Here is a 144,179-nt window from a genome sequence, read left to right as displayed (position 1 = left end):
GTTTAGGAAGTAGAATCTAAGTGATGCCCTGAATGAAATAATTATTGAAGGGCAATAATCTTCGCAGAGAGTCCTGGAAAGGGGTTTCTATTTCTATAACATGGTTCAGCAATATGAAAGAGCAAAACAGTCGCTCAAATTATCTCAGTAGGCTTCACAACAATTTGCCCTTATGTTCCATTGGTGGGGCATATTTGTTTTTTTTTAAACTGAATTCTTCCCTCTTTTCTGCCTGCTCTCTGCAAGAAGCCATGTCTTGTTGAGACACATCCAGAAACAGCTTATGTTTTTGCCGTATTCGGATTTCTGTTTTAAATTTACAGTGTGAAATGTATCAGCCAAGTTTCGCAGTTTCGGGCAGATCGCTCCATCCTGTGGCAGCGCTGCTACTTGCAGCAGCGCCTGCAGGCTCCCCCCGGGAGGCTCCAGTGAGAGTCAGACCCTGGCTCCCATGCATAACGCATGGCAAGACACTGCTGCAAAAACCCACGGCATCTGCAAAATCTGTGAATAATGCTGCGTATTCTTTAATACCATTGGCACCCTGTCTATAAACGCTCCACGTTTCCTTTGCAGAGTGCTCTTGTAACACTTGCCTCGCTGTTACGGCTTGCTTCACTGTGCCAGCTTGGAATATTTTCTGGCTGCGTCCCCCCACAGCCAGCGAACAGTCTCCTGAATTATGTGCGAGTCACTGCAGGGGAGACAGGGGCTTCAAATTTTACTCCTCTGAATGTTTCTGGTCCTGGCCAGTTCTACCAAGAGAGAAACTCGAACTCTGCACACAGAGGCTTAATACACAGAGGCTTAATTCAATGTGGAAAGTAAATATCTGTTGAGACAAAGAATGAAAAAGAAAGAAAGTAAGAAAGAAAGAAAGAATGGAAGGAAGGAAGGAAGGAAGGAAGGAAGGAAGGAAGGAAGGAAGGAAGGAAGGAAGGAAGGAAGGAAGGAAGGAAGGAAGGAAGGAAGGAAGGAAGAGAAAGAGAGAGAGAGAGAGAAAGAGAGAGAGAGAGAAAGAAAGAGAGAGAAAGAGAGACAGAGAGAGAGAGAGAGAAAGAAAGAAAGAAAGAAAGAAAGAAAGAAAGAAAGAAAGAGAAAGAAAGAAAGAAAGAAAGAAAGAAAGAAAGAAAGAAAGAAAGAAAGAAAGAAAGAAAGAAAGAAAGAAAGAAAGAAAGAAAGACATTTAAAGACTGCATTTAGGACACAGCTTTTCCAAAAATATTTCAGTAGTAAGTGAATCAGAGCCAAATACTGAAGTCCTGATTCATTAAAAAAAAATAGAACCATAGAAAAGTAAGGTTAGAAGAGACCTCAAAACCCATACTGCTGTAGGAAGAGATCAGTAATACCTCCTAATTATACCCTAACTATGCCCCCTAACTATAGGTATATGCTATACCTCTACCTCCTGACACCTAAGTGACCTCTTTCACTAACTTTACTTTAGTAAGCTTTCTCAGTGTCTGAAATAAATGTTCACTGTTTTTCTTCAATTCCATTGCTTTTCAGTATATCCCTATTGGATGTGAAAAACAGATTATCCCTTTCCTTTCTGCACCATCACTCTACATACTTGAAGCCTGTTATGTTGGTCTTCCTTCAGAATTCCCTTCTTCAGATTTCTTTCCCCTCCCCTCATGTTTTTTAGATCTATTATTCAGTTTCCAAAGCCAACAGCTCTTCAATGTATTTCTTGTAGTATGGTACCCTGAGGTATGGTATTCAAAACTAGATATAGCGGTCCAGCCGAGGCCTTACCCGCAAATCAGAAAAGTTTTGTTATTGATTTTTCTGTGTTGCCTTATTTATTTTTTTCAGATATATATGTCTGCTTCCCTATTTTATGTTCTAGTATTCTGTCATCAAAAGCACAATATATTTCATTATAATTATTATTCAGAAATCCAAAATAAATAAAAACATACCCAATAGCTTGAAAACTATCATCTTCAGTTTTGCATGTGAGCTCTTCAAAGTTGGATCACTCTTCTCTTTGAAACAGATTCTCCCAGTGCAAATATATGAAAGGCTGATTTTGTGATGAATGTTACAGCCTAACAAGAAGCTAGAAACCAAATGGGCTGAGAACTTGGCTCCATTTAAAACAATGGAAAAATGCAGTTGGCCTGGGTTTCTATCCATCATATCTGGCTCAAAGGATTTCTGAATTAAAGAGTCATGCCTGCATCAGCTGTAGATTACATTTTTTACGATTTATTTTTTTTGTGTGTGAAATTCCAGGAGAAAGAATTTTGAAACACTGCACATTTTACATATCAAAACCACCTGGGCAGATGTTGCTTCACCTATTGACATTACATCATGACAAACAAAATAGCATTGCATAAATCTCTCTAATACCCTTCACAAAGGTTATCAATTATTTTTAAATGTGTGTAACACTGAAGTGTAAGACACAGAAGGTATCTGGAGGAATCCTTCAGATTTAGGGATGTGTGGCACTTAGCCACAACATTTCTAATAAACTCTCAAAGGTAAATGATTTAGTGGTATGGTCATGGCATTGATTTATAAGTCTGTCATATCTGACAGTTTTAACGTTTTTTAAGAAACTTTGCTTGTTGTGTTTCTCACTCTGCTTTCTGATAGCTCTAAAATGGACTTACTTTAAGATGTGGATTGAAATCTCTTCCTGATCAGAAGTATATAAGGGTTCTGAGGACATATAACTCTTATTTTCACATCTAGATGGTTAAAATAGTGCTAAGTAAAAATTGAAGACTTTTCTTAAATAAATTGTTTTATGAACTTCACAGATAAGAGATTCATTATTATTCTTAATTTCCATTACAGTCCACTATTTACCTGATCAAGGAACAACAGAGAAGGTATCGTATTGTAACTGTTTTAAGAAACTAGAAATATATAACAGAATGCTAAAGAGCAGGGCTTTGGGCTATCTAAAGAAAGGTACTAGGATGAGTGTCAGTTGTACATACAGGGAACAATAATATTAAAATTAAAATGTCATATCATTAGATGTGCAATTTATTTCTCCTTTTCTCTTTGCCCTGAAATTATTAGTCCATGAATTTCCTCCACTTATCCTGACAGGTGTGATGTGATCTGTGCACACCACTCTTCCCACACCAGAAACCTTTGCAGACTGTAGAGCATGGATAGACCTGTTGGCAGTGGAAGATTCAAAACCACTGGTGACCACTGCTGCATCATCTGACTGTCGCAGGGAGAAGTTGCGCCTTGTGTGTGCAGAGATCGTTTGTTAAAAATACCACAGATCACTGTGCCAAACAGCAGTGATCATGTAATCCTCCTCAGTGGGGTAGTCTGCCTCATGGAGCAGAAGGATCAGAAGGTGGGAGAAGGAAGGGAAGGGAAGGGAAGGGAAGGGAAGGGAAGGGAAGGGAAGGGAAGGGAAGGGAAGGGAAGGGAAGGGAAGGGAAGGGAAGGGAAGGGAAGGGAAGGGAAGGGAAGGGAAGGGAAGGGAAGGGAAGGGAAGGGAAGGGAAGGGAAGGGAAGGGAAGGGAAGGGAAGGGAAGGGAAGGGAAGGGAAGGGAAGGGAAGGGAAGGGAAGGGAAATGGATGCTGAGAAAAGGGCACAGCAGTTAATGAAAGGAAAGATAAAAATTGTTCCTGTCAAAACCAAAAGAAAATGTTTCACAAGATTAAGAGTTTGGAAAGAACCTGAACGTTTCATCCTCCAGACAAGGCAGTACACGCTGAAGGGAGCAGAGGTGCCGGGAAGCCCCACAGAACACACCAGACTGGAGGAGGTACCCCAGGCTGACTTCTCCTTCCTCACTCTGTGCTTTACCAGGCAACCCGTAACTCCATGGCTTTCCGCGAGGTGGAAAATGTATTAGATCTGTCCCTAGTGAAATGAAGGAGCAGTTTGATTGAGGAAGAGGAGGAGGACAAAGAAGAACGATTATGCTAAAGACAGTAAGGAGGAGGAGTTTCCATTTATATAAGCACTAAATGCAGGCTGAATGAGCAGGAAGGTCAGTTTTGAGTCACTGGTCATGGAGATGTGGGGGAACAGACTTGACTGCTAAGGGATAGAAAGTAAAACAAGGAAAGGTGGAGGCGAGAATTGTGTATAATCAAGTGACAGGAAAAGTGGGGAAGAAAAAGACTTGCTAAAGGAAATTACAAATTAAGTGTCAAAGTGTCTGAACGGAATCCAGGAGAGGGCAAAATTTTGTGAAATTCCAAAAAAGGACAGTGCATCCACACTAAAAACAACCTTATTTTAGGTCTGGTGAGAGTTTCAGAGAACCTGAAGTGTATTAGTGACACAAAGGAAAAAGAATAAATTAAATTAAAGATATATTAGAGATTTTGAATAAGCTTAGTAGAAAAACAATTTAGGGAAAACAAACAAACAAACAAACAAACAAACAAAAAAAACAGACACTGAAACAAGACAGACAGCTGGTACATGAAGTGACTTTTAAAAGCTGAAATAATCCTGCAATTTTACCAGATCCATGAAAATCCAGGAAAATTCGTGGTCTCTTTCTCCTCTTGATTGGAAAATCAGGACTCCGATAGGACAGAGAGAAGAAAAGTGTGATTGCATCTGTTATTTAGAGTACAAACATACAAGTTTGGAGGAGGAATGGGAGGAATTAGATTGAGGATGTGGCAAGACTAAAGTTAAAAATAAAACAAAACAGAACTAACTATTTTTCTGGAATTAAAATAGCATATTGTCTTTTCTGTCTGCCTGCTGATTATGAATAACATTTAGCAACAGCTATTCTGGTCCTTTGCCCACATGTATACTAAGACCACTGATAGCTCCGCAGTAACCAAAACATTTAAAACCCTCAGTCAGACCTAAACAAATGAAAATGTACTATGTTTATCAGGATGAAAAATATGAGAGCAAGAAAATAGCAGGAGAATGTGTACTGCATCTTGTTCTGGAAAATCTATCATACCACAGAAAAAAACTCAGATTTTTATGTAGAAAAATAACCGCACAGCAATCCAGAAAAGTAAGCTTTGCAATTCTCTTATTTTTTCTTGCAGTTTCGCCACATCTTCCTCTGTCATCACATCTCCACCATGTAGATGATGGATGAAAGACCAGTGTGGATTCTTTAGAATTTGAGATTTTAGAACCCTCTCAGACTACTTTGCTGAGGCTTCTGGCTGAAACAATAGCAGTCTGAGTCTTATGCCGTGCACAGTAACCCTCAATTGAATCCCAGTACCATTAACCCCAATGTCTTCTTTCAACTGCAAATTTCCTTTAAATTCCACTCGCTGTCTCCTGCCAAAAACTGTTGACCTTGTTTTTCTTCATTTGCCTCATGAAAGTTGCCAACCTAGGAGCTGCAAAAGTATAGGCATGGAGTTTACGCTCAGCCCTGGGGATATGCAGACGAGCTGCAGTTCAATGGACAAGTCTGTCCCAGAAGTGAATGGGGCCTTAAGAACGAGGTTTAGCCCAGACTGTTCATCTGATCTTAACTGTGGTGGCTCAGAGGCAGACTTCATAGTTACAACCTGAGAAAAATGCGAATAAAATATTTTCAGGTCATCAGCTGAGAGTGTATCACGTTTTGATTTAAAATTCAGTTTCAGCTTTGAAGTATTAACTCAGGGACTTAGAAAACCTCTTTCCTGTAGAAGCCTTGGGATCAGTTAACCAACAACAGATGGCAACAAAAGGGAACTTCATAAGGAAAATGGAATAAACCAGGATTCAGAGAGTTTATGGGGCTATGGAAAATAGGGTATAAAGGTTGAGAAATTTCTCCTTGCTAGAGCTGACTCAGCAACCAGCTCTTCCTCTACCTGCCCTCAGGGGAGCTATGTCCAGACCAGGATCCCAACTGTAGATGCTTTTATCTGGGTCACAGTCTGGATTTTCAATGAACGTGGTTTGTAGCAAAATCCAGAGAGCCAGGAAGTGTAATTTCCTAGAAATCAAATGGAAGAATTACAGGAAGGGAGGGTGTTCTGAGAAGCATGAGGGAACGCAAAGACTTCATAGACATAGTGGACGTGGAGTCTCCAAGAACAAAGAAGCTGAGATCTGCAGAAGCCCCAGTGAAGAAAAGGGAACACATTTCTCCACAGGGAGAAAGCTGGCTGTGATCTACTATTGCTGGCAGATGGAGCTTCAGCCTCAGCTGGCAATCTATCAAGCTTTTAAAAAAACGTAGTAAACTCTTGGCAATGAGTGGGAAACCAACAGCAATGCTGAGGGAAGAAAAACCACATGCTCTGACAGCTGAGTGGTTCATGACCGCTGCTCACAAGGCAAAATGAAGGGTGGTAGTGGTTGGTGACTCACTTCTCTCAGTAACAGAAACATGCATTTGTTGGTGTGACCTAATGCTTATGGAGAGGTTCTGCCCAAATCAGAGCTATTGCATGAGTTTGCCAAGGCTCATTCAGCCATCTGACAACTCCTCCATGAGGCTCATTCACTTGGAAGTTAATTCTGCTACTCTAGGAACAAGCTAGAGAAATCCATAAGAAACAGCAAGGCTCCTGGACTGATGATGAGAGAACGGGAGCCTCAGCTGGTGTTCTTATCAATCCCATCGGAGAGGGTAAAAGCCTGAGCAAGGACAGGCACATCCTGGAGATAAATATATGGCTATACAGATGGTGCAGCTTTAGAGGACTTGGGTTTCCTGAAGGGGGGAGGAGGTATTCATAATAGGGTCATAAGAGGGACAAGAAGGAAATGACTGAATCAGTCATAGATACGTGTAAATTATTTTGCCTTATATGATGCAGGATGCACATGTTCACTCTGAGATCTGGAATCTGGTGGGAGACAGACCTGCTGAAATTCTCCAGGGTAATAACTGAAGAAGGAAAGGGCATCTTTGGGAAAGAAACACAGCAGGACATGGAGAATGAAAAGTTGGGTATGTTTTATTTAAATGTAGCCATTGCATAGTTACATATCTAATTTAAACCAGTCAGGTAAGCTCACGTTGTAATCAGTCCCTTCCACCTGTCTTAGAATGCTATTTTAGGATGGGAAGAATTGCGTCTGGAAGAGCCTGTCTGTCTACATCGTCAATGGAGGAAACCAAGAGTACAAAGTGCCTAAGATAAAGTCAGATGAAAGGATTCTCATACTGTAAATGTTTTAAAATTGTGCTGAATGGTATTCAAACTGCTTCGGGATTTGATTCTGATCAAGAAGGAGAAAATGACTGAAAATGGGAAGGAGCAGGCAACTTAAAGGAGAATGATCATTGAAGTGGTAGAAATGATAAGTCTTTGAAATGGAGCAGCAGGAGAAAGGACAGTGGGCTTCAGAAAAGCAGATTTTCATAACTCAGAGAGCTGATAAGTAAGACCCAATAGGAAACACAACTATAGGAAAGAGAGTCAAAGGGAGTTAGCAGTTTCTCAAATAAAGGCAAAAGAAAGATGAGCAGCAAAATATAAGGAAGAACTGCTATCTAAAAGGCTGATTTAACATTCTAATTTAAAGGATTCGCTACTGTGTTCAACAGCATTACAAACCAGAACAGAAGAAACTCCTTTCACTCCCTCACAAGTTTCTTCCTCCCTTATCTCTTTGTTTCCCATTAGTTACAATGAAAATTAGTCTTAGCTATGGCTTCCACTTCAAATTCTCCTTGGTAACTAATGTACAATCTTAACAGTGAGAGGTTAAACTTGAGTTAGTTCTTCAGTACTTCACTCTCAAGAAAGGAATGAATATAAAACATAAACTGGTCAAATTGCTACTGACAAGCATGAAGAATAATATAAACATGAAGTGGCAATGTCAGAAAGATGAAACCACAGAATTATTTTGATGCAGTTGTTATAAAATCATAACAAGAAAAAGAGTAACAAGAAAGCATTCTGTAATGTTTTAAGTAGTAAGATCTAGTCTTCTGCTTAATGGAGAGGGAAGGCTAATGACAGATGTTGCCAACAAATCTGAAGTGTTTTATATTTTTTTTGCATTAGTCTTTGCTGACTATGATTAGATAGCTAACACAATTAACATCAATGTTGAAGAAACATGAAGTCAGTTGGCATAGGAAAAGAGCAGCTCAGAGGCTATCTAAATAACCTAATGTTTTCAAATCATTTGATATCTTGTTGAAATTCTCCTCAGAGTACTTAGGACACTGTCTAGGGTAACAGTAGAAAATCGAGTGATTGTATTGGATAACTGGGCTCCAGAAGACTGAAAAGAGAAAATATAGTATGACATATAAGGAAAGGGATATCCAGTAATTTATGGACCAGTAAAGCCTAACTTCAGCTCCAGAGTGACACGGAAATAAATAAATATGTATTCAACACTTTATATTTGTAAAGAAAAACATTATCAACTCCATTGAAGAGTCTTTGATGCTGGATTAAAAAACTGTTTGGGTAGGAAAAAAAAAAAAAAAAGAAGTATTATACACTTTTGTTTTTTAAGCTTTTGATTTTGTCTTCTATTTCAATTTCATAAACAGGTTAGTAATAAGTGGTTAAAGTAATTGTTTACATGGTATTAATTGAGAAATAAATCCCAATATTAAACAATTTTGAGCTGGGAAGATGCATGAAGATGAAATCTACAGGATTCTGTGGTGGGTCTGGTACTCTCCAGTATACACTTTAAATAATTTGGTGTTGTGGCTTAACCCCGACAGGCTGCTAAGTGCCACCCAGCTCCTTGTTCACTCTCCCAGGGTGGGATGGGAGAAAGAATTGGAAATGTAAAAGTGCAACTCATGAGTTGAGGTAAAGACAGTTTATTAGGTAAAGCAAAAGCCATATGCACAAGCAAAGCAAACCAAGGAATCCATTTGCTGTTTCCCCTTGGCAGGCAGGTGTTCAGCCACTCCCAGGAAAGCAGGGCTCATCTCAAGGAATGGTTTCTTGGGAAGATAAATGCCATCAACCCAAACATTCCCCTTCCCTCCTTTATCCCAGCTGTTACTGCTTAACATGATGCCACATGGTGTGGGGCATCTCTTTGGTCAACTCGGGCCATCTGTCTTGGCCGTGTTCCCCCCAGCTCCTGGTGCCCCTCCAGGCACCTCGCTGGCAGGGCAGCGCGAGGAGCAGAACAGCCCTGGGCAGTGTGAGCGCTGCTCTGCAACAGCTCAACCATCCGTGTGGTGTCACCACTATCTTTATCAAAAATACAAAACATAGCCATCATGCAAGCCTCTAAGAAGAAAATTAACTCTATTCCAGTGAAAACCATGACACTTGGACGGTAAAACATAAATATATCTATGAAAGCAGTGGTTGTACCAACCTGGAATTGCAAGTATATTAGAGGGCAGGATTAGAACTCAAATGACCTTAATAAATTCAATTTATTCATTGACGTCAAGAATTACATTGGGAAATTGAATAAATTGCATGCAATAAATAGGATACAATTCAACAAGGATGTATGCAGAACACAGCACAGTAAGAAATAAAAATGGAGTACAAATGCAACAGGAAAACAACATTTTGGAGAAATTCTACAGAAATGGCACTTGAATCTATGGTGGATCACACAGTAAACGTAAATTGATGGTGACACGTTACAAAAGAGCTAACATCAAATTGGTAATAATAAGCCGACATACTGTATGGAAGACAAGAAAGAATCCCTTCCACTTAGAATAAAATGTGACTTCAGCCATAGCCAAGTTCCACACATGCTCCTGAAAGATAGGCGAGTGTTCAAAGGTCAGCAACAAGTTTTTTCAGAAAGCTGAATAAGACCTAGCAAGGAAGATCTTGAATTCAATGATTTGATTTTGTTTTATTTTAATAAAGGAAATGAGGTAGTGACTTAAAAGCAGTTTTCAGCTATATAAAAGTTTTCTGAAAACGAAAAAGAAATGTTTGGTACTAGTGTTTCGGGTGATTTTTTAGTTTGTTTGTTTTTAATTTTATTTCTTTTTTCATACACACTGGAGGTAGAAAAAGCCTTGTGGGTTTAAGGTGAAGCAGAGAAAATATGCTTGAAATTTTCTTACTGTAAGGAAAGAGAAGTGTCAGATTAGCTTTCCAACAATGATTATAGAATCCTAAAAGTTTTTAGACCAAGTTAGATAAAAAGCTATTATGCATAATGAGTAGGTAAGTAGATACGTAGGTAGAAGTTCTACCTTTGGTTTTAGTGATTACGTGGATTACATCCTTTAGACTCTACCCTACATATTCTCTTTGATTCCATAATCTTTACTGGATTCTATTCTTTCCTTTTCAGGAATGATACAGAGAAAAATTAATCTTTTTGTTGCTTCAGTTCCATTGTCAGTTGCTGGAAATTTTATCCATTTTGAGAAAAACAAATGTAGAGAAAAGACTATGAGAAATAGTCATGACATTGGGAATACCATCTGCTCTGGAATGGTGTAAGATCTGTGATGGATGTAACTACTCCTCTGAGAAACTTTCATGTCACTTGCAGGTGAGACTTAACTGTAAAGTGTGCAGTTATTCCAAAGGAACTGAGCTACCTCTGAGCCTACAGTTAAAGAGTTATTTTTAGATATCCTCAGTTCAGTCTATAGCATATCTCAAAGGCTTTGAAACCAGTGTAGAGCTTGGAAGACAAGTTGTGTTGCTGACAGATTCATATTCTGGAATATGGTATGAATTTAGTCCATTTTAGGAGAGAAAAAGACATAAATAACTGTACCTTTTCCTTATCTGTCAGGTAGAACATTCTTTCATCAGCGGGAGCTGACTGAAAATTTACCCACGAGCAGTTCTGTTTGAAATCTTTGTGCGTAAGTCAAAAATCCCTTTCATCTGTGTGAAGAAAAGTAGAGAGCTACATTCAGTTTTAAATATAAGTAAAATCAAAAAAAAAAAAAAAAGGAGTGGGATGCGGGAGAAAAATAGACACAACAGGAATGCATTTCCTTTAACCTCTGTTTAGTTGATTTTATCTCATAAACTATAATGAAAAAATGTATATGTCAGGCCCCTAAAAATAAAGTGTTTACCAACAATGTATGTGTGATACACAAATGCATCCTTAAAGGTGCATCCTTAAGTTGCATCCTTAAAGCAACCTTTTTCAAAAAGGTTGTTTTAGGTGAAAAGCAAATAAATGCAGATAGCATCCTTTTTCTATATTAGCAAATAAATATAAATTAAGTTTCAGTTTTAATTGTTGTGGAACTGTCTTACCTCTCTCCTTTTTTAATGCACGCATTAATCCTGAAATTTTATCCTTACTAAGGGTAATTTTCATCTTTCTGACACGTTGGGAAGAATTAGTATTTCAGAAAGAGCTTCATTGATTTTATTTATGTACACCAAGAAAAAGAAGTTAAAATAATTAATACAAAAAGCACAGAGGAAACATTTTTACGTGTTTATAGAATCTATTATTATGTTAGAATTACTTCTGACACCTAACAGTCCTGTTCCCTTTACATTTATACACTAGCTGAGGAGGGAAAGCACAAATAAAAATAAGTCTTCATCAGTCCCTATAGGTAGTTTAACTTTTTAAATTTAATGTAAAACATGGGAAAATACTATAGGTCTTTACACTTCTTTTTATTTTATTTTTTTTGCCAAACAATTATTATCAATTCTATCTAATGAAAATTTAACATTCAGGAACTAATAAAAAATGAAAACCTGTTTGACTAAATATAGAGGATAACTATTATATATCTTTAATTATTACTGTGTACATGTTTTGTTATATGTGTTGAAAGTTTAAAGAAACTAGTTTTAGGAGTCTTTCCAAGGGAAAGATTCTCGTATGTCTTTCCTATGAATTTAGATGGGGCTTAGTCTAGGATTAGTCAGGCAATAACTATAATCATCCAGCTTCTACCATGTCAGATGAATAGTTATCCTTTTTTTATTCATTTTAACTGAGAAAGTCTTGGTTTTTGAGGGTGGAAAGTACTAGAACGGGATGCTAGTTCAGTTAAATGTTGTTTTTTCCTTCAGAAAGTTAGAAAAACAGACCCCTTGTTCTCCCTGGCAAGTTTTTTCAGTGCAAATAATCAACGACAGTAAAAACAAAGTAAGAGACCTCATTATGCTTATAGTTAGCAATTTTTTTTTATTATTATTATTTTATTCGTACGGTCATCATAATAGAAAAGACTACAGATTAGTTAGACTGAATAAACTAATATCACTTTGCAATGTAAAAAAGATCTGGATATAGACCACTTATTTTACATTATTTTTGCCCTGTCTCAGTAGCATTGCAGCGGAAAGTATGAAGAGGATACAATCTCCATAATATAACTGCTTGATAAAATTCTCTAAACCAAAAACTGAGTAAGATGGGTATTAGTGGAGCACTTCAGAGACAGTGTGGAGCAGCAAGGAAGCCAGTCCACACATCTCTCAGACACTAAATGGGCAAAATCAGTGGTTCTAGAAATCTGCTGAGTGTATTTAAGGCAGATATCTGCTTCCAGGTGTCTAGTGTGATGGACCCAAAATTAAGCCAAAATGCTGAGCAAATAAGAAGTGCTGGGAACTTTTATCCACAGAAACACACACTCACATAATCACAGCACTGTTGAGGCTGGAAGACACCTCAGGAGATCATCTAGCTCAAATCCCTGCTCAAAGCACTGTCATCTAGAGCAGGTTGCTCAGGGTTGTGCCAAGGCTGTGTCCTGCCAGGTTTTAAATAACTCCAAGAATGGAGACACTACAACTTCTCTGAGCAACCTATACCTGTGTTCAACTACACTCACATCAGAAAAATAATAATAATAATAAAAAAAAACCCTGATGTTTAAACAGAATTTCCTGTATTCAGTTTGTGACCATTGCCTCTTGTTCTGTCACTGAACACAACTGAGAAGAGTCTGTCTCCAATTTCTCATCATGTATTTATACACATTGACAAAACTTCCCCCGAGGCTTTTCTTCTCCAGGCTGAATCAGCCTTTCCTCATAAGTCAGATGCTCCACTCTCTTCATCATCTTTGTGGTCCTTCACTGGATCTGCTCCAGTATGTGTCTCTCATATTGGAGAGCCCAGAACTGGACCCAGCAGTCCAGATGTGGCTCAGCAGGCCTGAACAGAGAGGAAGGATCACTTCCTTTGACCTGCTGGCAATGTGGCCCTAATGCAGACCAGGATGTTTTTGACCTTTGCTGTGAGGGCACATAGCTGGCTTATGGTCAACTCGGTGCCTGACAGAACTCCCAGGGCTTTCTCTCCAAACTTGCTTTGCAGCCAGCTGGCCTCCAGTGTGTACTGGTGGATGGGGTCATTCCTCTCCAGGTGCAGGATTTGGCATTTCCCTTTGTTGAACTTCGTAAGCTGGAGCGTTTCTCCAGGCAGTCGAGGTCCCTCTGAACTTCAGCATAAGCATCTGGTATATTAGCTACTCCTCCCAGTTTTGTAACCACATCCATACAAGCTGACACTGCGGATTTATGTGCAGTATTGGCGGATCTACTCAATGCACATGCAAACATGCATACTATTTACTAGATTATATAGAACAAATGCAAATATATGTGTATATATACACACACACACACTTTGATATCCATATAGGTATACATTAGGGGTAGTAGACAAGTTCATGGGCTATGGATAGATTTCAAGCAGATGAAATTCAATTTAAGCACATTTTAGAAAGTGTCCAAACCATTCATATTCCACAGCCAATGGAGAGAAATATGTTTACAGACAGCTAGTCCCCCCCATCCAAATCATCAGCCTATGCCGAGCAAAGCCACAGGGACAGAACACACCAATACTCCGTTGGTCTTATCAGTTCTTCAGGAAGCCTTGAGATTGCTGTACATTGTGTCAAGGTTCAAAGAAACAAGTGCATACTGTTTGGCAGCCAGCTGAGCCACACATACCTATCTTGACCGTAAACTGTAGAGAAGATGGTATTAAGATTCTTCTTTGCCTCTACCCAGAGCAATGGGAAGGCAAATCTCTATTAAAAAAAAACCAAAAAAACAAAAAAAACAAAAAAAAAAACCACTGCAAATATTGTGCAAGTGATCAAGTGATTAGGGTAAGATATTCAAAATTCAGAAGAAAATCCTACTTTGTGAAAATTTTAATTAAATGGTGATTAAAGGTGGCCTGAGTTTCTCTAATATACCCTAATTGGACATTCCAATGAACACCAAATCTACAAAAAAGATGTATTTAATATCCTTAAGAAAAGGGTTTGAATGATATAGCCATAGCAAAATGTAAAACCTGGATTTATATAGAAGCAAGTGGATGATTCGACTGAAATAGATTTAGAGACGAGATTTAGACAGATTGGACAGAAAAGATGTAGATGGGTAGACACAGTGCAGAGATGGAGAGATGAAGAGATAGATACAGCAGATAGTTAGATTCTCATGAAATAGACTTTCCGTGTTTGGTGTGCAGCTGCATAGCACCTGCCTGACATTTACAGCAGATAGCTTTTATTCATTTCATGGGATATTCATCAAAATGTGGTTGAGAGATGGAGAAAATTCCAAGTATGTGTCATCACTTTACTGGCTTGCGCAGCTGTTTCCTAAAGCACACAATGATGTTGTGTTGTTAAGGAAATACACTGTCACCCTGCTGAACAAATAAAGCATTTAGTTTTATTGAGTAACATTACAATAATGATGGGAGATAATAGACTAAAAATACTGCTTATTCAGTGAGTATGGACAAGAACTTTACTGTCCATGAAAGAATTTCTTCATATACAGAAAATGAAATTTGTGTGATTTATTTAGCTAATATTAATACTCAAGCTACCTTTTTAATAATATTGGTGTGAAATACTTACTGACATAAGCATAGGTCGAGGATAAGAACCAGCAGCATCCTTAACAGCAGATCTCATCAGAAATACCAGAGTTCAAACTGCTGGAACCAGGGAGAGGACTGTATCTATAGATTCTAACAGGTAGCAAATATTTATGCTGGGAAATGCATGCAACTAAGATAGAGTGTTTTGTTGTTGTTGCCGTTAGGATATTGAATTCATTAACTTCTGATCGTACCAAAGGGTCACACCACCCTTTCCCAGAAATAAACCTAATTTTACATCTCTTTTTATAAGTTACTAAATATTTCTCAAAACCTGATATATTTAGAAAGCTTTATTTAACATATTTATGGTTATGATAATTCAGCTAAATTGTCTAAGCCACACCCCCACAGTATTAGACTGTTAATTTTATGGGACTGTTTTGCACAAGGAAATCCAGCCCAATGTCACAATATTTTCTTCCTTTTTAATTTTATTTCTTTGGATTTTTCAACTGTTGCTGAAGGAAAAGAACACTCTGTAGGATTTTACTCAGAGGGGCAGCTGAGACCCATTTGCTTGTAGTGGCTTCATTCCTAATAATTCATCATATATTTCCTTAGGCTTAAACACAGATTTAAGTGTAAGCAAAAAACCTCAAATACTCAGGGAAAAGGTACAGAGTTTAAATGTCTTGTATGTGAAACTGTGTGTTGGTCCAAAGTGGGTCAAAATCAGTTACTTAGCTAGCAGGTCAAGGGAGGTGATTCTCCCCCTCTACTCCACTCTCACGAGACCCACCTGGAGTGCTGCGTTCAGCTCTGGGTCCCCAGAGTCTTACAGCAGCCTTAAAGGGGATCTACAGGAATGATAGAGATGCTATCAGGCAGTGTAGTCATAACACAAGGAGAAATGGTTTTAAACTAAAAGAGGGTAGATTTAAATTAGGTATTAGGAAGAAATTCTTTACTCTGAGGGAGGTGAGGCACTGCAGAGGCTGCCCAGAGAAGCTGTGGGTGCCCCATCCCTGGAAGTGTTCAAGGCCAGGTTGGATGGGGCTTTGGGCAACCTGGTTGGGTGGGAGGTGTCCCTGCCCATGGCAGGGGGTTGGAACTAGGTGATCTTTAAAGTCCTTTCCAACCCAAACTATTCTGTAATTCTATGATTCTGTGAATTTATTTTCAAGTGAGGCCACATTCATGCACTTCACCTGCCTCATCCCAAACCTGTCGCCAGCCTCCCACACATCTGGGTTGCCCTTTTGGGAGAGTCACTGGAGAAAACTTTACACCCTGCACTGCCCCGTGCTGGCTTAGTGGCATTTCTGCACAATATAATGACAATTCCTGTCCTTCAGAAAAGCATTCCCATAAGAGCATTTTTGAAGCACACAGCCTACAACACAGCTGTGGGAGGAAAGTGAAGGTAACAACTTACCAGCCCAGGATTACTCAGCTAATATGAGCTCCCCTTGCATGGCCAATGTGCAAAGGCAGAATACCAGAAACCTGTGATGTGCTGTACCTGCCCAACTGGAACAAAGGGCAGTAACAGTGCTGGGAAGGAAGGAGAGAGAAAAAGAGGAAGGCTTCTACAAACGAGAGATAGGCATAAAGTAGTGTTCAATAGATTTACAATGTTTACTTATTTATTGCAAAATCAAATAAATAAAAATAATCTACAAAGCTGCTGCAGAGGGCTGAATGCTAAACTACTAATGTAAGCCCTTAGGACGATCTCTGCAATCACAGCCACAGTGACATGCAGTTGCTGAACCCATCCAGGCCATCTGTGGTGGCAGCTGAAGAAGGGAATTGAGATGCACTGTTGCAATTTATGGAGAAAGCTTCAGAGGTCCCTGAGAGCCCTCACTGTTCTCAAGGCAGCCTTAACCACCGCAACCACAAGCTTTTCTAACTTGAGCACTCGGTAGCATTCTCTCAGTAAAAGGATAGTGGATTCAGTTCATAATGCAAACTGTCCATTGAAGCCTCCTGCAGCTAAGTGAGGAACTCACAAGGGCTGGAACATTTTAGGCTTTGTCCTTCAGAACAAAGTTGTTAAACTATGACCTCATGGTGCCTCTGTCATTACCGTGGCCTAGATCCAAAGGCAATTGAAGTCGACTCCTATTGACTTCAGTGGGCTTTGGAACAAGCCCTCTTCCACTTCAGCACAAGGCTATTTTTAATGAATCAAGACAGCCTCATCAGAATCCGTTTTGGCCTTTAAAAATGGAGTGTACTGTTGCACTGGAACTGAAAGTCTCATCATGATGCTTGGCTATGATATCAGGATGGAAGGGGAGATAAAAGCCCTTTTCTTGCATCAAGCTGCTCCTGCTGGAGCTGCCTTTTTTCTCATTTCTTATTGCTGAAATAGCAGTACTATTGTTTCTTTTTATTGGTCTTATCTTTTGGGATTTGAAAATCGCTTCCAAGGGAGGGGAGTGCAACCTGCATGCGCACACGCACGCAACACACCTGTCTTGTGTGCTCATTGCCATCTATATTTCTGCAGAGATATTTTATCTTCATTGTCTACAAGTCAGTGGTTCCCTAAGCAAAACAAAATTTTTACTTATTTATAACCCAAGATAGATTTCCCAGAAGTATCTACTATCATATTGCTCTGCACAAACACTTTTTCCATCATATTGCTCTGCACAAACACTTTTTCCATTCCTTAAACATTTAGCAGAACAACTTCCATACTAGATTTTGTGCTCAAGGGAGACCTCTTGACTTTATTGCTTTTATATTTCCTAGTGTGTTGTGCTATCTGAAAGGATCAAATGATTTCATTGGAACATAAATAGGAGATATTGATTAAAAAAAAAAAGAGATAGTTCAAAAACAAAATAACTTAATTTTTCAACTATTCTTCTGTTACATTTTGTGTTTGAGGCAATAATATGTTGCATTTCATACAATAATTAATGATAGATATTGCAAAATTTCTTGATATTTCAAAACCTGTGTAACTTATTAGGTAGTTTTGTTTTATAATAGTCATTTGATAAGAAATGCATTGCTCCAAATCAGAATGAGAACACATTTCAACACATTACAATTTCTTATTCAAAATTAATTACAATTTTCAGCTGGCTCTGAGCTGTGATAGGAATAGAGGGTAAGAAGACCTGTATTTCAAGCAGAAAGGTCTTTATCTTGCTTGATATTAATAGAACTCCTAAGAGGAAATATTCTGAACTTTCACTAAGCTCTTTGGATGGAAGTCCCTATAGAAGTGGAAAGTGTTGTTATTAAAAAGAACAACAGTGGTTTCAGGGCCTGAGCCAAAACGAGCCGGGATATGGAAAGAGCCCAATCCAAAGCCCACTGGAGTCAATCAAAGCCTTTCCGTTGCTTGCTGTGGAACTTGATTCAAATTGTGAATTTCTCATGGTGACATGTGTGCGTCCTTCATTGATGGATGTGGTGAAACAGCGCTGGAGACGATCACAGATAGATGCCATTGCTGCAAAATGACAATTTCCTGGCTTTGTATAGCATTTCTTCAGTTTTTCATGCCATTCTTTGAATGTCATCATTCAGCTGTTTCCCATGGCTCCTTTCTGTTTCCTACTTTAATTTTTCTCTCTCTCTCTTTCTCTCTCAAGCAATAACATATACAATCAGATGTGAAACATTATTTTGGAATGTGACCACTCTTAATACTTAATACAGACTTAATACTCTGTTTTACTAGTGTTTTGTTTCCTTGCAACCATTGAGATTGCTTTTTTTTTTTTTTTTTTTTTCCATTCTGCACAGTAAAATACAGGTAAGAAGGGTGGAAACTGTTGTATTGTGACTGCTAAAGGAATAATGCCTCACCTCTTTTCTCATATGAGATTAAATTATGTGTCACCTCTTTTCCTGCCACTCCTCCGTATTTAAATTATGCTGCTATCTTATGTTAGAAGTAGTCAGGGAAAATGAAAGTGCAGCTGCCTCCTTGCTTTTCACCTCACAGGAAAACACATTAATAGGATTTTGTTCCATTGCTTTAGGAGCAGGGGAGAGTTAAGGTCCAGCTGGGGTCCACCAAACACGTACAATAGAGTGTGAGATCAGTCTGTGCAGGGTTTTCATGAGTACTTCTGAGCCTGACTACTGGTCCTCAGTGCAAGTATTGTTCTGCATTATAATTGTCCGGCTCATAGCTAGCCCGAAGGGACTAAGGAATAATACAGTACACACCTGGAAAAAAAAGTAACATGTCAATATGTCCCTGGGGATTTTATCTGCCCCGGGAATGTTATCTGTGCTTTGATCTACACAAAGTAGGAGCAGGACGAATTTATTTTTGGGTGGTGTGAATGTGTAGGCTCAGAAAGGGTCTCTAGAATCCAGAAACACCATGGTATGTTCAGCTTTTGAGAGATGATTTTATTCCTCTAAAACAACAAGAAGAGAAAGAAAGTAAAGATTTAGTCTACTGACTTCCCAAGTAAGTCTGACTTGGCAAATAGCACTGCCTGCTGTTTCTTTCCCTTCATAAAATACTTTCCTTGAGCACGGTAGCCACTATCTGCAAAGACAGCAACTCTTGTTTCCACCCATAGATGCATTTCATTCTTCCTTAAATCTAGTTGATCTGGCACAGCTGGAATGCCAAACTGTCCCACTGTTTGGGTATCAAAAAGGCAATAAGGTTATTGAATGTGTCTGCATAAAATCTTACTCTTTGAACAAATAAACTTGTCTTCTATTGCAGATTTGACATGAGCCTTTGGAACAAAGCTTTCCCTTACCTGCCTTTTTGCCTCAATACCCTTTCTCAGCGTCTTTTTGTTTCCTGAGTACTCTTCACTCCCAAGCTTATGCTGAGACCTTTTTTTTTTTTTTTTGCCAGATTTTTTTTTCCTCATACTATCTTTACTCAAAGCCTCCATAAAGCACAGCCCATGGAAAAGGCAATGAAATAGGTCCTTCCAGCCTTGTCTGGAGAGTCCCTGCATATCTACCCTACTTCTGCAGTTCCTTGGGGCATCTAGCCAGGGTAGCTGTGGAGGAGAGGGGTGCAGATGGGCTCTCTGTTCTTTCATTCTCACTGCCTTTTCAGTGGGACATTAGAGGTGGAAGAAAAAGCCTCTTCCATTTGCTAAGTGAGACTCTATCTCCTTTGTTCACAAATAGCCACTTAATGATGTGAGTACATGCACCCTGTTAATAATGTGAGACAGCTCTGTCACTGACTCAGACTGCTTGCTGCATATGCCATCCTGAGTATATGACTCCAGGGACTGAGGGTTTGGTAGCCTTCCTGAGTTATAAAACACCACTGGGGCAATGATGACTCACCCAAGTGTCTGCAGCAGACTGAACACATCTCTGAATTTTCCTGAAGTTTTTGAATGGGATGCTAATTGAATGGCTATTGATAACAGGAGGTCTCATTGCAGATTTAGAATTTATAGAATCATGGAATCATAGAATAGCTTCAGCTGGAAGGGACCCACCAAGATCACTGAGTCCAACTCCTTAGTTTGCACAGCACTACCCCAAAATCAAACCCTGTCTGACAGCATAGTCCAAACACTTGTTGAACTCTGGCAGGCTTGGTGCCATGACCACTGCCCTGAGGAGCCTGTCCCAGTGCCTGACCACCCTCAGTGAAGAACCTTTCCCTAACACCCAGCCTGACCCTCCCCTGTCCCAGCTCCATGCCGTTCCCTCGGGTCCTGTCGCTGTCCCCAGAGAGCAGAGCTCAGCGCCTGCCCCTCCGCTCCCCTCGTGAGGGAGCTGCAGGCCGCCATGAGGCCTCCCCTCAGTCTCCTTTGCTCTGGGCTAAACAAACCAAGTGATTTCAGCCACTCCTCATATGTCTTGCCCTTCAGACCCTTCACCATCTTATAGCCCTCCTTTGGACACTCTCTAATAGTTTTATGTCCTTCCTATATTGTGGTGCCCCAAACTGCACACAATACTCAAGGTGACTGCAGCAGTGTAGAGCAGGGTGGGACAATCCCCTTCCCTCAACCAGCTGGCAATGCCATGCCTGATGCACCCCAGGGTACAGTTAACCCTTTTGGCTGTCAGATCACATTGTTGACTCAGATTCAACTTGCCGTTGACCAGAACCCCCCAGATCCTTTTCCACAGGGCTTCCAACCTCTTATTCCCCAATGTGTACATATGTCCACAGTTACCCCATTCCAGGTGCAGAATCTGTCACTTGCTCTTGTTGAACTTCATGTGGTTTGTGATTGCCCAGCCTTCTAATTTGTCAAGATCTCTCTGCAAGTCCTCTGTGTTCTCAGACAACAGACTTCAGAGATGGTTCATGAGGTCCCAGTCCATCACCATAATACCCTTGGTGAGAAATATTTGTTTAACCTATTCCTAAAACCTTTAACATATGGAACCCCCTAAATCCTTAACCTGTTTTGGGACTCTGTTATCTTACCCATTTGGAAAACTTTGTTTCTAGATTCATTGTCTCTTTTTGTAGGTTGAATCCACTATTTGCCCACCCACTACAGATAGAACATTTCTCAGCCATCCAGTATCTCACCCTTAGGAACCGAAAGAAGCTCAAATATTGTGGGATAGGATGCTATTGTGGGAAAATGTGAGAGCAAATGACCACAAAGTCCTGCCAAGCCAATTTTGAGATAATCTTCAGTTTGTCCATATAAAGTAGGCATTTTCAAATGAATCCAAATTTTGGTTCATAACTCAGAAGACTACAGTTTAAGTTTTCAAGGGCTGAATGGTTGCAGATGCAAATAATTGACTTGAAGGTTACCAGTTTTCTGAAGGAAGCATTCAACACCTACTCAGGCATTAGAAGACTGTCTAATTTGAAGAGAGCTGAAGAAATCTCTTGCTTTTGTCATATAGCCAACATAGCACCCTGTGTAGCTGGGATTACAGGCTACAGCACACCCAGCATCCAGGAGCTGGGGCATCCTCTAGAGATGGTCTCATTTACAGAACTCAGCTTCTGCTGCAGAGGGTTGCAATAACCTTCCTCAACGGCAACATATACTTCAGCAGCCTGGTAGGCTGCAAATTGCAGAATCCCAAAATCACTCATATGACTCAAAAATAAGCAATTTTTATTTTCATTCTGTTTCTCAGAACCCTGTCACATTGGGTTAGAAAGGGATTTAGACTTCAGAATAGCAACAACAACAAAAGAAAGAAAAAAGAATAGGTGTTTCAACTTAGGCCTTACTACTCCAGAAATAATATTTTTTGGTCATGGTCTTCAGATTTAGACACTTTCAAACAAAAGTGAATCTAAGATGGAAGTATGAGCCTTGAATTTATCCAAAATATATTAGAGAGGTAAGGTTTGCCAAAAATACATTAATGAAAAAAATAAGAGAATTTATTTTGACTTGCATTTTTTTTAACTCTCTGTTCCATTAATAAAATACTACTTAGGCCCATTAAATTCCTCAGAAACAAATAAATACTTGTTTTAAGCCAGTCCTAGAAAGTCATACCATATAAATAATTATTATTTAGCATTTTTTGAATAAGAAAAAATATCAGAACATTCATCCTCTTGGGGATTTTTGATTGTAACATACCCGTCTATTTTTAAAATGATGAATTGCTCTAAAAAGAGAGATTAATCAGAAAAAATAAAACCAAGGGGACTATAGACTACTTAGGAATACTCAACGTGAAGACATATGGGTTCTTACATCAGTGATGTGTGGTTAAGCTGGAAGAGAAACATAGCAACTAGAAAAGAATGCAAAGAAGGAATATTGTGATGTTCCTAAAGTGATACCAATTTAAGTTGTGAATGTCCTGAAATGGACCTTCTTATGTACAGTCTACATCTGGATATATGAAATGGTGAACTGGTAAAATGTACACCTGCATACCTGATGGGTATAAACAACAGTAAATAGAAGAGTTACAAAGATGGCAAAGATGAGTTAAGGCAAGTTTGCTGCACAGGGAGCTTCAGACTGCTTCTAATCAGAGTTAAGAAAATAAGACACAAAGGCTCAACCATTTGCTGTTTTTACTCTTAATCAAACTCACTTTGTGTTTCAACTGTATCAACTTTGTTTATACACCTTCCCAGTATTGGATACTTCCTTTAGGAATTCAGCTGCTGAAATACAGTGTGTGCCAGACTCCATTTTAATTTCTCCAAAAGTTTTCTAGACTTTTATTTTATTATTATTATTACTATTATTACTATTATTATTACTACTATTATTAATATTATTATTACTATTACAATTATTTCACAGAAATAACACTTGAAAACAACAAGTTTATCCTGTCAGCTCAAAAACCAGAACGGGAAGTAACCTCCATAATAAATAATGAGGAGCCCTCTAACTAGTCCCAACATAAACAAACAAACAAATAAATATATAATCTCACCAAATTCAAGCATACAAAAGTTATTCATCTCAGACTACAATTTTACAGTAACTTCACTGTTCCATCCACTGGCTGCTGTGCTTCTGTCTTTGCATTTTTTCTCTCATTTTCACTGGACCTGGGGACACATTGGACTAAATTACAGTTTATGACCACAATAATGTCCTGTTAAATCAGCATGCAGAAAAAGATCACAGAGGGGTTCCACAAGCTCCATCTTCAGTGTCAGGGAAGGTAAAAAACAACTGACTTTTTGAGTAAACGTCCATATCAGCTTGCAGTCCATCTGACTTAGGCTACTGGGAAGCCAGCCTGAAGCTCCTTCATCAGCAGTGGACTGAAGCAGTGAGCAGTACATCCCATCTCATCCCTTTTAGACACCTAATTTAGAGACAAGTCTAAATCTCACCTCACTTGTGAAGTAAGCCTGCTCTGGAGGTTCTATTTCTTTCCATTGGATGTAATGGAATGTAACTTTGCTGTCTGTTTGTCTGATTTGTAGACATCCACTTTGGGTGAGATAAAATAGGGAGAAAATCAGGGGGAAAAGCTCCTCAGCACAGCTGTGCAAAAGGAACAAATGAACGACTACTGAGCAGTGGAAACGAAACATACCAAACATAAATATTGTGAGTCTCTCTGTGTGTGAGAGGGAGAGAAAAAAATTGAAGAAATAAAGCTCTCTTGCAAAACTCCTTAGTTAGTTTTAGACACCTGTTCAATGTCGCTGTCTGCATCCCAGTGTCAAGAATGATGTGGTTTGGGAGCTTGCTGTGTTACTGAAAGGTATTGTTATTTGACCAGTACTAAAATCCTCACTGCTGCTTTGTGCAGTTTATTTATTTGTTTATTTATTTATTTATTTATTCTGTCTCTGAAATTTCTCCAAGATATTTAAGGATTTGTCTGCTTGTCAAGTGATTTCGATTTCCTATGAGAAGACATTTTGTGATTGACTTTTGGGTCCATATCTCTAATTGTCTTAGTTTTTGCTTCTAAAACTTAATATAACAAAATAGAAAACAAATAAGTGAAAGTCAGGGTTAGAGATTTCAGAAAAGTGATATGCAGCCATACTTTATTGGAAAGACATCAGGACCCTATCAGCAGGGACAGAAGTGGCTGGGACTGCCCAGCCTCCTACAGGAGGAAGCAGTTCCCAGCCCTGTCTGCTGAGGGCTTTGAACCTCTCATCAGTGGCACATTGTCTGGCTGAGAAGCAGCACCTCTGGCTCCTGTTAACTTCATACTAGCATGCTTAACCTCTAATTTGGGGAAACAAAAATACTGACTAGCATGACATCTTTGAAAGGATGCCAGTCCCTTATTTCAGACCACCTTCTGTCAAAGTTAGGCTCTTCTCTATTTCCAAATTCATTTAATTCAATTTTAGCCCCTGTGGTTGAGAAGAGCTTACCATGGTCAGCTTTGGAACTTCTTCATCATTCTTTACAACTTTATAACTCTTAATGAATGTTCAGCAATGAGATACCAAAATTATGAGATCACACGGCCTGGTTCTTGAACTTGCCCTGTCTCTGAATGCAAATGCCCCCTCTTCATAGACCCTGGCTGAGCACTGAATGAAGTCAAATCTATTTGGGTTCAGCTGGGCAGGAATACTGCTGTCACTGAGGGAAAATGTCCTGCTGGCAGTCCTCATTTCAGCAGATTTGCATAGTGGGTGCAAAGTAACCTCGATATGCACTTTTCTACATAGACGGTTTATCAAACACGTTAAGAATAGTATTTTATACAGGTGTTGTATGAAATACCATATGTATGGCTTTTCACATAAACATTTTACACCTGTTTGATTTGCATTTGGTGCTTCTTTTTCCTTTCACTTGTATTTGCATGCATGCTTTTTTTTATTATACTGATATTTGTGGATTTTTCTTTTTATTTTATTTTATTTTATTTATTTTATTTATTTATTTATTTTAATAAATACAGTGTCCTTTTGTACTCTACAGGGTACCTTTCCCCTAGCTCTTTGTCTCACGTTTTGTCCTTGCTCCTTTTATGAAACCACCATGTCAAGTTTTCAGCTGACATGGCATTGCTCATACCCAAGAAGATACTGGGTAACTACTGCTTTCCCTCTCCTGTTTGACTGTGAATTAAACATACAGACTCTCTTCAGCTGCCTGTGTAGTCTCACTGTTTTTGCTAACTGGGAGCAGGATTTTCAGAATTGCAGATGTGGCAGTTTAGGAGCATGCTCCTGGCAGAGAGGGCTTATTGGTGCATGTCACTGCTCTCGATCACTGCTTGCTGGCCATTCCATATGGAAAAAAAAATAAAAACACCTGGGTCTCATTATTTTCATGCAATAAAAAAATGTCATTGGAAACAATATCCAAAATAAATGAAAATACTCATTTGTGGAACTATCTGAAAACACTCTAGAGCAATTCAGATGCTATAAACCTTCCTCTATCATTGTGGCTATAAACAGTGCTGACTATGGGCAGTACAGATAGAAAACACACTGGGTTGCTTCCTTGTCTTTTGCTTGCTCTCCTTTAGTGTCACAGGTTTCTTCAGAAAGCTAATCTTACAGAATCTATCCAGTCTATGAAGGCAATTATGATTTTATTATTATTATTATTATTATTCCCAGCATCCTTAGGCTATCCACAAAGTCTGGTACAGAAAAAAACTTCAGAATGGCTTCATTCTCCATCTTGGGGTTGTATCTACACTTGTTAAATATTTCTATTGAAGAACTGGGTGAGTAACTTTCCTCCTTCATAAACAAATCTATCAGAGTCTTTGTTTGTCTCTTTTTGTTCCACATGTGGAGACGAGGAATTGGGAAAGGTGCCTGGACTTCTCCCATACATCTGGTAAGTGGACCAGTTCTCCAGCACTCTGCCTGGAGGACATGCACTAATATACTGTTCAGTGCTCATTGCTACTTTTCCCACATGTTCTTAGTCAATTGTTGCGAACTGTAGCTGTTGTTCTGAGGTAGGATGTAGTCACATTGTCCAGAAAATAGTTGTGTAATACCATTGAATACCATGTGTAATACCTAATGCCAACTTTGTGTATCATGTCTTGCATGGCATTATCTTCTGGAAGTTCTACTGTCATCAGAAAATCTTGTGCAAGCTCTTCTAGAATTTCTGTACAGACAAATAAGAATGGAGAGACTTAGGGTTAAAGTGCCCTTCACGTAACACAGACTGCATGCAAAGGCTTGAATAATAGTGATGTTTGCAAGTCTTCAGAACTGCCTGGTGCCTAACTCCTGAGGTATTGTAATTTAGTACAAAGTCTTCTCTTGCTGCCTTCATTTAGTCAAGAAATAAATGTGAAGTAGCACCTGGATATAGATGCTTTTTTTCCCCTAACTGGCTATGCATCTTGCCATTAAATAAAGGTGAGTTGCTAATTTTAGTTATTAATAACCCTTAGCTCACAAATTATTAGAATACTTCATGGCTGATTTGAACATCTCACTGCCGTTTTGACTTATGTCAAAAATCTGGTACGTAACTATGGTACACAGTAGCTCAGGCTTTCCTGTGATGTCCATCAAAATGGAAGGTAGATCCCCCCTAAGCTGTTTATACACAGATAATAGAAACAGGTAGAGAATGTAATCTCATACAGATTATGTGTTTGAATTAAGCAAAGACTTTCTTGGTGTACTCTTTGGCCTCAGCAACACTGCAGTGTTATGAAATGCCCTTACTGTGGTGGTAATGCCCCACTGTGGTGGGGCTCATTGTCTCCTGATTATTAGAACTGTAAAGCTCATGATTTAGGACATTTTTATCATCCTGGTAATTTGGTGGCCCATTGTATCCAAATCTATAGATATCCTGACCTGGTCACGTAAGTCAGGTCCTAAAAGGAGCTACTTCTCTTGGAAGATAATGAAGTAGGACAAGATAATTAATGTGGGTATAGACACGGTGAATCCCACCCAGATTTGCCAGTGTCAGCTTTTACCTCATCAGAACAAGAACACAGTTTTAGTGTTCTGGGCCCAGCTCAAAATCAAAGCTAAAAGTGATATTTGAAATATAATATAATGAATTTGAGTTCAAAAATTCAAAGTGTACAGAATTCAGATTAAAATATGTCTATTTAATTAAAAAGAAAGAAAAAATAAATAAAAAAAAAACACAGCAGACACCATGTCCAACACTTTCAAAATCAAACTTCTGTAAACAAGATTGTGCAAGACTCTTTTTGTTCCACATAGGGCTAACTGTCTTGAAAGTAATTTAGAACACATGTGCCACTTCTCCCACCCCCAAATCAAACAAACAAACAAAAAAAATGATAAAAGGAGAGAAAACTACCCAACAACAAGCTGTGTGTAAGTTCTACTTTTCAGTGGGCACATTGAAATAATTTTCATACAATACTTAAAAATCAAACAACAGGTTGACTGGCTACAAAATAATACTATCTAAAGCTTTCCAGAGAAAGTTTCATTGAATATTTAGCAAATCTTCATGGCTTGTCTGCAACAGAAGTGTCTACACAGAAGTCAGGTTGCCACTTTACTCCCAAACTTTGCTCATCTACTTCAGCTGGAAGTAAGAAAGACACTATAAGTAAGGCTTTCGTGTCTGACATTTTAAAGCTAACCAGTTTCAGTGACAATGTAGGTCAAAGAACTGCGTCAAAATAACATGAACCCTGGAATTAAACCCTCATTGTACCCATATTTTAAAGTATTAGACATTCAGGGGAATTTTTTGCTAAGTATTTCAACACCCAGGATCATTCCGTGCCATCAATACACACAGGCCTGCATCCACAAAACACATGAACTGCAATCTGATGACAATGGGGAAGAAAAAAAAAATCCTCTTGCAGTAACTACACACGGATTAAATTTAGCTACATTGTGCAGCAAAACAGTTTGATTTTCTCCTTTGTTCCCAGTCCTGTACAGAATAAGGATGCGAGTGACAGCCCTCCTTGCCTGGACTCTGTCATGACGGTGGGTCGTCCGGTCACCATCCTTTCAAGTTGAATCAAGGCTCAAAGAGGCAGAAGCAAGGAAGTACCTGATTAGTGAGCTTTGGCAAAATATTCAGAGAAACCTCCTGGCGAATAACAAATCCTGAGTAAATTACATTAATGTATTTTGAAGGAATTCCACTTTAGTGTTTATACTCTGTGTGTGTTCTTGTGCATGCTTCTTAGCATATCACCCTAATAATTTTTTTAACTGCCACACCAAATCTAACCAAATTTGTCCATGGAGTAGCAGTCTGAAGGAGATGAATGCCCTACAGGTGTAGGCTCTGAGGAAGTAAGAGAGGTCTATTAATGTTTCTAATGCAAGAGGGGCTTCAGTATAAGATGGACTCATGTTAGAGAAGCCATTGGGGGAGGGGAGGGAATGACAAAAAGAGTCTGTGAGTCTCCAGACACTAGAACAATATTTATCTCATCTCATTTGTTTTCAGAGGATCTAGCCATGAGGCACAAGGACATTGGGTTGTGAGTTTCAATTGTTCTGCTGCTTACAGAGTACTTTATTAATTGATCACTAAAACTAGATCTGTATTCCCATGGCAGGTCCAAGGGAGGCAGGTTGTGCAGCACCTCATCCAGTGAGTTTTGGATGTTCCCCATGACAGCAAGTTCACAGCCTCTCTGGGAAACCTGCTCCAGGTGCTTGTACCCCACAGCATCACACTTAGTATCTGGGGGGCTGGATTTAAGATTTATTTACAAAGCCTGCTTTTGGAGCTCGTGCTGAATCTCAGATCTTTCAGTTTTAGATTTTATTTGCTTTTGTTGTTTTTTTATTCAAACACATCATTCTGCTCTTCATACAGAGGAAGATATAGATGCTCATGGTTCAAAGAAAAATAGATGGACATAAAAAATTTGTACATTTCTCATGATTTTGGGGAAGCTGTCTCATAAATGGGCCTTTCGTTCACTACATAAGGCTTATTTCTGTGTTACACAGAACAGAGGCTGTGAAATCTGCTTGAGGGAAATCTCAGCCTTTGCAAGCTCTCCTGGCAGCTCTTGTCCCTTCACAAGATGCATGGTATGTCTGCAGATAAAAGTGCAAAATAGCCTTACTGGTACAGATTTGCAGAGCTGGCTTTCTAGGCATAAGAATGCTACCTAATGGTTAAAAATCTTAAATCTAGTCCTTTACATTGGAAAATGTATGCGATATATGACTCTCAGCAATGCAGAGCAGAAGAGATAAATTAAGAAGTTGGGACATTGTATATGAATGAGCAAGTGAAACACCTGTTAGACTGGAAGACCTCATTGAATTTTCATTGAGTTCTCTCTGTGTACCATCAAAGTGTTTTTAAGGCTAAAGCATCACCATATCAAGGCAGGTACGGAATATTTCTCATATGAAACACATTCCCATATCTGATTACTAAGCCCATAAATCAAATATTTTTAGAGAAATTGTTAACATTCATTGAGCTGTTCCTATTATAAAAAGCAAGCTTTGTTTTACCCACAGGGTTTGCTAAAGTTTAACAAGATCTGTTTCCCTTGATCATTTATTGGGCAGGGCTCAAAGGATTGTCATTAATGGGGCCACATCTGGCTGGCGGATGGTCACTAGTGGGGTCCCTCAAGGCTCCATTTTAGGGCCAGTCCTCTTCAATGTTTTTATAAATGATTTGGATGTAGGACTAGAAGGTGTTTTGAGCAAATTTGCTGACACCAAACTTGGAGGAGTTGTGGACTCTGATGAGGGTGGAAAGGCCTTGCAGAGAGATCTGGACAGATTGGAGAGCTGGGCAATCACCAACCACATTAAGTTTAACAAAGGCAAGTGCTGGGTCCTGCACCTGGGACAGGGCAACCCTGGCTATACATACAGACTGGGTGACGAGACGCTGGAGAGCAGCCCCGCAGAGAGGGATCTGGGGGTTGTGGTTGACAGCAAGTTGAATATGAGCCAGCAGCGTGCCCTGGCAGCCAGGAGGGCCAACCGTATCCTGGGATGCATCAAGCACGGCATTGCTAGTCGGTCAAGGGAAGTGATTGTCCCGCTCTACTCTGCACTGGTGCGGCCTCACCTCCAGTACTGTGTGCAGTTCTGGGCACCACAGTACAAGAAGGACATTAAACTGTTGGAGAGTGTCCAGAGGAGCGCGACGAAGATGGTGAAGGGCCTAGAGGGGAAGGCATATGAGGAGCGGCTGAGGTCACTGGGCCTGTTCAGCCTGGAGAAGAGGAGGCTGAGGGAGGACCTCATCGTGGTCTACAACTTCCTCGCGAAGGGGAGTGGAGAGGCAGGTGACCTATTCACTGTAAACACCAGTGATAGGACCCGCGGGAATGGTGTTAAGCTGAGGCACGGGAAGTTTAGGCTGGACATCAGGAAGAGGTTCTTCACTGAGAGGGTGGTTGCACACTGGAACAGGCTCCCCAGGGACGTAGTCACTGCACCAAGCCTGTCTGAATTTAAAAAGCGATTGGACTGTGACCATTCACATGGTCTAAACTTTGGGCAGACCTGTGCGGTGCCAAGAGTTGGACTAGATGATCCTTATGGGTCCCTTCCAACTCGGGATATTCTATGATTCTGTGATTTACCGCCTTTTTCTGCTTTTCCCTTTGAATCTTGTTTTGTCTCATATCTTCATGTTAATTCAAAATCATAATTTTCATTTACAGCTTGCTACGTGTTCAAATTAGTGACCACAAGATTTATTCAGCAGAGAAAGAAAAGTCCATAGTAGCGAAGAATGTCATTGATCTTATTTTGGCAGAAATAAATCACAAGGCCAGGCTCAAACCAATGTCTATTATGAGTAGAGGCCATCTTTCCTGGATTATAATTAATTTTGCATTCTTCCTGTTGCCATGACACCAGGCATAAAAAGAAATAAGCCAGGCATTGTGCACCACTCAAAAGCTTGTAGGAATTTTGTTTCTTCTTATGTTTAAAATAGCAAGAAAATTCCATGATAGTGAAACAAAAGTAAGCAGTAGCACCAGACAGGTTTTTCCTCCATATAGTGGGAGAGGAGAGGTGGAGGCCAGATATCTTTTGAAATCTGTCTCATTTAAGGAAATAATAATAATAATGACTCAGAAATGTTTGCTTAGCTTGCCTGATCCTCCTCCTGGCAAAACCAAGTGATTATCACCTTTTCTAATTTTTGTGGACTACCCTCGCTTAATATTCCTCTGCAGCCACCCACTCCCAGCCGCCTCAGGAGCAGCAATCAGCCAGAGTGCAGCATGCAACCCACACACCCAGCACACAAATCTTGTACCGAGTCTTCAGTAGCTCTTTAGAGATGCTAGGAGAGATTAAGTTCTTCAGGGAGAAAATGCTTGTTTTATATAAAGGACATATAGGGCACACTAAAGAGCAGGGGAGATTTTCTGGGACCTCATGTTTTATGGACTTGAAAGAGATTATGTTAATTTTATTGTAAATAGAAAATGTTTTCCTTCTGCTAACAAGATGCTGAACACCCCTTGTTTCCAGGGGGTTTTATAGTTCACAGTGTTTCACACATGTGGATGATGAAGTCTCAGAAACATAAAGCCCTATAAGACCCTTCTAATGAAGCATCATTAGTGGTTTTATTGGCAAATCCTGTGTAACACAGCCTCCCAACTGAGACTGATAACTGTTGCTTGAAGCGAGATACCAGCAACACCAAAGCTACCTCCAGGGGAGTGCTGCCAACCACGTATTTGGAGATTATCACCCATGAGCAGAGATGATCATGGGCATTTCTACTGAGTGCTCCCCAGAGCTGGGATCTGCAGGGAAGGGGCGGGCAGGCAGCTCCCAGATGCTTTGCTAGTGCTGGATAGCAGCTGGAGTTTGTGGATTTTGTATTCGAGCTGGAGTAAGGCAAGCCATAGTCTGTCCAGCCAAAAGAAGTGTTATAATCTTATTGAATTGTGCTGACAAGTTGTGCATTTGAGGTTGCCGTCAAAAGCTTTAAAGACCATAAGTACTAAGTGTCCTGAAGGGTCATTAAGGTATCCTGTGATTTAAAGCAGACGTAGCTGGAACCTCAGGCATTTCTCCATTTCCTTTGCCTCACAGCCAGGGCCTCTGGCCAAGCTCTGTGGCTCAGAGGAGGTTTTTCAGGCTGTAATGGTAGCAGCTAGCAAAGGGAGATGGTTGCGCCCAAGAGCTGTTTGGGTTTAAAGGGAGCCCTGTGTTGTCTCTAGGAGGACCAAGGATACTGCTTGAAGGTACTGAAGGTTTTTGCATTCATTTTGATTTTTGCATTCATTTTGTTTCCACAGACAATTGGCAGAGGTAATATCTGGGTTAACAGGCTTGGTTTTAGTCCAGAGGAGAAGCAGACTCAGAGGCTTGCCTCTCACATTTTAACCCAGTCACAACCTCTGCTTCCCTCATCAACCCCTAGTTGTAAGGAGATGCCATTGATGGCCTGCAGAGCCTGCAGTGCAGCACATCCTCAGGTCATACAAGAAAGGACAAAAACTGCTGGTAAGGGTGAACTAAGTACCAAACTTTCTATCTATCTGTCACCTATTAGCTAGAGGTGACAGATAGAAAGGTGCTTTTCCCCAGTGCCTCTCCCTTCTTCTGCTCAGGGTCTCTTAGCTTTCTGTTTCCCACTGTGGGAAGCAGTGAGACAGCCCCTGTAGACATGCATCTTCCAAGGGCTGTTCTTCAACACACAATACTGCTCCGCACCCAGAAAGCACACCCTGAAGTCAGTGACAGCTGCAAGCAGCACCAAAAGGCTGCAGTTGTCCAGCGTTTGAGGAGGTCCTCAGTCTGTAATCACCCAACCAGTGCTGAAGGCTGTGGAAATCTGTTGAACCCCATGCAGTGACGTGGTGGGAGCAAAGTGCTATCAGTCTGGTAAAACACGCTAAGCTACACCAATCCTCCAACTGAACTGCTTTGCATAAGATATTTGTGAGGTCTTGCAAAGGAAAAATGTATACAGCTGAAAGCCATGCTCCAAACACATCCCAAACAGTCTGGAACTGGCATGAACTGTACATTTCCCAGGAATACCTGCAAGTTTAGCAGGAAGATGATGGCAGCCAGGACACCACATTCATATATTCTCTAAAAGTAAGGGTTTGTGTTCGTGTTGGCAGGATCCCGAAGCACACCTCCAGGCCACAACAAATGCAAGAAACTAACTTTTCACTTCACTTTACTCGGATATTTGTGAGGTGGGGAAGAAGACACACAAACATTTGGCCATGTATAAATAAAGTGAGCTAAAGGCAGAAGGACTTGCAGCAAACACCCATTGCAGCTCGTCTCCTCTGCCAAACATGTTGACTGCTGAACGGATGGTTGGAGTTATTGTTTGGCCAGTTGCATTGTTTCTGCTGAACATCTGTATTGAGGAACACAGATACGACAGCAGGCGTGGGTAGGAAGGGAGAAGAGAATAATTTGGCTCAGTTACAACATCCGTCAATTATAAAATATAAAGAAGATGCAATGTTACTAGCCAATGCATAATATGTTTGGAACCAACTGATTTTTAGTGTTACCCCCTCATTTTCTCAGTATGACTAATCGTTACTCTCTGAACATGGCATTTTGAAAGAAACTTCTGGTTTACACCTCTTATTTTAGATTTATGGATTGAAACATCTCTGTGCTTAGATCAGTTTCCTGAAAGTTCAAATGCTTAGGCTTTTTAACTTTCAGAAAAGGTTTATATACGCTCAGAGAAGAGGAGCAATAACATATGTTAATATCTAGAGACTAGAGCAGCCCCAGCAGAGTGTGCAGGCCCAACACAACATCATTATTTTTAGCCATGATATCATCACAATTAACTCTGTGCAGGTTTTGAAACACAGACTTTAAAGGCTCGAGATAGAAATCTTGTTCATATGGATTTCTGTGCAGCACTCTCAGACTGCTATTCCTTCTTGCCTGCAATGGTGTTCAGAGACTGCACCCTGCTGGCTCGCAGCAGCACGAGGGCTTGAAATCCTCTTTTAGTGTGCTTTTCAAAATGCACTAAAGAGAAGTAAGTCTATTAATATTCCAGCTCAGTATCCCTCATTCAACCTATACCCACAACAGAAGTTACATGATACACCAGTGAAATGAGTATGCTAATTATTGCTGAAGTATGAATATGAGGAAATAAATGCTGCATCATCTTCTAGCATGCCAATTTTAAGATGAAATTTTGCACAATCTTTATGTATTTCTCCTGCAAGTAATCCCACAAAATAGGAGACCTTAGGCTTTTAAGGCAGCATTTCTGCCACCTACCAAACCCAAAACATCATCTCAAGAGAGTGAAGATGAAAAATAAGATGTGTGTTTGTTTTTAGTCATTCTCAAGAATAAAACAGAGCAGTGCAGATTTCAGGAACATCTGAGTCCACTGACTTTAATTTAGGCTGTTATGAGTAGGTCAGTCCCCCAGAATCTGCCAAATTAATGTGTTATGTTCACTCTCTTTTAATGATGTGCAACTTTTTTTTAGTCCACAGCTGAGATCAGTCTCATATCCTGTCACACAAAACACATCATGACAATTGAAGCAAGTCACTGGCAGAGAAAACCCTGCCAGATAAACACAGCTCCCTGTTGCACATGCTTTCTTTCACAGGAAGGTGAATAGGACTACAAAGAAGAGCCCATTGCTCACCTCAAATGAAAATGCAAACCCACTAAAAGTAATGTGAAGAATAGTTCGTGTTAATGTGCTCTGAGAACCCAATTCATATCACACATGGAGTACCACTTAACACTTGTAGGCATTTATTTTTATTTTTCCAACTACTTGGGGGGGAAAAACAGTGTTTTGAAGGAAGAAATGATTAAATTCTGTTCCTAATACACTTTCTTCCACTTAAAGCTGCCAAAAATATCCCAGAGCCTTTATCAGTCTATTTAGTATGGGCAACCTGCATTGCTCCAGGAACAGATTTCTTGTTCTACAAATTTATGCAGGAGAATTTCTTCTTCCTGGAGACGTAGATATGCTACACTAACTAGAAGACACATTTGACATTTAAGAACATGCTGTGCATAAAAATAAAGTACCACACGTTGTCTAGACACACATATTTACATTCAGAATTTAGAAAACAGCACTGAGTTAGGACACCTAAAGTTTACTCCCAGGGGCTCTCTTCTTTGGGAATGAGGTTTAAATTTAGCATTCATGCACTGATTATAGCATTGATAGCAATTTTGGCTTTAAAAAAAAAAAAGAAAAGAAAAAAGAAAAAAGACATCCACCAGCTATTCACCATCTATTCAGTCTCTCTAGTGCATTTCTGTTGTTTGCACGTGTGACTTGGTTTGTATGATTTATACCATTGAAATGTTTTGTATATATGCCATATCTGAATTACAGCCATCACACACACATTCATCTGGGAATGCCATATGGGAGCAGACTGACCTGGTTCTAATTTGTATGAGCAAATTCTTTCCTGATATCTGAAAGTAGCACTTGCAGTAAGGCTCTCTAAGAGTGAAAGGTGCTTCGCTCAGTTTTAACCATATGAATTTTATGTGCAATTCCTACAGTTACATCTCTACATGTACCATTTTAACAGTGCCAAGTTCTTGTGCTGTGGCATTTGATAGTCCAAATCGTTCAGTTCCTAGAAGGCAGCTACTGGCATGATTTTGACCCAAACTCTCCTACCCAGTGCCCAGGTACAGCTCATGAATTATTGTGGGGCTGGGGCCACTCCTAACTGAGATTCTTGCTATGGATGTGGGTCAATGCAAGCCAGCTGGCTTCAGGGTGATAGCACAAACATGGAAACTCTATTTACTAAAACACATGTAGGTTAGAAGTTTGCCCCCAAAAAATCCAATCTAAATGCTCTAATTTTTAGACAGCTGAAGCCCTGACGTCTGTTACACCACATACAGTTTCTACAGTGCTTGTTTCTCTGATTATGGACCTTTTGTACAGAAACCCATTCACATAGCTGAAGGCTTGGGTCAGAAAATCCTGGTATGGCAAGGTAAGCTGAACCTTGCAGAGAGACTGAGGACATGCTGGAGAGGCTGAACATTACCAAACTGAAAGAAAATTGCAAGTGACTGAAAACTAACTCTCCCCTCTACAAGAAAATTGCAAAGCAAAACAAACTCTAATTGGAAGCAAGGCTGTGGGAACAGAGGAAGAAAGTAGAAAGCCTGCTTTGTTAATAATACGTGCTCCTAGAATAGATCAAAAAGCCCTGGCATCTATAGACTGCTTTCTGCCCAATTAATTGAACAAAATATCTCAACTGAAAAATCATTACACTCAATGAAAAGGGAAGAAAGGAATAAGTGAGTAGCAGCTATTAAGTGCCCTTGATTTTCCTTAAATTATCAGGGATTAAGCACACACATGTATATTAGCTATGCACACCATTATTTATTTTTATTTTTTGTAAGAAATTGTGCCTTATTTATTTATTTATTTATTTTAATGGGACAATGTGTTTCTTAGCAAGTGAGGAAGAAACTATAGGGACCAAAGAAATGACTGCATCCTAAACTGCAGTTCAGGCAAAACACAAAGTGACTGTCACACCAAGAACTAAGAACACAAGGACAAATTCCCACTGTTGCAGAGTTAAGTATGCTCTGTTGTTCAAGAGGTTTGGCTTTGCCTTTAAAAGCTTCACCTCAACACCACCGAACTGAAGGGAATGTAAGTTACTCATTGTGGAAAGACTTCTTACAGCCACCTCCATCAGACCCAAACCTCTGGTTCAAGAACATACCTGTGGCTCAGAGTGATCTTCAGAGCAGCAAATCTAGGGAAATTTTGGTCCCTCTCATGAAGGAAACGGGAGACCTGGATATGGAGAAGGCTGAGGTACTTAATGACTATTTTGCCTCAGCCTTCATCAACAAGAGCTCCAGCCACATGGTCCAGGCCCCAGAAGGCAAAGACAGGGACTGGAAGAATGATGAACTGCCCACTGTAGGAGAAGATCAAGTTCAAGACCAGCTAAAGTTCCCGCTGACTGGAAGAGGGGAAACATAACCCTCATTTTTAAAAAGGGGAAAAAGGAAGACCCAGGGAACTACAGGCCAGCCAGTCTCACCTCTGTGCCTAGCAAGATCATGGAGCAGATCCTTCTGGAAACTATGCTAAGGCACAGGGAAAACAAGGAGGTGATTGGTGACAGCCAACATGGCTTCACTAAGGTTAGATTGTGCCTGACAACTCTGGTGGCCTTCTATGATAGGGTTACAGCATCGGTGGATAGGAAAAGAGCAACTGACATCGTCTACCTGGACTTGTGCAAAGCATTTCACAATGTCCCCCATGATATCCTTGTCTCTAAATTTGAAAAACATGGATCTGATGGATGAACCATTTGGTGGGTAAGGAATTGGCTGGATGGTTGCACTCAAAGAGTTGTATCAATAAGTCCAAGTCCAAGTGGAGAACAGTAATGAGTGGTGATCCTCAGGGGTCAGTATTGGGACCAGCGCTGTTTAACATTTGTCAGTGATGTAGACAGTAGGATCGAGCACACCCTCAACAAGTTTGCTGGTGACACCAAGCTGTGTGGTGTGATCAACATGCTGGAGGGAAGGGATGGCATCCAGAGGGACCTGGACAGGCCTGAGAGGTGAGCCTATATGAAACTCTTGAAGTTCTACAAGGCCAAGTGCAAGGTCCTGCATCTGGGCCAGAACAATCCTAAGCACAAACACAGGCTGGACAGAGAATGGATTGAGAGCAGCCCTGATGAGAAGGTCCTGGGGGTGTGGGTTGAAGAGAAGCTCAACATGAGCAGTCAATGTGTACTTGCAACCCAGAAAGCCAACCATATCCGGGACTGTATGAAAAGCAGCATGGCCAGCAGGTCGAGGGGGGGTGATTCTCCCCCTCTACTCTGCTCTTGTGAGACCCCACCTGGAGTGCTGCGTTCAGCTCTGGGGCCCCCAGCACAAGAAGGATGTGGATATATGAGTCCAGAGGAGGGCCACAAAAATGATCAAGGGGTTGAAGCACCTCTTTTATGAAGACAGGCTGAGGGAGTTGGGGTTGTTCAGCCTGAAGAACAGAAGGCTCCGGGTAGACCTTACAGTGGCCTTCCAGTACCTAAAGTGGGCTACAGGAAATCTGGGGAAGGACTCTTTGTCAGGGAGCATAGTGATAAGACAATGGGTAATGGCTTTAAACTAAAAGAGGGTAGGTTTAGATTAGATACAGGGAAGAAATTCTTTATGAGAGGCACTGGCACAGGCTGCCCAGAGAAGCCGTGGATGCCCCATCCCTGGAAGTGTTCAAGGCCAGGCTGGATGGGACTTTGAACAACCTGGTCTAGTGGTCTAGTCCCTGCCCATGGCAGGGGGGTGTCAAATTAGATGATCTTTAAGGTCCCTTCCAACCCAAACCATATTGTGATTCTGTGAAATTCACCCAGGTAGAGCCTATATTAACTCCCTGCAACAGGAGCTGGACCAAAGGAAGACCTGGCTGTGGTTTAAGTTAGCTCTAGAGATACCCAGATTCATTCTCTTGGCTAATGTGTGAGACTACGTGTCAGAAACCTCAGTTTTGCGCAGAAGTAAGGTAGGAGGTCTTCAAAGCTGTGCTTGCTCTGAAGGAAGGAGAGGCAGGTAGGCATAAACAGTCCTACCATAATGAAAGCACTTTTCTTTAGTGGACATGTAACACTGAAAAGTCACTATGAAGAATCACAGGAGACACATTCATTTAAAATATCTATTCAAATTACAAATTAAACTCTTCAATATGATTCAAAGTACAAAACACAACATTAAAAGGCATTCAACAGCTCTTTTATACATCACAGTGTTAGTGGCACAAAATGTACTTACATTTCAATACATCAACAGAACTATTTTTACACTGGTCGAATACATTATTTATACATACGCATGATTCCTTCATGCTTACCCTATGCGTGTTTAAAATACATCCATGATAAAATGATCAAGAAAGGTTCAGTTTTGTACCACGTACCTGTACCTAATGTTCCTGGAATTTTTATAAGAGAGATACACAAATCAAAGCAATAATGAAAACCACGGGGCTCTAAACACAAACAGCATGCCTTACTTAGTATAAGTGCATTAGCAATTAAGCACTGATGCAGGCTTTTTTGACGTTCTTAATATTACTGTCATCAACAACCACCACATTCTACCTGTTTTCCTCAGGACTGCAGATTTTATCTGAAATGTCTGAACTTTGGTTTTAAAAAACAAACCTGCACAAAGCTTTATGCATGCTGCACCTTACTGGGATGAAAACTGCCAGTATTAAACATTTATCCCTCTACAGTAAAAACACTACAGATGAAATGCATAAAACTTCACTTCTATTTTCCTGCCCATAACAATTGAAAGTTCTTCATCTTTTTTTCTGATATATGAATGTTTTTATTTTGTCCACAAACAAAAGAGCTTTTCTCTAATTTTGATTGTGTTTCCTGCATGTCAGGACATCAATTGTAAATTGAGAGCTGTATCATTCAGTACTTATTTTGGATTTTGCCTAATTCATAAGCCAGATTATTTGAGGAAAGATCATGCTGCTTGGTATGTGGGGGAAAAGCATCCCAAATTCTTGGCATGCTAAGGTCAGTAGTAGGAGGTTTTAGAATTAAAGCCAATGTGAATAAAATTGAAATATTAACATAAAGCTACTGTAAGCATTTAAATATAGTCTTTCATCAGAGAATCTTTTAAGACTCTCAAAACCAATGAATTAGTCCTCACAACCCTCCTGTGAGGTAGGTGAACATCGGTCCATCCATTTAAAGGATGATTAAACTGAGAAAAAAAGAGATAAGTGACCTGCCCAATGTCACGTAGGGAAGACCCAATGCTACTGCCATTGAAGTCGGTGAGGGCTGTGCTGCTGATCTCTCTCTGAACTGACTTCAGCCCAACTAATGGTAAGTCTGGGAGATGAGAAGTCTCTGGAGTCTGGACTCCACACTCAGTCCCAAGCTCACTAAACAAGACACTATTTCACCCCAACAGAACGTGCAAATGATGTACTGTCACAAACTACATTAAAAACAGCATTTAAGACAATGCAAACAAACTAAACAATAGCATATAGCTATAAAAATCCAACAGAAATCATGCAGTAAATCTTATTTTTCAGGTGTAAATCTAAAAAGACAAAGCTGTTGTAACAGAGTTTCAGCTGAAAAGCAAACAAACATTCACTTCTCCATGTCAGGGGGTTTAAATGTCAGAGTTTATAATAATGTATTTACAATTCAACTTCAGGGTATTAAATGTCACACTGTCAACAGAAGCTGTAACATAAAAACACCCCAAACTCAATGCATCACCGACAGAAGTATGCTACTTTGGAAACAAAACAACATTAAAAAAAATCCCCGAGAAAACAGACGGAATAATATTTAGCATACCTGAAAAGTTTAGGTATTTGGTAAATATATGTAGGCATATAGTCTATCCCAATAGACAGGATATGATGAATCAAAAGATATATCATGAAAATCTCCAGCAATTCAAGTATGTTGAGATCAGAGTCAGAGAGATGCTAACAGAAATACAGTTTTCTGATTACACATTATGTTAACTGCAAGCATCAATTATATACAACTTTAAATGTCCACATTTTTGTCTTTCCCTTTTTTAAATCTGGAAATGCATTATTTTTGACATTGATTATTAACTGGCCACACAATACTGTGGAAATCTTCAGCCTTGCTATATTGCCACAGAGAGGCTGTCTCTAAGAAAGGCACAGTAGAAAACAAACCTCAAACCAGGACACTCCAAGTACTGCTAGCAGGCTGCTGCACCTCAGCTGTTTCCTATCATCCCAGTAGAACTGGTCATTAGAGCCACTGCCACATACAGAGAAATTCTTTAGTGCTCCCAATTAGAGAACTTAAACAACCTAGGAAATCTTACGTCCCTTCGCCCATTTCATTTTCTGCATTTAATTAGAATTATAGGACCAAGGATCAAAGACTGTAAGTCAAGTTTTCCCACCCTGTCTTGTGAGCTTACCTGCAGGAAGCTCTCCTTCACAGAAGGACATTTGTTCCATTGCTTCTGCAACGGATGGAAGGTGGGACTTGGGGCAGCCCAGGCTTACACAATACTTTGCAACCAATGATCGAATGCATTACCCAGACTTTCCTACAGATATTTTGGAACAGCTATGCAATTTTTAATAACGAAGACATACTCAAAATACTATGATAACAAAAAGTAGATATTACAAGTAAAGATTTGAACCATTGCCATAAACAATCTGAACACATCCCAAGGAGTTCAGACTTGCTGGTAACCCGCTATCCTTTTCCTTCACAATATAATGGCTGAACTCATTAAAATCAAGCCAAATAAGTGCATTGCAGGTGATCTCCAGCTCCTGCAGCTAAGATCTGTGCTTAGATATAGTTTGAATTTGGATACCATTAAACTTGGAAGAAAGGGAGAAGAAATTCAAGTGTAGTTTCATAAAAAGACAGTGGCCTGTTTCAGAATTATACCCTACAGTCTTTTTATTTAACAGATGGACATTGTAAAATAAAAGATAATGAAAGAAGTAGTAATTTCCTTATGCTTGAGATATGAAAACAAATTCCCAGCCTGTAACAGCAGCCAGAAACAGTTGCATTTGAAGGTCTTAATGCATTTTCAGTGCAAAGTTATCCTCGCTTCAATGTATTCATCAACCTCAGTACCTTGATAAAGTACAGAAATAAATGATGATAAAAATGCAGTCAAACTTCCGTCTACCTGCCATTCAGAAGGTTTTCCTCCGGTATTACACACAGACATACACATTGATTCAGGTGCTTCATATTTTGTGGAGAGATGTTATTACTCAAATTTCTGCCAGCTTTAAAATCAGAGCAAAATGATTTCCAACAAAATATTACTAAAGAGAAACTACAATGATTAACAGTATGTTGACTAGCACACTTTACTACCCTGGAGAAACACAGCACTGAATTCTGAAAAACTATCATATCAAGTCAGTGATTACTTGTCAAATGAAAACTTGTTTCATCACAGTATTGTTATTAACAGCATACACCATATATTAACTCTGAAAATGGCCTAAGTAGTTTAAATGTTAAGTACAATGTCCACAAATATTCCAGGCATTTTTTTATTATTAACTACAATGATGATCTTGATGTACTTTTATACTTAGAAGGAAAGATTCACTGATAACCCAAGCATCTGCTAAATAGTAAAATTAATCCTGTATTTTTTAATAAGCGCCCTAAAGACGTAAGCAAGCTATTCTGAACTTCCAAAATATTTCAATAGCACAGCTATTTACACATTTGGTTTAAATAGGGTTATATATATATATATAAAAAGATTAAGATACCTGGATTAGAAGTTATGTAGCCCTGTAAGTGTAGCAGAACCCTAAACAACAGCAAAAAACAACAACTCAGAGAAACTAGTGGTCCAGCAGTAATCAATACCATCAATGCATTTTTAAAAGAACCTTGATTAGATAGCAGGTTTGAGTCACCACTCAACCTTACAGATTCATCAATTTGTTTTAAAAATGTACTTTCAATCAAATTTCTAATAAGACTTCAAAAAATTCCTGGAAGGCAACAGGACCAACATTGTCCCTCTGTCCCTCCTTAAATTTCAAGAAAGGCATAGGATGGCCTATATGCACCTTATTGACTTTGTTATACTTGGAAAAATACACATTAAAAAAGATGTGATGGCATTAACAAAAACATGAGTAATAAACATGGTAAAGTCAAACAAAACTGACTAACTGATTTAAATGACAGGCAACTTAAAAATATACAGGAATAAGACACTGAATTCTGAAGCAAACAAGTGTGCAGAAACTTTAGATTTGTGTGCATTTTTAGCTTGTGTTGCTCATGTCATTCAGCACAGTTCCCAGTCCACCAGCAGGGCTGGAGAAACCTTTTGTATTACTTTTAGCAGTATCACTTTTTCATTTCAGATAGCTGTCTGGGTCCATGGTCTCCCTGAAGCACCGAACTTGCCTTCCATTACCCTCCTTGTCTATTATCATTTGATCTATGCAACAGTTCCTGGAACCAAGACTGTGAGTAAACGAAAAGCAGAACGGGGCAAGTAAGGCTACAGCAACGTAAGTGCAAGAGGGAAACATCAACAGCAATAATAAAATCAAAACACGTGTTGTGATGAGCCCAGTCTTCTCTCGGTCTAGGTAGGTAGAGGGTCATCATCTCCTTTATTACATTTGCACTTGCAGCACAGAACAAATGGTGTAGCAAGTAGAAGGAAGGGGGAGGCCACCAAAAGCAGAAGACCAAATCCTGCAAAAATTCCTACCACCTGAAAGAGAAAGGAATAGAACTGTTAGCAAAAACACTTGTCTAGATCCTGCTGACATCAGCACATCATCAGTGTCCTTCAAAAGGATCTCAGCAACTGCCACTGGCCTCACCAGAGCCAGGACTTCCCCCTGTGCATATGCTACAGTCAACTGCCAAAATCAGCAAGCATGAGTGAGATCAGTGAGGAAATGTTCTTGTTTCATTGCTCTAATCAGAACTGTGCTGTACAACTCAGTTCCATCATACAACATAAGGCAGATGGCTATTGCCGTTTTGAGTTTTGTTGTATCTGGAACGACTAATGAAACAGTTCACTAGGTACTTTTTTCTTGATCAAACCTAAATATTAAATAAAATATCAGGATCAAGGCTACAAGACAGACTCCCACTTCAGGTGCTTTCCTTTTTGCTGGAGAAAGCTCCAAAAAAGCAGCCGCCCATGTTCTGGCATTGTTCATGGAGAACCCAGGAAGACTCCCACAGTCTTCTTCCACCAACAAAAACAGAAGCTTGGGAATCTCAGCCAGAGATTACAAAAACTACGGACTAAAGAAAAACTTTGCATATAGCGATTTCTTTTTTATTTTTTTATTTTTTTTTGCATTCAGACTTGAGCTAATCCTGTTGTTTAAGGGGATATGACCTAACTCTATCTAAAAGCATTTGTTTTTTCACCTACATTTGTTGATCACCCTCCTTCCAGAAGGGGCAGAGAACCTCAGATCTACCCGTCCTGTTAGTGTGCCAAACTGTTAGTTTGCCAAACTGTTAGTTTCTACAGGGTTTAATTTGGAAAATTGTTTACAAAAATTCAAGTTGAGGGTCATTGCCTGAAGAAGTTTTCCTGTTCGCCATAGGCAGCTGTAACAGTAATATCGTAATAATATGTCTGCAAATTATTTGAAAAAATCACTTAGATTTATTCACGTAAGAGTGTCTGTGAATAATTTTGAATAATGGATGCAGGAGTGGAATGCTAATCTGCCAGCAAAACCTCACTACAGAAGGCAAAATGAAATTAGAGTGCAGCACTCATTAAGAATTCTTCTAGCCAGTGCTAGATATGCCGCTTCAACTAGCTGGCAAATGAGTAATTTGCCTTGGAATAGAAGGAATGATTTACGAGTACTTTTGTCTGCCACGGACCATTTCTCTTTGTGATTACCACGTATTTCTTCTTTTGCAATTCCAGTAGCCAAGGATTTTTGGAGAGGGGACCTGACATGAAGCGCTGGCTGCAGGAGATGGCGCTGTGGGACAGCGGTCACAGCGAAGAGGGAAGCTCTTGCCTTCAGACTGCCTCAGTTACGCTAAATTTTTTCTTTCGGCTTTTGGCTGTCTAGGGATAAAGAGGTCAAACTTCCTTGCCCTAACAACTTTATCTCTTGCCAAGAGCAATTTCTTTTCCAGCTTCAGTGGCATGCACGTTTCATTACTCATTCTTCTTTTGGAGGTGCTGACAATCTGATGCAACTTCCACTTACTAATCTCTGCATTCATTTGCTATAGACATAAAATGAAACTGAATTCTCATCTCTTTTACAAACTGTGAGCTGTAACTGTCCCCATACTGCTCTTTGGAGACAGTACGCTCTTGCCTACCTCTTTACAGCCCAGGCAAAAAGTGCACAGCAGGTGAGGCAAAGTCAAACTGGAAGATGCCAATTCAGTGGACTGGACTGGCAACTGCTAACATTTATAAGATGCCTATTTACACCTTCAATTTCAGCCTCAAAATGGCATTAAAGACTTAACTAGGTTTCACTTTACTTTTTTGGTTTGTTTTGTGGTCTTTTTGTTGTTTGTTTGTTTTAAAAGTAGGTTGTTTGCTGAATGTTACTCATTTTCCACTTAGTTTAGTTGTTTCTGAAGAAGTTGCAGCTCTACGCAGCATCAAGCCATTCCTTCTGGCCCAAACAAATATAAATAATATATAATTATTATATAAAATATATAATATTTTATTATATTAATATTAATTATTATATATATATTATATTAATATTAATTATATAAAATATATAATATTTTATATATATTTAATCTCCAAACAATCCCAAAATCAACTTGCCTTGCATAAATACTCAAAAATTTAACTTAAGAAAATGAATGTTGAATTAGCTTTAGTAAGTTTAGCAGAACTATATCCTTGTTGAAAGAGAATTACCACTTTCTTTCTCAGCAATGACCAGAACATCATGCATTCTTGTCTATCAAACGTATTTGTACCAACTACTGTGGCCAAGAACAGATTTCAAATATCAGATGAATCCTCTCTTATTACAGGTATATAAAGAAAGCTTATGTACCCATACGCTTTCTACCATACCTTTGCCTAAGCCAAGCAACATCAAGCCCACTGCAGAGGCATCCAAGGGTGAGGGAGGGAGAGGGCTATGATCCTTCTAATTTCACTTCATTTTGCCTGTTTGTCCAGACCCACATGAGTGAGTCTTCTCACTCCAAAACTTTTTGTCCAAGCTACGGTCCTCTTTAAACCTGCTATGGACATTAGCTACCATACAGCACAAAACTTTAATCATTGTTAAAATGAGTAAGGCAAAGAAAGGCATTATCACAGTATTGTTTCTCTGTAGACTCACACAGAGCTTTTAGAGATCTGAGCTTTACCTGTGTTCTGTGCCAGATAACAGATGCCCTGGAGTGTCCCAGCTTATTTCGACAAGGTCCTTTGTCATAATGTATGAGGAGAAAGTCATCCTACAAAATATTAAATGGAAAGGTAGACAATAAAGAGAAGTAAAAACTTACAACCAGGAAGACAAAAGCTTGGTAAAGTGGATATGGCCAGATCCAACCTTTCCAAAGTGCTTTGTTTACAGTTAAGTGTCTTCACAAACAGGTTTGTTTAAGAAGTGTTATGTGTCTATAAGGAATCTCTTATCTCAAAGGCTCTGAACATGAATATTTAAATGGTAGCATGCAGGTGAGCAAGAGGATCCAGGAAGATAAGCCGCCCACAGCATATACTACACACACAAATAGAAAGAGCAAAGGATAATATTTCTATCACAGGCTTTCCAAACTTGGTTCATTTTATTAGTTGAAAAATAAAAGTAAGGTTAATATAGATTTTTGAGAAATCGTTCCCCAGTCTGTCCTGCCATCCTCAAAAAAAAAAAAAAAAAAAAAAAAACCAGCCAAGATAGCAGGCCATGTACCAAGGGAACACTCCCTTATAGCTGAGCACGCGAGAAGCCTGTAACTTTAGGATTGTTGGTAAAGCATTCAAATGGGACAACCACAGGATTTGAATACTCTGAGTAGCTTTGTGGAACCTAAAACATTTCCTTTGTTATTGTTAACAATGCTACAAAATAAAACGGATGACATGGAAACAGATGTTATATATTGTATATACTCTGATCCTTGAGCACAATAACAGGCTGATTTAAAAAATCATAAACACATGACAATTGTGGCTTATAGACTGACAAATTTCTGGTGTTATGAAAACATTGCATTCTTTTTGATATGTAAGATCTATTTCTTGTCCCATAGAAACAATGAGTAGTAAAAAATCTGACTGTTAGCCCCCTGCATGGTGATGCACCAAATCTAGTTTTTGTCTCAAACTTCCACAGAACTGAGAACATTGCTATACTCATCCTGTAACTCCTTCAAGAAGGGAAACATTGAAAAGTCAGTACTAAATAGGTATTATTAAAAAATAAAAACCAAAATAAAACACCATGATAGATGCTATGTAAGACTGAAAACAAAACGTTTCACAAAATTTTGCTTTATAATAATTATTTTCTGGCTCATGTAGGTAAAAACGCTAAGATCACACAGGCCAAATAAAATGGAATATACAAATCCTAGTATTAATTGATGAGACAGTTGGATTGCAAAACCATGAACTTCTTAACTTCTGAAAACCAGTGTACTGCATTTACTCACATCGAGAGATTCCAGACAGTACCAGCAAAAGGCATGCTTGCAGTTCTTACACATCATTTGGGCACAGCCTTCATCTCGTTCAATGTAAACTTTACACTTTGGACAGCGCTTGATTGGAGCATCGTCTTCTTCCATCTTAAAAACTGAACTGTGGGAGAGAGTGGAGAATTAACAGGATGTGCGGCCATGTCAGTTTAGAGAAGAATTTCTAAAAACTGTGCTGACAAATTAAGCCTACTTTTTCATTCATATCATAGAATGGTTTCAGTTGGAAGTGACCTTAATAATAACCCTGCCACGGGCAGGGATACCTTTCACTAGATCAAGTTGCTCAAAGCCCCATCCAGCCTGGCTTTGAACACCTCCAGGGATGGGGCATCACCACCCTCTGGGTAAAGAATTTCCTCCTAACATTTAATCTAAATCCCTCCTCTTTTAGTTTAAAAACACTACCCCTTGCCCTATCACTATCTGCCCACCTACAAAGTCAGTCTCCATAGTTTTTATAACCCCTCTTTAAGTATAAAAGGCATTTCAAAAAACCTTGAGATCTCATGTCTCTGCTTTCTTGAGAAAGAAACATGAGGTTTTTGAGACATGCTGTTGTTTCAAAGCTGATCTCTTCATCTCTAACACTGCCCTAATGAATCACAGTTAATGAGTTAGGGTCAGCATCACCTCTTGTTGTCTTGTACCACTATGCAAAACTGTAGGATGTCCCTTCAAACAGTGGACAAAATACAGAGGAAACAGTGGAAAAACATTTATTTCCCTTCAGTGTCTTTCTAACCTGTAGAGCCTTTATGCATGGCAACAACTAAAATGTGCTGCTTCCTGCAGCCACTGCCAGCGGGAGATACAAGAGTGACTGGTAGGGTATCAACAATTTGCTGAAAAACAGGACTGACCCTTGATTGATTACCATGTTTACCCGATGGCTGGATAAAAGGACATACTCTTGTTAGTCACACTAGGGGAAACCAAATCACAGAAAAATGCTTTGAATACATAAACCGTAAATGAAACTCCAAATGCATGCAGCACAAACTGCTACTAGAACATTTTGCTCCAAAATACTAGGGAAAACCCTCCTCAACAGAGTAAAAACTGAAGCATGAACTAAAAGCAAAGAAAACACTAACGAAAATAGATCAGGTCTTCTATCCTTCCATGTAGTTCAGTTAGCTTCAGTTTCGATCAAGCACACACAAAAAGCACATACAAAAGTTAAAATATTTAACTGGGAACTCATAATGATAGCATCCTAGCTAGTCATCTGTTACAACAAAAGTTGAAATGAACTGATAAGTCCAAGGTTGGCCAGGGCTTTAATGATACCTTGAACTGCTATACAATCTTTGGTGAAGACCAAACATTAGGTAGAACATCTGCACAATGGCCTTTCTGCAGTATGCTGGTGGAAACGGCTCATAGTTTTCTTGTTGTGGCCTTAAAAAGAACTTAAGATCACTGTCCTGATGTATGCCAATTCGGATGATTGACAGGGTATTCTAAAAGTCAGTGTCTGGCATGATGTTACCAACAATCATTGCTGTTGAGAATAGCAGCAGCAATGAGAACTGTGAAGATCACGAGCTAGGTAGATATCAAATTTTTCCCACTAGGGCAAAAGAACTGCTGATAGAGGCTGCAGCAGCTATTTTGTGCTTTGCTGGGAATGGTGACAAGGGGGTGAGCCTGCTGAGGGCTATCCATTTTTGGAATACAGCATTAAAAGAAGGAGAATGATTAGGTGAAGGAAACTGCTTAAAAACAAAGTGTCTGGAAAGTGCTTCTTTACTATTCATATTTGTATTTGTTCAAATATTCAGTGTTTTGTTTCTAAATACTTGATGTTTTGAAATACTCTACCTTGTTTCTCCTGGAAGAAAAGAGATTGGCATGTTCTCCTGACAGCCCTGACCTGGATGCCAATTAGATTTGCAAGCAGAGCAGAACTCAATGTCACAGGCTTTGCACTGGACCAGCTGGGGGTCCTGTGGGCTTGATTCCTGGAGCTGGCAAACTGCCTGGCAAGTAGAGGATGGACACCAAGTCCGACACGGATCCAAAAGCACTTCTATAAAGGGATATAAAAGAACAACATTCAAAGGCAGTTACAAGACCAACCTTCCATAACAATGTATTCTAGCTGAGGTTGACTGGCAGGGCATTTGAAGACGCACATTTCCAAAGGAACCCTTTTAATTTATACTACCCACTTAGACATAAACCTGGCCTGCTTTGCAAACAGGAACCAAAGTAAAGTGAGTTTATAGCGTCTGGATTCATTATTCACTTTCATTCACTGAGCTAAACTCATTCTGAGAATGAGACGTGGCATTTTTCTTCAGTGCCTTGCCCAGTAGGACTGTATTTCAAGGTGATCTCTGCGCTAGTGCAACCACATGATTACCAATAGTGTTAAACTGTTACCCAGTTTCATCCCTCTCTTGGAGACTGCTTACTGGTAAGTCAATTCATATTTCAAAGTCCACCAAAGTCAACAGAAACCTACCACTGACTTTAGTGGTCTCTTGGCTGGGTCCTTCCTTCAGCAAAAGCCTTACTCTAAGTTCTCTATGGCCACACGTACTGTACCTTCTTTACAAAACTCCATGCAGTTTCATATAACCAGAGGCACCCAGTCAGCTTACATGCTCATAAAAAATAAGGTTCACGTTATTATTACATACACAACTGCCTAATAATTCTGCACCAGATTCTAGCACAAGAGATGCTGGTTCCTCAATAAAAAGGGCCACTCTGCCTTGCCAGCCCCTACAGTACTGAGAGTTAACGCAGACAGTAATGCCCTAAATAGAAGTTACTCCCTCCCTTAGTTATAGGGCAATATAATACATAGTAATTTTCTTTCCTTAGTTTATTCCCAGAATGTTGCAATGGGTATCATGCCAACGAAAGCAGAAACTATTTATTTATTTATTTATTTATGTTTTCTGATTACCAATTAATGCACAATACCACTGCATGAACTTGCACAGAACCAGATTCTGGGATCACTGAGGAGTGACACCATTCCCACTGCCTTGCAGTAGATAGTGTTACATATGTTACCTCTTTCAAACTGTAGCTTCTTATACCTCTGCATTATTTCTGATGCAACCATGCACTCAATCTGTTGAAGAAAGGAAAAGACAAATTTCCAATTAAGAACAGCAAGGGTATTTTCAACAAATGGAGACAAAATGTTTGACCTTTAGAGAATTATTAAAAAGGCACGATGGCAACAATGACATTTGTAACATACAGAGCAAGACACATTTAAACACTATGGAAAGGAAAATAAAAAATGAACAATTTGCAGTAAAAACATACCTCATTTTCTTGCAGATGACCTCGCTTTGGGCAAGCAGCATCAGGGCAGCTGATTGCTGTTTCTAGACCTTCTTTGATCAAAAGTTCCACATACTGTTTTAGGCACTGTAGGAGAGCCAAAGACTGACTTAACTATTCCATCAAGAATAAACCACTCAATGTTTTAACACTTTTCCTCTGAAAATCTGAAGAACTCAAACTTCTTTGAAAAACATACTGCTGTGCCCCTTTTACTACCATGGTCTGTGTGCACAGACTGTGCTATGGTTATACTCTCAAGCAGAAAATAACAAGTTCATTTCCTTATCAAATAACTCTTCCTCAATTTAAATATGCAGTACATAAAAGAACAATAGCAATAATAATAAAAGGGACAAATAAAAGAGGGATCTAGGAAAAAAAGGAAAAACCACATTCTGAAAGTCTTCATGTGACTGGAAACCACAACACAGCTTAGTAAGCAGTAACTACCCAGAGACAGACATCTGTCAAGAACACCAGAGAGCAAAAGGGAGCGTATCTTGCTATTTCTAGAAAATAACTATCTAAACTTCATGGTTAAAGATGTATCTTTTCCATAGGAAACAGGAATGTGAGAATTAGGACTCCCAGAAGAACTACAGTTTCCATGGGGACTGAATAATAAATATTGGTAATACTAATACTTTTCTCTCCTAGCAACCACAGCATTTACCTAGTAAGTGAAAACGTGGCATCTTGACACAGTGGCACACAGCATGAATGTTGACAAGAGAGAGGGCAAGTGGATATTTTAGAAAAATAGTCCTGAAGAATTACCACCACCCCTCTCCACCTCCATACTTCCCACATCAAGTTGAGAGCTACCACGCAGGTGTCTGCTGGGGAGGAAAGGGGAAAGATGTACAGAAATAAATGTTTTCCTCTGCAGATGCCCCACAACTTCGACCAGCCTGACATTACACAGAAAGAGCAAATGAGGGTCTGCTCCCATCGGGTGGGCTGCCCTGTGTTGGAGATCTCACGAGCTCAGCTGGCAATGGCAAACTACGGACAAATATAGAAAGCAGATCCCCAACTCTCTGTTACCAGATTTGTGGAACATGCACTGAAGATAGACCAACAGCAAAGCAAAATGAAGATAGAAAACAAGCTCAGCATACAGATGGGTGGGAGGCGAGAGGAATTGCACATTTGCAGCAAGCAGGAAGAACGGGGACTTCAAATAGCGTCTCCAGACTACTCTTTTAAAAGGAATGCAGCCACCAGCCTGCTATCAGCCTGGGAAGTCAAAGGACTGCTTCATCCTCGCTGAGTCCAGTGTGCCTCACCAGAGTTCAGAGCACAAAGTCACCTCTTTCTCCAACCACGCCACCAACCAGGCCTGCCAACAAGCACACTTCCAGCCTAACCCTTTGCAGGTGGCTTGCAGTTGCCATGGTCCAGACTTTCACTCTGCTCACTCATTCTCTTTATCTTCAGTTCTGCCTCTCACTACATCTTTTCTGCTTCTTTCAGAGAACCTTAATGCTCTAACGTACCTTAATGCTCTATTTTGGATGTTACCTCTCACAGCTTGATTGCAGCAAAAACTTCACTTCCTACCTGCATAATTTCTGCTGCTGTGGTACACAGCTTTGCTGGTGACAACGTGCCACTGCCTTGATAGCCTCCTAATCATTTCTGTCAGATTCCCCTTCCCCGCATCTCCCTCTCACCAGAGAGGACAGGTCTATTTCTTGGAAAAGAAAAATAGACTGGTACCTTTAAATGTTTTGTATGCATAAAAAAATCCCTATGTGATGGATTATGGGATACATCTTCTTTACCAGCAAGAATTTAACAAAGATAACAGTTCACTTAGCAGATGCTTGTCTTGCAGAAGGTTTCCAACCTGTCCCTTAGAGCCCTGCAGGGTGGGTGGTGGAGCGGTTCAAGAGGATGGGTAGCAGCAACGACAGCCGGCTGAGCTCTGTAAGAACTAGGCCAGAGGTTGCGTGCCTTGGCAGGCTGTGATTTCAGCTGTAGCAAGGTTATTAGCACTGCCATAATGACACTGCTGGCTCTTCCCTTTCCCCTCCATTTTCAAGCCAAGTGTAGATTAAAGTGAAAGTGCATGCATTTTTAATGCCAGCACTTAGCACTTATAGAAAGTACTTTTCAAGCTGAATGAGCTTTGCTATCATTAATCATTAATGTGGTTAATTCTCTTCCTCCCTGTTTGGGAGCATTGCCAAAGCTCATTCGATTTGTTTCTCTTTCCTCAAGTCTTCCAAGGAATGATACAGTTCATCCCTGCCACAAGCAGCGCTCAATACCTTCCCTTTCCACTGACGTGGCACTGGCCCTTGTATCCTTAAAATAAACCCAGCTAAAGTGCACTTCTGATTATATGCTTTCTGGGAATACAGATGCTGTCTTGAGCCCATGAAATAACATTGTAAATTAGGTAGAGGATTAAGCATTCTGTCCACTCTAGACTTTCCCACTACAGAGATTTTTCGGGTGGAAAAGCAGTAATCCAGAATGGTTGCAGGGAGTTTGAAGGCTACCCATGGCTTGAGAGTGGACACAAGATGTTCCGCTTGCAGCAAAAATTTTAAACTGGCTGCAGTACCAGAAATGTACCAGTATGCAAGTAAAACGCCACAGTAGGATTAGGTGCCCAGTTACACAATGCAAAATTCTTTAAAAGACAACGATCTTGTATAGGACGGTGACAAATAAACTGTTGTTCATTTTCCACACTGCTTTTAGTGGTCCCATATTAGGAGAAAATATCCTAATAGAAAACTCTTATAAACCTAATATACATCTTTAGCCTTTCTTTAATGGACACGCTAGCAATGCTGTGCCTGATGTACACCAGGGTACAGCTGGCTCTCCTGGCTGCCAGGGCACACTGCTGATTCATGTTCAACTTGCTGTCAACCAGAACTCCCGGATCCCTTTCTGTGGGGCTGATCTCTGGCCTCTCATCCCCCATTCTGAACTTACAGCCAGGGTTGCCCCGTTTCAGGTGCAGAATCCAGCACTTGCTCTTGCTAAACTTCAAATTGTTGGTGGTTGCCCAGCTCTCTGATTTGTCTTGATCTCTCTGCAAAGCCTCTCCACCCTTGATGGAGTTAACAGCTCCTCCCAATTTAGTATCATCTGCAAACTTACTCAAAACACCTTCTAGTCCTACACTCAAGTCATTTAGGAAAACACTGAGGATGTTTTCTCACTCTACAATTACCTTAAAGGAGGTTGTAGCAAGGTGGGGATCAGTCTCTTCTCCCAAGCACCAAGTGATGAGACGTGACAAGAGAAAATGGCCTTAAATTGCACTAGGAGACATTTAGATGGATATTAGAAAAAAAATTCTTCACTGAAAGGGTTGTGAAGTACTGGAACAGGCTGCCCATGGAAGTAGTTGAGTCTACCTATCTTCTGAGGTCTTCAAAAACTGTGTAAATGTAGTGCTTAGCTTTAATGCTTGGATTAATGGTGGACTTGGCAGTGCTAGGTTAAAGGTTGGACCAAATGATCTTGGAACTCTTTTGCAACCTAAATGATTCTATCATTCTAAGAGAATTTCCCCTAAAATGGAGCCCTGGGGAACCCTGCTATAATACAGTAATAAACTATCATGAAAATATTATCATTACATTACCATATAACTTTTGCAATATCCCTTAGGCAAAAGAAAGCAAGCCACTGCACAACACATTTGCACATCAACAGCTGTCTCATGCCCCAGTTGCTGCCAAACAGTTCAAGATCAGTCAGAGCAGCCTGGTTAGCTCCCCTGAGCATTACACCTGTATTTTTCTCTGTGCTTGCACACTCCTTTTGTGTTCCTTATTTTTATTCGCCTCAGCAATAGATGGTTAATCGAACAACTTCACTTCCAAAGTTGTCAATATAGCCTGATATTTAAAGCTATGCACAATGAATTGTCCTTATAACCTCTGTACATCAAGGACTACACTGCTCAGAAAGAAACAATCACGATTGATGTGCTGTTGCTTTAGAGCTGAACATCTTTTTGTCTAATGCTATAAAGATCAAAGCACCCTATGAGAATCAAAAACATTACTTTTTGCCTAACTTCCAAACCTCAACAAATAATCTTACTCTGCTGTATTTAACTCTAACAAACCTGTGCAGAAGATAGCAAAATCTCAATGTAAAGAATTAAAATGTCTGGATTTTCATTTTCTTTTCGGAGAATTCCTGAACAAGTGTGCCTATTTCTGATGACGATGCTTTGACTTGTTTTTCTGACACAAAAGAGGAAAAAAAAAAAAAAAAACCTAAAAGACACCATAACTCATTAGAAGGAATCTTACTTCCATTTTTTTTCCACATAGGGCAACATTTGTCTACCATCTACTTTGGCAGAAAAAACACGTTCACTTAGAAGGCATTGCTTGGCAATACAGAATGCACTAAATTAGAAAGATTTGAAGGTATTTTTTGTGAACAATTTCTTTTTTTTTTGACGTAGAAGAGCATACCTTCTTGAAAAGTTGTAACAAGTTTGCTATCAAGAATACGTTATTGCTAATATCATAGGAAACAAGCAATGTCTTTTTGAGATGTCATTTTTTATTTGAGAGTTAGGCAGGCAAAAAGATTATGCTGTATTATTTTCTTAACAGCTGCTAGGTGGATTTTCTCAAAATGCATATTTCTGACTACACTAATGCTGCAGATGTAAGTGCCAAGTCATATGGGAAATCTTATAAATAAGTCAATGGATTTGGAAAGGCCAAAAAGCACGACAGGACTGCAGAGCCAAATATATTATCACCATATCATTTGATTTATTTCTTAAAGCTTTAAATGTATTTTAGTGTTGGCAGTAAGCCGCAACCCATCCCAAAATGAAACGTGTACTTCACAAAAATTGTTGCATGCTGGTATTGGTAACATTTTAAAAAACAAAGAAAACAACAACAACAAAAACATTAAGATCTACTGATAAAATTGAAAGGAATACATAAAAGGAAATAAACCTAGTGTACACTATGTCCTTAAAAAAAATCTTGCAAAGCACTTGGTAAAAGTTTAATATTAAAGTTGGATAAAAGCACTTACTATTTCGCACAGATATTAGCCAGGAAAATAATCCTTCATCTTGGGCTGACAATCACTAAGTTTTGCAATCCCACTTCAGGGACACAAGTAAGGGCTGACATGCTTTCTCTAACACTGGAGATTATTTTTTTTTTTTAAAGTAGAAATTCTGATTCTAAGATTAGTTGTCCTAAATTTCAATGCAAAGACGGGAAATGGAAAATAACACAGGGAAGAAAGTTTGTTCTGAACAAGAAAATGTTTCCAAGATGATTATTAACATGTAGAGTTAGTAATTACTAAAATTACTACAAGTTTAGCAAATTGTTTATCATCTCTAAAACAGGATTAGATGAACTTCTATAAATATATGTACATATATGCACACACATTTATATATTTATATAAACTTGCATTCAACCACAGGAAGAGACAGGAAACGCTGGCTGGTATTTTATGGTTTACATTACAAATGACATCAGGCGAGATGAATGTGATCACTCCTTTTTGCCTAACATTCTAGGAAAGAAGGAAATGTGAAAGAATACTGAGTGAGAAGCCCTGTTTTGTAGCTACAAATCTTTTTGTGCTAAAAATCTACTAAACCAAAATTAAAAATCCATGTGATGAAGGTACAATGATGAATAAGAAATATGAGAAAATATACTGCAACGACTACTTTTGGTAGCATTTAATAATGTTTTTATGTTCTGCATTCCAGGATTTCTTCTTTACGTTGTTCATAAATGAATACAGAGAAGGCCATCTCTTTTCTTGTTGGAAGATAGCACAATACCAAGGTTATTCCACTGCTCTGTGCTAATTCTGCTAAGCTAATTCTGCAGTCTGTCTGGTGAACAGGTATTTATATTGGCAGACACCGCACAAGTCTTCAAGGGTAATGTGATGTAACACTAAGTTTTTAGCTTTGGACTAGACTAGTAAATAGAGATGCAGTGTGCAATAGCCTCTACTGGGGACAGGGAGGGTTAGCATGTGTATGAGTGAGTATTTCTTGCTACAAATGAAACATCAAGATGAATTTGGGTATCTATGTCTCAGATGGAAGCCAATACCCTTGGAGTATCACTGCCATTCCCTTTATCCCAAGCAGCAAATGCACTCTGGACTGGTGAGCCTTACCCCAAAGAAAACATTGACTAAATTGAGTCTTTCTAGAAAGCAAAGCTGAACAGTTTCAAGAGGAAAAACTCCTCTAAAATAAACAGCCTACAGCTGGGATGGTCTCTGAAGAGGAAGAAAGGATGATAGCTTAAGGTTTTTGAGCCTGAGACTTTCATATTCCTGAAGAGTAGGAATTCCTGTAGCCATGTATTACTGCTATATGCAAATTTCCTTAATATTTGTATACGTCCTTCTAAAAGCAACAGGAATGGTTATCTGGTGCTTTCAATCGTAGTGTTTTATAGAAAAACACTTTGCCAAATTTCAGTAGTATACTTAGAAAAGAAAACACGTGAGAGAAGAAAAAATGGTAGGTTTCTTGGAGAGCTTTTAAGCTTCTTCCCAACCTACTATGCAGTCTTTTTTTTCCTGCAAAGCAGTAGTTATAATCCTGCTCAACTCTATTCTTATTTAATCACAGGCTCAGCTTCAAAATACTCTTGCACTGTTGTTCCCCTGTGCACAGTTCTCCGCTGCAAATCTACAATCTGGCTTTTTAGTACCACCTTAATCCCATTTGGTTGATAAGTGATTTACTGAAAGATATCTACGCACGCTAAATCACAAAGATCTGAGGCACGCACACAATGGTTGGAGTCTTTTTTTTTCCTATTTATTAGATATACTGTCAGCTATTACTGACCAAATCCAAGAACATAAACTATACACAACCTCACAAACTATCTAGATCTGAGACAGATGTACACTAGACAGATGTCTAATGTTTGAGATTCTACTTTGAACTTCAACAGATCATTACCACTTCCCTAGACATTTTCTCAGAGGCAAGAATTTACTTTCAAAGAAATCTTGACTATCAAAATCCCATTTTTTATTAATCCTGTAGCTGACTCATCATCCTTAATAAATCAGATGAGAAAACAGTCACTTATCTTGATATATAGTACTTCAAATCTACTATCTGAAAGCAATAACAGTATTCTTACACGGGGCTATTCTTTATATCCTTTCATTTTCTTCTGTGGCAAAAATCACGCTACACAGGCACACAAAAAATTCACTCAGGAGCCTACAAAGGCCCTCCAGAGCTCTGCAAACCTAGTGCTCAACTTTGGCCTGCTATGCAGCGAGGAAGAAGGCATGCACTGAGAAAAGGACTTTAGCCAGGGCCAGGGGTGGGTAACATCACAGGCACCAAATGCTTATCACCAAAGTAGAAAGTAATTTGAAAATCTCCATTTAGGATAGGGTTCCCGCCTCTACTTGCTGCACACTTGGCCTCTTTTAAAACACATTTTTTTTGTTCAGATTGCAAAAGGTACACACCTGTTCCTCCTTCAGCATTTTCAGCTTTCAAAGACTACCCCAGCTGCTCTGCAGCCCTGCTATAGCCTATATTCTCAGCGTAAATCCAGTCACTTTTTCTTGCCCATGGATGTTGGCCAAGCAGTGGCTTAGCTGTAGAAGATGCATACAACTTGGATGCTTCCACATCTTTGGACAAACCATCTGAGCATCCTTCCCTCAGCTATAAAAGTCTTTGTGTTCCCATCAGCTGGCAGAATCTCAGGCTGGGAAACAGGCAGCCCAGAGCAGAGACTCCCCTGGTACAGATGTCACTGTGGTAAGTGCTGTTGATTTTTCCTGTGGACAGCGGGGCAGACTTTGCTGCTTTGGCTCTGCCTCTATCCAAGTACTTTGACTGTTCACTCCAATATCACAGCACTCACTGAACACATTTCTCAGCTGATGCAAGCAACTCAAAGAAGGTTATTCATGTTAGGAACAGGTGCACCATCCCTCTGTGTCAGAGTACAACTGTGCCAGTTTGAGTACAGGAATGTGCCACCATATGGCCATCAGTCAACAAAGGTGAGGTAAGAAAAAAAAATGTATGCATCATTAAGATGTAGGTATTTTCAGTGAGACATATTCCTTAAAGAGGAGCCCTACTGACTTCTTCAGCACAAGAAATGTTAGAATAAGGCTAATATTATTTGAGGCATAGAAATTGATGGCTGGGAAAGATCACTAGCAGGACCAAGCGACAGTAACAAAACAAACCGAAAATGCAAGTGTGTGTTTCCAGTTGAATTTCTTAATTGAGAAAGGGAATGCAGTGAAGACTTACAGCTGGCCTATGCTTTGAACTGCTTTTTTTGAATGGGCTTACATACATAGACACATTTAACATAAACACAACAAAAAAGTCTTTCCCTATATAGTTGTATGAGGAAAGTTGTGGTTTTGTTTGTTATTTTTTAATTTCAGAACAGAATGAATATTTTTGAGTGGGAGCACAAAGAACCTTTGACTTTCATATGCAAAACATTAACCAAACAATAAAGAAATAATTCTCACATCTGAATGAAGACAACTAACGTTTCTCTCATTTAGTAAACAACACATGGGAGAGCAGAGAGCTGAAGGCTCTGGATCAAGCCCAGCTTTCACACTCAGGGTTCTTCAGTTCCCAACTGTACATTAATTACTCTGCAAATGGGCCAGTTTATTATTAAAGCAGGGAGTTTTGACACTCTAACACCTGTGAGTCAGAACCTGGACTGCCATGTGAATTGCTGTGCAAAGACCAGTGACCTCTGACACCATGTGCCCAGATTGGTAGCAATTCTCTGCTAAGGTCTGGGGGAAGTGAGAACAAGCAGTAAGCTCTAAGCTTTGCCAAAAACTGGTGGGAAACAGGAAAGCATTACAGCTGCTAGAAAACTACTCAAAGCTCTATAAAAACCTCACAAGCCATTTGTTTTTCCCCTCCCTCCTGTTTCAAAGTGAGTTGTGCAGCTCTTGGTGGCTGGACAGGGAAGGCAGCCAAGCTCCCATCCACTCTGCTCCTGGTCTGTCTTGCCCTGGGGAAAGGGGAAACTGCCTCTTTTGGAGTGAGGGAGAGCATTAAGTAAACCTTGCTTTTTATTGTCTTTCCAGCAAAGCTCTATATGCTTCCAGTCAAGTGCAGCAAAAAAAAAAAAAAGCCTACTGCCAGTTACAGACAGGTTAATAACATTTGCCTTGTTGATTGTAAGGTCTTCCCTTCCGTTCAGGTCTTCATCCTATGTGGAAGCTCAGTTTGAGAAATGACTAGAAGTAAGCAGATGTGTAGAGTCAAGATTAAGCAGATACAGTAATCCTGGTTAAAGGGGACTGGTGACAGCAGGATGGTCTATCACTATCCCACTGACATGCTTCTTGAAATAGAATACACTTAGATAAAGACTCAAATCAGTTAAACCAAATGCAGGGGGACACCTGAAGAACGAGGGAAGATGAGCCAGCTGTCTCAACAGCTTAAGGCAGACCCTGTGGATAAGAGTGTTAGTTATCTACTAACAGATAAAATTGCATAGCAATGTTAATTCCTAATACAGCAAAGCTAATACACATATCTACAGCTGGCCAAAAAGAAGTCATTAACAGGCAGCAGAAGGTAGGTCTTAACATAGGTTTATTTTCTAATTGTAGGACTTCATCTCACATCTGAATAGCACTCCTCCTTTCCATTGGTAGCCAGGTAAATTGCATGAGTGATCAAAATAGATTTTTCTATCAACAAAGGTAAGTTCTCTCAAAGACTTCGTATTTCTTTTAGCTAGTTGTTTCCCTGGACTGCCTACCTGACTGATTTTCATTCATTTATTAATGTAAGAAAGGAAAGCAATGAAACCATTGGTACTAGAATTATTAGCAAGGTATAAAGTCTTGAATGAATCTGAACAGTCTGACATCAAGGTAAGAAGACCTTAGCCTGGCTTGAGAAAGTAGTGGCATCACTGTACTTGCAACACATTTAGCATTATCTGTATGCTTTATTTTTAAATTGTATACAATATATGCACACACACAATCTGGAAACTGAACAGATCTCCAGTAGCTAATTGATTAAATGGAACAAAAACCTGTTGTAACATTAGCACATATACAATCTGTAACACACCAAGGGAACATCCTGTCCTTTAGGACATGAGAATTTCATCAGATTATAAAATGGTCACAACCTCAGGCAGCAAATGGACTAAACTTGTTGTCTTCTTGCTTCCCCCGAGAAAGCAGGCAGAGGCCTAATAACTAAAGGATTTTGATGCAGCAACTAATACAAGTCTAACAAAAAGAAAGAAGTGATTCTGTTTGCTTTACTCTCCATTTCCTTACATAAGGAGATGAGTGTCATCAGAAAAGCTTTCTGAGCAAAACTTGCAAAAATCTATTACTTCTCCTGGGGCAACCAACTACCAAGAGACACACTATATTGAAATTTAAGGCTACCTAATGTGTGCTAACTCTTAGTAAGAAAAAGTGACTTAATAGAAAGCGAGACACTGAAGCATTTTGGACCAAAATTTTAAAAGCATGCTTAAGATTTCCCCCTTTTGTTGACATGAATCCAAGAGGACAGAGATATTAGTTTGTCCCTTGACAATGCTCAGAAAAAAATCAAACAAAAAACAACTGCAAATAGCTTGTTTTTCTTTCTGTTCTCTAGACTTTCGTTCTTCTGGTACATTGAGCAGTCCAACAAGAGATATATTCCTAATGGATGAGATGAACAAAACCTGAGAGAGCTCACAGCATTGTGTATGCATTAACAATCATAACAATAAAAACCATAATGGAGTATTGTACTAATAGCCACAACTGGCAAAATAATACGATGGGAAATTGTAGCTTCTATGCCTGATCAGCAGAGGACTGGCAGTCAGCTCTATTCAATCCATGCACAGCTCCGCCAGGCAGCAGAAGGAAACAGTGCCCCCATTCTATCTTTCTGAATAGCAATTTTGTGTTATTGTATAAATGTTGGGAAGAGACAATCCTTCATGAGATCTTTACCACAGTACTTCTATGGTTATAAAGGAGCGAAGACTTGCAGACAGAAATGTTATAGGATTGAGAAATCTGCAAGGTGATCTAAATTCTGCCTGCATACCAGTAGCATTTCACTTGAAAGATCTCTTTGTAATACATACTAACGCTGTCTCAGCTTGCTGAGATTTACACTGAAGGGCTAGAGCCAGGAGCAAGAGCTGTAGCAAAAATAGTTTTCATACTTTTAACTGACATCCATTTTTCTTTTTCTCTCTCATATCACTGCAGAGGTCACCATTTATCTCCAATCTTTTACAAAAAAGCAAGAAGTTAGAACAAAGTTTTATATATTTATATAAAATAATTTGATTCACTAAGACCAAAACCCTGCAGGTCAAATCTCTCCCCAAGTGTATTTCCACTTGTCTTAGTATAATGTACTGAATCCACTGTATGTAGATTCCATCCAAAGTCTGAAGTCAGAAGGGTTTTTTTTTTCTTTTATAACTAATTTAGCTGTTTACAAAACACCATTCATACTGAAGACTGCAATGATGACTTCGAGAAACAGCAAGTTTCCAAAAACATGGAAGACCACCACTGGAGGAATCCATGCACAGCCAGCAAACTCATCCTTCACTATGGGTTAAACAGTCTTTAGCCTGACTCATTATGTGAGTATTTCCTTAGGCAATTTATTATATTAACCTGTCCAGAAGGTAGAGATTGAGAACTTAAGGTTCAGTCATGCTGAATTCCTAGGCTACCACAGATTTATAGTTTACCCCTTCAAATGATTGAGATTGATTCTCATTTCCTTCCCTACCTCCAGTCCGTGAAAGCAAAGGTAATTTTACTTTCCTGTTACTTCACAAGAAAACTTCAGGGCATGTAAGTTTTTCAGGGCACTTGAACATAGATGTCATACAAATCCTGAGACAAGAGAGATGTGTTGGTTCTCTTAAGGAGGTCAAAGCTGAATGAATTATTCAATACAATCAAATATCAGTGTTAAAAAATGGACTGATGCTGCCAGCTGAACAGAGGTGGAGACAAGAAACTACTGTCACCATGATAACCTTACTTATAACTGGCCCTAAGAACTGGTTAACAGTGAAGTTTACATCATCATCTTTAGTATCTGTAACGGGTTACTCTTAGTGCTATTTTGAAAGATGTAAGTAAGCATGTTCCACCAAGAAGAAATGGAAGGTAAGGGATGGCAGCGAACATTTGAAGGAACAAAGTGGGGAAGAAGAGGCATCTGGTAATGCAGTCATTCAGCTATCGCTTAAGGGTTACTAAAAGAGTGAAATTAAGATATTGTCTCAATCCAGGCAACATGGAGAGATGCAGAAAACCCAGCTCTGAGAACTACCAATTGTGCAGTAAAGAGCAGTAAAGAGTATGAAGTCTGCTATTCTGTTTTTTTTTTGTGAATTTTATATGCTTGTGCATGCTTGAGTAAACACTCCTTTTGAAGTGTATAATGAAGCAATACTTACTTTTTAATTGGACAGATAGTGTTTGCAACAAGACTATCTATTTACCTGCCTGTGTATTCACTGTATCTTTTCCCTTGGAACATTAACGTTAAAGTTGTTTGTGACAAGCTGAACTTCTTGGAATATTACATATATTAGAAACTGAGCTGTTTGAATTGCTTCTTTTTGTTATATTCACACAGCAACAAAAAGGGGCTCTCTGTTTAGTTGGTAATCCCCTATACCGTCTCAATAACCATCAGAATAAATACATTTTTAAACAAGGTAATATTTCTAGAAGAAAAAAAAAGATCACTTAGAAATCCTTACATCAACATTAGAAAAAAGTTCTGTTCGAAATTTCTGTTAGAAATTACATTCCACTGTTGAATCATTACAAGATTTTTGGTGTTCTTGTGGTCATTGCAAAATTAAAGGATCTAACATTTTCATTCCAAACTAATATGAGTGGAAATAAAGCTACTTATTACTTTTGTTTCTCTGTCCATAAGCTAGCAATACCAATTTACTATAAGGACGATCCTTATTGTACATTACCCTTGTGTTCACCATTGTTTTCTACTCAAAAGCCAAGATTTTCCAGGCTATTCCTGGAACAAAGCCAATTTTTTCCAGGCATGCACTTGTGCAACATAGTAGTAAAAAATAATGTTATGAAATTATAACAATACGCAATGAATTTAAAATCATAGTATATTAGATATTTTTCTAGTAACAAGCAAGTTCATGGCTTGAAAAAATCCAAGTTGCAGACAGATAAAAGGGCAAAGGAAAGGTGAGTAACACATAAGGACATAGCTGTAAACAGCGGTACACTAAATCGCTGAGTCTTTTTTTTTTTTTTTATAAACAAAAGCAAAAAAACAGGAAAACAGAAAAGTCTATTCACTGGTATTTATGTCAAGCACGTAGCAACAGTATTCATGCCCAGTGCAGCATCAACACTTTGGGTGAAACCGACTCAGCAGAAACCCATATAATTTCTGCAGTTAAGAATTGTGCATTGTTTGCTATGCCTAATAAATAAATAAATAAATAATTAGCAAACTCACCAGGGTACAGAAGATGCATTGGCATTGTGCTATTGTTGTCATCTGCTCCACGGGATATTCACCAAGGCAGAGCTTGCAGGACACTAGTGGGTCAAGTACCAAGTCCCAGGTAGGCCTATATCTTGCTGTAGTCATTGCAGAGCAGTCTGAAAAACAGAGCAAAAGTCAAGATACTTCATCAGTTCCTTATGTTGATACTTTGCACTTTTCTGCCACTGCAAACCCCATTGTCAGTTGCTAGCTATTTGGTAAAAAAAAAAGATTATAAATAGCGATGGTTAATTGGGCAGTGTTGGCACTTAAAATAGGCTATACATCTCCTGCCTAACAGAGCACACATGCAGCAAGCAGAAGGAAAAAGCCGTGCTATGCACTGACAAAATATCAAGAGACATCAGGACACATCCTTAGGTCACAGACTTGTCTCTGACATTACATACATAAAATCTCATACCCAATTCTTGTTATTTTCAGCTCTAGTTATTAACTTGCTTTCACTGACATTGGTTACCCATTACTTAAAACAAATTCCTTAACCGCCCCCCCTCCAGCTATCCAGGCAAGATTTGCTAGGTCTCTTCCATAAGCCAAGGATCCGTTATGACCCTTTTCCAGTCTGATGGTATTGCAGCTCACAGAGCCAGATATTTTTGTTCCTAAGAGCATGACAGATTGATCAGTTTGCTAAGTTAATTTTAGAAAGAACGATGGATATTCTGAGCATCCTCAGCATTTCTTTGCCTGCATTCCTCTCTCAATGCTTGCTCTATGCCGAAAGCACAGCTTTGTTGCAGCAACAAACAACTGGGACAAATAACACAAAAATGTGCTATAAAAAGAGGCTATAATACTTTTATATCACCCTCAAGACAGCAATAGGATAGGACTAAGCAGAGCATCTTTATCCTAGGGTTCAGGGCCCAGATGGAGAGTTGTCAAATGACTAAGGAGAAGGAAAATAACCTCACACATACCAAATGTATTATCACAAAGAAGAAAGCTAATTTATAAGTTACACATATGGGAGAGAAAAAGCAAACAAAAAAAAACACTCCCACAAACAACTAGGGTAACTTATGTAGTATATCCAGTCTTAATGTGATATTTACTAGTATTGTAATTGTCACAGTGACATTGACCTTCCAGAAGTGGGAAATTCACATCCAAAGACTGCTAGGAGGTCCACTTTACCTCACCACCTCCTTTCCCCAAACTGGCTGTTTTCTTACCTTTCCCCACACAGGAGGTTACAGCACCCCAACTATGATCACAGCTTTCCCTCCAACCCCACCTTTCGCACTGACATGAACTACAATATCTAAGCCTTATTATCTGTGAAGTTCCTAAGTCTTCCAGAACTGCAGCAAATATGACTTGTGTCTTATAGATGAGGTTTAGGCAGATATTCAGGAGAAGACAGCTTTTTGTCCCCAAACAAATCACATGAAGATTTCAAAGAAGTGTTGTGAAATCTGAGCCTTTGGTATTTAATTCATTGTGGACATGACTCTACCAAGATCTCTAAATTCTCTGAAACAAAGTGGAGATTTTACAGTAGTCCTCCATTCAGTCTAACCCACTGGAAGATGCCCCTTAAAAAGTACTTCAGGACACCAGAAAATCAGAGCCTAATTGCATTTCTTTCTAGCGCAGCCATCAGAGGAGAAAGGGGAATAGATGAAAAATTAAAGAACTCCATATCCAGGGATGTTCTGGATCCCTTTCTCTGAAAACCCCCACGGAAAATCCCCAGTTTTGAAGGAAACAGATGAAATAGCCCGGCAGAACAGCACACGGATAATGGCTCCAGGTCACAAAATAAGAATAGCGCTGTGCTGTCTTTTCTGAGACTTTAACCTGAAAGTCCAACATGATACAAATTAAAGCCCAAGCTTTTGGAGGCTATTAGACTGCTGCTTTACTGTCAATTCCCACTACTTTTTAATTTAACACAAAATACCAGCTATATTTTTTATTCTTCCCAGCTCTGGTATATCTGACATTTACAGAAAGACTTATGAAGTATTTGAGAAGCAATGATCAAACACACCCAACCTGACTGTTTTCTATTAGCTCGAGTGTCCTTTGCTCATCCTGCCCAGTTTATTGCACATCTGTTGCTTATTGCAGCAAGCAGATGAAGCCAGCAGATGAACAATGAAGAGAGATAAATGTAAGTTACAGGTGCACTTAGAAGTGTCAGGCAGACCAAACTACTAGCAAGCTTTACAGCAAAGATGTAAAATCTAACACAATTCAGACTAAAAGCTTGCCAAATATACAATGAAATCCATCCAAAAGAAGTCTTATGCTTTTTCAATATCTGTAATTAAGCGATGATACAGGGGAAAATATTAACCTTTCGGCTCCAAGTCTTACACTTGAAGCTTACTGGTATCACTGTGGTAATTTATTTTTTTGCAGCACGACTACACGGCAATTATATCCCAATGGGAAACATTTATCTTTTATCTTCTCTGGCAAGGCAAGAATGAAGCAAAGTGCAACTTCTTTCAACGTGGTGTCCTGCAGGCCAGCAGAAATTGGCTACCCGATAGAGTTGGCATGTAATCCATGACTTGAACTCAGCCATGGTGATAACAAAACCCGACCACAGCACCAAGTAGAAGCAGAGCACAGGCTTTTAGATCTGCTAAATCTACATTAAAAATAGTCCTTGCTTTTAATAATGAAATCTTACATTCATTTGCAAGGCCGGGGGGAGGGGGAAGTTATTGTCACTGGTAACATTAAAGTGAGGGTCAAGAGATCTGCCACTTAGCACTGGAAAAGACATGGAAAGCTATCATGTTCCAGGAGAGCATCTTTGCTGGGCATCCCTGTAAAGGAACACCAAGAATGAAGTTTTCCAAAGCAAGAGATTTTACCTTGCTTCATGATCATCTGGCTTACCATTGTAACTAATTAACAAGCTTCCGTGTTTACATCATGATGACTAATATAGATATATGTATATATTAGGGATAATTTATATATTTTAGGTAAAAAATCACAGAAGAGAAATCATCTTCAGTCAAAATCAGATAAGGACTCCTAATGTTCCATAGCCATGTCTTTTATAGCTTTAGATTGTATTCTCATGCTTTCTAGTGATGTGCAGTGTTTCAGGGAGAATGATGTAAAGTAACAGCAAGGAGAAAGAGAGAGCAGCTGAAAGGAGCTGTAGAGGAACAAGACATTGAAAAATATATACTGGAGTGCCCCCGTGCTTAAGAACACCAGTTTCAGCACCAGCCAGTAGAAAGTTTTGAGTATCTACTAGTAGGCCCTTGAAAATATAGCTAATAAAGGTATAGCTACAGTCCAATCCCACGCCTGAGCGAATTTTACCCCAATTAATATTTAGGTCATTACAGATGAGTGTGGATTATCAAATTCAGTACACACATCAGTACTCCACAGGTCTTGGTAACAAATATACTAAGTCAGACTTAATCAACTTAGAAAACAAGAGCAGAAAGAAAACAGAGTCTTCAGTTCATACTCCAAACTCTACTGTAGCCATGGTCAGTCTCATTTTTAAATTTCTGCAGAATGAAGTATATATCTGGTAAAACTGAATTTGTAAAAAATATGGTAATGTAGCACATTTTCTGTGACAGCATCCCAAAAAGCAGGGAACAGGAATCACAGGAAACAGCTGATGTAATCTTCTGTTCAGAGCTTTCTTTTCATAAATAGTCAGCAACCTGAATAATGAGAGAGTAATTCTGCAGCCACGTGCACGTCCACAGGAAAGGGGAACCACTGCATAAATGCATGGAAACATTGTGTTACAGAAACAAGATTTAAGTTGTATTTGAAGCATGGGTGTTGTTCCTTCTGTAAGATGGGTATGGAAGGGAAACAAACAATTATTGTGCAGAAATAATGAATGACTTAAGTGAAGATAAACTGGATTCCTGATCTGTAAATCCCTTAGGTTTTGGCCACCTACATACTGCATTGTTAAGTGAGAACAACTGGAAGATTTGATCTTTGATAAGCCAAGATCAGAATAATTCCTTCTTTCCAAGCGTAAAAAAGTTGATGAAAACTATGAAACAGAAGTAACGTATAAATTTCTGTGAAAAAATATGTGAAAGCAAAGAAAATGCAACATTTTCTTCTGTGCAAGTCATTTGACAAGTTATAAAGCCATATGGATTTTTATTGCACTGTTCAGTCAAATATTTCACGGCACTGTAGAGTTAAGTTGCAATTGCATCAAGTTAACACTTCACAGATACATGACCAGCTAGGTGAGAAAAAAAGTGACTAGAGAATACAGTTGAATAAAATAGTCATGCACTGTGTGCTTTAGCTGGTGGGTCTTTTTCACCTAGCAAGACTCAAAATAGAGCTTTCAACAGAATTTAAGTTTAAGCTTTAGATCAGGGATGGGTTTAATTTCTAAATTAAGACAGTTAGTCATGTACACTTAAAGTCACCTGCCTTTAGGTTTTATCTTAATCTGAACTGAATTTACTGGCAGCATGATGAAAAACAGCTCTTTTAGAAGTCAAAGGAAAGGATTTAAATAGGATTTAAAAATGGATCTCATTCCTATTGCCCTTTTTTGTCAAAATAACGCCAGTTAACATAATCCAGGCTATACTTCTTGCTAGGAGGAACGAAGCACATCAGCTATAGCACAGTTTCTCTGAATATTTTACTTCTGTGGAAAAAAATACTCATTTCTGAAGTGAAATCATCTGTAGCAGGGCTATTACACAGCAGTCTGGAACCAGCACTGATGCCACATCTGTTAAGTGAATATTTTGACTCTGGGTCCTAAACAATTCTGAGCCTCCCTAGGTAGCCACAACTATACCTCACTGCCCATGAATCAATAGATGTCTACAAGATCTCCAAGGGAGCAGAAACCAGTTCACGAGTGAGGTTAGTGGCTGAGGGTGTTGAACAAGGGTCCTGCTAGTTGGAGTTGTTTCCTTCCGACAGGGTTTGAGCTTGATATTTTCTGTTCCTTTGCTTTTCCAGGGATACTCAGTAGAATTATATAGCTAGGAAAATATGGAGGAAACCTACATGACAGAATCAACTAATGACTAAATATTTTTTGTTAACGTTGACAGTTACATTATGAAACTGAATAATGGCTTTCTGATAAGGCCAAGTTCACCCACTAGGTAGATTTTATGATAATAAAGATAAGCAGGCCAACTTAGTGGCTCTTACTAATTCCAGTTACTTACTGGTGTCTACCATTGCATTAACTGTCTGCCTCTAAATCTTAATCTTCACAAACTGCTCAGGAGGTAGAGAAGAATAATTTTCTCTGCTAGATGTCAGGCAAACAAACACACAGAAGACCTGACTTACACAGATGTTTAGAGATGACTAGCTTCCATAGGTTTTCTGCCTACATTCCTTCAACTCTTATGTCCTGCCAAATGCCTTCTTAACTCTTAAAGGTCACTCTTAAATCTGATCCACAATTTACTAGAAAAGTCCTGTGGATATCATTTGTCCTTTGATTGACATACTATGACATAACTTTTCAACACGTAAGAAGCTCCAGCTTGTACAGAACATCTTGTCAATGCATAGTGTATTGTGAAATCCTCAAACCTGACCTTTGGACACACTGAACGGTTTTATCTCAATATAAGAAAGAAAACTATTAGAGAGTGTTCAAAGAAGGGCTACAAAGATGGTGAAGGGTCCAGAGGGCAAGACACACGAGGAGCAGCTGAAATCACTCAGTTTGTTCAGCCTAGAGCAGATCAGGCTGAGGGGAGGCCTCATGGCGGCCTGCAGCTCCCTCACGAGGGGCAGGCACTGAGCTCTGCTCTCTGGGGACAGCGACAAGACCTGAGGGAACGGCATACAGCTGCAATGGAAGATTCAAGCTGGATGTTAGGAAAGGTTTCTTCACTGAGTGATCGTGCACTGCAACAGGCTTCCCAGGGCAGCATTCACAGCAGCAAGCCTGCCAGAGTTCGAGAAGTGTTTGCGCAAAGCTCTCACACAGAGTCTGATTTTGGGGTGGTCCTCTGTGTAGTCAGGAATTGGACTCAATGATCCTTGTGGGTCCCTTCCAATTCAGGATATTCTATGATTTTATGGCCTCTATTCCTTACACTGGCTACCTATCAACTTTAAGCTTACCATCCCGATTCTTATCTTCAAGCTATGCTATGGCCTGAGCCCAGAAAAGACAGACTATGCAAAAGCTTAGAGCACTGTCGGCAACTTCAGTTTCCCAGCCAACAGAGCATGTGGGAAACCTCCTGGGTCGAGTTGTAACTGAAGTGAACTTTTCCAGGGTCCACCCCACAAATAGCAACTGAGTGTGTTTATTTTACCTTTCTGACAAACATAAAACATATTTTACATACATATATATCTATATGCATACTACAGTATATACATAAAATACAAAAATAAAGATTTCAGACATGCCAATGTCCAAGAAAAATGACAAAGCCCAGGATGCTTGTCACTAGTGAAAAATACTACTGAACAATAGCACCAAGAATGCAAAACTGTACTGAACTACTCCTGGAAAAGGTCACTGAGTTAGGGGGCAATAGCAAAGATTATTTTTTTTGAAAACCAGTTGACTGTTGTTTTTTTTTATCCCCCTGCTTTTATTGACTAATTATAAAACAATGAAAAATTTAACAACTTGGTTTGATTATGCCACAGACCGTAAAAAGTTTTAAGTATTATAAAGGTATCAGATGACTTGTAGATCTATAGATGTATATCAAGTATTGCCTATCAAATGCATGCGTGGGTGTAGAGAAATAGACATTATAAAGACAAAGAAAACAAATTTTTATAAGCTTTGACTTCTAGAGAATATTACAAATAGACATCCCAGAACCTCACCTTCTGTCTAAAAGATAGTCACATGCAAGCTGAGACACAGAAGTGCCTCAGAGTGCAAGAGCCTAACACCTATTTTGAAGAATACAGCTTCTGCATAATGTGACAGAGGCAAAGAATTTTCTGACCTTGCATCTTCCTCTGTTTGTCACCAGCTCTGGTGCTGCTGTGGCTTCTCAAAGCACTGCCAAGCAGCAGCAACCTGAAATAAACTGGGTGTGCCTGTTATTCAGACCCCATACACAGTGGTGAAAATAATTCAAAGGAAAAAAAAATCACTGGATTCCATCTGAAAGAAATTGTGGTCAGGGAAAAGAAGGGGAAGAGCTAGAAAATTCAAAGGTGTGGAAAAAAATGTATTTTATGAAAAGAAAAAAGGGGTGAGAAGAAAAACAGCAGGAACACAGATAAAAGGATCTTTTCCCTCCCTGTTCCCAGAAGTGTATTTTGTCATACAGACTACAATAACAACTGAAGTGTAATATGCCCCCAACACCGAATATCCCAAACATCTTTTGTAAAAAGATGACATGAACAAAAGGACCGAGAGGTCGTAATATTAAGGAATACTGCTCAGAATTCATTTATCTTGCTGATGTTTGCTATCCAAGAGATTATAGGAGGCCTGGGGCAGCAGAGCACCTCAGGACAGAGCTTGGATGTCCTTGCACCATCTCATCTCCCAGGAGGGAAGTCACAGACCACGCTCCGCTCAGAGCACTATCTCAGGAACCAGAGACAACGCCTCAAGACCATTTGAAACAGCTAATCAAAGACAATGTGTATTTTAAAAGTGTCTTCCTCCACCCTGAGGAGGAAAATCTCCCCCTAATATTAAGGAAAAGCCTTGACACAGTAGCACAGGTACATCACCTGGATCTGAAATGGGCAACAAACATTTTGCTCTGGAGAAAATAAGCCTGGCCATCTCATTTGTTTGTTTTAAGTCATGAACCCATTAGGCCCTCATTAAGAGCTCCCAGCTGTTTTCTAATACCACTTTAATGCAATGAGCCACTGCCTTTGAATACTACAGCCAAGATCAAGTTACAACCTATAAATTGTTGTGGCAACAACAAAGTCTTACATCAAAAGCATGGAAGACCAGCCATTAAATCATTAACAGTTGAAGTGCTTAAATTCTTTGAGTATTTACCTGAATTTAGTATTTGGTATTTAAATTGGAAATTAGGAGAAATTTCTTCTCAGAAAGACTGGTTAGGCACTGGAATGGGTTGCCCAGGGACGTGGTGGAGTCATTGTGCCTGGGGGTGTTTAAGGAAAGGTTGGATGTGGTGCTTACGGACATGGTTTAGTGGGTGATAGTGGCGGTAGGGGAATAGTTGGGACAGATGATCTTGGAGATCTTTTCCAACCTCAATGATTCTATGATTTTAGGGTTAGACAAATTGCTGTTCAGGCAATCTAGGAAATAAGAAATATTTTCTCCATATTAAGAGTGGCACTATACACACTGCTGTTCCCCTTCTCCCAGAGTTTCGAACTTGAACTAAGGCTACAGGACTGATACAGTAGTCTGACTGAGATCAAACAGATTGGAACAATTTATAAGCATCATGACCAAAGAAACATGGGAATTCAGAAAAAAACAACTCCCTCCCCACTGACAGTTGACTAGAATTAAAGCAGTATCATTGTTAAAAGGAACTGTGATATATATAAGCATTTCAACAGATGCTGGCAACATCTTTTTTCAGAGTGAAAGACCAACATCCTGTTGACTTTTTTTTGCTTATCAGAAGACAAAATCAGAAACAGTTAAACTCATTTTCCTGACTGAATGCTTACAGATTTTGCTTATACTGAAAGAAAGCAGATGTTTACTAAGTTTAGATTTACAGATTTACAGAGTATTCTGCATCTTGTTGCCTCCACCTTTGTTAACATAATTCATGCATGGGTACATGGAGGTATACGCAGCTAGCACTCATCAGCCACAAAAGGCAGCTCTGTATGCAGTTAAGACCTGTTCCATATTAACACATGGAAGTGAAAATATTAGCATGTTTTCCAGCTATCTAAGCTCCCATTATAGCCATGGGCCTAATTCTGGCTGTGCTGACTTATGTTAGCAGTGCTGCTGGCTGTACTGGCTACAGCTCTACTACTAGGTAAAGGTAACCCAGTAGATACCTGCAATTTAAAATGCTTTAAATCTTAGGCCAATTCTCACCCATAGGCCTTGCCCTATTGCTGGGCTGAACTTCACCCACAATGAAAGGAGCCTGGGGCAAACCAATGGGACTTCACCTCCAAGAGATCTAGAAGTGAGGTAAAATAGAAAAAAGACTAGTTCTAACCAAAGACAATTGTAACCTAGGCATGCAACTCACAATTGCAAAAACCTCAGGACACTAACTGGCAGTGAGAAATCTGAATTATTTTATAGCTTGTGAAGGCAACAGTAATAAGAAGAGTACAGACTATTCTACTGCTTTCTAGGGTTACATCTCATTTTGTTATTTTCCAGAAACTCATAAACCACCCAATCAAAACCAACTGCTTCTCTTCGCCTTCCCCCCACCCCCAGCATTTTCCCATGTTTTCATTTTTCTGTTCCCCCAACTCTTTCCCCCTCCACCCCTTTTCTCACTTCCTCCTATTCTTTCTCTCTTCTGCTTACAAGGAACTGATGAATTAGTGCTCTCTTTGAGCTGTCTCCACAATAACAATAAATCAGCAAGAAGCAGTTTGAAACTTTAACATACCACAAGGATTTTCTTCTCCACAGTCGACTCCCCCTAGAAAAGTAACAGCTATGTTTACACAAAACCCAAATCACACCAAGCTTAAGCTCTGTGGGTTTTTTCCTCCGTTGGCAGGGGTTGGAAGGGAAGGGAAGAGAAAAGCCTTGGAAACTTAAAGCTAGAAACCACATTTAAAGATGTGTGAAATTACTGGGAAAATGCAAATATGAGCAAGGGGAGTGGAGCCCTAGTTGAGGCACTCAGAGAGACCGGCTGAGCAATTCTCTTGTTTCCACCAAAAAAGAAAATCAAACTTGTCTTCTTTCTTGTAACTATGACAAAATGCACGCTTGGTGCACTGCCCAGTGCTGCACAAGTCTCAGATGAAGAAAAATTACTTGGAAATGAAAAAAAGAACACTGAAAACACTCTTATTGTCTGTCACGTCTATATTAACAGTGGAACTCAGGTTTTAACAACAGCTCACATCCTAGCTGTAAGACAACACATACAAAGTACCATCCCCACATACGCTACAATTGTGCTTTAAAGCAGATAAGCCTGTAGTGAAAACTGCATTCAGAGTGGAATGAAGTCTGGTTAACTTACCTACAACTAACTTTTTTTTTCTGACTGAATAATAACCGAGTTCCAGGTAGATATTTATAAGATACAGCATTTCCAGAGCTCCCAGTGCTGACAGCAAGTTCCCAGACTCATGACTCAGTTCTGCCCCTTAGAGATTAGCGTGGAGCTTTCCTATATTGTGAAGAGCTCACCTCCACTAATATTAACTGGCAGAAAATCCAACAGAGCACGTACAGTCAATGGGGCTAATATGAAAACATGGCTGAAATACAAAAAAAAGAGAATGATTCTTCATAGAAAGAGGTAATCTTCATGGAAACATTCAATGCAATAATTACTTAATGCTACCTGGAAAATTACTTTTTTTTTTTTTCAAAACCACATCTAAAAGCATCAAACACAGCTAGAAGTTGGACAGCTTCTTCGTAGAACTAACAGCTTCCACTGTACCATATCACATTGTCCCAGAATTGCACTTTCAGTCGTCACATGATAGAGAATGCAGTGGATTTGAATTGGATGTTACGGCATACATAACTCTTATTGTGTCAGTGTGACACACCAGGCTTAAGTGTGAGGAGGATGAGACTCAGTCTAAGACAGTCACTTCATTGTTGGTGCCCAAGGAAGCAGGTTTTCCAAAATAACTGCCTACATAACTTGCCTTTCATTGTCTAAGTAGGTAATTTTGAAGGCCTTCAGAGGGAGATTGTGTCCATTTAATATCACATTTGCACATTACAGAATTGTATCTTCCAACTCATTTCTCCTAATCATGTCCTGATGTAACACTCAGCCTGCACATGGGTGGACACAGACCTGTCACTCACATTGCCCCTGACAGCACAGCTATGGAACCTATAGATAGATCCTTATTATGCAATAATACTGATTAAGGGCAGATCTTTAATTTGGTAATCTCTTACCTTCTTACTGATAGTCAAGTCATTTAGCACAGGCTATGGAAGACCTTCAACAAACACAATCAAGATAAAGTTCTTATAACCAGTGTGAACCACTAACATTACACACAAAAACAGGATGAACTAGTGATTACTAGAACATTACTTGAATACGAAGCTATTGATAACCCCTTCTGCCCCAAACTTACTGCAGAACTGAGCAGCTCAGTTTACTTATATTGCATGCAGATGTGTGAGCTAGTACCTACCACATCATGTAGGCTTGTGGGTTGGATGAGCAGTGCACTAGCTGCCTATGAGCATATTTTCCATTCTCTACTCCCTCTGCAGAATTAGAATCAGCATTTGCTGTCTTTTCAGAGGAGCAATGCATCAGCCTCACAACATCAGCCCCAGACCTACTCCTTCACAGTAATATTGCTGTTATATAGTAATTCTTCCTGCTTTGCTGTTTGGTTGAGTTCCCCCCCCACCCACCCCACCCATTTCCCTCCTCCCTACATTTAACGATTTTTACAGCATAACACATGCACCTGTTTACTGCAGACATCAGAAGCACTGTAGCACCCCATCTGCACAGAGCAGAAACTATGCATGACAACTGCAAAAATGACAGCAAAAGCAGAAAGACCAGGAGACTGAAGTAGTGGCATATTGGGACAGCCAAAAACATACAGGAAGAAACCAAAGACCGCAGGTTCACCACAGCAGAAGTGCTCTCTTCAGGGCTCCCCAAGCTAGATTTGTCTAGACAAGAAGCATTGACAAGTTACAACAAACCTTTGATTTATAGAACATGTAGAGGAATGCTATTGGGCTTTTTTCCAATGATGCTTTGTAAACTTGAGCACAGCTCTTAAAAATCAGTAGGTGTTGGACTTTCTGATATGTCAGAATAATCAAACTGAATCCCATAATCAGTTTGAATTGTAGTAAAAGAAAAAAGAAAAAGAAAGGTACGTTGCCTTACATGTGACTGCATTGCTGGAAAGGGAAAGCTGAAGGGACTGAAGTCAGTCCCTTCCACTATCCACATACCACACAATTCACCTGCTTGCAAGGGAACATCTCGGGTTACAATTAATACATGTGAAAACACCTGATGTGAGCAGAGTACTCACTATACTGTAAGCTTGATATTTAGTGAAGATGACAGCCTACTCAAAAGATGGGAATTACCTGCAAGTGTTTTGTGATATCTGTTAGATCTCCTAGAACATATTAGTCCCTTCCTCCTAGGACGTATCAGCCCCTTCTCCAAATTCACACACACTTTGGAACAGGTACTTCCAACCTAAACCATCCTGTGAGACTCAGTTCTGGCGTGTTAGGTGTATCACGCACTGCATATTCACAACAGCAGTGTTGGGTTTTGGCTCTGTGCATGCCACTCGTGGTTCTGGGCAAGAAGAGCACCAAAATGCCACCCTTGCTGCAGCCTTCTTATAGGTTGCAGTGCTTACCTGCTTACTGTCAGACTGTACGCTGGGTGCAGTGATAGAAAACATACTTATTCTTAGAGAGATCTGGCATGCAGCATAAATCAAGGGAAATTTGATAAGATTTATTCTGACAAGAAGGAAAAAATATTTCTAGGGCAGCTTATGCTTGTGCTTATCATTTCAGGGGTTTATAAACAAGAGCTTTAAAACCAACCAAACAGATGAAGAGCTTTCTTAGGAGAGTTTTGATGTTGTATTGTGTTGTTTGTTTTTTTTTTTTAAAATGACTTAATTCTGTTCATGTTAACTTCTTCAATTTCAAAAAAAAAAACCATTGATATCCATAAAAAATACATTCCCCAAGCCCCTTTATAAAAATGAGCTCCTCCTACACTTCCAAGTGATCAGTTCATTATCTGAAAGGTCACAGAATTTTGTTGCATGAAAACAACACCCATGAAACAGCTAATAGCTCTTTAGAGACATTCCCTTCCCTATGCAAAACATCCACCTCAAGCTTCTTACCTTGAACATAACTTATGTCTGAAAGATACCCTTCTAAAAAGGATTTTAACTGATAGATGGTTGCTCTGCACTCTGACAAACAGTGTTCTAACAGGAATCAAGCTACCTTAAACACTAGGTCAGCTTTCTCCACACTGCAGGATAGCCAGAATACAGACATTATTGTGCTCAAACTGCACACTGCTCTGTGGGGAAGAAAATATTTCAGTTTTATGTTTGCACAGTGTATGCTACAGTGGACCACAGGTTTCCAAAGCTAAAAACAATATAAAGTTATGAAACAATTCAACTAATTAATACCCTTGATACTATATTCACTGCCTCAAAATCTGGATGAGTAGTTGAATTTAGTGGGCAATTGCTTTTTCTAGACCCATTTGGGTGTCAGGAAACTTCTTAGAAACAGGATTTGTCTTGTAGTTTTTCCTTTTGTATGCAGCATTAAAAAAGGCAAGTGATCATGTCAAATACTTAATATTTTAATATTAAAAATTAAAGCAAAAAACTTAGTAAAGCAAAATTTCACTGGAAAAAAATGCTGAATTCAAAAGTGGTATTTAAAGACATTTTACGCTTTCCAGATGCCACGTGTTGAGCATTTTAGATAGTAGGAAGCTTTCCAAGTTCAACTCATGCTTTCCCAAACCAAACAAGAGAAAAAAACACAGAAGCCTGCCCTCTTTTCAGATTCTGGGAAGATCACAGATGAGGTCGTTCACTATGGTCTAAGCCGAGTACCGTGGTATGCACACAGTCACACGCCACCCACCCAGCTCAAGACATAATCCCCTATTTAAAGAAAATCCACTGTACTAAGACAAATCTTTTTTTGGTAAGTTCTGTAATTGTTGCTTTTTCCTATTTACTTTAATGGTCACCATAGCATTTTTATGTTAAGGAGATGGTGAAAGAGCAGCCACATTTGTCTGACATACCAAGTTTAAAATAGAAGCATTTGGAGAGGAATTGCTCCAGAGGTTCTAAACCAAACAACACGAGTTGCAACCCACTGTTTAAAATTAGCTTTTGTGGTTTGTTTTTAGATATTCCTAGTAGCAAATTCAATCTGATTGCTAGGTACAATAAAGTCAACCAAGAGAGAGCAATCTAGGAGACCGATAATAGAAATTTCATTTAAAAATATGGCTATTAATGTTCCTAAAGATAGCTTATTAAATGAGTAAGCTTTGTCACAGGCTTGAAATTATTCTCTAGGTTTTTGTCTTCTTCCCACCCACCCCCCTCCCACAAAGGACAATAAGTACTTGGCTAGAAGTTAAAAGCTCTACATGCTTTTAGGATTAAATTGTTTGTCCATATTAAAACTAGAGAGGAAGGAAAAAAGCTGTTAGAAGGAAGGAACTGAACACTAAAATGTCTTTGAATTCCTATTTTTATATTTCGTTAAAAGAACAACTGTCTCAAAGGCATCACTTATTTAATTTTATGAAATTCCTAGTTAACCTTCATTGACTACTAATACAGTATTTTGCCCTCATTTAACTGGGGAAGATAGCTCTTTAGCTTCTTTCCATCAGGAAATCAATTAAACAAATTCAAGAGCAACACAATGCTATTTTAAAGACAAGTTAAGAGGGAGGAATAGAGTACCTGGCTGCTGTTTCTCCAAAAGAAGCTGGAACAATCATTTGTCTCAAAAGTGGAGGGAGAGAAGGGCAGTGCATCTCCCTTACAGCAGTCAGCACAAATGGGAGCAAGAGCATCATAACTCAAACAGAGGTGCTCGGAGGGTTTCAGAACTCGTTCAAGCATGAAGACCTAAGCAGACCAGCATAGGAAGACCACAGCACAACAGAAGATGGGAAACCCAGAGCTCCTTTCATCCATACCAAGCACTGCTCTAAATGGAGAGCATGTCTGTGTTTGCAACAGACTTACTACAACAGCCGTAAGCCAAGGGACTGCTACATAAGCTTTAAACACCTGAGGTCTAATAGCTAAAGTCATGCAGTTGAATTAATGGGTTGTCTGAGAATGTGACTGTCAAAGCAACTAGGTCAGAACTGATTAACTACAGGCATATTTGTAGTCTAATCCGTACTCTACAAGAACAACAAAAAAAATCTAAACCCTGCTAGCAAAACCTTACAGAAGATAACAATGAAGAGAGAAGGATATGCAGACCAGGAGCCGTCCAAATAACAAGATTTAAAAGGCATTTAAAGCATAAACTGACCACGTGCAGCTTCTGACGGAGTGGCAGTTATCAAATGAATGGAATTAACTAGCCATGTATAAAATGCTAGATAACAATGACATAAGTTAAAAAAAAAGAATATATAATATATTAAAAAATATGGATGCAAAATAAGGGTACTAGAGTGTGGTGAAACCAGAATTCAGGCTGAGGGGCAGAGACCTCTTTCCCCCCAGTCACTGGTCACAACTCTTGGACATAGAGACAAATTGAACTTAATTCAAATCTACAGTTAGAAGAGCTGTGTTGATAGAGACTGCACCAATACCTGCTAATGACCTGAAATAACCAGGAGGCCTGGGATGCTGGAACACCAGCGGCATTTAGAGGCTTAGCAGATGGAAAAAGCAGGCGAAGTGGTATGTAGTACCTAAGGGAAGATAATTATCCTGTATCGCAGTCAGTTTGTACTCTTCTGCCTTCTCTACTAATACTCAAAATGAAATGTTTTGTTCTGAGGAGATTGGCTTTGTGTTTTGTTTCAAGAAAGCATGGTTGAAAAGTGAGTACTGTGTTTGGAACAGCAAGTGGCGAGGTTTGAGAGGACTCCAAGTTCATGGACAAGTTTCTTCCACAGCCCCTGAGAAAGCTCCTTATCTTGCACAGCTCAGCTTGCTCCTGTGACAGACCCAGACACCAATCTGCTGCTTCCTCTGCCTTGGATTCCAGCCTTTATAGAACTGGGAACCAACACCTCAATAAGACAGAGACATTAAAAGGACCACTGAATAATATAAAAGTTGTTTGGCAAGCTGTAAATCAGCCTTTTACCTTAGTGGCAAAGGAAAGGGATGAAGCTGACAGATCCTTTCTCTCTGAGATGCAGAAGCCCTTCAGCAGCTTCTTCCCCACTGGGCAGTTCTTATCCTGCAGGATTGTTTCAACCCAACCTTCAGATTTTATAGAGAAGTGAAGCTGGATGGAGTCAAGCAAAAAGCAAGCCTCAACTGAAGATAAAGGAAGAAAATTTCTAGCTATTCAGGATGGGAGGAAAATTCAGTAATGCTGAGAGAAAACAGAGAGCTTTTGAACTGGTTTTACTTGGAAAAAGATGGGAACAATGCACTAACAGGAGAATGAAAAACTGGTAAGAGAAAGTTAGATGATCTAGAGTAACCCCTGAATCTAAGAAGGGGCAAGAAAGTTTCTCAAGCACAGCTGTAGTGAATCTCATTTAAAATGAGAAAAAAATGGTAGTTCTGCTTATGAAAGCTCAGGAATTGACTTTGTTTCGAGCAACAAGACCCTTCTGCATAAGACAGTCAATTGCTACAAGGACTGGTATGCAGTGGTTGCTTAACTCTTCCCTATGAAGGTCAAAATACACAACAACAGACAAGTGTCTTGACTTGTGCCTCCTTCTCCACTTCACGCACTGCCAGTACATTCCAGCACATTTAAGTATTGGAATCCTACTGCTTTCCTGATTACTTTGTGTGTCTGCAGCAGTCAGTGTCCCCTACTCCCTTCTCACTCACTATCGGGAAAAAAAAAGTGGACTATCCCTGACCCCACCAACTCTTCCAATCCATTCTTAGTAGAGAAGTGGCCACTTAACCTGGAACAGACTATTCAGAGAGACAGTTTCACACATATACAGCATCTGTCCAAAAGCAAGCATTTGCAGATGGATTTCAGTTCTAGAGAATGCAAAAGAAGGGGAGAAAAAACTCCCATTTATTTATTAGCATACAGTAGAACCCCCAAAACAGCCTATTCAATCTGCATCATCTATAAACCAGTACAATGTTTTCAAAAAACAGCAACAAAGAAGAGGGGAAAAAACACCTCCGGTATCTGAAATGAAGCCTCAGAGATGCAACTTAGCATCCTATTGAAATCAGTAGCTGTAAGTTCTTTTGTTGTAATAGTGATAATGAGAACTAAGTTTGTTCCCCCCCCCCCCCCCACCTTTTTTTTTTTTTTTTTAATTTTGAAGACTACACTCCCGGCCTGGTTAGGACCATGCCTTGTCACTTTGCACAAACTGCAGCCCTGTACATACAAACAACCAGGCAAACAAAGAAACACAGATGGCTCTAAAATGATCTGGTATACTTCCTAAAATTTTGCATACCAAAATAAGTCATTTATCACTTTCAAACCTTTCTTTGCTATCAGAGGAGATTTTCTGTGGACTCAGGCCAAAAAAAGGATTTTCCTTTGCATCCTGTTTCATGAACTATAATTCAAAAACCCTTGTGGCTGCTGCCACAGAATGGGTTTGTCACCTCTGCAGTGCAGTTCTTTCTTCCTGTCACAGGCTGAAAAACCACTACTTTACTTTTGTAGGCATTTTACAGTCACATCTTCACTAACTTTCATTTTACCTATCAAAATTTCCAAGCTGGATTCAGCACTACCCAAATACACCACTTGGCTACAAGATGCAAATAATAATGCAAATTATGCATGTGTCACTGGAGCTGGATCATCCACACTTTGCACCCACCAATAAATGATGGTACACTCAACACAGAGGTCTCAGATACCACAAGGGGTACAGACAACTAGTAAGGAAATCTTACCTTTGCTGTGACATCTGAGGCAACGCCAAAATATTGTGATTGCTTCCTTCCACAGTAAAATAAAACAGCTATTTTAAGGCTATAAACAATGAGACTGAAATAAACAACTGCATAAGAAAGCTCCACAACTTCAAGCCAACACCAGATCATTAGGGAAGACTTTCGCCTTTTACTGGCAAACTAATTTTCCCCATCTGTTCCCTTCCCCCCCCCCCCCCCCCCCCCACTAATGAGCAGAAGCGAGCTACAAAGCTCCATCTATGAAAGCATCTCCAAAGACAAAATACACAGCTTTTCTCTAGATGTCTAGGGAGGAAGATCAATACTTAGAGAAGATCAGTGGGTTCTGTCGATACATTTACTATCATACTGACAGAGCAGTGAGCTTTTGCCTGCTAGACAAGAAAAATCAGATGGCAGCACTCCTCTGCTTCATATTAATAGCTTGAACTATGTATGGTATGTTCTTGTTCATTACACAAATACCTCATGATCATCCGTATGCCACAAATATTTTCCAATACAGACTTCTGCCAGAATATGCTCCATTTCAGTAATCCTTCAGAGCCATTTCCGTGCAAACGGGGTTGGCAGGGAGCAGAAAGATGCAAAATCAAATCGCACTTCAGCTATGGAAGAACACAATGGATCTGAGCTGCTCAGACTGATCACAGAAGCCTAAAGGAGATTGTTGAAGTTCAATTGTTTCACATTTGGTAGAACAATGACACTAAAATGTAGTTTCTACTCCTTTAAAATATTAATAATAGCCCTTTTCTGCATGTTTTTTCCAAGAGATTGGACACAGATCCTGAGAGTACTTCGAGAAAACTTGCCCCTTATATTTCAGAAAAGGCAGTAAGATGCCTGGAGAGCTATAAGGGTCTTCAGAAAGACCTCAGCTGAAAATTAAATAAACAGAACAAGCTGAACTGCTTATAAGAATGTGATGTGGAATTAATGCATAGGCAGACCAACGTGTATGAAATATTGGGACTCTCACAGGAGAAGGATGGAGAGCTGACCTCAAGGAAGGAGGCTAAGGGACCTTGGCTTATTTAGCTTTGCATGTGGGGATCAAGAAGAAACACGGTCTCCCCGCATAACAAAGTAGGAAAGGAATTATCCAAACTAAAATTCATCATTGACCACAACAACTTACACGTATAAACTTGTCATTATACATTTATTATAAAAACATGAAGAAAGTTCCTAGAGTGGTAGAGATGCACCAAATGCTTCTATTACTGCCTTCCAAAAGAAGCAGGGGGAACAGAAATAGTGATTACTTGTGAGATGAAAGTTTATGAAGTTACACAATCTACAGTCCAAATTGCAGGGGACACAAGAAATTATTTCCAGTTCTCTGCATTGAAATTTTTAAAGAAATCTTTAAGATACCAAGCAATGAAGTCGAAGAATTGTTCAACTTTTTTTTTTTTAAGAGGTACAGAAAACAATGATACATTCTGGTTTCAAATTAAATTTCTCTGCTTTTTTCCCATTTTGTTTTTCTGCTAGTAAAAAGGTAAACAAAAAAAAGCTTTTTCCAATTAGTACTCAAAAAGTGAGCTGGAAAAAACACCAGGTGAAATATTTCAGCAAGCTTTACATTTAAACAGTATTTCTTCGAACTAAAACATGTTACTCAAACTGAACACTCATCTTGTTATATAAAAACTCAATAGCTAAACTCAAGCCAATGCGGAAATGGTTATGTTTTCTTCACACTAGGTTCTTCTTGTGCTCAGAAAAAGTCATGCAAGAACATTATTACAGTTCGAGGATTAAGCCAAGAACATGAGTTTCAAAGGGAAAAAAAAAAAAAGAAAGAAGTCTGCCAGCCTGTAAGTATATGACTGTTAAATACTATTTCCAAGAGATGCATGCAAGCAGAAGTGGCATTGCTCAGGAAAATGGAAAGTTACTAACAGCTAACTACAAGTTCAGGGAAATGAAGAATCTAAAAGTGTCATTAATTTCCACATATAGCAACATACTAGGGTAAGCATAATGCAGCACTTATAGAACTGGTGATATTTACAAGATGATTTTTTTCAATCCACTATCAGAAAAAAATGGACACTCATTATTGAAACAGAATTTTTATTGCCTTCTAGTAGGGAAGATAAGCATATGTGCTACATCTTTTTTTTTGACTGATTGGAAATGCATTTATCAAATAAATCAACAGTTTGCCATGATATCAGTACATATAGATTTGTCATCTATAAAATTTTAGCCATCTCTAAAAGGAAATCACTTTTTTATTACCCTGTTTCCTTATTTAGAGTATTACTGCCCATTAAAATTGAAAGTGTAGTATTGTGGAACACTAAGCTAATAAATCAAGGAACACATATGAAAGCAAATTTACTGAAAGGGTTGTTAGGCATTGGAATGGGCTGCCCAGGGAAGTGGTTGAGTCACCATCCCTGGAGGTCTTTAAAAGACATTTAGATGTTGAGCTTAGTGATATGGTTTAGTAGAGGACTTGTTAGCGTTAGGTCAGAGGTTGGACTAGGTGATCTTGGAGGTCTCTTCCAACCTAGACGATTCTGTGATTCTGTGAAATAAGGCTCTGCTGTAGAGCTCAATATAAAAATAAAAACCTAATGAGACTATTCAAAGTAGTACAGTAAAACTATGCTTTGAACTATGCTATAGAACTGCACCAAAACAAGTTTCTCTCTATGCCCTGCACTTCTCTAGAAGGTAAATAGGAATGCAGATTTTTGTTGTTTTCCTACATTTAATTTTGTAAATAAACCAGCTCATTTTATTCTAGAGCTCCATAACTAAAAACAAGCTTTGACAAATTCAGTCCTCTGTAGCAGTTTGGGCTACATGGTTTCGATTTTTATGGGGGAAACACATCAACAAATCCAGAGACTCCAAAAACCCCTCTCTCAGGAGCTTTTTTCCAGCTCTTGTTGGCTTAAGAGGCCTATGAAAGAGTGGCTGCATTGGAAACTGCATCTGTCTGTGCCCAGGCCAAGTGTTGTCAAGACAGTTAAATGCAAACGCCTACCACAACAAGCTCTCCTTTGTCAGTCACAGGGATCCCATGAGAAAGCACCAACCAGTCTAGGAATTTGGCTCAAGGTAGAGTTAGACAAGCCTGAAAAACAAAAATAAGGGTCAGATTTTATTTAGATTGACTGTATAAAACCGGAACTAACAGCTCTGTTCTGTCAATGAGCTTTTAAAAGCGTGCAGTGGCACAAGCGATCTTAGCGAAGAAATACACCTCTTAACTCTTTCTGGCTCAATAAGTATATGGGATGGGATTAGTCTCAAACTGATATGAGAGAGATTTTCAATACAATGCATTTTTAAACCTCAAGGGGAAAAATACATTTTATGACACCTCACATAGCTTAAGTACTCATGATCATAACTTCATGAAAACATACTCTGAAGGATCACAGACTGCATCCAGCAATAGATTCACACACTTCATAGTGTACAAAATAAGACATTTTTTCACACATTTAGCAAAGCACTCCAAGAAACAGTACCAGGACAGCATACACATACAAAACCACAAGCAAAGCCCACTACTTCGAGCAAAAATGGACTGTAGGCAGAGCATTTTAGTAAATATGATGAGATTCAAGGGAAGAGGAGGAATTCAGAACACAGCAGCTGGCAAGAGTTCTAGCTCCACTTCAAGCTATTTCCCATTTTCAGATTTATCCCAATGTTATTCTATATGCTCAGAGTAGAGTAAATTTTAAACATAAAAAACACCCTTCATAATTTTTTTTTTTTTTAAATGCAGCTTTGGGAAATTAATTTATAGTCAAACACAAGATTGTGGTCTGCGTTAATTTCAAAATCATAACAGTTTTAAACAATATGCTATTTAAAAATAGTTGCAGTTATCAAGGTGTGGGTTAACATTTGGAACTTCTGAAAACGAGCATTTCACTTCTGAAATATTCTCATCTTCCACAGTTTTCCACTTAGAGACAGATGTGATATGGAAAACTTTCCACCTTACTTATAGGAAAAAAAGGGAAAAAAAACAGCAGCAGCTAAAGGAACAACCTGAGAGCTCAGGCAACAAGGAGCTTATTTCAACAAGCTTTTATATATGCGTGTGTGTATATACGCATTATAACATTTTAGAGCCATCCAGCATGCTGTTCAAACAACCATTATGCCACCAAGAGGAGGTTCCCTCCTCCGTTCCTGCACATTCTCCTCACTTTTTTAACCTTCCCCTCCTACTTGCTGCTTTGCCTCAAGTTTTGCTTGAAAATTAGCAAATATGACAAAAACACATTATTGCCCTCTTCCCACATTCTCCTGACATTTTAGGAGGGAAAAAAAAAGTTTCAAACATATCTATTTTTATTGTGGTATGTCTGCTTATAAAATAGGAAAGTGGCTTCCTGGATTTGAAGGTCGGAAGGCCCACTGGATGCATTAGCTTGTTGACATGAATTTTGCAGGTTATCCATTTCCCAGCTAGTCCAAAAGCAAGTGAGGCAACTTGTACATAGCTAACAAATACTTCCAGGGCACGTGACCTGCCTAGGTCTGGACATTTCAAGAGATCTACTGCTTTCTCTAATGGTGAGAAGAGCAATTTACTGGTTTGGGGAGCTATAGCTTCTTTTCATTTAGAGTTACTTCAGCTTCAGTCAGTGACTCAAGTTATATTTCTCTCTAAATGGGAAGAAGGGGAAAAATGAAAGAGGAAAAAAGAAGGTAGGAGAAAAGTTAATACAAGATAGTTTCTTAGTCAAGGCAGCACTACGGTGCTCAGTCTCCTGATAGTTGGGTGAGGGATGCCTGTGAGCTCCCTTCCTACGGCTCCTGCCCACATGCTTTCCAGCTCCACTCCTGTCAGCCCTTGTTTTTCCTTCTCACAAAACCTGTCCTAACCAGCACTCTCAGCCATTGCATCAGTCAGCTTAGTCTGACTCAGGTGTCTCCTGACCCTCTCTCTTCTCAAAACCTTCCCCTTGCCAGCACCTTATTTACCACTTACCACTATCACCACGAACTGCTCTACCAATATTGCCTCCCTGGGACGTCCTCTCATTTGTCTTTCAAAGGGAGGAGCAACCCGAGGAAACAATTTCCTTTTGTCAGTGCTCTCCTGTTTCTTACAGCCCCAAAAATTCAGCTAGCCTCTCTACAGAGGGATCTCATGGATTTACCTCCTATTGCAGGCCTCTCTCTCTGTATCCACGGAGAAATTCCAGTCTTCCTCTCTGGCATTTTCCTGAAGATATCCAGCTACTAGGTTAATCTCTACACAGAGAAAGACAAAGCTCTTATCTCCCCTCCCACACAAGGCTTTCCCAAGAGGCTCTTCCTTGATTAGCCAGCATCCTGCCAGTCACCCAGCCTGTGGGCTGAGCATTGTATGCAATGAGATCCAGCCTCCCTAGATCGTGCAGAAAGAACATGGATAAATATACATAAAATACAGTCTTTTCTTTCTGATCAGTCAGACGATCAAAATACTTACTCAGGCACTCAAAATCTTCCTCCTTTTCTTGGGCTTCAACCAATGAAATATGATTTTAAGAAGTATTTCTAAAGAAATGATCATATTCCTTGCATGCCACCTTACCCCCTTAATCCCTTTTTTACTGTGTTTAATTTGCTCAAAAAACAACAATAAAAACTCCTTTGCAATTTCAATCATCTTCTCAGCCCATTTTCTTCTCATCATTTTTCAGTAATGTTTGAAGAACCAGCTGCCTATTTCTGATCAGCCCTCCCCATGACATTGCTCTGTTGGTGCTGGAGGACACCCTATTGCACAGGGATGCACCTGACACAGTGACCCATCTGACCTATTTCAGGCATCTGTCTTTGGATGACAGGAAGCCTGTCAAAAACTACCTGGACAAGGATCCATAAAAGACAAAAGCAGGGGTAAATAAAAGGTGTTAATAATTCATCCTTTCCCCATTAAATCATTACCAGGAGTTGTTTCAGCACTAATAATCTTTGTGGCTCTTTTTCTATCCCTCCTACGAGTTTTAAAAAGACCTTTTAAAGATGTGAATACTAGGACCAGATGCAGAATTTGTGTATTACTGTCATTAATGCTGTGCAAAGAGAAAATTATTTGTTTTACAAATCCCAGCCAAGGATAATTTAATCCCTGGCCCTCTCTGCACTCCTTCTAACAATGGTACCTTAAATGAAGTTCTATATCCAGTACGTTCCTTTGAATCTTTGCAGAGCTCCTGCCTTCCAAGCATCTGTCTCCTGTACTATGGATGTCCAGAAAACTTTTCACTATGAAATTTGACTGCATTCAGCAACATCCTGCGTACCTACATTCAGTTTCACTCATTAAAAATAAATCTGTTTCTGTGGCTGCTTAGTTATCTTTGAAATCTGGGAACGACAGACTGGTAATCAGCATAATTGGCTTCTTCTTAAGAAAATGAAATTGTGAAATGCTGTCTGGTCTAGGCCCAGTCCTTCTGGAGCATCTTCATTCCCAGTTTATTTCCCACAGACATCTACTTGTTAATATTTCCCAGTCAGCTGCTGCTCCATTCACCCACTGTGTTTTTGCTGACATGCTGTAATGCCTCTCTCAACAAGAAAGCTCCATTGTACAAAGCCACAAGCTGACAGGCAGAATTAGAAAACCTGTGTCAGGCTCAGCACAGGACCAGTGACAGATGCGGAAAGAAAGGCTGTGGGATCTGCTCTATATTTGTGTGACAGCCCATGGTTCATCTGTTTTTTGTGTCAGCCAAGAGTAGCCAGGAGGCATGAACGGCCGTGAAACTCATCTCCCTCCACTCCACTCTGTCAGAGCTGATGATACAGCTCATGGCCCAGTAGCCACAGGGTCCAAGGACAAAAGTTTAGGGACACATGGGAAAGAGTATGAAATGTGACAGTTTATATGCACAATTTCAGCTTTGGATTCTCACTTTTACTTATGGTGGGGACAATGTGTGATTATGCAAAACATAATAACCTCACTGGCTTCCTTGATGTTGTCAGGAGGCAGCATTTGGGCAGCCATATCCTGTCAATAAGGTAAGAATTGCAGGGTGAAGATGAGACCCCCTGGCAGCAATCACCCCCTTAGGCAGCGGAGGAGCTGGGGCACAATGCATTGGTCACAGGGTGTGACCACGGCTTAGCACAGCGCCACAACCAAACCCAAGTCCTGTGATCCCTGTGCTAGAGGAGTTACATCTTGAAACACGTAAACAGGATGCAACTGTACTATTTAATACACAGAAAAAAATTATAGGAGTTTTCAGTGTCAGTGTGTCCTTCAAGTCAAGAAGCGAAATTCCCATGGCCTCCCAGGAGCAGAGTCTGAAGCTACCCACCTGCTACAATCCTCCCTTTCTTCCCTTCTGTTTTACCCCATACATATTCCACATCATTCTCTCTTGGCAAATATTACTCAGGCTACCACAGCTGAACAGTTATTCATCTAGCTGATTCATGACAATAAGATGCTTTCTTATCAGAGCCCACGTGGGAAGCTTTTAGGAAGCTTCTTCCAGAAAGCAGCTATGTAATTTCATGAAGATGGAAGTGCTCAAAGTAGTGAGAGAAGCTGCTTTAATAGATCTGTTCACACCAATACATGAGATAGTGTGTGCTGAAAACAGGGAAGAGTAATAAGTTTCCAACATGATAGACCAGAAGATTTAATTACCAGGTCTACTTTGAACCTGACAGCTATTACTACTCGGCTAACTCCTGGATGCACTTACAAAAGAAGCCTTGTCATTTTAGATTCATAAGAAGAGGTGGTCTTAACTTGTATTTAACTACCAGGTTTACCATATGTGTAATAGGAAAGCACACACAATTAAGCCTTCATGAGAAGGCAACTCCCCCCGCACACCTGCTCATTAAAAAGTTGGAACGGAAGGTGTCTTCCCTATATTTATTTTTCCCTCCAGTGAAGAACAAACATTCAAAAGCTACTGTTAACATAATGAAATCAGCGTTGCATATTTATTGTACCGTAGAAGGTTTTGTAATCCCTCCAAATGCTCTTTAAATTTAGTTAAGTTGAAGAGATACTGTATAGATTCCTATAAAAAGGAAGATGCAGGCATGTCACTTTAAACATTTGGAATACAATGTGGGGAAAAACTTGCATTTCCCATATGGCTTGGTAGTCTAGCTTTTTAAGGAGAAATATTAAAATAATTTGACTATGATTTGGATGGAAGTGCCAAGCAGTATAAAGTAAAAAAAGAAAAAGGCTGAATTTTGGAAAATTTCTAGCCATCCTTCAGACACGTATGAGAACATAAAGCAATTTTTTTCTTCCTCCATTTGCAAATACTCCTCAAAGTTATTATTCACTTAAACCACTGTTTAAGGGCAGCTTCAAGCTGACCTAAAATTCTGCACAGATTTAACCTAACCTCATTTCAACAATCAGTCACAGAGAGACTGCTACTCATTTCAGACACTTTGAAATATATAACAAAATACTACTGTTCTTCAGTAGGATACTTTATGAAGGAAATTTTTAAATACTATAGATTCTTATTTCTGCAGCCCTGAAGCACTTACATTCTGTCTTGAAACTTGAGCACACCAAACTGACTAGGTGAACAGAAATATATGGAGTAATTTCTTTTGGACCACAAGCTGTTCACATACTATGGGATTTTAACAGGAGTACAACTGCATTTCATGTAGCCTATAGCTATATAGACAGAATTGGGCTGGTAGTGAAGCTGCACTGCCAAAACAAAGAAGGCAAGGAGAAGTTGGTAGAACAGTGCTATCCCAAAATGCACACTTCCTATAGCAGTGGTATTTTGTTGGGGGTACTCTCCCCACACCTGTAGGATGGAAACTGTACAGTGACTGTCATTGCTCTTCCCATGTCTGGTGTTGTCTGGTCTAAGTGTACTGTATCAGTACACTTACCAGAGGCACTGTTGAGAGAACAATGGTCCTCTGATGGTAAAGGGAGTTACATAGGGAATTTATCTTCTAATTTTCTGCCTCAAATTTAATATTTAGCCTCAAAACAAGCAAACAAAAACCAAAACAAATCCCCTACACAGACAAATACTCAAGAACACAGGGAAAGGGAGGGTGTAAAAGAAGATGGCAATGATCTGAACAAGAACCATGGTAAGGAAAATACAGCGCTGTACACAGAGTACACAACCCCTTCTCTGTGTACGCTGTTACTCATTTAGAGCATGGTATGCAATGCTGTAATTCATAACGCCATGGCAATAAAGGCCCTCATTCAGGCTGACTGCCTCCACTGCTAACACCAGACGATCCTCCAAGAAGGCTCTGAACTAACTCCAGTCTTCCCTGCCGTACAGCACTGCTCACTCATTTACATATACTCAAGTCTTTACATCTTCAAGTATATGAACTTTTAATGTGTACCACCAGATGCCCAACAGTCGTTTATTTTGAGACAGACTGCCCTGAAGCCACTCTTTGTGTTTATGTGCTTTGCATATGTGGTACATACCCAGAATAGATTACACCTGCCTAAGCATACTGCATTCAGAGGAGAACCACTTCATTTAACTGTATTTGCATTCTTCTTTTCTGTGCAGCTCACATCTTGTTTTCTTTGACAGTTCCATTAAATTAGTTAACCGTTAATGTCCATAGGAAATAGCAACATTAAAAACCAACAAGTACTTCTTTCAGGAAATAATTCATGCAAACCATCCGTATTTAAAATATATCCTCTTTTTATCTGTTTCAATGTACTGAATGAGTGCTGAATAGAAAAAGAAATTGAAGTTTTTTTTTTTTTAAATTATTATTATTATTATTAAAAACAAACTTAGAGAAGGTTTTAGAGAAATATGAGAACATTGTATTTTGAAAAAACCTCAGGCAAATCACAAAACATTCTCTGATCCCTGCAGAGTTCTGAACACCGTAGCGAACACCGTAGCTCTATATTAATTATAAATGGCATAAGCCACCTAAATTAAAGAAAAAGTCAATTTGACACACTTAGAATCCCTAAGCATATAATGATGCACCACAGAAGACAGAGCTATTGAAGCCCTCTTAAACATTTTTACATGCATTAAAATATGATGTGCCTATATCTCATGTCCTCATTTAAGAAAGCATAGGCAGGAATGTGCATCGTTCTTCTAAGCCTGCTTCCCCTAAGTTACTTTCACTGCAAAGAATTTGAGACAGAACAAGGATTTTGTCTCTCACATCAAACTCTAGATATTCCAAGTTCTTCAAAACCATCAAACAGCAGTACTCGACAATTCCCATGTCACACATATTAGAGTCACATATGAAAGCTCCCTACATATTTAGAAGGCAAGTGGATTTTCATGTCCATTAAGGTGACTTTGATAGTACATACAGATGTGCACATCCACATACTGGTTTACTCTGGCCCTCTCTGAGTTATAGTTTTAGTTAACACTGTCTAGGGCAGCACAAAAGCTGTTACTCAAAAAGAAGAGAGAAGAGCACCATCTTTGTCCTTCTTTCACACTTGAAGATTAGAATTTGATGGTATCACAGTGAAAAATACCCAGTTATTTCAATGAAAAGAGCACATCAGCCTCAAGGGGTGAGAACTGAAGTTATATGAGAAAAGGTGAGAGGAAAAATGCAGGAATCCCAAGTGTCCCTGCTGCCTTCCAGCGATCCCTCCTGAAGCTGTAGGTTTGCTTGCCAGAAAAAGTATAACGCTTTTATTGGCACGATGAGGGGACGTGATGGGTCAACCCTCCCTCAGCCTCCACTCTCCCACTCTGCGCTGCTGCGGTCTCACCTCGAGCACTGTGTGCAGTTCTGGGCCCCACAGTATCAGAGGGACATAAAGCTATTAGAGAGCATCCTTTGAAGGGTCTAGAGGGGAAGACGCATGAGGAGTGGCTGAGGTCCCTTGGTTTGCTCAGCCCAGAGCAGAGCAGGCTGAGGGGAGGCCTCATGGCGGCCTGCAGCTCCCTCACGAGGGGAGCGGAGGGGCAGGTGCTGAGCTCTGCTCTCTGGGGACAGCAACAGGACCCGAGGGAACGGCATGGAGCTGGGACAGGGGAGGGTCAGGGTGGGTGTTAGGGAAAGGTTCTGCACCCAGAGAGCGGTCGGGCACTGGGACAGGCTCCCCAGGGCAGTAGTCATGGCACCAAGCCTGCCAGAGTTTAAGAAGCATTTGGACAATGAATTCACACATAAGGTCTGATTTTGGGGTGGTCCTGTGCTGACCCAGGAGTTGGACTCAATGATCCTTAGAGTCCCTTCCAACTCAGGATATTCCCTGATTCTTTGATTCCTGTTCCCTTGCTTACAGCTACACCAACCCATCCATTCAAATGCAACAATTTCCATCAAAGAAAGATAACAAACAGGCCAGTGTTGGTCTGGAGACCAGTATAGTAGAATCATGGAGGGGGACAAGGGAAAAGATAAGCCACGCAGATCTTTCAGACAACAGAAATCAAACGCACGATCAACTTTTTGAAAACACATCTACCTCTAACTACAATAAAGCTTCAAAGCAGTAGTCTAAATTGAAAGGCAGGGAACACAGCCATAAACATTATATTCCATTCAAATCTGTGAACCTCAGCTGTTTAAGGAGCTAATGGAAATGTGAAATGACTGGTGAAAATATTTAGCGCTAACTGACAGTTTGCTAAAAAGACTATCACACTTTTCGGATTTATGAGTCGTCTAAGGATTTGTCATAACCTGATTTTAAACTAAATATCCAACGTGAACTGAAGCTAGAACTAGATTTTGCTCCCTCTCAAGTTAGATTTTTCAAACAATGTCAACCTGAAACAAAAGATGAAAGAAAAGTGGGTTATCATCCTACTAACATGCCTCTTCACAGATGCAGAGGGCACAGGAAAACAAGCAAGAATTACATACTTCACCCTAAATAACAGCCATTGAAGTACTTGGGAATGGATTTTCAGACAAATCTATACAAAGTCCATGTCTAAGACTTGTGTTCCCACAGGATATCACATCATGGAAGAAAGGAGATAAGTGTGGGGCACTATGTACTCAGAATACCACCAAGTCTGATGCTCAGTAAGGGCAGCCATTTGATGCCAGCCAAGTCCTGGTGGCTTTTGCTCAGGCAAGCAGCAAAGATGAGAAACTGCAGCAGAGAGAAGGATAAAATCACATAGTGGAGATGGGCTCCCTCTCAGTCATACAGCTCCAAAGTACAGGGCAGGACCAAACAAACGTACTGGAGCCAACAACAGCATGGACAGTTGCCAGGCTCAGCAGCACTGCTTAGTGCAAGACACACAGCACAAACACGCCCAGCATAACATTCCCCAAGGCCACCGATTGTCATGTCACTTAAAAGATAAACAAGCTAGCTTGAAGCCCTGAGATAAACTTACACCCTACAGGTGAACACGAGCGGATGAAGAGCATGAACTTCTGGGCTTGTAACTGTTTACAATCTGAGCTGCAGATGAGATAACGCATGCCGCGCCCTTAGGAAGTGGTTAGTGTCAGTACACAGTAACTACAAAGGTCACCATCATACTGTGCTTAATGGCTTTCAGAGGTTTTACCTCCCAGCAGTCAGCAAGAAGAGTTGCAAACTCTGTTCCACCTGCAGCCTACCCGTGGCATGAAGGCTGACCGCAGCAGTGGCCTCAGGAGCAAGCCAGAGCCCAGCAGGCTTACCCGCTTACTCCGCATACACGTGACTTAGCTGCTTGGTGTCACCCTGATCCATCAGGAGCCCTCCCGTACTTTCCCAGGCAGCCCTGCAAGCACGCCTGACTGCACAGATGGCAAGTCTGGTCCTGAGGATCAGCCCAGGCCAGGCCTCGGGATGCTGTGAGCACAAACACCTCTTCAGAGCTGGCACAAGCATCCTGCAGCAGTGACCATGGCCGTCCCACCACTCCCAGCTTTCCAGCTGCAGCAAGTAAAACCTGGTGGATGTTCCCACTACATCTTTGCTAGAAAGCTACACACACAAATACGGAACGATCGCTGACGCAAACGTGACCTACTAATTTACAGTAGAGAGAAGTGTCACCTGCAAACTTCAAGATCTAAGATGTCAACAAATAGCAGAAATACAAAGAGTATAAGGAATAAAAAAATGAAAAGGTTTATTAAAAGGGGGGTTGCATTTTTTGCATGTATGCATGTTTGTTTTCCCCTCTCTCCAAAAACTGAATATGGATTATTGCCTCTTCACAAAATCATACACATCTTAAACATATCCTCAATGTGTACTTTTGGTCAGCACTTTTCCCCACAAAATTAAGAAAGGACAGGACACAAAGGTAAAAGTAACGTATTATTAATCTGAAGAAAGTGGGTGTTCTAGGTTCCAAACACATGACAAGAAATACATTGTATGTGAAGGAAGATGATGACATAACATTAATCAAACTACCATGAAGAAAGAAACAGAAGACAAGAAAATGTATTTAACAGGTATTGGTGAGCAAAAGAGACAAGCAAACCAGACTGTATTTACACAAAACAAATACAAATGAGAAATAAGGAAATAAAACTGAAGTGTATCAGTTTGTGTCCTGTCACACGACATGCTCCATTCAGGGAACAGTCCTTATAAAAGACAGCTACAAAAATCCTTGAAGCTTCTGGGTCTCTAATGAATCATTACTGCAAGAAAACACTAACAAAAGGAGGAAGCAAGTTAAAATAGCTATTTTAACAAAATGGAATTAACATTATGAGAAGCATAATATCTGAAGTACATTATAATACAATTAAGGAAAACTTGGGGTTCTAGTCCCATGCCCCCCATCATGCACTTTCTGCAGTATTATAAAGTAATCTGGGGCTAAACACTAAAATTAAATACCTGCTCTTCCTCCATATTTAAAATATCCAAGGAGGAAGTAATAGTTTGATTTGAGGTAAGGTCAAAAAAATTAAAATAGCAGTATAACATAAGTTATTTTCTAAGGAACTGAGACAGCAAAATCCAGTTTCCTAGGCACGTATGTCAGGGTGGTAGGAAGAGTTCAGGCTGCAGCAGCTCCTTCTACAGCGATATCTCCATCTGCTCAGGCTGCCTACTGTCAGACAACTGGTGGGTTCACTGGAGATAAGCTTCTACCCCTCTTGCAAATGTAACTGGAATTAGTCAAAAGGTTTAAAAGTTATTAAGAGCTACAGTGAAAGACAGACATTCACAGAGGGAGTTGTACATAATCTCTATTTTCTTAGAAAGCCAGGCTAATAATATATGCACTGACTGCAAATAGCTTGGTCTTGAATTTTCATTGCCGTGACTGAAAATGTAAACCTAGCCACTCAAATCACAGGGCTTTGCTCTGATTCTGTCTGGATGCATGAATTTCTCAATATCAGTTTAGAGAAATTAAGAGAAAACTCCTTCTTTAAGTAGCAGTAGAAGAAAAACAGATTAAAATAACATTTATTTTCCTCCCAAGAGGACATGAACATTGCCTATGACATCAGGCCCATATTTCTTAAGGCAATTGTGATGTGAACACCTTCATAGTAGTGTAACCAAGTTCACAGAGTACTGTATTGCATTTGTTTCATCAGTTCCTAAAAACTATATACAAACAAGCTCAAAGGTGTGCTGGCTTAGGTAGAGTTCAGTTTCCTGCCCTGGCAGCTACATTGGGGTAGCTATGAAATAGACAATGACATCTCCACTCACCACCCTGCTGAGGCACCCACTCTCCTCGTGACCCCGTCTGTCACCCCAGAATAAGGAGGCATTTGGGTAGGTAGAGATGCTCTGCACAGCCTCGCCGACCTCGCCATGTCTGCCACCCCACCAGGACCAGGGGGCTGTCACGGTTTGCACGTACCAACAACAGCCACAGGAGGAGGCTGCTCCCAGCCTGCACTGGTCAGCAAAACTAAAGCTTTGTGATCAGCATATCCAAATCTGGAGGGGACGTACCTCAAGGGCAACGTGCTGCAAAAGAGAAAGGCACCAGAGAGATCAGGATAAGCAGTGCTTTGGGAAAGGTAGCGGGGGTGGGACAGTATTCAGTTGCTGTTGACAGCTCTGCCAGGTCAGCCCCCTTCCAGACACTGTTTAGAGAAATTCCAGGGGAAAAGTTTATATAAATACACATATATATTCACACACATACATACACTCCAGAAACTGGATCATCAGCAGAATTTCTCAAGTGAAATTCAAAAGCAAATGCGAAGATTCCAAACCCAGGTGCTCAACAGCAAAGCTGTGATCAGTGCAAACAAAACTGAGCACTTGTATACAGCAATAAACTCATGCCTGAACATACAAAATCTGCATCTTATTGTCCAGATGACCTGCAAGACCCATCTTCATCCTCAAGTATTTCAGACGATCCTTTGGATATTATGTGGTGGAAAAAGGTAGTATGAGGTAAGCTTTAGTCCACCTCTTCCACCTTAAATTGTTTCCATTCAATATGAACAGGACGTAGCTTTGTTAAACTCGCATAGTGGTACCTGGAAGATAACATAGCCAAGTCTTGCAATGTAACAAGCTACTGCCCACTTGCTATTCTTTGAAACACTGGAAGTGATCCTACAGAAAAGAAATACTATTGTCTTGGCAAGACTAGAACCATCTGATTAAGACTTTCTTTCTCACAGTAAATAGGAAGTACCAGATATTGTTTCACTTTCTCTGTTCCTCATTTTCTTCAGTTTTTTGAGGAAGTACACTTACAGTACCACCCTGAAATATCACCATCAGCACACAATCAAGCTATTTGAAAACCAACTTTTAAAAGCAGTCAGCTCCAGCATCCAATGACTGCACATGTGTAAGAACTGAAAGCATTTCTGATATGATGTGAAGCATGTAGATCATAAAATAGAAAATCATTCCCATTACTTTGCAGCCAGAGAAGCAAGAGTATTTCCAAGAGCTCCGCACAGCACAGGCATCAGAACTAGGAAAAAATATATATCTTTATGATCTTCTTGTCTCACCTCCTTCAAAAGGAAAATGAAAGATGAACGTTATGAGCTCCTTTCTGCAGGGGCAAATAGGAAGGGATCATGTCTTATAAAAAGGAGAGCTGACCACGGCTTAAGCTGTGCATAGCAGAATTACCAAACCAAACTGAGTGGTGAGTTTCTTTGTAACAGTTTTGCATTTCCTTTTTGTAAGTCAAGATATAAGAAAAGACATGCAGTTAAAAGCAAGTCTGGTAATCAAACCACAGACTACTTACAGCTGCCTATCAATACAACTCCACAGGAAACACGACAAGAAACTAACATGTTCTAACTCCCCTGCTACACCAGCCCTCTGGGGCAGAAAGGGTCTACACACGTAGACCAAGCTACAGGACGACTGGAGTTGTTATTTTACCCTGAATCAGCACAGGAAGGGCAAACAACAGTTTTCTGCCAGCCTATGAGAGCATTCTTGTAAATACAGCAGATACACTGAAGCCATTCATACCCTCAGTATGGCACTGCAGCCAAAACTCATGGTTAAGTCAGCAGTCTTGTCCTTTGGCTTAACTGAAAGGAAAGTTGTCAGAAGTTATTTGAAAAATAAAATTAAAAAAAAAAAAACACACAAAATGTAACAAAGACTTGGAATCTATTTCTTGAAAAAAGTGTTAAAAACAAAAACAGTTAAAGACATCTCTTCCTTTCCCCTTGCCCCCCCATTTAGCACTTTAAAATGCCAAAATATGTGAAATCCAGACTGTAATGAAGACTACTCAAAACTAGACTATGCTTCAAGGGCAAAAGTCTACAATAGCTTGTACACAATAAACACATGATTTGGTCTAGCAGCTCCTAGAATAGGAATCAGGGTGATTCAGAAAGGACAAAAATCAACTCTGTTTTACCTAAAGGACGTCTCAATCAAAGAAGTTAAATCAGACTGAAACATCGTACTCTTATTTCAAGCACAGATGGTTTCTCCCCATCATGACCAATATTCCAATTGCACAAGAGGATAATGAGACACGATGGCCAGGGAAAGGAGGAGTGAAGGAACAGAACTTCATCCCAAGGGGGAAAAAAAAATAATGTCTTATTCAACTAGCTCCTAAACAAAAGGAATTTTTTCCCCTCCCTACTCTTTTCATTTAATCTTGCTTCTGTTCTGTATGTAACAAACTTCAAGTCAGGCCAGTTTGACTGACTGCCTAACATTATCACGAGATAGTCATCCAAATTCTCCTATGCTGTAAAGATCCTTCGAGGTACCAACAAAGCACTTGCTTTAAAGGCACAAATCTGCCCTGAGCATCCCCACACTCCGTCCTTCTCCCCACCCCACCCTTCACTAGATCTCAGGTCCACAAAGAAAACACACAGAGGCAAAAAAAAAAAAGGGCAGCAACCACAAGTTTTATCGCCAGACAACTGGAACTGATGTAATTTCCAGTAGCACTCTGCCCAAGAACATTGCAACTTCAGCTGCAGCCACTTCTGGGTCAGCACTGATAAACTAATGTACAATGAAGCAATCCCATTTCACAACATAAACAGTTGTTTGGCTACACCACAAACAATACAAACAAACGGATCTATTTATAAATCACCCTTATTGTAGAACACAGAATAATTTGTTCTAGGGGAGGAACAAGAGCATTTCCAAGAACACAGGGGAAATGCAAGCAGCTTGCATCTTCTCCCACCAGCCTGCCCCCCTGACACTCCCTGTTCCACTTCTTTAGAAGATATAAAAAGAAAGTGATACAGGGCCTGATATTTCATGAAGATAATCTTGGTTTCAAGGGACACTGGGGGACTGGCTGAAAGGACAGCACCCTTATCACGTATATTGTTTCTTCTGACACCTGAAAAATATATATTTATATCAATGGCAGCCTCTCTTAATTGCAGTGAATGAAGGAAAAATTACAAGCCAGAAAAGAGATCTCCAACTACTACTTTTTCACCCCGGAGACCCAAACAACACAATTTCCCCCCACACGGCACACTTTGCCTCCTGAGAACATAAGATGAGGATGTCACTCCACGTGCCGCTTTGTTTGGGTGGTTTTGGGGTGCTTTTTTTTTTTTTTTTTTTAAACCCTCTCCCAGAGCAGCCGTCGCGTCCCAAGGGCACCGGGCTGCCCCACGGAGGTTTAGCTCATTTCTGTAAATCGCAGAACAGAAAACAGGCAAGTGCAAGGAACTGCTTTCGTTACCTGGGAGCCGCACCGCTGCCGGCAGCCCTCGCTCTGTCGCAGCCCGCGATTTATCGCGACTACCCGGCCGGCGGCTGTCACCTCCGGATCGGAGCGCTCGTCCCACAGCCAGCCCCCGGCGACACCGGGGCACCCGGGCAGGGCCGCGACGCCGCGCCCCGCCGCCCCCTCGGAGGAGGCCGCGGAGGAGGATCGAGCAGATCCCTTGATAAAAAGGGATCTGGGGGACGTGGGGAGAGCGGGGACCCCACACACCGACCCCCCACACCGACCCCACACAGGGCACCCCGCAGCACCCCCGCCTCGCCCTTACCGCGCCGCTGCAGCCTCGGCCGGGAAGGGTGGCGAGGTGCGCGACGCTATCCCGTGGAGCCGCGGCCGGACGCCGCCACCAGAGCCGCCGCCACCTCCTCCGCCGCCGCCACCCGAGGCATGGTCTCCCCCTCGGCGCGTGAGGCGAGCGCCGCTCCCGGGCTTTTCTCCGGCGTGAGGTGGAGCGGGGTGGGGCGGGGGCGGGCGCCATTTGCTGCCGCCCGCCCGCTTTGAAGCGGCCGCCCCGCTGCGGCGACCCCTGGCGGCCCCGGGAGGCGCCTCCCGGCACGGAGGCCGCGGGGATACCGGGGGTTTCCCCGGTTGGCAGCCGGCGGAGAGTTCCCGGAGGTGTTCCGAGCCGAGCCGAACCGTGCCGAGCTGCTGCCCTTCCTTCATGCCCCCTTTGGTCGCGGCTTAGGTCGTCCCAGCTCGTGCCAGGGAGAGATGTACAAACCTTTGTGGGGTTTACAAAGGAAGGGTTTTCAGCCTTGCTTGTGAGAAAAGGAAGGAAACCATGATGGTCACGGCTGGTTGGCAAGCTGCTGTTTTGCAAGCATTATTTACCAAAATAAACAAATAAATAAATAAATAAACAGATGCTTTCCTGTTGTTGGTTTATGCCCTTAGCATGGTTTTCTTCTGTAACGCAGGGAGACACAAAGGAAAAGCACTGAGATGGTCTGCAGGTGTCTGGCTGGTTTACTGCCACGCAGCCTTTGCCCTGCCCTGAGTGAGGGGTGAGGGCAGTACTGCACCCCTGGGGCTGGGGATTGGGGTAGGGAACAGCGTCTCGCTGTGGCTCTACGCCCAGGCACCTGCCCGACACTAGAATGTGGAGAAAAAAGGCAAAAGCAAGATGGAAAAAATGCTAAGCTTCCAACACACACACAATAAATTACTGCTGAAAGTGCCTTTTTGGGTTGCCTGGTACATGAAACAGTTCATAGCACAGCCTGAAGACAAGGAGATGAGCCCGAGAAGCCTCTTGTCTTTACTCCTCCTCCAACCTGACGAGGTTTCTCTCTTATTTACCATGAGAGAAGACAATCTGTTTCTCCCGGGATATTTATGGACGGTTGTGACTTTTGTAATGGCTGTCATCTGAACAGCACAATGTATTTTCTCTTCCCCCAGCACGGCACAGTCCACTCAGGCATATAACGAATGCTTTTCATCACGAGGAGAATCACCACCATTGTTCTCCACTGCGGCCTAGATGCTGCCATTGGCGCCGCGCAAGCAGACCCCGGTGCTAAATAGAGGCTTCATCCTGAATTACAGCTCTCTTGTGAATGCAGTCATACATTCAGCTATTGTGGCTCTGTTTTTGTTTTGTTTTGTTTTGTTTTATAAGAAAGAAATTACAGACAAACTTAAGAAAACAGAAACATTTATTGCAATGTGCAACATATTCATATAAAATACCTAGCTCAAGTTATGTGGCAGTATCATTCAAAACTTCATCTCAGCATTCAAATACATTACGCTTCTTTCACATTGAAAAAGAGGGCACTGTAAAATGCATCTTAAATGACAGTTTTATTCATTACTCAAGGTATATTCATGCGTACATTCACTTCTTTACTGAATCAATTCATTCTCCCAAACTTTCATCTCTACAAATTTTTAAAATATGAACAGCTGCATAATGCTAGTAAACGGCAATGTAAGTTACTGCCTGATCCAGCATTTTTAGCAAGTGCTCAGCTGCAGTACTACTGGATTACACATGAAAATACAATCAAGCATATCTGTGTTTACAGGACTTAAATTTAAATCCTGACTCTTCAGGGTCACAATGCGCATGTAATCTTTCAGTCTGGGAGTACCCCTATTGAATTCAGTATTATTCCTCTAGTTCCATGCTGAAGTTAGGCCCAAGTACAAAATAAAAGCCTCAAATCCATTTTTTAGTCCAACATGAACTATGTTTACAGATTCAAATATGTATATATATACAGGTTAATCGAGATGCAGCCAACTTTTTTGTTATTATTTTCACACAAAAACAAATTTTGCATATTAAAATACCAATAGCTATTTATTAACTTCAATGTGTTGTCAAATTGTTTTAGTCAAATTCTTCATTTGCAATGTACACAACTGGCATTTTCTTTGGAAAAGAGTATCATACAGAGCAGACACATTTCCTTAATTACGTATGGTAGCAAGATGCAATGTAAAATCCTTAAAATTTCAAGAAATAAGAAATGGGAGCCTTATGATAAAAGCCATCTTCAGTGTCTTAACATTTAAACTATTTAATGCATTTTCATGTTTTCAGCTACCTTCTGTTTATTTTGCAGCTTCCTCCTCAGGCACAGAGGATCTCTTGCAGCACAACAATAGCCATTTACAGAGAAAAATGCACGGGGAAGAATGGCAGGATTTCTGGCTCTGAATGGGAGTTTGTGCGCCTCGCATCTGTGTGCTGCGATACAGCTGGCATTTTCTGCAGAAGCAGCAAGCTGGTAGATTTAGTGCTACATTGATGCACTAAATCTTTCCTCAGGCTGGGACTGAGCCAGCAGCAAAGGAAAATACTTCTTTTCTATCATGCAGCGTCAGTGCTGAGGAAGATGCTAGACTTAACGTTTGAGCAATGGGAACACAGAGGAAGTCAACCACCACAGTTACACAAATTTGCGCTGCCTGTAGTTGCTACTCAGGCAAAACTCCAACTGAGGTCAGCGAAACAGCTGCCAAAAGACTGTGGGGTTAATGTGTGTGGGCCACATTTAAAATGTCACTTAGTATTAATACAAGAAAAAAAATACTGAAATGTATTGGAAGTGTTGTGATTATTTTGTGAAATGCAAAAAAGACAAAAGAGCATCATTGAGACAGTATAGTTACAGTCAGGACAGTAAAAACAGAAACTGAAGGAATTATAAATTGAAACATTTTCACTGTGTTTTCAGAGATTGCACCATTTTCTACTCAGAAGTAGCAGCTCCTATTTTAAGTGTTTTCCCTTTCAACTTTGAAGGTGTATTAGGTGAATGCAAAACATTTCTCTTGAAAAAACGTTTAAAAATACCAACACAAACAGGAAAAGGAAAGAAGGTGTAATTTTCTCTACACTGTACATTAAATGTGTGCTGAACTGCAAATATTTAAACACATGAATCTAGGTATCAAGTTCAGCAGACAGTAAGAATGAGTAGTGCCAGCTCACTTTTCTTTTGTGCAATGTTCATCCCTGTGCCCTTCATACAGAGATCTAGAAGGGTGGGACAAGTTACATTTGAAAAACTGTAACTATAAAGCTATAAAATTGTCAGAAGACCAAGAAATCAGGCAGCATATTTAATTATTGCCTGTGTAGGTTTTTTAAACTATTTTCTATTTTATGTTGGTGCTGCCATCTCTTCAAATCACAGACAGCTATCACAAAGCCCAATTAGGTTCACTTAACATCTGTGTGTTGGCAATCAAGCCAAAAGTGAAAAGCAAGTAACCTTTAAAAGAAAGGTACATGATATAAGTTGTTTGTAACACCATGCCCTAGCAAAATAAAAAGCATGAGAGTAATAGTGCCAGTATTCAAGAGAAGATGCATCTGAAGTACGTTACATATTATTCATTCATTTCAGAGGAGGTCTTCAACAGAACTGTATGTATGAGGCTGATAAAGAATAATAAATCAATATTTGCAGATAAAAGGAAAATGGAGGAAGTTATGAATAAAATGCAAACATTCTTTCCCCTGTAAATATTTGTTAGAAGTAAGGTCATTGCCAATGTGAAATAAGAAGTTTCTTGTTATCGAGTAAAATTCACTTTCATGTTTTAGGAAAAATGTAATAATCTCTCGTGACTAAAAAAAAATGTTTTCAGAGAAAATTACATCTCCCAACATTTTTTCAAAAAACATATGTGTATATGGAGGAGAGGGAGAAAAACAACAGATATTTTTACAGTTCAGTCTTTAAGCATGAAAACTGTCTTTTTTTTAATCTTGATTTCCTTTTAAATATATTGTTTATTATAGAAAATTATAACTAGATTCTGACCTTCTATTACTTCTGAAAAAGACAAGGGCTGCTTCCAAAGGCCTTCCAGTTGGCCCTCTTGTGAGCTACTGAGGAACTGCAACAACCTGTCCATAACGACCTATGCAGAAAACATTTCCAGATAGGGGTTTCCACTTACCACTCATTACAGCTGTTTATAATGAATTGCAGATTTTTATTTTTTATTTTTTTTTATGTTTTAATTTTGGTTTGTTTTCCTGCCAGCAGACCTTATCTATTATCTTAACACTGCTTCCTGTGTGTCAGTATCTTAACAGTTTGCCCTTAAGTCCTTCATACAACGGAACAGTAAGTAGATTTCAGAGATCTATTTATATGAAAACACTGTAGGTAGTTGATAATGTTCAACCCAACAACAGATAATAACATAATCTACATCCTAAAAACATTTAACACTTTCAAATATAGGATTGCACTGAACATCAGTCTGTATAGTATACCATATTGTAGTTAATAACATTATATACATACATATACACATATACACATGTACACACACATTTTCGTTACAGAATGGACTTGTCACAATTCATTATATTGAGTTACCAGTCCAATTTCATGTCTGCTTTACTCCACACATACTTTCCTCCTCGTTTTAGGAACATCTTTTCATCAAATCCACTGAATTTTATAGCTGCTTCTACACCAACATCCAGGATAGAGTTGGAAGGCTCTTTCCGTCCGTTTCTGCAGTTTAAAAAACGCATCTGGAAAATCAATAGGTAAGACGTTAGAAAGTTAATCTGTACGAGCTTAATTTTTCTACAGAATTAAACAACTTGCACTGCAATCCCTCAAAAGCCAATGTGAACGTATTAACACTCCTTAGATGGCTCAGAGGCTCATGGTTAGACACACTGACACACCTTAGCAGAAACAAAGCCACACCAAAAACCCTGAAGATTAAATGCTTGTTCTTCAGTTACGTGTAAAATAAGTAAGCTCTTTGAAACTTAACTTTCAGGACAAATTCTATATTTTTAAATTACAGAAAAGCAGCAATGACACATCTATACTTTAAGATTCACAAGATTATGCATGCAACCTGATGGCAACTCCTCCTTAGGTCAGACTTATATTCAGTTCTCAATATATTTGTGGGAAGAAATGACATGTATTCTTTGTACTACATGGTAAACATTATTTTACGGAATGCAGAGGAAATTAAGTTGGTTATAACTGTAGTTAACCATGGGCATGTATCAGCATGCAAATACCAAGTATCAAACAAAGACTTACGTATTCGTCCAAAATGAGGTATGAATCCCTCATCTGTAATAGATCAAAATAAGAACAGATTAATATACAAATGAAAATTCCACTCTTGAGAAAGTCAAGGACAAGACAAACAATTACTCTTTCAAAGCCTGATACAAATCTTCTTTGAACCAGGTTGTGTCTTCCCACTGACTTCAGTGAGCTTGGATCAAATTTACAAGAATAAGTGACAGGATTACTATCATGTCTCAGTACAGGAACAAAACAGCAATTGTTTGAATATGACGTCTTAAACATCAAATTCAATGTGGGTGCCCAACTAGATAAAGCTGTTCTAAATAATGTTCAAGTTTGCTATTAACCTCAATGTCAGCAGTAATTACATTATTTTGCATACTGGAATGATTAAGTTATTTGCCAAACAAATGACATGACTATTTTAGCGAGGGTGTTTATTTATCAACCCAGCACACAAAGGTGTATTAGTGGTAATCTCCCAGATCAAAAAGCTCTCAGGTTTGCACCATGAAATAGACAAAGAGCAGAAATCTAACATATTTGCTCAGCTAACTGGTCATCTCCTACTTGCTCCCCCTACCTCCCCAAGAAAAAAATACTCTCTGAGTTAGTGGCATTTGCTGCTGTGCAAGGCAAGAAATCTGTTTGATCAATTTGGTGTCCATCTTCTACACAGGATTGTTGGAAATGAGAAGCATGAAATCTTCTACTACATGAAAAGAGAGCCAAACTTATTGAAGGATGTCTACTTTTTCTTTGTAGGACTTCTTAAATGGAAAATAAATTTGAAAGAGCAGAAAGTTCTAGGTTCTCATCTGAACACGTCCTCCTTCCCCAGTTCTCTGTTACTTTTCCCTTCTATGACTAATCAACTAATCTGGAACTTTTTGCAGCTGAGTGGCACAACTTCACCAGGAAGACTGGAGAAGTATCCCATGATAGCCTGAAGTCTTACAGTTCAGACACCTTCTTACTGCTCGAGTTATTCACTGAGGCTAAGGTCAGCAGAGATGTCTTTCCTCTGAAAGGAAAGCCACAAGGGTGTAACGTAGTAAGACAACCCAAACTGTTCACTTGAGAGCTCTCTATACATGAGGAAGTAAGCTGTGTATGAAGAGTCTTAATCTTTGGAGAGGAAAAGGAAAGAGATGGTAGACTTAAGGCATTCCTTAAGTTGGCTAAACTTACTATTTATTCAGTTCATAAACCTTTGGAACAGTGAATTTTTAACTTTCCTCCTGCCTTCTGTAGGGTCTGTAGACATCTAAAAAAGGTCCTGGGCTCCACTCTTAGGCATTGAAGTCTTTTACTGCAGCTAATTTAACTTAAATGGCAGCTCAGCAAGCTGAATGCTGAGCAATGCAGTAGCACAAGGAGTTTCCTTGTGAATAAGGAAATTGCCTGAAAATGCAATCCAAAGGAGTTCAGATAGACAATGTTAAAAATACAGCTTTAGGGAAGAGTTACTAGTAAGATATGTCAGGCAAAAATACCAGTTCTCGTTCCTCAGTACCCAATATAGCACTGAATGGGATGATCTCTTTACTTCATGTGGGTCAATGACACTGCATAACGTCATGATGAAACTCTATTAGGAAATTGTGCGCATGGTACAAAGTGTGTTTAAATTGATATTCAACCTTATCAGACTCACGTGCCCTGGTGGGGAAGACCTATCCAATTCCAGAGGTTTTAACTATTGTTTAGAGTTCACAACTCAGTTGTGGAAAATAAAGTTTCTACTCTTTTTGTGCTGATACTTTCTACATCCAGCTAACTCAGAGGGCCACAAGACACTGTGACAGAATTTTCATTGGCTTCCACAGGACTGGGATCAGTGAGTTTTTACTCTTCTATTAGTAACATCACGCTCAATAAAAAATCTTAAAGGAAATAAAAAATCTTGGCTTCCACTGTAACAAAACCAGGTGCTACATTGTACTGTACCTCTTCTAACCCAATACAAATAGGAAAAGTGTTAATTTCCATGAAAGCTTCTAGGTCTTTGTCATCTTTCTAGCTAACCACAAAATAAAGTTATGAAAGGACTGTCTCAGTTTTACCTTCTGATTAGATTCTGGCACCAAACAGGAGATATCTTTGTGGCGATCCAGGAATTGCTCAAAGTCTTCATCACTGATAACAAATTTCTCTGCTTCTCTCAGGGCATCATCACCACTGTTCTCCCCTTCAATGAGCAGGCACTGGAACACCTGAAGACAAAGGGTACCTTGGTAAGATTTTAGGACTTTACTTGTCTTGAGAATAACAGATTCTATTCCATTATTACAAATACCATCAGTTGTCTCAGTAGCAATGTCTTTCATTTTTCTGTAACTGCAGCCACACTGATAGAAACTGTGATTAAGTGAATCCTATGCAAAGGATACAGTGCAGATTTATTTTTAGCAAATGACCATTGCATAGTTCTAAATGTAATTACACAGTCATGGCTCCTAACCAGATTTCCACAGAAATCTTAACTGCTTTGTTCTTAATAAGGGCACTGATAATCAAAGCCCAAACAAACTTCTGATTGAACCTAAATTAGTATGGCTATATTAAAAATGTCATAAGTACTACGTGCCTTGCAGACTATCAAGTCAATCTGTATCCTTTATGACTTTAACTTGATTAGGGACTGTAAATTCAGCTATCATCAGATAACTGCAGAAAATATAGAGAAGACTCCCCAGAAACAAAACAGTTTGTCTACTGAATGGCTTCCTTCTACATGACAAATCATACAGACGAGACTTTGGAGAAAAAAATGTGCCTTTTCCATCAACATGCTCTGAAACCCCAGGAAACTAAGTATAAATGTCACAACAGAAAATATTCTTGATATATTGGGCCCCATTTAAGTTCAGAAAGAGTGACAACCCATTGCAACACCATGTAATACTGAGAAGTCCACTAACACCACCCCAAGCTGGAGCTGGAGATCTGCCTGAGGTTATTAGAGGTGCAGAGAACTCCAGAAATTCACTTCATCCTTATCTTTCACTGAACATGAAACCTACACTACACGCTGCTTTCTTACCTTCCAGCGCACAGGGTTGAGTGCCATGATCTGCTCATTCATATCTTCCTCAACATTAAATCTGTTGATCACGGAATTTATTTTGAAAGCAACAGCATACTCGCGGCACCACTGTCTCAGTTTATGCAGATTTTCCACATGGTTCTTCTTTCCTTGACCACGGCCGATTAAAACGTTGACCTCCTCATTAAAACTATCACATGAAATTGCCAGAATGTCCAAATATTTACCTGAAAACAAGTTTTAAAAGTTGATTAGTAGTCAGTTCTTTAATTGAAAGTTGTCAGGAGTCTGCCCATTTTCACTTCCTTGTGATCTGTCACGAAGTGCCACCCAAGTACAGTTCTGTGGAGTCATCACATGAACCACAAAAGCCACAGCAGTGGCATCTTCAAAATGCATGCCCTCTCCTTTCTAGCCTTATGGTGATGTTCTGAGCTATTATTTTATTACACTATTATACCAGAGAGGCAATATAACAAACTGAATCTGTTCAGATCATGTAATTAACAATATTTCATGGGTAGTTACTCTTGGTTTGCAGGTACTGTCAATGAACTCCAAACAAACCATCTCCCGCTTGCACTGAGAGCAAGACTCCCATCTTTCCATGAGGCTACCCCAACAAGGCTCCCAAACCACACCAGCACTCCTGTGCAGTGATTTTCTCTTACCGTACTTCTTGAACCACCGCTCTCTAATCAGGCTGCCGTTGCTAACGATGCTGACACTTGGCAGCTTCAGCTCCTCTTTGCAGAACTGGACAAGCTGGCCTACAAATTCGCCTCTGTCCTGAAGAAACGGTTCTCCTCCCGAGAAATTAATTTTCTCCATTCCTAGAAAAGGACCAAAGAAAGCTGCTGTGAGCCTGACTGCCTATGGAGCGCTCCCCTCCAATACGGTGCCCGATATTAAGAGGGAACCCCGAGCATGACAGTTACAGGGATAACTTCTTGGACACCACTTGGTCCTGATTACGGCGACTGCGCATCCCTCCCCAGCCGTCCCAGGTGTCCCCCCGGGCTCACCCGCCTCCTTGAGCATCTCCAGCCCCCGCTTAGCCTCCTCCAGGGGCAGCACGAAGGAGGTCTTGGCGGTGTGGAAGCAGAAGCCGCACTTGTAGTTGCACTGCCGGGTGAAGTGGTAGTTGACGCTGGTGGGCGTCGGGGCCGCCTCGTCCCGCTGCTCCCGCTGCCGGCGGGGGGGCGGAGGGGCGGCGGGGCTGGGGACCGGTCCCCGTCGCCAGCCGGGCAGGGACAGGGACAAGGGCAGGGACAGAGACAGGTACAGAGGCGCCAGGCTCCAACACAGGGCGCCCAGCCGTCCTCGCAGCGCCGCCAGCACTGCCCGCGACAGCGCCAGCGGCAGGCGGAGCAGCACGCCCAGATGCATGGCTCGGCTCGGCTCGGCTCGGCTGGGGTAGGTTCAGCACGGCTCAGCTCGGCTCGATCAGGCTCGGTTCGACCCGGTTCGGCTCGGCTCGCACGCTGCAGAGAGGAGCCCGGAGCTCCTCTCTTAAAAGCCCCATCCCGTCCCGCCCCGCTGCGCCGTGCCGTGCCATGCCGCGGGGAAGCGCTGGGTTTCGCTTTCCTTTCTCGCTGAACGGAAACTTGGCGCCGAGCCACTTCTGCTCTCTTGCTTTGCTTCTTCCAGCCCACGGACTCTCCGCCCTGAGCCGCTTCACCAGAAACACCTCCTGCCCTGGTGTGGCCGCTGCCCCCCCGTTGGAGGCTGGGGCACTTCCAGCGCCCGAGGACCCCCTGATGTGAGTGGTCTCAGTGGCACTGTGCTCTTCCAGCGGGTCAGGATGCGAGGCTTGGGAAGCAGGGTGAAAGCTGTGCTTGCTGAACTGTGTCACATCCTTCTCAGCCCAGGGCCGTGAGCTCTGGGAGGCTTAAAGAGGTTTGCAGTGCAGAGCAGTCAAGGTTTGGGAGCCCAATGACTTCCGCAGAGTCGTGAAAAGAAAATACCGGAATGTGTCTTAATTCTTGGTCTCCTATACTGCCTAAAACACCTCCAGCAAAGCTACTGCACCAAGTTGAATATAGGTTAGCTTTAATAGCAGAAAATGTGGCAGCTGCCTGGGGTAGCACAGTGTAGGGGCAAATAAGTGCCCCAAATTGATAGGATCAGGAGAGAGCAGGGCCAAGCAGACAATTCCTATCTTCTTTGAGTCCTTGGTGGCACAACAGCTAATTACCAAGACGGGAGCAACCTACATCACAGCACCTATATGTAACAGCATCCTACAGCACAGCACCTACACCACACGCGCTGTGCCTCCTTCAGTCACGCTGTCCTCGTTTTTGGGTGGCCAGTTTAGTGTCACCAGTTCTGCCAAGGTACACTTGAATCCCACTTGATTCACACTTGAATTCCAGCACTTACCAGCTGCATGATGGGTCTAGCAAAAAATTAGAGCTTCAATCCCCTACACATTTACCTGCCAGAACAACTAACATAGTGGGACAGTCTTGTACTTATGTTGACTTTTTTTTTGTCCTCTTGAGAAAGGGGTTGAAGAACTAGGTTAATCTTGTTTGCTATTTCTAATGGGAAACAATACTTACTTATGAATAAAAATGTTTCCTGTGTGTTAATGAGTACTCTTACACACTATCCATAATTTTCCATCACCTTTCCTTTGCTTTCCTAGAGCTGATCTACCATCCCATTAATGTCTGGACCATAATATGGATTCAGGTTTTCCCATTCAGCCAGTATTCAGTTTCTCTATCAGCTGATCCTTGCTGGAAACAATTCATGCCAGTGAGGGAGGCTTCTTGCTGTATCTAGCCTTAATAATGCCACCTCGCAAATGGATGGTTGCAGCATGATGGAAAATATCTCAGCTCCTGAGACTTTCCAAAATTGTCTCAGAGTTTATCAGTAGAGACTAATTCAATGAGTTACCTACAGGAGAAATGTGCCTTTCAAGTTCCTTCAGGTTTGTGTAAGGCACGAGCTTAAGGATGAAAGCAGACTTTTCTGGTACCCTCTGCTCCCCTATCACTCATATATCCCTTCTGCTTCATGTTAGGAACTTTCTCCCATTTTGTATCTTCTCTGTCCCCAATTCAAATTCCTCTCTTAGCTCATTTCTAACTTTTGTTCATGTCATGTTGAGCCAACACAGCTAATAGGGAGTATAATTTTCTCTCTCCTTTGAGTTGAAAATCTTTTACTGAGAATACTTGTGGTAGGTATAAGATCTTGAAGACAATCTCAAGACTTCCACTTGTGGAAATACTCAGGAAACTCTCAGGAAATACTCTGTGTGTCGTGTCTGTGTGTATACGTGTGTGTGTGTGTGTATCTGTACACGTATGCCACCAAGTTCACAATCTCTGTGTTTAGCTTTGCATAGAGATCTCATTGCAGGTGACAAATTATCACTTGTCTCAGAAACTTCCTTGGTCTTCTGCACGTTTGAATATTGACTTGGCCTTCTGCACAGAATATTGACTGGATAGCCATGAAGCTGGCAGAGTGACTTAGACCTACTGCAGCCTTTCTCCTGGGCTTGTTGCCTACTGCCTCAGCTGGATAGGCAAATAAACTTACAAACTTCAAGATATTTCATTTCCAAAATCTGTTAAAGTCCTTGCTGATTACCAGTTTGGCTCAACACAAGACTTACACCTGATACAAAATGACTCCAAGAGTATGTCAGAACAGTGTTGCTCAATGAATCAGTACACCAACAGGTGACCATCTTTGAACTGTGGTTTTTTGAAAGAGAGGATCTCTGTTTCAAGGAACAAAAAGTGTGGAGAGCTTACCACTCAAACATACTTAAGACTTCCTGTTCTTCATAATTTTCTCTATGCATTCTTAGTCAATGGCAATTATAAAAGCTCTCTATTTTTGCCTCAGCTGAGTATGGAGAGCTTACCACTAAAACATACTTAAGACTTCCTGTTCTTCATAATTTTCTCTGTGCATTCTTAGTCAATGGCAATTATAAAAGCTCTCTCTATTTTTGCCTCAGCTGAGTATGGAGAGCTTACCACTAAAACATACTTAAGACTTCCTGTTCTTCATAATTTTCTCTGTGCATTCTTAGTCAATGGCAATTATAAAAGCTCTCTCTATTTTTGCCTCAGCTGAGTATGTTTTCAGATTACACTCTCTGCACTACCTGTAAAGCCCATGTCTGATTGTTACTGCAAACTAAACCCAAACCTGGACATGCCCCCTGTGGGGCATGGGAGGTTGGCATGCTGGTACTCAATATGTTTCAGTTCATTTAATTTACATCAAAAAAATGTTTTCAACATACATATAACTTTGCAGAAATGATCGAATATTGGTATTAGTGGTAAACTGGATGGTAGATAGACACACAACTGGCATAGAAGGATCCATCTGGATAAACATGAATAATGCAGCAGTAGTCCCTACTTGCTAGAAAAGCAAAAGCAAAAATTTAAAATAATAATCTATTATTTATCTTTTTTAATTATTTTTTATTTTTATTTTACTTAATCAAACACAGAAATTGCTTTCTCCATTGTGGCTAGTTCACAGTTCTAGCAAAACAGTATCTTCCCAGGGAAAGCAAATTGCCAACATGAAGCAGTAATATAAATAATATTTTTAATATGTGACTTCTCCACCTGATGTAAGGAGGAGCCATTACCACGTCACCTGTGAGGCATGACATGACCAGAAATAATCCAAGGACAAGCAGGCAAGTCATGCAATGGCATCTGGAGTTTTTAGCACTCAGTAACTGTTTTGCTTGCTGCTCCACTCCCAGGTGGAAATGATCTCCCCGTTGCATCTGCCGTAACCATAAATGGGATTTGGTCAAGGACTAGTACTTGGAGTGACTCATCCCTCCCTGGGACACATGAAGCTGAGGGGTTCCCACTGAAATTACCAAATAGAAGTTATAACCCACATGCAATCAAGTTATCAAACACACCATATAATTATAGGTACAGATCAGGAACATTTGTAAGAGGTCCACCACAGGCCCTTAATACAACGTGGTCTGTACGTGATCTGGAGCTCAGAAAGTACAAGAACAGATGACTTCAAACAGTGGCAAAAGAAGCTGGAAGAAGGATCCTTCTGTGTCCTTTCTATACTCTTCTCTGAACATCTGGGCCTGGCCATTGTCATGGGCAAGAGAGCAGGGTCTCTGGCCTAACACTATACTAACTTCTGTGCTCTTGAGATCTTATGCCCAGACTTTTACTTTTACTGAAGGGCCCTTCACTGAAGCCCTTTATTCTACATGAAAACAGCTATATTTTAGTCATGTATTTTATGTACTTATGCACTTATGGGCCTTCAAATTAAGAAATACCCCTTATTTCCTGCCTTGTATCTCAACCATTTATTTACATTACAGAACTATGCACTTAGGTATTTCATTTCCTATTATACAGAAGGACAAAAATGATAAAAGTCCTCTTGAAGAAACCAAAAAATACTTAATAAGTTAATTTCAGAACAGATTTATACTTTATACAGTTTTTTAATACAAAGATCTGTCTTGCAGATGAAAGGCAGCTCAGCCCTCCTCTATTTTTACCTGAACTGTTTCTGCATAATTTGGTGGGAAATGCCTAGAATCTTTCACAAAGTAATGTTTTAAGTAAATAGCCAGTAGGGCAGAAGTCACACCTATTATAGGTGATCTCATAAGCATGCTATGAATAGGAAAAGAAATTCCAGCTACTTGGTTCAGGAATGCCTGTAAACAGGAGCAGATCAAGGCAGTGGGAGTGGAAAACAGAAAATGATAGTAAACATTTCTCATTTAGTCATCAGGGAAAGGCAACAGTGGCATCTGGAAACCAGGAAAACAGAGGAATAATAAAACTGATAGGTCAGTGAGTAATAAGGTCAGCTTTTCAACTGAAACTTGGCTGCAAGCCAACTAGCCCTCATAAAACTGAATTAACAAAACTGGGGCAGATAATCTTCTGTGCAGAGAAACGTAACACAGTGCATGCAAGAAAAACTAATCAAAACCATATTTACATAGTGCTGAGCTTAGTAGTGGCACTTAGATTTCCAGAAAGATCTCAGAGTCGCTGCAGTTACCCTTCTGAAACCATTTGCTCTGTGGAAGGCAGCAGCTCAAAAAGTCAACAAAAACTTAGTACTATCTAGAAAAGTACTGAGAACAAGAGAGATGGCCTTACTTCACTGTTCTGTGAAAACTTTGCACATATATCAGCTATAACTTGAGCAGTGGTACAGTTCAGGTCTCCACATCTCAGCAGGACCTCATGGTGTTAAAGAAGTTATCATTGTAACCAAAATGATCAAGGTGATGGAGCAGCTGAGGGGGCTCTCACTTCAGACATGCTAAAGCTGAAGGGGACATCTGAGTGAGCCTTACAAAATCATGAAGGTGTTTGAACTGTTGACCTGAGTGTTGAACTGTTATTTACCAAAGCCAGCAATTTCATCAGAAGGGGACACTTGCTGAAATAAGTAGGATATGAGTTTTAAACAGATCAGAGAAAGTTGTTTTTTCACCACGGGATATACACTGCTGAAACTGGACACCACAGGGTTTTGTGGAGGTGGACTCCGTTGTGGTGTCACAAACGTATTTAGACAGATTTATAGAGCGAGGGTCCATAAATTGGTGCTAAAAAGGAAGAAGTGAAGATTTGCTGTCTAACATTCCTCATCTGGTGACTGTGGATGCTAGAGGAGCATGAGGACTAAGACACCACAGAGAAGCCAGGGTTATGTACAGCATGTCATTCTACTGGTGCTGGAGACAAAATACTGGGCTAGAGCAAGCACTAATCTGACTCAGTAGTGCGTATTGTTATGTTATTAAAATTACCATCTTTTGGTTTATTACATTGCCCTGTGTCTTTTGGCATCTGCGCCCAGCAGCTTCCGTGTATCTGAGTGACGTGGAACAACAGAGGAGTTTGCTTATGTGAAAAGGGCACGTTTCACCTTGCCCAGAGCCAGTTTGGGCACCTGCTGCTACAGCTGAAGAGCCTCTGGAGCTGTATTCCCAGTTCCTCCTCTGGCCCAGCCTTCCCCCTGCAGAGCTGCTAAACAAATATTTGTGCAACGTGCTTCGAGCTGACCAGAGGAAGACGTTGAGTTTCTGAGGACTCTCTTGCAGAGTGAGCATCTCTTCTATATTCTTTCAGGAGATGCATGAGAAGCTTAAGGTTAGTTATCACATAGGTGGCAGTTTTCCAGCTATTGAAAGGGAGAAGTGGGATTCTGCAGAGCTGCAGTTTATCCTGCTTTTCAAGTTACACATTTGCAAAATGTGAAATCCACATTTTGGACTGCGTCACTCACGGCAGCTGTCACAAAATGTACAAACAACTATTTGTCGCCATCTTATTTATTTATTTATTTATTTATTTATTTATTTATATATTTTCCTTTCATTTCCACCCCGTCCACAGCCAGCCTGCACAGAGCGATTTCCCACGGGGAGCGCTCCGGTGACTCTCCAACCTCGGGGGGAGGGAGCAGTGTAGGACCAGCCTCCTTGAGCCTCAGTGTCGTGCCTTCCCGGTTGGTGCGGTAAGTTTCGATTCTCGTTTCTCTCTGCCTCCTCTGAAACAGGTTGGCTCTGCTCCCAGGCTGCGAGCGGCGATGCTGCGGAGCTGCGCCCGGGGGCCACAGGACCCCCTCCGCCGTGCCCTGCCTGCCGCTGTCCCGGCTGTCTGTGACCGCCTGCAGGAGGTGAGCGCCCACCGGGGGGGCTGCGGGGTTGTGGGGGGCTCCCGGCTTTCACAGGGATCTGCTAGAGCAGCCGGCACGGCGTATGGGTGTATGGGTGCCAAGGTTTTGGTCTCTCCTTGCAGTGCGCAGCGCGGATCCCGGAGGCCAGAGAGGTGCTCACCATCCTGGAGAAGTGCACCGAGCAGCAGCGCAAGGGACATTTCCCCGTCGTGGTTTTTGAAGGGCTGGATGCCACAGGTAGGAGAGCAGCGGGAGGGGAAGAGCTGTAGGTGAGAAGTTGGTGGGAAGAGCAACCGCTGTGACTGTCACCCCCCCCAATGCTTAAAATGTCAAGAAGTGCTGGAAACTCGTGACATCTGTACTTAGCTGTTATAGATACCTGTCTTCTCCTACTTTTGAAGTATCTAGCAGTCCACATGAATTTTCATTCAGTGGTTGAATTCCTCATATATGTAATAAAAAAACACAAAGTGTGGCGTACTGGAAAGTAGATTTATTTCTCGTGCAGATTATAAAGCATGTTTTTACTGGTGAGTAAACTAAACTGGTGGAACTAAAATAATGGCAGTCGGGGAAAGTGGCAGCAGTTTGTCTCCGAGAGAAATATGAGCTGTCTCTGAACAACTTTGTTTTCTGCATTTTCAGTTAAAGAGAACTGAAAATCCCTTTTAAAAAGCAAGTATTGGCAACATCTCCTAGAAAAATACTGTGAAAGGATATATAGAGAGATTGCCATTCATAACTCATTTATAGGAGGGAGGGGAGGAAGACCCAGAGTAGGAAGTGGAGTCATAATCTTTGAACCAGCCTCATAATCATTTTCCACTGAAAACCTTATCACGAGATACTCAGGTTTCATGGCTGGGGGTCAGAACATGTACTTCAAGTGAAAAAATCAGATCACTTTTCAGTTTTTAAAAGCCAGTTTTATCTAATGTGTAATATAACAAATGTTTCCTTCTGTAAATGAAATGCAGGCAAAACCACTGTAACCCAGGCTGTTAAGGATGCCCTGGATGCCATTCTGTTAAGGTCTCCACCAGCTTGCATCAGCCAGTGGAGGACGATATTTGATGATGAGCCAACACCCATTAGAAGGGCATTTTATGCTGCGGGCAACTACATCCTTGCTTCAGAAATAGCAAAAGCATCCACTCAGGCACCTGTGATTGTAGACAGGTTTGTATATTTAAGAAGACCTCTTATATCTTTTTTTTTTTTTAATTAATTGTATAAACATTAAGTCTTCTGAAGAGTAATATGTATAATAAGTCAGGTGAGGAATTTATGTCAGTGGAATAGAATGGAATAGAATGGAATAGAATGGAATGGAAAGGAATGGGAAGGAATGGCATGGCATGGCATGGCATAGAATACAATACAATACAATACGATATTTCAGTTGGAAGGAACCTCCAAAAACCATCAAGTCCAACTGCCTGACCACTTCCGGGCTACCCAAAAGTTAAAGCATATTAATGAGGTCATAGTCCAAATGCCTTGTGAAAACTGACAGGCATGGGGCATCAACCACCTCTCTAGGAAGCCTGTTCCAGTGTTTGACCACCCTCATGGTAAATATTTTTTTCTTAATACCTTGTCTGACCCTCCCCTGGCACAGCTCTGTGCCATTTCCATGCATCCTGTCATCGGTTCCCAGAGAACAGACACCAGCATCTCCCTCTGAGCTTCCCCTCCTCAGGTAGTTGCAGAGAGCAGTGAGGCCACCTCTCAGCCTCCTCTTCTCCAGACTCTCCAAGTGTCCTCAGCCTCTCCTCACAGGACATGCCTTCCAGCCCTGTTACCAGCTTTGTTGTCCTCCTCTGGACACTTTTGAGTATCTTTACAAACTTTTTATATTGTGGACCCCAATTCTTATAACTGGTTTTGGCACATATGACAAGTGTATATTCAGTCAGGAATGGAGGCATGGGCCGTGCAACCTGCACCGCAGCAGGGCTTTGAGGGCTGCTGATCTTGTCTGAGTGGTTCAGAGTGACCAAATTTTAAGTTGACTTACTTTTTGTGGATGTAAAGCCAGAAGTCTGCTTCCCCCTTTTTTGTTTTATTTGTGTCTATTCTTGTGTTCACTGTGTACACAGCTTTCAGTATTACTCTTAATAAGGAATATCTAGATGTACTTTGAAACTCCAGGCTTGTTTCAGTAGATGTACTATAACCTCTCTACCCCATGCACACACAGAGAATTTGTTTGTGTATCTGTGAACGCTATTTTTAGCCCACTTCAAAACCACTACAGTGTATATAATACAGTGCCTTGTAGTGGCAGGAACGTTAATTGCATGTGAAATACATAACCATTAATAAAACATGTCTTCATTCACGTGTGGTTGAAGACTGCATGCTCTCTGCTAAATTTGTTGCATAAAGTGGGATGGGAACTACAAACAAGGGGACTCTGAGTACTGTATTTGGATGTATAATGTGACTGCCCTTTTGGTCTCTCTCATTATACGAGAAGACTTTCTTTTGAAGGGAGTATCTGGAGCACTTTGCCTAATGTGTAAGTTCTACCATACCTTTTAAATCTTAATTCACAGTAAGTCTGACTATTATTAAGTAGTAATGCTATTTTAGGAAATAATAGCTGGCACAGAATTGGTCCTTGCAATAGCCTTCAACTCATAGTTTCACCTACCTAGTCCCTTTTGCACTTGTGATTATATTGCCACCTTCCTTCTACATTACTGAAGAATTAGTGTGCTTTCTAAAATGTCTCTTTCCGTTCTGTATTTTCTTGACAGATACTGGCACAGCACAGCTGCTTATACAATAGCCACTGAAATAAATGGGGATGTCCAAAATCTTCCACCAGCTCAAGATGGGGTGTACCAGTGGCCTGAAGATCTGCTTAAACCTGATCTTGTTCTTCTGCTGACTGTCAGCCCTGAGGAGCGAGCCCGGAGACTTGAGAGTCGAGGGCTGGAGAAAACAAAGGAGGAGGCTGAGATGGAAGCTAACAGCTTGTTTCGCCAAAGGTATAATTTTGCGAGGAATAAGAGGATGGAGGCATCCTTGGTTCCTGTGGAGTCAGCAGCAAAATGTTCTGCTTACATTACTGTGGCAAGGATTCCCATATGTTTAACTTTTTTTTTTTTTTTGGAAAAGATTCATGGCTGACAAGGAGGGTAAAGTTTGTCATTTCTGATTGAAAGTATTTGAAAGCTATATGTGAATAATTTCATTTTGCAAAGGAGATCAGAGTCAAATACTTGCTACTTGCTTGTATTGTAGTGCCTTTCTCACCCATGTCATGAAGGATGGAGATGTAAAAGTTCTAGAACTGAGAAACAGGAAATCAGTATAACCCAGAAAAGTCTGGAATTCAGCTGTAGACTAAAAGAACAAAATCTAGATCTACTTTTGTGGGTATCTGTAGTTGTGCTAAGTGTCTCGGGTCCCAGTATAGCCAACACAGTCAATGCAACCATCAGAGTGATTCAGTTGAGCACCTGCTAGGTGCCCAGTGATCTAAGCATAAATATCTAGAGCCATTTGATACTCTGAGGCATCTTCATGAGGCTAACAGGTATGACACACCACCTGTGGACCCTTTCTGGACCAGCAACTGGAAGCTAAATGGCAAAGGCCAGGTCATCTCAAGCAGTATTCAGTACATGTGTTTAGGCATCTGAATGGTGCCCTAGGTGTCCGCCTTCAGAGTGAGTTGAATTGCTGTCTAGGCACCACCAAATATATCAATGAGATCACCATAGTTTACAGTGGGAGCTTGAATACCTAGTGCTCATGTAAATACCTCCATATGAACACTTGAATATAGGTGTCCATATCTACAAATCTCAAAGCTGAGCCCTACCTCTAGGGCTTCAACATTTCTGGTGTTGATATATTTAATAAAAATCTGTGGCTTCATTTTGACAGAAGCTCTGTTCAGACATTCAGTTCACACAGTAGGACCTGCATAAGGTTGGGTGAACTAAGTGAACAGGTTGACATTTAAGGATCTTTCACGTTTTAATTCTGTTGCTTATTCCCTCCAGAAAGCCTTTGGTTATTTCTTTTTGTTAATTATGTCAACCTGGATGTGGGAACATTCAGAGTCTTGCTTTATTTGTCTTGCAACTTACAGCCTGAATGTTTGACATTATTAATTCTTCTGGGAACAGAGAAAATGATATTCATATCCTCATTCACATCCTCAGACTAAAAGTGGAAGAGTGCTGCATTATGAGAAGGCCTCTAGTCTAAGCAAGGAGGTTTCCATCCTGTATTTCATCCCAGTATTCATCTGGTTAGCAAAGTTAATCAGAGTAAAGTGTTAAATGATGTGTGAACCCTGTAATCTGTCTCCTGTTCTCCAGTGACTCAAAGCTGAGATCAGTCAGTGAGCACGTGTACATAGTGCAATGCCATATAGTTCAGAGACGCCTTAGTGGGCTCCAAATAAATTAACTCAGGGGTTAGAAGCAGGCTGCCCACTGTACTGTGATAGTGGATAGTTTCCAGTGCTAAGCCATAAAGAAAGAAATACTTTAATGCCATGCCATATGAATATCAATAGGGGTCTGATCACTGTCAAAGAAAATTTACACTTTGGGGTTCCTATTGTAATAGCTGCTAATGGTTTATTGCTCTTTGCAGTAGATTTCATTCTTAGCTTCACTTTTTTTTTTTTTTTTTCCCATGTCTCTTCAGTGCTGACACTTTCTTCTGAGACTCATGACTAATCCCTGCAATTTGTAGTTTTATTTCTCCTGTTTTGTTTTTAGAATTGAAGAGTCGTACAGAAGGATGATGAATCCTGCGTGCCAAGAGGTCGATGCCAGCCCCTCAAAGGAAGAGGTTCTTAAAACAGTGCTGCAACTAATTAAAAAACACTGTGCCTTGTGAAAGTAACTTTTCTCCCCTAGCACCTAAAAGATACTTTTTATTGCCCCTCTGCATCTGATAGCTGAAAAGGCACTGTGATATATTTTGTTCCACAGAAGAACCTTTTATTTCTTCTGTCTACAGTAATCTGGGGAGATTCTCTCTTTCACTGATATGTACTGTACTTTTCTCTATAAAGCAAAATAGCACTCACACATTGTTAAACATTCCCGGTAAAGCCACAAATGGTCTCGTAGGAAGTACATGAGAGGGCTTTCTGACACTGACTTTTCAAGATGCTATTGGTTTGCATCATCATCATGATGAGAACCTGCTCCTGCCTTCGCCACACACCAGGATTCATTGGATTGCAGCAGGAGCATTAGAAGTGCAAGAAGAAGCTGAAAGGTAATCCAGCAGTAAAGCAATAAAATGATCACAACTTTTAGGATCATTCCAGTGTTGCTTACTGGACTAGCAGATGAGCACCTGCTGCTGTGATGGGCATCCTGGAAAAAATTTCTCATAAATAAGGGCTTCTAAGTATCTAGGACTCAAAGAAATAAAGTCCAAGCTTGTCAACATATGCAAAGGAAATGCCAATTCTTTTCAGAGGGAAAAAGCATTCTGACATGTTAGAAACAGAGATTAAATATATTTTATAAATGATTGTTTAAATATTTTTTCAAAAAACAGTTTCTCTATCCTATTAATAGGTTTATTAAGGTGAGTTTTTGTTCTTTTGAGGGAATGTTAAATGAAAAACCGTAGAGAATTGGAGCTATGAGAACAATTGTGCCTTTTCACTCTGTGTTTTTTTTTGTTTTTTTTTTTTTTTTTTGTTCTCCCCACGTTGAATGTGAATGCAGGATACCAGCAAGACTTCAGATCTGCAAAGGCTTATTTTTATATTCATTTGTTTCACTATTGCTCCTAAGTATAAAACAATACATATGGATAAGCCTTTGGGAGGTCAGAAATAAACTGCAGTTCCAGAAAGAACACAACTAAAATGCAATTTGATTTGAAACTCTGTTTATGCTTACTTTCCTGTGTTAAGCAAGTGCAATTATCAATTAATTCATCTTGTAAATAAAACTGAACTCAGTATTGCATTCACTATATCCAATCTCTATATGGAAAGTGGTACAAAGAAAATCTTAAAAACAGAATGCTCTTAATTTAAATATATTTTATTCATGCACTGTTTGATATTTGTGAGTATATGATGCTAATATAAATTTCTACATACTGCTAATTTCTACATACTGCCTGGCTATCGGCTCTTCAGGAGGGACAGGCAGCACAGAAGGGGTGGTGGCGTGGCTCTCTACATTAGAGAATCTTTTGATGTTGTGGAACTCCAGGCTGGGAATGATAAGGTTGAATCCCTGTGGGTTAGGATCCGCGGGAAGGCCGGCAAGGCTAGCATCCTGGTGGGGGTCTGTTATAGACCGCCGAACCAGGATGAGGAGACGGATGAGGAGTTTTATAGGCAACTGACAGAAGTTGCAAAATCGTCGGCGCTTGTCCTCGTGGGGGACTTCAACTTCCCGGACATATCCTGGAAGCACAACACGGCACAGAGAAAGCAGTCTAGGAGGTTTCTGGAGAGCGTGGGAGATAGCTTCCTGACGCAGCTGGTCAGTGAACCTACCAGGGGTGGTGCCCCGCTAGACCTTCTCTTCACAAACAGAGAAGGACTGGTGGGAGATGTGGTGGTCGGAAGCTGTCTGGGGCAGAGTGACCACGAAATGGTAGAGTTCTCTATTCTTGGCGAGGCCAGGAAGGGGACCAGTAAAACTGCTGTCTTGGACTTCCGGAGGGCTGACTTTGAGCTGCTCAGGACGCTGGTTGGCCGAGTCCCTTGGGAGGCGGTTCTGAAGGGCAGAGGAGTCCAGGAAGGCTGGGCGCTCCTCAAGAAGGAAATCGTGATGGCACAGGAGCGGTCCGTCCCCACGTGCCCAAAGATGAGCCGGCGTGGAAGAAGACCGGCCTGGCTCAACAGAGAGTTGCGGCTGGAGCTTAGCAGAAAAAAGAGGGTTTATAATCTTTGGAAAAAAGGGCGGGCCACTGAGGAGGACTACAAGGATGTAGCGAGGCTGTGCAGGGAGAAAATTAGAAAGGCCAAAGCTCATCTGGAGCTCAATCTGGCTACTGCCGTTAAAGACAACAAAAAATCCTTTTACAAATACATCAACGCGAAACGGAGGACTAGGGAGAATCTCCATCCTTTACTGGATGCGAGGGGAAACCTAGTTACTAAGGATGAGGAAAAGGCTGAGGTGCTTAATGCCGCCTTTGCCTTAGTCTTTAGCGGCAATACCGGTTGTTCTCCGGACACCCAGTGCCCTGAGCTGGTGGAAGGGGATGGGGAGCAGGATGTGGCCTTCGCTATCCATGAGGAAATGGTTGGCGACCTGCTACGGAGCTTGGATGTGCGCAAGTCGATGGGGCCGGATGGGATCCACCCAAGGGTACTGAGAGAACTGGCGGAGGAGCTGGCTGAGCCGCTTTCCATCATTTATCGGCAGTCCTGGCTATCGGGGGAGGTCCCGGTTGACTGGCGGCTAGCCAATGTGACGCCCATCTATAAGAAGGGCCGGAGGGCAGACCCGGGGAACTATAGGCCTGTCAGTTTGACCTCAGTGCCGGGGAAGCTCATGGAGCAGATTATCTTGAGGGTCATCACGCGGCACTTGCAGGGCAAGCAGGCGATCAGGCCCAGTCAGCATGGGTTTATGAAAGGCAGGTCCTGCTTGACGAACCTGATCTCCTTCTATGACCAAGTGACGCGCTTGGTGGATAAGGGAAAGGCTGTGGACGTGGTCTACCTTGACCTCAGTAAGGCTTTTGACACCGTTCCCCACAACATTCTCCTCAAGAAACTGGCTGCTCGGGGCTTGGACTGGCGTACGCTTCGCTGGGTTAGAAACTGGCTGGATGGCCGGGCCCAGAGAGTTGTGGTGAATGGAGTCAAATCTGGTTGGAGGCCGGTCACTAGTGGAGTCCCCCAGGACTCGGTACTGGGGCCGGTCCTCTTTAATATCTTTATTGATGATCTGGATGAGGGCGTCCAGTGCACCCTCAGTAAGTTTGCAGATGACACCAAGTTAGGTGCATGTGTCGATCTGCTCGAGGAGAGGAAGGCTCTGCAGGAGGATCTGGATAGGCTGGAGCGATGGGCTGAGGTCAACTGCATGAAGTTCAACAAGGCCAAGTGCCGGGTCCTACACCTGGGCTGCAACAACCCCAAGCAGAGCTACAGGCTGGGAGATGAGTGGCTGGAAAGCTGCCTGGCCGAGAAGGACCTGGGAGTATTGGTGGATAGTCAGCTGAATATGAGCCAGCAGTGTGCTCAGGTGGCCAAGAAGGCCAACGGCATCCTGGCCTGTATAAGAAGCAGTGTGGCCAGCAGGTCGAGGGAAGTGATTGTGCCCCTGTACTCGGCTCTGGTGAGGCCGCACCTCGAGTACTGTGTTCAGTTTTGGGCCCCTCGCTACAGGAAGGACATGGACGTGCTCGAGCGAGTCCAGAGAAGGGCGACCAAGCTTGTGAGGGGTCTGGAGAACAAGTCTTACGAGGAGCGGCTGAGGGAGCTGAGGTTGTTCAGCCTGGAGAAGAGGAGGCTCAGGGGCGACCTCATCGCTCTCTACAGTTACCTGAAAGGAGGCTGTAGAGAGGTGGGGGTTGGTCTATTCTCCCACGTGCCTGGTGACAGGACGAGGGGGAATGGGCTAAAGTTGCGACAGGGGAGTTTTAGGTTGGATGTTAGGAAGTACTTCTTTACCGAAAGGGTTATTAAGCATTGGAACGGGCTGCCCAGGGAGGTGGTGGAGTCACCATCCCTGGAGGTCTTTAAAAGACGTTTAGATGTAGAGCTTAGGGATATGGTTTAGTGGAGTACTTAGCGTTAGGTCGGAGGTTGGACTCGATGATCTTGAGGTCTCTTCCAACCTAGAGAAATCTGTGAATCTGTGTGAATCTGTGAATCTGTAATATATACTGCTGCATTTGGTGTGTTATTTGTGTAGCCTTGGGATTTTCTGCTCTTGCTAGCTAGAAATACATAGTTGTAGGTGATACACTTATTTTAGAAATATTATGAAGCATATAGGTATTCAGTTCTGGATAAAGGAAATCCACGTCTAGAGGGTATCACTACACATGGATGACTAGTGTACCAATAATATGCCCTAAACATTTTGTAGCCCTAGCTTTTCCAGGTAAGAGATCACTTGGCCTGAGGAATGCCAAGCATAGCATTGTGGAGAGGAGTTGGGCTTTTTAGCCTTACTGATAACCACCAGCCTTGGGCAAAGGGGAGTTGGGCAGCTTGTTCTCGTTTATCTCTGACACAAAGTTTGTGGATGGAAGTCTGCAGGCTTGGTGTGAGAGGCTGCTGAAGGAGGGAGTCTTGTGTTGGCTGGATGGCCGTGTTTTGGTGGCAGAACAGAATCTCAAGGGCCATGGTGCTTGAGTAAAACCTTTGCTTCATTAAGTATAAAATGAATATAAAAATTAACACTCTGAATATGATAATGAACTTAATGAAGTACATGCTAAACATATATGACTATAGTACTCGACTCTTCACCCTATCATACTAAATGTCACCTCAGGAAGGGAATAGATAAGGTTAGGATATAAAAGAGTGTTAGGAGTTAGTGTAAAAAAAAGAAGAAAAAAAAAAAGTTAGTGTTAGCAAAAAAAAAAATAGTGTGAGGAAAATAGAAGAGCTGGGGGGAAGAAAAAAGTAATTTGAAACCTAGAGGAGGCAATTGACAGGCTGTGCTCCTTCTCCTTCACCAAGCCAGGGACACCTTCTTGGTAAGCTCTGTGCCCTCACCCTTTGGTGAGGAATACCCACGATGGCATTTTGCTAGCACTGTTATCATATATTGGTGCTATTGCAGTAAGCGTACTTACCAATGACAGTTCCAAATCTGTTATGTCTGTCACCTTATTAAATATGTTCGACTTTGTGAAACCATCTCAGTGAAAGTCCTTAGCAGGGCTCTGAAACAGACAAGTGTTGGACTGCAGATGCTTTCAATTTTGTGAAACTGTCTTGGTGATAGCCCATAGCAGGGTTCTGAAACAGGCAGGTGTTTGACCCTAAGTCCCCTTTAACGTGACAATCATGCCAAGCAAGAGTTTCATCTGCTTCATGAGTAACAAACTGCTTTGCTGGGAAGTTTAATGGCCACGAGAGATCAGGAGTTTGGTTTCAGTGCTTAAAGATCTAAGGCTCCAAATAATTCCATGAAGAACAAGGAATTTAGGCTAAGTCTTCATAGATAAAATTGTTTTTCTGCATCTTTGGAGTGTGATCTGTGTAAGACTGGGATATCAGCCGATGACATAGTCCTGGCCCCTGTTCTGTCACCCTCGAGCATCCCCATTTACCTGTGGCCAAACAGTTCTGGAGGCCAGGCATTTCTGAGTACAGAAGAATGTGATCCTTAGAGCTAGGGAGGCGTGTTTGTTTTATTACTAGTAAATTTAACAATTTGGTAATTTACTAGTATAGACCCAGATTTAGGACATGATACTGAAAAATATCTCGGTACTACAGACCTGAGAGCATCTGGGGTGTTGGGCCTGTAAAGCACACACACACAAACTTAATTTCAGGCTACTCAGTAGTGCTTTAAAGTCAGTGAATCCTGCTCTTACTGAAAAATAAACTCTATTTGCAAAGTGCAGGTGTTTCCTGAAGTACAAAACAATACTTTCATTGACCCAACTTAAACTTTTTGTGTTTCTTAGTTATTAAAAAATCTCCAAGAGTGTTATATGAGAGAATTTTGCAAGACATTGTATTGTGCTGTGTAGAACTCACTATAGTATTTCAAGTACTTTTTTTTCATCTTTAATCTCATTGACTTTTTTTTTTTTCTTTTCTGTCTAGGGACGATCAAATACATACATAAAGTGATACTCAGTTACCTAAACATAGACATCCGGGGCCAGTTTAGTCTCCCTAAGGTATCTGAGATATCTGTAGAGGGCTGCCAGATAAGACACAAGACACTAGGGTGAGCTGTTCATCTGTAGAGTGACAGCTGGAGGCCTGCAGGGATACCATATGGTGCCTAAAATGGCACTATTCACCCTTTTAAGCAGTGTGAGGGTTAGAAAGCGGCGATGCAGCCTGTTTGGGCTGCGCAGGTGGCATGGAACAAGTAGGGGAGGAGCTGGTGCAGAAAATCCAGTGTGTGCCCTACAAGCATTTCAGAGATTTATTTCAGAACAGCTCTAATCTGGTCCGATCTCACATTAGGAGCTGTTGTAAGTATATTCCTGCACCAGATCTTTTGGTTTAGCTTTGTCTGGATGGAGCCTAGTTCATAGACAACCAGGACTCTTACATGGCATGAAGCTAAGTGTGGTGAGAAGGGGTGATCAGGAAAAACACTTCAAATGCAGGTTCCCGATCCAAGCTGAAATGCTAACATAGAGGCATTATGTAGATGCAATGTAGATGCAACATGCATCTTTTCAATGTTACAAGTGGAGCAGATAGGTTTCCTAGGAGCCAAAGCAGAGTTTGGGTCCTGTTCCCTCAGTCTCCAGATTAAGGGCTAACTTTGAACGTGCTATAGCATGGTCTGTATTCTTCTGTTTCCTGCAGGTGGTAACCATGAGATGTGAGGCCAGTTCTTCACTAGGTTTTCTTCTCTGTTCCGTATTTTGTGTGTTCTCTCCATTTCATTACCAGCTTCTAGAAATTTGCCTAAAAATACGCATGTCACCTCCACTATCAATTCCTGGAGGCAGGATGGAGGCAGGAGAGTCAGCATGGTCCAGGGGACTTTGATGGAAGGAAAAATGTCTGTCTTCAACTCCAGGATAAACAAAGGCCTCAAAGACTTTTCTTTTTTTTTTTTTCTTTTTTTTTTTTTTTAAAGAAATGAAACATCTCTAGATGCCTGTTAAAATTCATTAGCTTTCTCAGTCCCAGCTCTCCTATTTTCTTAATCTGAATATTTGAAAAAGCGCACAAGACGGAGTTGTTGCTGCAGGGGGCTGCGCTGACTTTGATCTTTTAAATGGAAAACTATGTTCAATAAAATTAAATCAGCCCTTTTGTAAAGACAAAGATCATCACCCTCTGGCTTAATTTAACTAAACAGATGTAGGGTTTATGTAAATATGCAGTCATTGTAATGTGAAACAAAAGCTAGAATACCCTGTCATTAGTGTAAACCAGCATTCTGTATTACCAGCTGGTCAGTTGTGACCTTCCATTCAGCCACAGAGACAGTGCATGTCATGTACTCCGAAGCAGGGGAAATATGAAGAAAAATGTTCCCGCGTCCGCAAACTCATTGCTTATGAAAAGTGACAGCTAGATAAAACCCTTATTTAAGCACGCAGCAGGTACAGGATGAACTCCAGCAGGGTCATTTAGTCCTCCTGCAGCCCTGTCCCTGCTCAGGGCCAGCTGTGCCATGCAAGTTAGTGCAGCCTGCACATCTGCTTCATCTTTTTTTTTTTTTTTTTTTTTTTTTGTGAGAGATGCTGTGATCAAGCGGGTGTATCTTTTCTTGAGAGGACAAAAGGTAGAACTTCTGCGGAGGACCTAGACCTCCTCCCACAGCTGGAATTCTTCTGGGCCAGTGACTCTGAGGCTTTTGTTAGCGATACAATACTCTCCTACAGGAGCAGTTCCAAATACAAGGCTTTCTTGACTCTAATGTTATTTGTCAGGCTGTCGTTAGGTCGGAGTGCTGAGTAACCACGCATCACATTAATGAACCTCACCTCAAAGAGATCTTGATGTATCGATACACAGAAAACACCGTGCTGCTGCTGTCTCTGCAGCTTGGTCTGTATCCAGCTGCATGTATCCCTCATTCCCAGGCTGTAAGCTTTCAGGGTAAATGCTTCAGTACCTGACTGCAGCTCCCAGAAGTCTCCCATTCCCTCACACAGTCCAAAGTGCTGGCATAAGAGACACAACACAAGCTTCAGACACCCCTGATATCCCTCTTGCCCCTCCAAAAAAAAAAAATGCTCAAACACCTTAAGGTTGTTTTTAGTTTTCACTCTACAATCATAGAATCATGCAATCATAGAATGTTTTGGGTTGGAAGGGACCTTAAAGACCATCTAATTCCAACTCCCCTGCCATTGGCAGGGACACCTCCCACCAGACCAGGCTGCCCAAAGCCCCATCCAACCTGGCCTTGAACACCTCCAGGGATGGGGCCCCCACAGCTTCTCTGGGCAGCCTGTGCCAGTGCCTCACTACCCTCAGAATAAAGAAATGTTATGAAATGCTTTTGTGCCAAGTTGGTGGAAATGTCTCTGTGCTAATATTTTCATCTGAGCTTTCTCCCTCTACAGTAATATTTTACTGGGGCTGATTATGTGTGCGTCTGTCCTCATAAGAGCAATATAGACATCCCTTAATAATGTAGTTCATGTATTATTTTTCTCTTTATTGCCCAAACAATAGATGTTTTGCTCTGCTTTTACGTTATCCACAAAAGATTTGTTTGGTAAGTGGAATACAAGCTATTTTAGCAAGGGGAAAGCACTTTTGCAGTTAGCTTTAATTTGCAGTTCTCAGCTTCTACAGTGCCATTGGGTTTAACTGTGGTGTTTGGGATCAGAGACCTTTAGCTGGGTCTGACTCAGCCTCCCTGTAGCAGCACATCTCCTCAGCTCCCAGCAGCATTCCCATATGACGCCTGTAACACAGCGAGGAGTTCAGCTCCAGAGTTCATCTGCTTTACAGTCACAGCTGCCTCCCTCGGAGGATGTATCATCTGGGCAACAAACTGCTCTCAAGGTGCTGTAAACAGCCTCTCCTTTTTATGTGCGTGAGTTTCACTAAGCAGGCAGCTAGGAAATGATCTGAATGTGGGCTCTGCATAGGAAATTAAAACTTGTTTATCTGCAGCTGCAAAACAGAGGAAGCACCTATATGTTGTATTGCCAGCGATCACCCAAAATAGACTCGCTTTCCCAAAGTGTTTGATCTTAAAAAGAAATTGCTTGGCATTTGACAACGTTTTTCCTATAAATCTGAGTCTGCTGGGTTAAAACCTGTCGTTCACATAAACCTCCAGAGGCATTGCCTGGGTTTCTGTGGGGTCTTTTTTCAGGATGACTTCACAACGTTCAGAAGGGACCATGTGTGGGACCGTGCCTGCTACCCTCATCTGTTCCAAAGAAGTTCTTCAGGCAGTTCTTTTCAGGGAAAAATAAAAGAGCAGCTGAAGTACTGTCCTGGAGAAGGGGAGCAGAATTATGTGAAGCTGCTTGAATCTTCAAATTCACCAGCTGCAACAGTCCCTGGTTCACCCCGAGCACAGCCCTGGGATGCTGCACATGCCTCAGAAGCCTGATCAAACACAAACCCAGGAGGCTGCAGAAAGCCCCTGGGGTAGGGTAGAGGAAGACAGCAGAAGTCTTCCAATGCAAACCAAACCCGGGAGCTGCTCTGGATTTGCAACTCACCAGGAAGCAGGGAAGCATGAGTCAGGGAGGAATCAGTGAGGGCTGTGCTCAGCCCATGCCATAATAAAGAAAGAGACGGGAAAAATGAGGGATGTTCAGACAAAAGGCAGGCACACACATTTCCCTCCTGAAAGGTCATACCACCAGAAGCACAAAAAGCACAGTAAATACTGTATAAATACATAAATAAATAAATACAAAGGGTAGAGGCATTTCTGTTTCAAAAACTGATCTATAATAGAGTGACAGAGATGCAAGATTGCAGTGGTGCAAGGATGCAAGGATTTGGGGATGGATGCACACCATCCTGAAGGGTACCTCTGTGTGTTTGTGTGTGTCTGTGTGTGCACACCCATGCCGGGGGATGGTGAAGGGAATTAAATCTGTCTCTGAATCCATGGCTTATTTCAATGACAGGAATGTTTTTCAAATGCCTCCTGCATGGAAATTTCATATGTATCCCTAAGGGACAGCACCTGTGGTTCAGCATATCCCAGAAGCTCCCCCAAGCTGCCTGTGTAGCTCACCGGTGCGTTAAGTGAATGAACAAGCCTAACCTGATCCGTGCAAGGGAAACTTCAGCGGGTGCAATGCTCCACATGTGTGTTACTTCCCTAGATCTGAGTGCCATTTAACGTACTTCTAAAACCACTGCATATGTTACTCAGTATGCACTATGGTTCCTTAGCAGAGCGTGACTTCTCTCACACAGGAAAGAGAAATGTGCTGATTTCTTAATCTTCTCCCCACAGGGCTACAACAGCAAGAACACTCTTATTCCCAAAGCAATTTTAGTCTGACTCTTTCCTGGGAAAAGAGAAAAGGGATTGAACCTTTTAAGGTAGAATAAAGACCCGAACCCTAGTTACGTCTTCTTGAATTGCATTTATCAGTCTGTTGTATGAAGGAAGAGCATTTCTGTCCTGTGCATGAGCCCTGGCCAGTCTTTTCACTGGAAGGGTACTGCTGAGATAAGGTTGTGCTCCTGGGCAGATGCAAATAATGCATCTGATCTGGAGCAGGATTTGACATGGGCCTTCTGCTCAGTCTTTCCATTTTGGTGCTTCTGGCGACCCTAAAGCTGTGCATAACTGCTGTAACGAGTTCCTTGATCGAAGTTTATGCTGTGCATGCAAAACGCAAGAACCTCATTCAGAGTTCTTACTCCATCTGTGGCAAACAGATAGCAAAACATGCTGCATTGATCAATTTTTAGAAAACATCATCAGTAGGGATGGGAGAGGTGTTTTGGACATGATTAAAACACTTACACCAAGCCTTCTAGAAGCCCAAGAAACTGTCCAAGAAGCTTCTCAAGCTCAACTTCTCGTGCATATATGCTTCACTCTGCCTTCACCCAGGGCTACAAAGGGTGAAGTTCTGAGGGGATCAGAAGGGGTCAGTATCCATAAAACTGTGTATCCACTCGCTCAGAGGGGTCTGGATCCATAAAACCACAGCAGTCTTGAAATCTTTGTGGGGGACTTGTTCTCACCATTGTTTCACCTCTCTGTTTGAGGGTTTGTTTTTGTTTTGTTCTCTTCCTCAGCAGCTGTATTTATCGAGAGAGAAATGAGTATATTGCAGATGGTGTTGGTTCATATCCTACAAGGAAAATTGAAGGGATGAGTGACTTTAGTACCGGGTTAAGGAGCAGAAAATACCAGCAGAATTGGAGGTATTGACATAAGAGGGACTAAAGACATGGCCAGCATGAAGGAGGCCAGCATGAACTCTGAGTTCTAGTTCCCACCTCACACAGAAACAGCTTCTTAGTAAATATCAAGCCTTACTTTGCTTTGGTTTACAGTATCAGGGAGAAAATAGGCAGGAACATACTTGCACATGGTGGGAGAAAATCAAATAACGCCTGTTGCATCCAACCATGCCGTTGTTATGGCCGACAGCAATAGGGAATGCCCTGAATCCAGCCTCAGTAAATCCATCACAGCTGGTGCATTAGCAACTTTGTGGTTTGCTTTCATCCTCTGGGGTGCAGATGGCATCAGTGCTGCGTGCACAGTATCCAGCACTGGGGTAAGTCACAGAAGCCTGGAACTGAGTCTGAACTCCTTCAGAGCTCGTGGCAGCCTCAGCTGGGGATTTCGGTTTAGGCCCACTACAGATTACCACTCCAAGCTTTGCTATTCTTTCTCAGCATGGGATTAATGGGAGCCACATGGTGGATTTGGAATCTAATATTCTGCTGTGGAGAGCCTGTGCAGTGAGCCCCTGCTCTTTCACAGGAGCCGCACGCACCCTGAGGTACAGAGCAGCAAGGCCTGTACGTTGGTCGGAGGTGAAAAAGTAGCTCACCCTGCTTCAGGAGGTGAAAGAGGTTTACAGCCTCCAGATATAATTATTTTCATGCGCTTCTGTAAGAAGAATCAAATATCTAAAGCAGCACTGTTGTATGTGAATTATTTGGAGGAACTTCAAAAGATCTCCCTGTCCTTATAATCTGTGTCAGAGCATAAAAGGGCATGGAAGGAGCAGCATTTACCTTAGACAAATCTCATTTATTCTGTGAAACATTTTCTTTTGTAGGGGCTGCTTGCCCATCCCAGACAGAAGCAGGGATCTCGAGTTGCACATTTTTTTCCACCAAGTGCTGTCTGCCCGTGTACATGACCTATTGATGTCCCTGGTGCTCTCTGCAGAGTCTCGTACAGAAAGGAGTTATGTCTCTTGACATTAAGATCCTCTTTTTTTGACCTCTGGAAAAAATATTTTTAGTGTGAATTTTTGAAGTGAATTTCACCCGAGACAGCCTCCTGTATCATGAAATCTCTTTGGGGTTCCAAAGGGAGATGCAGGAGCCGGGTGCCCCCAGTGCACCGGGGGTGGGAAGGCAAAGCAGAGCCCCAGTGACTCAGGGGAGGTGACTCCATTTTTTTTGGCAGCCTCCCTTAGAGATCTGGAGGCCCTGGTGCCTTATCTGCAGGGTGGCCAACATCTGACAAAACAATCTGCTGGAAGCTGCCTTGAGGGAACCTCGCAGAACTTCCTGATGCTTGCCCAGATTTTCCCACATAGGGAGCAGATCTAGCACGCGGGATGCAGGCAGGCTGATTTCACAATGAACCGTGCCAGAAATTCCATCAAAGGGAGAAGTGCTGCAGATCAGGAGGCCGGCTCTGACCCACCCGCCTTGCTCTGTTCGTATGCCTAAAGCTGCTGAGATGCCAGCTCCTTTTCTTTTAAGTTTCTTTTCTTTTACTTCTTCTATTAATCCAGTGTATCAGATGCTCACGTATAAAGGGAAATCTGCAGCGCGTTAGAGGAATGCTGTCTCTTCTGCTGTCGTTTGCAGTTGTCCCGCAACCTACCCTTTAGAGGCGGCGTATAGGTAACATACAGCCACGAGAGGGAGCGAGAGCACTAAATAAAGCGATTTGGGATGTAAGGGGAGGTTACACCTCCGGGTAAGCACGGTCAGCATTCGGGTGACATAAACGCGTGAAGCGTAAAGAACAAGAACAGGGGGATTTAGCTCAGAAGGTATGCGGCTGTGTTAAAATGTGGAAAACAAAAAGACAGCTTAAAGCCATTTTGATACACGTGGTTATATATATATATTTTCAATTCTTGATTTCTTTTTATAGAGAACACTGGCTAAACTGCCTAAGCTGCCAAATGGCACAAAGATGTGGCTTTTACGTGTACCTTTCTGCTACCCCTCTAGGAGAAAAGTAAAAAGGGAATATTAAATAAAGTGATTAAGAAGACCGTCAGTTGTACGGGATAGAAACACAATACATCCTTACAACAGCACTGCTGAAGCAAAGTTTGCCTTTTCTATCGCTATTCTCTTGGGCAGCTGTGGGCACTAAAACCAGATCCTCAGAGATAATTATGTAACCAATACTGATGAAAACTGCAGAATGAAATATCTAAATAATACCATCGTCCTATTTCCCTTATGCCCCAATCGCTCTATACATCTGAAATAGATGCATTGCAACTTATTTCTCTCAAAGAGAAACTGAAGATGTTCAATCTATTAAAGAGGGTAAGAAGCTTCTGTGCTGAAAGTACCTGGAGTTCACTGTCTTTGTTATAACTCGAATAAAATAACTGTTGATTTATTATTATTATTATTTTTAACGGTGCTATTTTTTGATCAAATATATCCTGGGCTGGTTTCCCATGCAGCTCTACAGAAAGGGTGCCACCAAGGTTATAAGCCAGGGATTCTGATTAAAAAGTCAAGATTCCCAGAGCTCTGCAGCAATGCAGACACCACATTGATCCAGCTTCCTATTACAGAAGTATCTTCAGTGCCTCCCGAATTTTATCAGTTTGCTTTATTGTAATGGGTCTGTTCAGGCTGCAATAATTAAGGGTGTGCCAGATCTTTCCATAATACAATCTTATTTTTCAATGGGCTATAAAATTTCACTCTTGGCTGCAACTTGACGTATGTAGTTGAGAACCTGCTGCTTTTAAAGCATTTTTAAATGCCTTGAAGCATTCTTTGAACCAAATTGGGCCATTAAGAAAAAGGGGACTGCACTCCATAATATGCTGGTTCTAAAAATCTCTTTCAAGTCAGTAGGAATTCCTCCCCCTTCTTCTCCTGATATATTTCAGGCCACAAGTAATGGAAGGAGTCATATGAATTAATAGTGCTAAAGAAATTACAGAAAAATGAATTGTGGAGGTAATGTGTTAGTGCCACGCGTTGTTATACTGAATTTTGATTTGAGGGGAAAAATTTACTGTTGAAAAATTGGTTGTGATGCCTCAAAAAATGCACCTACTGTGTAGGTCCATGCCTCTTCTAAACAGTATAAGTAGCAATAGTTATAGAAAAACTGCCTGAATTCTGCCAAGACTCCATTTTTAGTTTCTCATAACCTCGACAATGTTCCTGACTTGAGTATCCTCTGCAGAGTGCTTGCGTCAGGGTGAATGGTTCCGGAAATGTGTTAACAAAGCATCCAGGTAAACCACTGCTCCACTGAGAAAATAGTGTGCTGATACCCTATCATGGCATGCAGGAAAAGCCAGGCTGCTTCCCCCTTCTTATAAATTTTCAGCCACCATTTTTTTAAAGGACTGCAGCATCTCCATGATTTGCAACACAATGGAAACCTGAGCCATTGGCCATGCTTGGCCAGATGTCAGAAACATGCCTTATCTTTCACTAATCAAAAGCTATCAACATCTGGATAGATCATAAGCCTTTCTCCTTCTTTCTAAGTTAGTGGAGCCTTTCGATTCACTGCAGATCAGGGGAGGTGTGCTAAAAGTCCCCGATGCTTGTACAAAGAAGGACAACAAAGCTGCTTAAAGGTCTAGAGAACAAGCCTTATGAGAAGCTTCTGAGGGAGCTGGAATTGTTTAGCCTAGAGGAAAGGAGGCTTGGGGAGACCTTATCGCTCTCTACAGTTACCTCAAAGCCTCCTTTAGAGGTAGTAGAGGTAGAGAGGTGGGGGCTGGTCTCTTCCAAGCAACAAATGATAGGACAAGAGAAAATGGCCTCAAGTTTCACCAGGGGAGGTTTAGGTTGGATATTGGGAAAAAAATTCTCCACTGAAAGGATTGTGCAGTACTGGAACAGGCTGCCTGGGGAAATAGGTGAGTCACCATCCCTGGGGGTATTTTAAAAAGTGGTGACGTGGTGTTTAGGGACATAGTTTAGTGGTAGAATTGGCAGTGTTAGGTTAACGGTTGGACTTGATGATCCTAGAACTCTTTTCCAACCTAAATCTTTCTATGATTCTATGGTAAGCATGGTCTGATGAAGCTGAGCAGAGCTCACCAACAGGGTCACTGTGTGGTGAAAAGAAAAGCTCCATGATACCGGTGTAAGGATCAAAATCAAGGAGCTACGTACTCAAATGCGCACAATGGAGGACCACTTTTGGCTGTTGCCAGGCTCTGTATGGGGCGAAGGGAAAGAGCTCTTTGTTGCTGGAGGCCCAAGCTATTGGTGAATGAGACAGGACTCACCACGTTCAGTCCAAGGAAACACTTCTCTGCATACCTGCCTCACACACAACACAAGATAATGGTATTCTTAAAATGTATCTAGATGGGGTTTTAGCAAACCTCATTGAAAAGGACCCTTGCCTCAATATAAAAAAAAATAAAAAAAATGAAAGCAGGGCTTGCAGCCATGGGAAGGTTGGTCGGGTTGTTAAAGGAGGAAATTATGCCCAATCTTGCCCTCTGACTGCAAATCCTGGATGGAGGATAAACATTCTCTCCCCAGCCCTTGCAAAGAAACAGCAGATGTGACATGGGACCTATTTTTTTTCCAAGTAGATACCAAATTCAGAGCAATCTGCCTGGATAAAGCTTAGATGTCAGAGATGTCCCCTGAGGAGCCACCTCTGTGCTGTGACACAATGCTTGTCCTCTGGCACCTCTTTTTTGTTACTTCAGACTCCTTCTGCATCCACTAAAGAACAAATTTTTACGCATCTTCTCCATCATTTCCTTTACACAGGCAGATGGGCCAAGGCAGGGACAGGTCCAGCCAAGCCGCAGGGCTCCTTCAGGGTCAGGGCACCCTAAATCCTTCAGTAAGTAAGCATAAATCACTTTTTTTTTTTTTTTTCTCCCCCAGGTGGAAACTAAGTGTGCATGCTCCTCACTGTAGTGCCTACCAGGAGGCACCTGGTGTCTGGTCTGCAGCAGCACTGGGCTTTCACGGTGACAACTGGAGTCACTGAGAATTATGTTCAGAAAAAATAAAGTGCCCTATGAAAAATAAAGTGTTGTTAAACAACATTGTCTAACAAAACAAAAAAAAATGGGGCTTGGCATTTCAAATTGGGGTTTGACAAATGAGTAGAAAGTTTTGATGTGAATATTTGTGCCATCATCCATAGAAGGAGAACAGAGAGCTATTTATTTCGTAAGGATGTTATCAGGAAAAATCCATTTGGGAAGAACTTGCATGCTATCCTGATGGAGCCACTGACAAATTTGTTCTTAAATTGATGGGATTGTTTCCCAAGACTGAAGATTTCTGCAGGAATGTTCTGCTGAAACTTTACTTTGAAAAAGACAATAAAAGAAAAACTCTGTCAATGTCTTTCAGCACAATATATACAGATTTATTTTTTATTTTTTTTCTAAAAACTGAAAAAATGGCTTTAATTTAATCAAAATGGGCATCTTGTCTTGATCTAATAAGGTGTTTTTTTGTTGTTTGTTTGTTTTTCTCCTTCAGATTCAATTCTGAAAAGTAGAAATCAGTTTCAGTTGGAGTAGTAACAGTTTGAAATGCTACAAACTTTGACTGATTGGGAAAAAAATCAATTAATTGTCTAAGAGATCTCTTAGTTTGAGGAAGATCTGGGAGCTGTTGTCCATGGCTACCTCCAAATGACTTCAATGGGGCTAGAATTTTGTTCTTTGATCTTGAAAATGCATCTGCCTTATCAAAGTGTGTGTGGTCCTTAGTAACAGCAGTTCTGCTTTCAGATTTGCATAAGTCTTGAGATGAGCGTAGCAAGAGAGCTCAGTGTAACAGATTACCAAGGTACCACGTTTAAGCAAAGTGTGATTATTGCTGACCAAATTGGATAGCGGACTACATGCAAATAAATCAAAGGAATACAAATATTAATACTGATACAAGTAATAATAAAGCATAACCTGACAGCTTCTTTGGAGTGCTGATCTGTGATTCTGCTTGAGTTGAAAATCAGGATTAATTCAAAGAAATTAAAATGGTACAGACAACAAACACATCAGACACGGGTTTTTCCTCAGGCAAGAAGCAGCTTGGATCAGGTTTTATTTGAATCAGTATCTTAAAATGGTGCGATATATTTGAGTAAATTCCCATAGGAAACCTAAGCCTGAACTTAGACAATGTGAATGAAAACACAGTTTCGAATGGACAGTAGTTTGGACAGGGCGATTTTCTTCAGATATCTTGCTCTGGCATATGTTGTTGTTTTACTCCAAATAATACATATGGTTTGAAATCATTATATCTTTCATTGAAGACAGATCAGGCAAAATTCCTTATAAAAATATTTCATATATTTTCTAAAAGCTTGTTTGCTGCCAGAACCGGCAAGGGTGCATTATCTCGAGTGCAATCAAATGTCATGCTAGAAAAGCACTAAAGCCTTTTTAATTAAAAACGTCATAAAAGCTTAAGTAAAATTATAACTGCTGGTTACTGTAATCTTCTTAGAGGAGTCCTTGTGTGTGTAGATGTATGCTTGTGCATGTGTGAGCAGGGGTATGAGTGCAGTGGAAAATGAGCCCTGTGCAAACAGTGGAATACAATGTCTGTAAGGGTTCGTTTGAACCTGCAACTGCGCATACACCCCAGTCAGACTGTTAACCCTTCCTTGTTCCTGCTGGAATCCTGCACAGCTTTGCAGGCTCACACACAGAGCAAATGCTGTGCGGTGCTGAGCACAGCCATTAAGCAAGATGGAGATTTTGCAACCAACACATGGATTGAAACCTAAGTGGCCATTCCCATTGGCACTGTGTTGCATACGAAATGTGCCTTTGCCCTTCTTGCTGCTGGGGCTGGCAGAGGAAAGGGAAGAGGTGGCACTCCAAGCTCAAGCTGTTTGGGACAGCTAGAAATATGAAGCAGAGCATATTAAAATTGCCTCAAGCCCAGACTTCATGCAGAAGGATATGGGATGGTTACTACTTCAAGGCATGTGCTGCTCCCACCCAGAGAGAATTACTGCCCCCATTCCCATCTCAGCGGTAGCAGAAAAAGAAAGCATTTCCATTTCTAGCTCTTTTATATCTCCCCTTTTCTTGCACCCTTTTTTCTTCAACACCGTCTTAGCTAAGCTTCATGGGAACTTCTCTCCCTTCAAACTTCTTGGCCCCTTTTCCATTTCTCCTCTCCCCCACCCCACCCCAGGCTCTGCCACCACTCTGCCACCACCAGCAACACTGAGTTTTGCCCATATGGCTGAGAAGCCTTGAAAGACTATGTTAAGTTATAAATATCCTGCTGCAGTATGCTGAATTCCCACCTTACCCATGCTTGGCCATTATATTAACCAGCAACACCACGTAACTTCTAAAACTAACCATCGGCATGTTAATGCTGACAGTTCAGGCATAATATAACGATGGAGATTTATTCTTTGAAGGCTAAACTGTGGCTTTGCTGTGAGACCCATGCAAAGGGCTGGATAATGTTACATTGCCCCAGCAGCAGACTGCAAGGCAAGCTGAGTCACCAAATGCCCTGCTCTAGCAGCTACTCACAGTATAATTTTATGGGGTGTCTGACTCCCGTTGTTCCCTTATGTGGCTATGGAAGTTGCACCACAATTTGGCCCCAAGGAAATTCACATTTGAGAAATGTTCAGGCTGGAGTGGCCTGAGAACTGAAATGTCCCTTTGTTACAAACTTACTGAAACAAGCAGTTTGATGTGTCAATGCGCAATTAATCACAAAGCCCCAGTACTCTCTGGTGTGAGTGTATTCTGGAAGCCCTGAGAGAGAAAAAGTGCACGTTCTCATCCTGCTGCTCTTGTGCTTGTATATTCTTTCACTTGTCTCACTGAAAAGCAAAAAATAAAAAATAAAATAAAAAAGGTTGGATTGGCCAGGCTGACTTCATTTAAATGCTCAACGGTGTGCTCCCTTCAATGCACTCTCTGACTGCATGATCAAATATTCTAAATAAAACGTTTACATTTTTTTGTTTGTTTTTAAAAAGCCATTTTCTCAATTGGGCAGTCTTCTGCTCCATCACAGAAACAACTGACGGCCAAAACAAGTGAATGAGACAAGAATTCATAGAATCATGGAATCATAGAATGGCTTGGGTTGAGAGGGACCTTAGAGATCATGTTTCCACTCCCCCCCGCCATAGGCAGGGATGCCATCCACTAGATCAGGTTGCCCAGGGCCCCATCCAGCCTGGCCTTGAACACCTCCAAGGATGGGGAATCTGCAGCTTCTCTGGGCAACCTGTCCCAGTGCCTCTCTACCCTTACAGTGAAGAATTTCTTCCTAATGTCTAATTTAAACATATTCATTTAGTTTAAGATCATTTCCCCTTGCCCTATCATCTATCCAAGTAAAGAGCTCTTCTCCATCCTTTTTATAAGACCCCTTTAAGTACTGAAAAGCTGCAATGAGGTCTCCCTGGAGCCTTCCCTTCTCCAGGGTGAACATCCCCAGCTCTCAGCCTTTCTTCATGGGAGAGGTGCTCCAGCCCTCTGATCATTTTTGTGGCCCTCCTCTGGACTTGCTCTAAAAGGTCCACATCTTTCTTGTTCTGGGGTCCCATACTTGGATGCAGCACACCTTTAAAATCCATATCTTTCCAATTTAGAGATTAGGATGTTGTGTGGGACCGTGTCTAAAGCCTAAGACTTTTGCAAGGTATATACTTCTCTTAGGCAGTGGTGTCCTACTTTCCACAATCAGCTGTTCCTTGTGCCACCATGGTAATTTTAAATAATTTTGATCTGTTACGGTGAGAATATAATGGTCATACAAACTCAGCAGGAATTCCAGGTCTGCTTACTTGCAATTCATGAATTTAAAACCATGAACTCCTTGTTGTAGTGGGTTTATGTAGCAAGGTTTTGGTAGCAGGGGGGCAAAGGATGGCCTCTGTGAGGAGCCCAGAAGCTGCCCGATGTTAGATAAGGGCCAGTTTCAGCCGGCTCCAAAACAGATCCGCCACTGCCCAGAGCTGAACAAGAGAACAAAGCTGGGTGGGCCTCTGGGGCAGCAGAGTGAAGAAAAGGAAAAAAAACTGCTGTGCAGCTGCAGCTGGGAGAGAGAGGAGTGAGAACCAGCCCTGCAGATCCCCACGTCAGTGCAGCAGGAGGGCAGGAGGTGCTCCAGACATGGAGCAGAAGTCCCCCTGCGGCCTGTGGAGAGGCCCCTGGTGGAGCAGGCTGTCCCCCTGCAGCCCAGGGGTCCCACACGGAGCAGATCTCCACGCTGCAGCCCGTGGAGGAGCCCCCGGTGGAGCAGGTGGATGTGGCCTGGAGGAGGCTGCGGCCCGTGGAGAGCCCCCGCAGGAGCAGGCCCCGGGCCGGAGCTGCAGCCCGTGGAGAGGAGCCCACGCAGGAGCAGGGGGTCTGGGGGGAGCTGCCGCCCGTGGGGGACCCGTGCTGGAGCAGTTTGCTCCTGGGGGATGGACCCCGTGGTACGGAGCCGTGTGGGAGCAGTTCTTGAAGAGCTGCTGCCTGTGGGCAGCCCCCGCAGGATCAGTTTGGGAAGGACGGCATCCCGTGGGAGGGACCCCGCGTGGAGCAGGGGCAGAGAGTGACCGTGAAGGCGCGGCAGAGATGAAGCATCAGGGACTGACTGCAGCCCCCATTCCTCATTCCCCTGCGCTGCTTGGGGGGAGGAGGTGAAAAAGGGTGGATGTTTTTATTTTGTTTTCTTTGCTTCTCACTTCTCTAGCTTGTTAGTAATAGGTAATAAATTTCTCTAATCTCCCTCTGCTGAGTCTGTTTTGCCCGTGATGATAATTGTTGAGTGATCTCCCTATCCTTATCTCAACCCTTGAGCTCTTTTCATCGTATTTTCTGCCCCTTTCCCTTTGAGGAGGGGGAGTGAGAGAGCGGTTGTGGTGGAGCTCAGCTGCCCAGCTGGGTAAAACCACCACACTTGTACTAAAAAAGCTTGTGATGAATCTTTCACTTCATTTTTCATGTATTATGAAGCTAAATGCAAGACGACATCACGTTTGGGTTCAATAGCTCCTCAAAAGGGTAATACAGTGCTATCATTTGTAGTTGAGAAAGGAAAATTGTTTGTGCATAGGTAAGCAGCGCTTCTCCAGGAGAAACTTCATACAAGAGATTTTGGCCCTCCATGCATGTTCAGCCCAGCTTGCAGTGAGCACACACAGCTGCTGAAGGAGCTGAGGCAGTGACTTCATCCAGGCGCTGCTGTCGTTTAAATAAGAGCTGTCTATGTCTTTTGGTATCTCAAGCAAACAGCTATGGTGTAGGAACCTTTGCAAAGCCTGTGAGTTGCTGGTTGCAAATGACAGATACTGGTTTCTGGAGAGGTACACTGGGACTCACAGCTTCTTGAGTCATCCATTCTCATTGTGGAAATTGAGTACACACCTAGACTCGGAGACATCAGTATTAGTTCTTTCAACATTGCCAGGACACTGCATAGGTTGTCTGGTGTCAGCTGAACATGCAGGTATAGTCGAGACCTGAATTATATTCTTTGGTAGTACTCTCTGCCCCAAGGTTTAATCCCAAGAGGCCTATGAAAGAGATCTGAATTCAGCACTTTGGGACACAAAGGGTGGGTGTCCACACATCCTGTGCCAGGCAGACTAAGAATGTGCTTTGTATTATCCCAGGCAAGCTAATTTGTCTAATTTAAAATCTGGATTTATAAATCTGACATCACTGTCAAGTCTTTCAGTTACTGAAAACACACTTGAATTTCATAGGAAATGGAGAGGGGGCAGATTTAAAACATGTAGAAGATTCTCTACATGATTAATTTGAAACATCTATGCACTTTCTGTCATCAGAGAGATCTGACTATTTTCTAGTCTTTACAGCACTGAGATTTAGCCCCGTTTCAAAGACTGGAAGAGAATGTCTTGGAGAGATTCAGTTACCCTCGTTAAGAACTATTTTAAGGAATTAGCAATACTTTAAGCCTTTATCTTAATAAGTGAAGATAACTTCTGTTCTCTGCTCCAATGAGTCTACAGCCCATATCGTGCCATTTCATGACAGTAAGGCATTACAGCATCATAAGTAAAACAACAAATCTTCAGCATGGAGAATACTTCTCAGTTTGACAGGACTAAAACAACGTCACTGCTACATGTAGTTAGCCATCCCAAGACAGGGACCAGCCTCAGGGTGCTCTGGCTGATGTGCACAGAAGGGCAGCATCAACATCTCCAAGCCTCTGCAGGCTGTTGGACTTCCTCACTCACCAGCTGTCTCCTTGGAAATCTCATGGCAGCAGGCGAGGCTCACACACTGGTTGTAGGCTAGACGTTGCCGAGCATCTGAACTGTTTCCAAAACAGTTTACCTAGGCCTTGGTTTTCTGCTGACAGCAGCCAATCTGAGGCTGACCTCTACTTTGGCACAGCCTTTTTGCATTTTTTAAGTCGTTTCTCATGAAAGATTGGGTTTCATGGTACAAAGGGTTTCGAGAAGCTGCTTCAGCAGAACCATGCAGTAGTAAATACAAATATGTCATTTCATACCTGCTGTTGAAATGGAGGAACAAACATATGATAAAGGGGCTGGCTGATAGATGGGGACATGTTGGGTGCACTATAGTGATAAATTGTTTCCCTGTTATGCCTTGGAGACAGAAGTGATGCACATATGGCATACTGGCATACTGTCACTTCTGTATTTCTAACGTCATAGAAAGCTGTGAATCTAACAACACTTCCTAATTGATTAAGCCAGCTCTGGTCAATATTAAAATAACAAAAAGAAATATGTGTTTGCTCTACATTATTAGTGATTTTTAGACAGGGGCTGATTCCCTA

The 144,179-nt window shown here is 41.0% G+C and overlaps 3 protein-coding genes across 10 annotated transcripts; 1 reads left to right on the top strand and 2 right to left on the bottom strand.

Annotated features, from left to right (window-relative positions):
* Nucleotides 1–38,713: 38,713 nt before the first annotated feature.
* RNF144A (ring finger protein 144A) lies at nucleotides 38,714–100,855 on the bottom strand. Of its 8 annotated transcripts, none has more exons than XM_080587802.1 (10): nucleotides 100,377–100,855; nucleotides 84,976–85,071; nucleotides 81,951–81,996; nucleotides 64,164–64,309; nucleotides 50,600–50,704; nucleotides 50,339–50,399; nucleotides 49,133–49,340; nucleotides 47,261–47,408; nucleotides 45,968–46,057; nucleotides 38,714–43,334 (listed from the first exon to the last, which is right to left on the bottom strand). In XM_080587802.1, exons 4-10 carry the CDS (start codon nucleotides 64,296–64,298, stop codon nucleotides 43,203–43,205), a joined length of 879 nt encoding a protein of 292 aa, XP_080443928.1. In that variant the 5' UTR covers nucleotides 64,299–64,309; nucleotides 81,951–81,996; nucleotides 84,976–85,071; nucleotides 100,377–100,855; the 3' UTR covers nucleotides 38,714–43,202. The 8 variants fall into 8 exon arrangements, with proteins under 8 accessions (XP_080443928.1, XP_080443930.1, XP_080443926.1 ...); XM_080587804.1 differs by lacking the exon at nucleotides 100,377–100,855 and adding an exon at nucleotides 100,064–100,190; XM_080587800.1 differs by lacking the exon at nucleotides 100,377–100,855 and adding an exon at nucleotides 87,125–87,912.
* Nucleotides 100,856–101,748: 893 nt separating this feature from the next.
* RSAD2 (radical S-adenosyl methionine domain containing 2) lies at nucleotides 101,749–110,252 on the bottom strand. The gene is made up of 6 exons (XM_080587793.1): nucleotides 109,720–110,252; nucleotides 109,366–109,527; nucleotides 108,692–108,921; nucleotides 107,712–107,861; nucleotides 105,652–105,684; nucleotides 101,749–105,119 (listed from the first exon to the last, which is right to left on the bottom strand). Exons 1-6 carry the CDS (start codon nucleotides 110,081–110,083, stop codon nucleotides 104,955–104,957), a joined length of 1,104 nt encoding a protein of 367 aa, XP_080443919.1. The 5' UTR covers nucleotides 110,084–110,252; the 3' UTR covers nucleotides 101,749–104,954.
* CMPK2 (cytidine/uridine monophosphate kinase 2) lies at nucleotides 110,249–122,493 on the top strand. Its single transcript, XM_080587806.1, has 6 exons — nucleotides 110,249–110,456; nucleotides 116,264–116,383; nucleotides 116,506–116,620; nucleotides 117,361–117,562; nucleotides 119,149–119,382; nucleotides 121,135–122,493. Exons 2-6 carry the CDS (start codon nucleotides 116,294–116,296, stop codon nucleotides 121,253–121,255), a joined length of 762 nt encoding a protein of 253 aa, XP_080443932.1. The 5' UTR covers nucleotides 110,249–110,456; nucleotides 116,264–116,293; the 3' UTR covers nucleotides 121,256–122,493.
* The last annotated feature ends 21,686 nt before the right edge of the window (nucleotides 122,494–144,179 follow it).

The sequence above is a fragment of the Anser brachyrhynchus genome (genome assembly GCF_964034855.1).
Source record: "Anser brachyrhynchus genome assembly, chromosome: 3".
NCBI lineage: Eukaryota > Metazoa > Chordata > Aves > Anseriformes > Anatidae > Anser > Anser brachyrhynchus.
The sequence above is the reverse complement of the archived record's forward strand: the minus strand, read 5'-3'. Positions and strand labels throughout refer to the sequence as shown.

Excerpts from the sequence above, each read along its gene's own strand:
- RNF144A (XM_080587802.1), bottom strand. The coding sequence starts at position 64,298 with ATGACTACAGCAAGATATAGGCCTACCTGGGACTTGGTACTTGACCCA. Across the intron at positions 50,705-64,163 it reads AATGCATCTTCTGTACCCTG|TGCCTAAAACAGTATGTGGA; the intron begins GTGAGTTTGCTA and ends GCTCTCCTACAG. Across the intron at positions 46,058-47,260 it reads ACTGTCTGGAATCTCTCGAT|GATGACTTTCTCCTCATACA; the intron begins GTGAGTAAATGC and ends AATATTTTGTAG.
- RSAD2 (XM_080587793.1), bottom strand. The coding sequence starts at position 110,083 with ATGCATCTGGGCGTGCTGCTCCGCCTGCCGCTGGCGCTGTCGCGGGCA. Across the intron at positions 109,528-109,719 it reads GGAGATGCTCAAGGAGGCGG|GAATGGAGAAAATTAATTTC; the intron begins GTGAGCCCGGGG and ends GTCCTTTTCTAG. Across the intron at positions 107,862-108,691 it reads TCAACCCTGTGCGCTGGAAG|GTGTTCCAGTGCCTGCTCAT; the intron begins GTAAGAAAGCAG and ends CTTTGTCTTCAG.
- CMPK2 (XM_080587806.1), top strand. The coding sequence starts at position 116,294 with ATGCTGCGGAGCTGCGCCCGGGGGCCACAGGACCCCCTCCGCCGTGCC. Across the intron at positions 116,621-117,360 it reads TGAAGGGCTGGATGCCACAG|GCAAAACCACTGTAACCCAG; the intron begins GTAGGAGAGCAG and ends AATGAAATGCAG. Across the intron at positions 119,383-121,134 it reads AACAGCTTGTTTCGCCAAAG|AATTGAAGAGTCGTACAGAA; the intron begins GTATAATTTTGC and ends TTTTGTTTTTAG.